This window comes from Micrasema longulum, unplaced genomic scaffold, assembly GCF_059751315.1.
Source record: "Micrasema longulum isolate JH-2025_06_02 unplaced genomic scaffold, ASM5975131v1 h1tg000970l, whole genome shotgun sequence".
NCBI lineage: Eukaryota > Metazoa > Arthropoda > Insecta > Trichoptera > Brachycentridae > Micrasema > Micrasema longulum.
The window spans coordinates 92,464-213,351 of record NW_028278161.1 but is presented as its reverse complement, the minus strand read 5'-3'; the positions used below and the strand labels follow the sequence as shown (position 1 = coordinate 213,351).

Here is a 120,888-nt window from a genome sequence, read left to right as displayed (position 1 = left end):
CATGTGACAAAAAAATGATCAAGATACGCTGCGATTGATGCACCAATGCAGTGCCCTATGCAGCATTTAGTGCAGAAAGGGAAATATGATGATAAATACGGTGCAAAAGTTTCCAACAAATCAATTTCAACAATGCAAATATAAAAATAAAAAAAATTCTTCATTTTTTAAATGATAGAAAAATGAAATATTAATAAGTTTTGTGTTTGATTTCAAACGGACACGATAAAATCAATATGATGTTTTATAAATCAAACTACTCGTAACTTAAACTTTTTTGTTTTGACTATTAGGAGTCCAGCATCGTTTTCTGATAAGAGTCGCATGGTTGCTTGGCTCCGAAAGAGAAAACTATTCCTCGGCTTATATAGAAAAGCGTTAATAAATGTCTTCATTGGAAAACCGTAGAAAAAAGTTTGAACTTATATGTATTTTTTAAACACTCAACTCAATAAGTGATGTCCTTTCTTTGTTACAAACAATCTCCTTCCGAGTTCCCTCGCGTGTCACAAGAAATGATTATTTTTTGCCTGTTAAATCTTTCAAATCTAACCATGGCTTTAATTTCCCAATGTCAAGAATGTGTAGACTAGTAAACTCTTCCAGTTAATTGGAGTTTCTTGGGTTGGTTCTTTCTGCATTTCGCAGATCTCAGTGTGGGGGATAACTAAACTGAGCTACTGTAAGACTTAATCTCTATTCCTTTGTTCTAGTTCAGCGCGTTTGCTTACCATGCAAGAGGTTTCGGGCTCGATTCCCGACATGACATACACAGTTCATCATAAATCACCTTACCTTCATGTAACAAAAATGATCAAGATAGGCGGCAATTGGTGTACCAATTCAGTGCTCTATGCACCATTAGATGCAGAAAGGGTATCAAGATTTTTACAAAATTCATAAGAGAGAATAAATGTACCCATATAAAAACAATAATATGAGAAATTTAAAAACAATATTTATTTATATTCAATTTTTTTTATTTATTTTACAGTGGTGAATATAAAAATAATACACATTAAAAAAATATAAATTTTAACATTGACTAGATTACATTTTTTGGTGTTCTGTGCATAATATTCAAATTACAATCTAGAAGGAAGCATGAAAAGTTTTTATTATTTAAAACTATAAACATTTTTAACAAATGAAATGATTTACCTTCTAAGTAATAAGGTTGTGAATAGCAAAAATATATGGAATATATCAAAGTAATTACACTAGGTATTGAAAATGTGATTAGTGCATGTTTTATTTAAAATAAAATGGTATTTTAAAAAGAAAATAAATTATACTTAAACAAAATAGTAAAAGGCGTACATATATATAATGTTATAATACATACATTTTAAGAGATTGAGTTTCTCTACTGACATTTCTTGGTGGAACTGCATTTTTATTCTAATAAGAAAAATACTTTCTTTAGTTTTTAAAGTGATAAAAACTAAGAAAAAATATTTGAATACACTCCTTAATTGAAACTAAATTCAACACTATACATCTGTGTACTGTAGTCCGCGCATAAAACCATATTCAAGTGTGAACTTTATTAAAAATCCTCCGTGCATACATTACTTAGTTACAAATTTAAAAAACAAAATTTGACAATTATATTTAAAAAACCATATTCTCTGAGAGAACAAATGGGGGCTACTTATCATATTAAAAAAGTGCAATTACATATATTGTTTCAACTCATCATCTTTATCATTCTAACATGGACTATTGACATTTCCAGGTCGCTCTATTTATTGAACGGGGAGTTCAGCTACAGCATTTTCTTATTCTTACAAACTATGTAAAAAAACAAAAGAAGGTAAAAATCAGCATTATAAGACAGTGACAATCTCGTCTTGTGGTCTGTACCCAATGAGGAAAAAATCTTCATCCGGCCATAGACTATTTCTTTGATTATCTTGTCTATTTTGCCAAGCGTTGGCATGTTGGAGGGTCGGTCTATCCTGAGTGGACTCTTGTGGCAATTCCCACTGCTGGCTCCAGTCTGGTTTGAAGGAAAAGTCACCGTATGTCGGCGCGTCTTGAGTTTGTATTGAAAGCTCGTATGCCGGAGGTTTCAATGTTGACATGGGGGTGGATTGTGATGGATCCAGAGAAGAGTTGGGCTTCAGGGTTGGAGTTTGGAGAAATTGTATCAGCTGAGCAACTTGCGGTTGTGGCGGAGGGATGACCAAACTACGTCGCTCCAGGAGTCTAAAAATATAAAAAAATTACAGTTGAGAAGAAAGCCAAATGTTTTGCAGGGAACCTGCTAACAAAGCACAGGTTTAAAATGTGTAACTAATTTGAACTTAAGACTGTCCCTATCTACCTTACCCTAAAACATCTGCGTCACTGACGGATAATGAATATACATATTATTCCCATACATCTTAGATTCAGCAAATATTGCTTTGCCTTCAACAATTTGAAAAAAAAAAACAGAGCAAATCACAATACACACACAAACATTCATGTGAGAAAGACATAATGTACATATTTCCTTACAATATTTTGAGATTGTCCAAAATTTTGTAGATAAAAGACTGGATTTTACCTCCTAGGGAGTCACTAAGATTAACAAATTACATCAGAGATGGAGAACATTTTAGAGAAGGGAATATGGAAGGCTAGGCATTTACATAACTAAGCATTCAATAAGCTCTTTACTAAAATCAACAGACGGAAGAATTGAAGAAATATGGATGTTCAAACATAGGGATAGGAGTTACACAGTGTGTAAAGTGGCCACTCAAACCAGTCAAAGACAGGTCATAATCCCTGTAAATGCCTAGACTTCCAAATGACCTTAGTTCATTTTATTTATTTTATTTTATTTTATTTTTATTTTATTTTATTTCATTGGAAAGCCAACAGACATTTATACATTTATAAGAATCAATTATACCATAAATACATATCATAAAGTCCAATTAGAGGCTTCCACATAATATTGTTATTGTAAATGTTGTCACATCAAAATTATACATAACATAAAATAACTAATCATACAAAACTTATAATATTACTAGAAATGTAAATGAATATTGGTCACACAGTTGCACATTACAATAAATAATACAACTATAGTTGACCATACAGTGTTCATTTATTATGTGCCTACATACAAAACTGCACATCACCTGCATAATATAGGCTGCAGATTCAAGGCGCAACATCATAACTTGAATTATTTTTGGATATTTCACTTTTAAAGGAAGTTAAAGATATATTATTAATATCAATACAATTTAATTTTTGATTACACATATGGCAGGTTCTATTTACAAATGAATTTTGAAAAGATTTAGTTTTACATTTAGAAATTTTAAAAAGAGATTGGTTTCTGGTCTGCGTTACTGGGACTCTAAAATTAATAAGTGACAGAATCTTAGGGCAATCTATCATGTTATTCAAAGTTTTATACATAAAAATGGCATCAGCCATGTTCCTTCGAGTTTGGAGAGTTTGGAGTTTAGGTAAGTTTATAGACTCATCTGGACCTGTATTCTGAGTCAACCGTCTAAAATTGCAATACGATAAAAATTTTGATTGTATAGATTCAATTCGGTTTGTGTATTTTTTGTATTGAGGGCTCCAAGCGGGAGATGCGAATTCTAATTGACTTCGAACAAATGTGAAGTAAAGAGTTTTAAGAGTGCGCGCATGATTGAATTCTCTCCCTATACGGAAGAGGAAACCTAACATTTGGTATGATTTTTTCACAATTGAGTTGACATGTGCCTCAAACGTTAACTTATTGTCAAGTAGAACCCCGAGATCCCGCATCTCATTAACTTTAGTAAGTACTTGATAGTCAAGGCAATAATTATGGATGATTTTAAAGTTGTTCCTTGAAAATGTGAGCACAGAGCATTTTTTAATATTCAATTTTAGTAAGTTTTGTTTACAATATAAATTTAATCTATCGAGATCTTCTTGGAGTTTGACACAGTCTAAATTAGATTTTATTTTTAAGTATATTTTCATGTCATCAGCAAAAAGTAAAAAATTTGCAAATTTAAAGCACTTACCAATGTCATTGATAAAAATTATAAATAGTAATGGCCCCAAATGCGATCCTTGTGGAACGCCTGAGGGTACATTTACAACATCGGAACTAAACCCGTTTACGACTACTGATTGTAGTCTATTATTAAGGTAAGACGTCAGCCACCTATGTAGATTACCGTGGATACCCAAATTCCATAATTTATTGAGTAATATACTATGCGTAACAGTGTCAAAAGCCTTTGAATAATCAGTATACACTACGTCTACCTGAGTTCTTTCGTCCATTGCTTTTAAAACAGATTCCAAAAATACAACAAGATTAGAAGTGACGGATCTAAATTTTACAAAACCATGTTGGTTCTCGATGATAGTGTTTTTGACAGCATTATAAAGTTGACTGTAGACTATTTTTTCAAAAAGTTTGCTGATAATAGTTAATTTTGAGATTGGACGATAATTTTTTATATCATTTTTTGAACCAGATTTATATATGGGTGTTATAAGGGCGCTTTTCCACATATCAGGAAATATGCCTTCACTTAATGATAATTGAAATAATAGAAATAATGGTTTGGCGATTTCATAACAACACATTTTAATGAAATATGAAGATATGTTATCACTACCCCCGCTTGTACTATTTGACAAACTTTTAATATGACCAATAATCATCCTTTTTGAAATTGAAATAGAAGATATGTTGACATGATCATCAGTTTGTATGTTTGTATAAGGTAATTGTGTGTTGGGGGTGCAATGATTGAAGGAAGTAACAAAATGCTTTGAAAATAACTCACAAATATCACTGGGATTGTCCGCTGTAATATCATCAAGAACCATAGATTGCGGCAAACCATGATTTTTGTTTTTACTCTTAACAAAATTCCAAAATTGCTTTGGATCTTTACTAATTTTAATCTCAGAGTCATTTACAAAACTTTTAAGGCAATCTTTAGCCATTTGTTTTTGTCTTGCGCGCAGAATATTAAACTCAATCTTATCAAGGGGGTTATTAAATTTCTTCCATTTTTTGAAAATTTTGTATTTTTCTTTAGTGAGTTTAATTAATGCTGGACTATACCATACAGGATACGAGTTATTTGCTTTGCATTCTCTCGTGGGAATATTTACAGATATAATTTCCCTTAAGATGTAATAGAATCTATCCACAGCAGTGTTACAAGAAAGATTAAAAAATTCGCTATCCCAGTTGATATTCTGAAGGGAGTTATTAATTGTATTATAATTTGCCTTTTTAAATAATGTTATAGTACGGGAGTGATTAGGCATCGGTGTAAAAACGGATAATTCAAGTTTAATACATAGAGCGATATGGTGCCGACACTCAGGGATGAGAGGCTGGCTAATCTTGGAGACTTCCAAATTATGAGAACTTGCGACTAGATCGAGATATTTGTTGTTATTATTTGGTATACTGCAATACTGTGATAGACTAGTAAATATATATTTCTGGGTAACAAGTAAAATCATCTGCATTATTTTTTATGTATTTAATAAAATTGTGAAAATGTAACGATATTACTCGCTACACAAATGCTGAAATCGCCATAATGATCACATAAATGACTTGTTAATTTTTTTTTTATATGAAATTACAGTAAAACCCTTGTTTTACGTTTTTCAAGGGAGCAGCGAAAAAAAGTGTTAAATGAAAAACTATTTTTGGATTTAAAGAAAAACATGTTTGAATAATTTTATGTAGGTACTTAACCTTAAAAACATGAAAATAAATATTTGAATTGACATAAAATGCATAAATGATTTTATCCCTAAATATTGGGAAATTTTGCTTACATGGTATCATTTTTTTTAGTATGGTACCACAAAATTTCAACCGTCATTTACATCGTGGCAAAACTGTTCCACACTTTTATGATAACCATTTAAACAATCTTCCCAAATTATGTTTATAACTACAAATAATATTTCTATTGCCAAATTTATATTTTTTACTTTCTGCATCGTAATTTATTGATGTAAAGACTTTATTATTCCTAAAAATGCGTCAACCAGATGTCACAATTTAGTAAAATGTCAAAATTAGACACTTAAACAAAATGGTCAATTACACTGAACCTACTTTGAATTTAGTTTGAGACAACAACTTACATATTTTTTTATTTGCCTTGATTTTATTCACCATTTAGGGCAAACGTGGCAGCGTGCGGCTCGGCGTCCTTTGACAGATCGATGAGTTTCGAAAAATTTTCAACGTAAAACCGGGGTTTATGGAAAACGTTAAAAACGTAATTGGGGGAATATTGCATGAAAATGTATGGAAAAAAATGAGACCTTAACATTTCGGCGTAAAAAGTGGGAAAACGTAAAATTGAGGAACGTAAAAACGAGGTTTTACTGTATTTATTTTTCTTTCCTTAGCATTTGTTTTTTTTTTTAATCTTCTATTTATTTTCATAGTTTTTATAATTTAGAAACATTTTTCATTTGTTAACGGATAACAAAATATTATTATTATGAGGTAACTTTTATTTTCCCACCAATTATACTTACAGTTCAGCGAGGGTAGCCAATCTTGGCCAATCAGGTGGGATGACAGGAACATCTCTCCTGTTTAAAAGCATCAGAATCTTGGCGAGGTCGCTGAGAGATCGCCTAGAAATAAATTACCGTTTACTTTTGTAACTATTATCAGTAACATATCTATATTAAAAGTAATAAATTCACTATCTTCATACTAGAATCAGAAAATTAACAATTCCCGAATAAGATGGTGAATGTAGCTCCATTCATGTCATTTGCCCCTAATTTTTGAATGTCATTAATGAATTTGAAATTGGAGTCAATAGGAATGGGGCAGTTGACATTCAATACATTCCTGAATCGTTATTATTATTTTTTTTTTCATTCAATGTCTTTACTTATCCGGCTCATGGTATACTGGTAAGAATTTCGACTACCGTGCATGAGATCTCAACTTTAATTACTATTAATTAACTCTACAGCCTAACAGATTCAATTAATTCATTCATAAAAAAAATAAACAATATAAAATGTGCCTTCGGCATCTTGGTCTAGACACATTAAAAAATATTAAAACCAAATTTAAACTTATAAATTTATTAATTAATCCCGTGTAGCTAGAACAGAATGGTACATAAATATACCACCAGAATTGAGGTATTTTTTTCTAAATATTTCGTATTAATAATAAGTCTTATGTCGCAAGAACATCGTAATAACGTGCACTTTTAGGTTTATAATAGCTTACACATATTTTATTAGGTTTTCAAGACGTAAATCAACACAAAATATGTGTTTTATTAGGATCGAGACATAAAACTGATCATCTTAACCAGCGGCGGCTTTCCCTTATGTCCATTGGGTCAATGACCCCCCAAATTTCGCTACTAATCTAAAAAATATGTACCTAAAATCTATACATATATATACAAAAGGCAATGTTCGTTTGTGTGTCCTCGATGGACCGAATAACTACTGGATCGATTTACGTGCGGTTTTCAGCGAAATGTAGATCTTTACCACGAGAGTGTTTATAGCTACTAAAATCTTCAAAGTGAAAAAAGTTAAGAGCGTAAATGTTTTTTTATCCATCACCAGGGTTGCATTCGACGAAGATGTTATTTTTTAGTCCATAAAAAAAGTTTGTTTTTGGATTTTTACAAACAATATTCGTTTTTAATAGATTCAAATTAGATTATTTCCTTAAATTCCTAATAATTTCTGCGCGTTTATTACTGAATTTTTGGTTATATTAAAATAATATCAACTGATATTCGATACATTTTTGAAAATCGCATTCCTAAATAGAATGCACCCCTGTTCCATATTTGAAAATTAATTATTGGAAGTTTTGGAATTCAATCATAAACAAATACCTAGGCTACTTACCAATGAAAAGTTACATATTTTTTTACGTTTATCCGAACGGTTTTTACCAAAGATTTTTTATTAAAGTTTTGAAAGTATACTTAATAATATTTAATTTAAGAGGAAACGTGGTCTGACTTTTCTTTCTACAAATGTATTCCCGTATTTTCTCTCTGGGTTATGGCACTAGAGCAGTGATTAGTTTACACAATATAGATATTTACCATTGGCGAATCCTTTTGTTTTGTTTTTATAAAAATAGATGAGTACTCTAATCTACCAATAGCGAAGCATTGTCGGGTTCATATCGTACATTATAAATAAAGTAAATAATATAATGTAATTAGGTTTTATAATATATTTAAAAAAAAAACATTAATTTTAATATATAAGTGCCTATTAATCTTCATATTTTTATGTATATTATGTTATCTAGAATAATATTAAGAAAAATCACCGCATGCGCGGGTCATTTCTGTAACTGTCCAAAAGCTAATGTTTTCTCTCTACATTTTCGCATAAGAAAGAAAGAGATGAAACGTATTGTATGTACAAATATCGAAACATTTCGCCCAAAATTAGTTGGAACGCAGGCATTGTCCCAGTAGAGATAAAAACACGAAACAAGGAAGATTAGAATAATATTGATAATAATAATTATAATAGTGGCATTGGTCTAGACTAGAAGAGATACGATGATAAATGAATTCCAATGTATTTCACATACATACACTAAAGAAGAACGAATTCGTTATTAGTTATTAGTGAGCATTGAGACCAAAAAAAAAGTTAAATCGTCAAATGGTATTTTGTGAATTTGTGAATCATATTGGAAACATCTATACAGACATATTAATGTATATTTACAAAAAAAATTGGTACGAACATTATCGTGAAATGCATCTGTACCTATTCAGTAAAAAAAATAACCCCCCCATTTTGGCCCTTTCAGTTGCCACTGATCTTAACCTTCAATAGTTATCAGGAAACGTTACCGTTGGTGTTTCAAATTAGTGCCCTATACATACACTACACAAGGCAGGGGCGAATCACCAAAAAAGCGATTATGCATATTCGACTTTCGATAATAATGTTCTATAGTAAATATGTTTATACGAAAATAAATAAAATAATTATTGTTATTTATTATAAATCACCAACCACGGTTTATATCTTTCCACAAACAAAAATATCTATGAACTGCGCCCGGCACCAGCCCGTTCTCAGTGAAAGATGAAACTAGCCGATTACCTCAGCTTATTACTCCATACAAAAAAGTACCCATGTTTTACATCTTTAACCCAAGTCGGTTTTTTTATTACTAAAACAAGCTTGCAGATTACACATATTATTTGAAGATTCTCTTTTTGGAAACTAGTATTTCGAACATTATTTCCGAAGGAATATTTTTCTTTGATAGGAAACCGTTGACATATTATGTATCACATAGGACATGTGGCGTTCGCAGTGGCCGTTTTTGGCATTGTTCATTTTAAAAGGAATCGGCCAGTGTTCAAAGTTAACAGTTACTGCTGAATGTCATTGTGGTATTTGTCAATAAACTTTTGTCCAAGTATTGTATTAAAATAGCGTAGAATAAAGCTACGCATATCGCGTGGTTAGTAATCATTATTGTGTGAGTTGATTTTCACAGAAAAAATAGTAATTTATAATTATATTACTTACATATTATGTACTTATATGCACGTTCAAATTGATGAACATTTTTTGTAGATTACCTATAAAATAGATCACAGCTCGCCACTGACACAAGGTATGGCAAAGGTGATAAAAATAGGTTTTTGTATTATGAAATTCACATTATTATGTCCGTACATCACTATTTCCAGTGAAACATGGTAAGAGCTTTACTATTGGTCATGTTATGTAATAACAACAACATATTTTTTGAACATGGTTTTACCCTTCCTAAGATATTTGTTTATATTTACCGGTATAGTGATATTACTATTTTGAATATTTACCCGCAAAACACAGCAGCCTCAGTGTTGCCTGCTCGATGCATTTCCCTAACATATCTCCTCACATCGTTCAAAGTGGCCAAAAACGTGTAAGCATGAGGCTGAAAGAAAACGATAATTAGTAAACAGTTTAACAAAAACGGATAAGATCATTTTTATAGTGAAATTTGGAAAGCTGGTTTAAATTATCACTTCAAACACTATAATATTCAAATGAATGAAAATTGTGTGTTTTTTTTACTGCGACGACGTTTTGCTTCATGTAATGGCCACACTGATGATTAAACGTCAAATGATGTATAAAAGTGTAAAAAAAAAATACGGTTTGGTCTTTTTAAGTATTTTAGGTAAGGCTCAAGGTCGCAAAAATGTTCCAAATGAAAATCATCACGTTTGATTTCTTGTGTTCATATTTATTTGACGTTTAATTATCAGTGTGGCCAGATATGAAGGAAAGTGTAAACGCATGCAAAAAATAAAAATCCCCAAATTAATCACTCTCTAGGGGATAGAGAAGATTTATAATACTACCTAGGAGTTTACATATGTTTGAAAACTACTTACAAACTGCTCCATATTTGATCACGTTTTTTTAATCATCATATTTTATTTGTTTTTTTCTTTTTTTTTCTTTGTCCCAAAATATTGTTTAGTTAGTAGCCAGATGAAAAAATGGTATGATAAATTTAAAAAAAAATTCAATCAATTGGCTTAGCGAGTCGTTAAATGTTCATGATAATATTTTTTGTATTCCAACCATGTGAATGGCAAACTCGCTAATGAGAAGTATTTATTTGTAGAGCAGAAAACTCTCCAAAACGTTTCGCTTACGATAAAGTCTAGATGGTGTTGCTTACAAGGAATTTCCTGAAAATATTTTATTTACCTAATTAATTAATCCAAATGGCAAGGACAGCGCCTGATCTAACGGGATCTAGTGCGCCGTTTGTAAATCGATGGGGGAAATATGTTTTTTTTTATTTTTATTTTTTGCACCGCAACAAGCCAGGAGGCTCAATTACAGTGGTGATTTACATCACAGAACACCCAGGCTTGAGAAAAATCACTTTTTTTTTTGTGTTCTCACCGGGAATCGAACCCGAAACCTTTCATGTGTGAGTCAAGCGTCTTGACCACTACACCACGGAGGCCGCCTAGGAGGCATATGATTCTCTCCTCCTTTGTAAGCAAGTGTCTGGTTCTTAGTGCCGACTGACCATATGGTTGGGTCGGCCCTGATTCTGTCTGAAGCCTGAGAAACTAGAAAATATATCTGGTCCACAAGCAAATATACGCTTCTAAGAAACTATTCGGGTTTTATTAAGAAACTGCTTGGGTTTTGTGCAGGATAAGGATACCTACTCCTGAGTGATTGCTAGTGTCTAAGAGACTTGATATGGCACATGAAGAAGAAGAAGAAACTAGGAAGAGCACTTCACCTTGCAAGTAAATATTTTCATCCTTTTGATTAATTTCTGGGTATTTTACAACAAAATTAAAGTTATCTTACCCGGAATCTGTCGAGTTCTTTGTGAAAGTTCCTCAACGCTTTTGGACTCTGCTTTGGAAGACTGTCTTTTCGTTTGTGCCTCATCCTCACGCACAATAGTCCCCCTACTCCAAACATGATGCAGAGTAAAACGCCTACAGCACACCCTACTGTAATCTGTAATCAGATTATTATTTATTTATTAATTCACAAATAATTTTATTGATTATACGAGTCCATTTATTGATACACAAGTCCCAACTCCATAAGACTACCATCCTGTTTTGAGTTGGGATAAATAATATTGGGTTGTGGTCCTGTGGCTAGTGTCTCGGACTCACGGATCGAAGGTCCGTGGTTCGAATCCCAATCTACCCCAACTTGATTCCCATTTTCTAATAGTGAGTTATTTACAACTCGTTGAAAATGGCCCTCAAAATGAAATATTTGTGTAAATTATAAGAATGCAAATATTTCTTTTACAATAAAAAAAAAATATATAGTACGACAACAGTATTAAAAATAATACATAGCACATTCATATCTTCTTCTTCATCTTTTGAAAGATCCCAAGATCTGTGTTTTAGAAAACTGGTTGTTCTCCTGAGATGATGAGGTCCAACTGTTCTTTCTCTCTTGGGTGATCTTCCGGGCGGGCGTTACCCAGGTGGGATTTTATTAGTTGCAGCGTACACTAGTCTCTCACTGTTCATCCTGCCCTCATGGTGCTCTCAGTATCTTCGTCTGGATCTGCTCCATCACACGTCAGTCCACGTCAGCCCGCGTTTCCACAGCATACATCATGATGCGTCTCACACGTGTCTTGTATATTCTGACCTTACTATCGAAACGCATATCCTTATTTTTCCTTATTGCATTCCTCAGACAACCCGACACAGTTGATGCTGTGTTGACCTGTTCTCGGACTTCAGTGTACAAATCACCTTGACGTGAGATTTCTACTCCCATTAATATAAGAAGAACAAACAAAGACAAAAATTTGATTTACTGGAAACAATGAATTCAAATAGTGGAAAAATCATCAAGTCTTGCTCAAATTACATGTCTTTGTTAATCTTTTTGAAATTACCTACTCTGGAGGATCGCAGGAAAATACTTGACCTAATATTTTTATAAAAAATCTTTAACTCTAAATTCGATTGTTGCGAACTCCTGGATTTAATAAAGATACCAATACGTAGAACTAGACAAAATAGTATATATTATTGTCACCCTTCTCAAACCAACATCTTTGTCACTCACCAATACCGCGTATACACAGACTAGGAAACGAATGTACCTCTCATATTGACATTTTTAACTCGAGTCTGTGAATACATGTATATATATATTTCTTGTTATTTTTATTTTTCTTTTTATACCCATGTTTTAATATCGTTTTTAAATTTTTGTAATCTAACTAACTCATTATTTGGTGTATTTTATATTGTAAAAGGCACTTGTGCCGTATAATAAATATATATATTAATAATAAATTTCTTCTCCCTCGGATAATCCAATACTGAACTATTGAAAATAGATTTTGCTCTCGAGAGCTTAATATCGTTGATGATCTGGCAGAAATTCCTGTCTATTTTTTTTGGCAAATTCAGATTTTGGTGGTAACTGTCCTATATATATTTTTGCCACAATATCAGGAAACAATCCAGACGACTTTATTCTAAAAATCTTCATAATTCGGGCAAATTCAGGAAGTCTTACTGGCAACACTATTAAAAAGTTCTGAACAAAAAAATTTTACGCCTCTCTTGAAAAATTGACATTTTCGAGATAGGGCTTTCTGCCAGATCACCAACGATATGGTCTTCCAAAATATCAAACAGAACTAATCATGATCTAAAATCAAATCAAAAAGCAGTGCAGGACCGAGATGCTTTCGCTGTAGTGATCGCCAACGTTGGAGGACCTGACAAGGCATCGCAAGAAGAAGATATTATTATTAGACTGATGCCTGCTAGTTATGATTGTTGTAATAAAACAAATATTTTACATCGAACCCACCAGTAACTGTACTTATTAAGATGCAGTATAAAAAAATAAAATTACAAGCGAAGCCTTCGGAAATAAATGATTTATTTACCTCATTGATTCTTCTAGGGGGCCGACAAGGGCTGCCCTTGCCACTGTACGTGGGGCAGAGCCCCAAACATCTCCCCCGCCCCACCGCACCCACCTCACACCGCCGGCACTGCTCGACGCAATCTGAAAATGTATCCACAGCGAAAATTAATTAGATAGATATTGTAAATAATGTATGGACAGGAAAGGAAGTACCTAATTACTTGAATATTTTTTTATTCTTAGTATAACTTAAACTGAAGACCTAAGAGTATTTTATTACTGTCTAGCTTTCTACACCCGCTTGCGTGTTTTTATTTAAAAATGCAAATTTAGTTCAACAATACATTGAGATCATCAATTTTTTTTAAGACTTGGGATAGATTTCACCCCCTAGAGAGTTATTAAGATTTATTTGTTACAACAGAAATTAAGAACATTTGAGAGTAAGGTTTTAAAAATAGCAGAATAATGAATATTACACAGTTTGTCATAAGAAATGTAAATGCCTAGATTCCATTTACCCTTCTCTAAAATGTTAAAAATTAAAATGCATAACGTATAGCACGCCAAGATGGCGTTCCACCCTCTCTGCTTGCCATCACGGGAAAATGGCGTGATTTTATTTTTATTTATTGATTTACACGCCCAATGGGCTTTTACATATTTTAGAAATTACATTTAAGTGCAGCAGTGAAACATAAGTATGTAAATTTGGTAAAAATAAAAGATAACATAAGAAATGCTAAAAGATACAATAATAAGTAAAAATCAGGAAATGTACCAACATAGGTATATGGTACATAGAAAAATATTTAAAAAAATTACATATGAAAACATACACGCATACATATACATACATATAAGTTTATACATTATTAAAGAGATACATGAGAAAAAGAAATAGTAAAAAAAAGAAAAATATTAAGAAATTTTACATAAATTAATTTATAACCTTTTGAATACTTAACCTATATTTATATAAAGACAGACAAAATATATCAACTTCACCATACTCGTTACCTAGCCGGTGTAGTCTAGGTATTGGTGAATTGTAATAATAATTGTGACTGCCAGGAGATTCAAAAAATAACGTTAGCTGCCGAGTATTTCGAAGAGGTACTTTCAAGCTGATAACACTAGTTAATTCCGGGACGTCCAATACGCCATTCGCTATTTTATATAAATTTAATAAGTCATTTATAATTCTTCTTTTACATAGAGTTGACATATTTAGTGTACATAATAAATTATCATAATCAATATTTTCAGCGGGTATATTAAGTTTGTAATTGATGAATCTAAGGAATTTACGTTGTACTCTTTCTAACTTTAAAATATGAACATTGTAATAAGGTGACCAAATTGTTGAATTGAATTCTAAATTACTTCTAACCAAGGCAGTAAATAGCACTTTGAGGGTAGTGATGGAATTAAAATCCTTTACGGTTCGCTGCAAATATCCAAGACATTTCATTGCCTTATTAGTGATGGTATCAATGTGAGGAATAAATGTCAATTTTTCGTCAAAAACTATCCCCAAATCCTTTATTTGTGTAACTCTTCCCAGATTGATATTATTAATGTTGTAATCGAATATTATGGGTTTTTTACTTCTTGTAAATGATATTACACAACACTTGTCGACATTTAAATAAAGTTCATTTTTCTGGCACCAGTTGTACAGCCTTACCAAATTAGACTGAAGAACTCCACAATCGGTATCAGAGGTAACAGTTTTTGAAATTTTAAGATCGTCGGCAAAGAGAAGAATGTCTACTTTCTCAAATATCGACACAATGTCATTAACAAACAAAGAAAACAGTACTGGTCCCAGGTGGGAGCCTTGGGGTACCCCACTAGATGCCTCAAACTGATACGAGTTATAACCGAATACTTTTACTAAGATTTTCCTTGATGACAGGTAGCTTTTAAACCATTCCAAGATATTACCAGTAATTCCCAATGAACTAAGTTTGTGTATTAAAATTGTATGAGAAACCTTGTCGAACGCTTTACTAAAGTCAGTATAAATTGTATCAGTCTGATGACGTCTCTCCATTGATGTGATCAACCGATTCTGATGCAACATAAGGTTTGTAAGAGTTGATCTACCAGTTATGAAACCATGTTGTAACGGAGTGATAACTTTACTAATTTCATTGGTGAACTTAGTTAGCAAAACAGATTCCAGTAACTTTGGAATGGCTGACTGAATACAAATGGGTCGGTAATTGGAGACGTCAGTTTTATCTCCTTTTTTATAAATGGGGGTTAAGTATGAGATCTTCCATTTCTTGGGAAAGTTTCCAGTTTTCAAGGACAAGTTAAAAATTTTTGTAAGTGGACCAGTTAAAGAGGGACAACATTGTATAAGAAGAAGTGTAGGGATATTGTCTGGCCCAGCGCTTTTTTTTGGATCTAAGGCACAAATCCCCTTTTTTACATCAGAATCAGTAAATACACAGTCGTTAAAATCAATTAAATCTGTATTATCAATACTGTGTAACCTAGAATTAGAAGTAGAACTATAAACACTGCTAAAGTAATCAGCAAATAAATTGGCAACTTCCTGTGGTGTGTCTGCCATTTTGCGTTTGTAATACACTGTGGACGGAATTCCAGATTCCCTACTGTTAAGAATCTTGGAAAATTTAAAAATATGTTGCGGCTTAGATGCAGCATCGACTTCAAATTTACTCACACAGTCTTGATAACAGGTTTTAGAAAGCTGCTTAGACAAAATTCTCAATTTCGAAAATTCTTCATAATCTTTAATGTCTCGAGACCTTTTAAAATTACTATGAGCAATCTTTTTATGTAGTATAACTTCAATAAGTTTTTTACTAAACCATTTAGGAAAATGACTTGCTATGAATTTAGTTTTAGGCACAGATGACTCAATGGCAGTATCAAGGATATGATAAAATTGTGCAATTATATCGTCTACATTTAAATTTTGATTTAAAAAGTTCCAATCACTGCTAAGGATAAATGAGTTAATGGCAGGAAAATCTGCTTTAAAAAAATTTAATCTAACATCAGAGGTTTTGTACTTTGCTAAAATAAGGGTTCCAAAATTAATGCATAAAGGTGGATGGTATCTATCAATTGGTAAAATATTTTCATTTGCAAGTTGCACTGAAATGTTATCTGAATTAGAAAAAACAAGATCCAAGAGACGAGTAAGACAATTATAAACATAATTTGCTTGACGGAGATTTAAAAACATTGACATTTCAATTATCTCACTTGACCCATGGTCTATGCCATCACTAGATTTAGTGTTGATACCATCTGGATCCCACTGTATATTGGGTAAGTTGTAGTCACCCGTCAAAACTATAGTGGCCTCAGGATACCGCCTTCGTAGACATTCCACTTCCAAATAATGATCTTTGTAGGTTTGCGTATCAGACGAAGGGGGAATATACACACAGCCTATTATTATTTTTTCTCGTTTTGATGAAATCATTACAAAAATTTGTTCAAAATTTTGTTTTTTACATTTGAGCATTCGTGATGAGAACTTAGTCGATACTGCAATCAAAACTCCTCCTCCACGAGATCTGTTAGAAGCAAGTTTATCCCGATCATTTCTATATATCAGGTGGCTGCTAAAACCAAGTTCGGTATTGTCGATGTTGTTGTTCAACCATGTTTCTGTAAATGAGTAAATGTCGAAATCCGTAGTTGGTAATGCAGTTTTAAGTGTCTGTAGTTTTGTTCTCACCCCCCTTACATTTTGATAGTAGAGTTTGATGGATTGTCGTTTTTTGTAAACATCTTTACTATTTTAGGATTGTTATTTATGTATTTTATTGTGATATCAGTCTCGCCGCTTGCTTTCCTACTATCAAGTTCATTACGAAGTTCGATAAGCTGTTTCCTTTGTAATGAAGACTGATCCTGGTACATGCGAATATTATTTTTTAAAAGGTGCTTCCTACTCAGTAGTAGTCGTGACCATTTGACCTCCAAAAATTCAACTTTAATTGCTCGAGGCCTCTCTCCAGTATTTCTTCCAAGTCGGTATATTTTTATTTCTTGACTTTGAACAGAGGAATCAAGCTCAGACAGTATTTTCTTGACAGCAGAATCATCTTCCTTAATAGCTGTGGCTCGGGTCGTAGATTGACTCTCAGGTAAGTTACATAAAACAATATTTTTCTCCCTGTAACTTCTATCTTGGACTTCGGATACTAGATCACAGATATTAAAGACGTCGATATTAGTTGAAGAGGAATACTTCTTAATCGTAGCAACCTCAGTCTCTAATGCGCTCATCTTTACTGCCATTTGTCCTATTGTGCACAAAATTTCGTTGGTTTTTGGGACTACTTTCCCGAGTTGTTCTTTTGTAAATTTATTATTAGGATCCATTAGCAGTGTAGTCAATGCATTTATAGCACGCTTAGCATATTCAACGAAGGATTGAGCTTCCATATTTACTTTTAGTTTTTTTTTTTTTTAAGTATAAAATACTTTTTCGTTTTTTTTAATTGAAAAATGGCACTGCTGTGTTCGCCTGAGTTTTACTCAATGCGGCGCTGTCAAATAGACCTCAGCCGGGACAATATGATTTATTCTAATGTAGGTAGACTCAACGCAGATTTTTTTCGCATAAAATTTCAAATCCTTCAAGATTACAAGTAAACTAATTGTAAAATATCTCACCAGGCAAAGATCGATTCCTTATAAATACGTATGTTTAAAAACAATCGTAAATATGCACCTTTAAGCTTTACTAACTGAATTTAAAGCGAGAGCAAAAATATTAGTACTTGCACTCTACACGGTTTACGGAATGTTTAGTGATGTGTATTTAGTGATTAGTAATGTGATGGCAGAAGTAGTGGGTGGTCTAGTATTATTTATAAGACAAGTATGATTTTTTTTCATGCTTAGGTTATTACAAAAACTTTGAGAACTTTCAACTGATTTTTGACGGTTTCACAATACAGCATCCCCCAAATTCAGCAGTTTTCAAACTTCATATTACTGTGCCTCCCTTAGGATTATCTATTCTCAGACGCCTCCCTAAAGTATTTTAAAAAAATATTTTGATTAAAATACTAAAAAGCCTAAACAGAAAATACAAAAAGGGCTTTTTATCCCTAGATAGAAACGTAACACCTACTATTTATGCCTTAAAGAAAAACACAAAAAATACTATCTATGTCTAGATAGAAAAACACAAAAAAGCACGTTTTCCCCCTCAATAGAAAAACATAAAAAGTACTATATATGCTTAGAAAAACAAAAAAGTACTTTTCATGCCTTAATAGAAAAACATAAAATGTACTATTTATGCCTAGATAGAAAAACATAAAAAAGTACTTTTTATGCCTAGATAGAAAAACACCAAAAAGTACTTTTTATACCTAAATAGAAAAACATTAAAAAAATTATGCCCAAATAGGAAAAACACAAAAAAGTACTATTTATGCCTATAAAGAAAAACACAAAAAGGTACTTTTCATGCCTCGATAGAAAAACACAAAAAGTACTTTTTATGCCTAAATAGAAAAACATAAAACGTACTATTTATCCCACAGTAAAACACAAAACAAGTACTTTTTATGCCTAGATAGAAAAACACAAAAATAACTATTTATGCCTAAATAAAAAAAAAACAATAAAGTATTTTATAAAGTTTGAATAGAAAAACGCCAAAAAGTACTTTTTATGCCGAAAGAGGAAAACCTTCTGCAGGAAATACTGCCAAATTGGAAATCTCCACCAGTTTGTAAATCTCTGCTCCAATGTGTGTTTGACAATAGATTTGACATGAAACGTAGGTAATCTGTTGTTTTTGGTACCTGTACATTCTTCATGCGACAAAAGATTCTAAATTAAATGACTTATCCCGCATCTACATAACAATAGGCCGGGAGAAAACAAAACAATTAGCTATTCTGGATATTTATGTTTAACATTTGTGGTTTTGGAGATTCGTTTCAGCGGCCATTGTGATCAGAATTCCAGCAAAATGATAAATGAGATTTCTCGAGGACTGTGACAAATAGAAAGTTGTCATTTAGAGAGATACGGGCGACACAAGGTACAAGATATCCTGCGAAGTGTGGTTCGGGATAATGAGCGTACCTAATATTACCTCATAAAGTGATCAATACATTCATTGACAGTCCAAATTTGCTGGAGTACCTGGGCCTCGAGTATGATGGGAAGATAAAGACGTCATACCTTCACCTTGACGGTATAGTTGAAGATAAATTCTGTCTAGCGATTACGAAGATACACTACCGACCCCCCACCTTCGAGTTTTGGGTAGGTACATCGATATGAAATAAGGCGAAGCGTACGTCACAGTACACATATTTACGCACATAAATAACATAGCTTCAGTATGACGTCATAGTTGAAGACAAAAGTCTCCCGACCGACTACAAAGGTATAGCACCGATACCCCCACCATCAAGTTTTGATGTAAGTACATCGGTTTATACCGATGGGTCTAGAATCCCTCGATACGTTTATCTATGCATTAAAGTAACAAACGTTTTGTTCCACCCAGCAATTTTTCCTTTAATTACGATTTACTTAAATTTTTTATCGTTTTGGCACTTGTTTTCTTGAAAGCATATTCAGAATATAAGAGAGAAATAAGTAAACTTTGAAGTCAAATTAAATTTTGACATTATTTTAATTTTCGGAATCGGAATCGGAAATCCGGAATCGGAAACTGACATTATTTTGGAAAAAATAGAAATTTATAATAGAAAATAATCATAACTTCAATAAAGAATCTGGATTAAAAGTACTTCATGTTGAAAATAAAATATTACAATTAGACAACCTAGCAATCTTAGAAATTAAAAAAGCGATATATAATAAGAAAACAATAATTAATAACCAAATAAACAATATTTCTTTTAGTCCTCTCCTGTCTAACTTCGAAAATAGTGATATCAAATAATATCACCCGTGTAAGGAAAAAACGACTTCATTTATTGGGTCCACGTGTAGTATTTAGTGAACATGATAAAAATAAAAAGGAATCAATTCATTAGTTACGTAAACCTTGACGAAGAAGCTTGTTTGCTTTTAAACCGGTCGGTGGAAATAAAAATAATTTATTTATTTATTTTGTTCATTAACGCCCAAAAGGCATTTACAAAAAATAAAAATAAAATACATGCTAACATACTGAATAATAAACACAGAATATACAGAAAAAATATGTGAAATTAGTCAGAAAGGATATAATAAAAAGTTTTACAAAGTAAAAAAAAAACAATAATAACAAAGGTTTGCAAGAAAAAACAGTAAGTATATAAACAAAAAATGCAAAGCTTATGAAATAAATTCTGTAAAGCAAACACAGTAAATAAAGTGTTACGGTAAGCAAGAAAGACAAATTTAAGTTAAATTAATAAACAAGCAAGCATATATTATCGCGAAAAAGGAAGAAATAAATATATATATATATATATATATGAAATGTAATAAATATATAAATATGAAATGCGTATTTGCCAATACTACAATGCAATTTGATATAATAGTAAAAAATAAAAAACAAGTATAGGGTAATAAAAATAAACAAGTAAGTATTTTTTTAATTTATGGAATTGAATTGTCAATAATAGTTTGACGAGCAGCTACAAATAAACTTGATATTGTGGACTTATAAGATAGTGAAGAATTGGACAGAATGTCTGCAGCCGTTCCATAAGTGTTACCTAACCTATGCAGTCTCGGTATCAATGAATTGTTTTGTTGGTTGGAAGAAGTACTGGAGCAATGAAAACAATAAAGTACTCCTAGTGTTGACAGCAGGTACTCTAAAATTAATAAATTCAAGTATTTTTGGTACGGCAAAAAGAGAGTAAATAAAAAAATTGTGGTTAAAAAACAAAGTTGTTTTATTTATGAAATATATGTACATTGTTATTTTTAGAGCAAACAAAGTATGTTTATGTGATTATGTGATTCAAAATAAAAAATAGTTCAAATGCATAATACAAAGAAATGGTCTTATTAATTTCGTTCAGTTCCTTGTGTGACGCACCGTTTTAATTACAATATTCACGCGTGGGATGCCATAATATTGTCTTCATCAATTCGAGCAATTAAACCCAATTCGAGGAGGGGGCGTCAGGGTCGATTTCAAGAACATAATAATATGTACAATTTCGTACTATGATGATTATCGCGAGGTAAAACATTTTGCAATAGAACATATACGTATTATTTGATGTAGGTGAATTAAAAGTTAAACTGTATTATGTAAAAACGAATATTATTCAGCTTTGTTCAAGGTTGGAAGAATTCGAGATAAAAGACAGTAAACTTTAAAGTACACTGGGGAACATACATACAAGATTATGAGAAAACTGTAAGGAAAAGTTCTAACATACGCAAATTAATATAATACCAGACAAACAACAACACTTCACATTAAATTGGCTTAGTAATAAATTCTAAAAAAACCAACATAGGATTACGAGAGGATGAAAGGCGAGTTTCTGGCGCCTCAAAACCAGAACCAATCAGCTAAGGGAAGGTAACCCCGACAGAAAAATCCACCAGAGAAGGCAACGGGAAACCACTCTGGTCATCTTTTCCCAGGAATCACTACGGCGAGTACATCCAACAAGCAGTTGTCCAGGCGTCGGAGTAGCGCAGGACCGACATGCTTTCGCTGTAGTGATCGCCAACGTCGGGGGGACCTGATAAGGCACCGCAAGAAGAAGAAGAAGAAGAAATTCATTTAACATATTTTTATCGGTATGTGTAGCATGTGATATTACCCAATTGCCCAAAAAAAAGTTAAAAATTGTTGCGTTTCGTCAAAATGAACGAAATGGGGGTTTCCAGCGTAAAATCAAACAACAATGTTTGATCATGTCTAAATATGAACAACTCCCTAGGGAGGAATACCAGCCAGTCTGCAAGCATTCGGACATAATCAAACATTGTTGAGTGTAATTGTACTACCTGGTAAAATAAGAAGCATAAAATTGGAAAATTGTTTTCAGGCGTTGCCTAGTAGGTGATTTGGTTCAACCGGATGAATCTCACCCACGTGATAAAGGTTTCAGCTCTTTTACTTCACAAACTTATTTATCATTCAATTCAAAAGTCAAATTACAAAACTGTTAAAGAAAATATCAATTCATACAGAATATAAAAATAAGAGAAACATAATTTTGTGACCTCATTGGGGTTACCCGTGCCGAGGACACTAAACAATATACTTTTTTTTAAACGTTTTTACAAAAGAGAATAAACAAAGAAGACTAACTTAATAAACAGAGATAATTAACAAAATATTCAAAGTTTTAAAAATAAGGCTTATAAGTACATCTATATTATTTATATTACAAAATGCACAATGAAAATAACAAAAACCTAACACAAATTATACACTTGTGGAGCGGTTTGTTCAATATTGGTTTGGGCGAATGAGACAATCCATTTTACTTCTAACAATGTTTGATTATGATCAAATGCTTGCAGACTGGCTGGATTTCCTCCCTAGGGAGTTGTTCATATTTAAATTTATTTCAACAGAGAGGGAAAACATGTGGATGTTCAAACATGGGCAGAATGGTGAATTTTACACAGTGTGTAAAGTGGCCACTTAAACCAGCCAATGACAGGTCATAAGCCCTGTAAATGCCTAGACTTCCATATTCCCTTCTCAAAAATGTTTTCCCTCAGTTGAAATAAATTTAAATAAAATCAAACAACCTATTTATTTGGTTAATTTTTACGAAAACGCAACAACTTTTAATTTAACGCTAAACTTTTTAAACTAAACACTATTAGGTGAAACTACCCTTTAGTAGACCTGCGTTTTAACTTTTACGTCTTCTTCTTCTTTGGCTCTTCCCAGTTCATCTAGGGTCGGTCTTTTTGGTACGTAGTTTTACGTTTTTACTGATAATGCTTTCACTTTTATGTAACATTTCCTTTTGTTCTGTGTCCTACCAAGCTGACGATGTAGGCCACGACGGATCTCGGTCACTAATGAAAAATTATTCTAAATAAGTAAAAGTTCAGTTCAGTGGCACATGGTTAATTTATAAGCAAATTTGACAAAGTAATTAGTAAAGATTTCACTAACCATTATCATGGATTTCAAAAGCAATGGCACAAAAAAATTGCAAAATAATTATCTTTAGTACCATAGTGTCAGGACTAGAGAACCCACAGCATTCTTAATTGACGGGCTTGTTGCCAATTGGCGATTTCTTCAGAACAACCAATATAATAAAAGTTTTAATTATGTAATTTAACTTACAAAACTTATTCAAAAGAAAATAAAATTAAAATCTAAAGACTTAAGAAAATAGAAAGAACTGTATTTGTACATAAATTACCTCAAATCAATACTATTACCCAATGGGAAAAGGGAATAAAGAGGAAAGGAGGATAGGTTATCGAAATTTTTCTTCAGACGCGATTTAAACAGAGATACCGAAGTTAACATGTTCGATAGTGGATGGGAGATGATTCCACAGTCGAGCCGCATGGACACTACATGAGTTAGAAAATAAAGATCAATAATAGTAGCAAAATAAGCTTCTGCCCTAAAGCTAGGGTTTCCTAGGACAGCGGTGCCCGTATTTTAACGGCCGTAGTGAACGGTGATGCGGTGGACAGCCGTCGTAACGATGACTAGAGTGTGGTTTCCTAGGAAAACGGTATTATGAACACCATTTAACACCGTTTCCCTAGGAAACCACTTTCTAGTCGACGTTACGACGGCTGTCCACCGCATCACCGTTCACTACGGCCGTTAAGATACGGGCACCGCTGTCCTAGGAAACCCTAGCTTAATCGTGACGTATTAGGGAGTGACCAACGGAATGACCGTTTTTGCGGGAATTCAAAATTATAAATTTATAAATATTTTTTACGATACTAATAATGAGTACTTATAATTTTTTTTCTTACTGAACAGTATTTCATAGACCTAAATTAAAATTTTCCATGGCGATATTTATGTCTGTTAGACCCATGAAGTTCAGTAAACAGAAGTGAGAGGGATGAGTCTCTCCGTTGTCTAATTTTGAGTCATTTCAGTAGCTCAATCTCAAATAACGATCGACGTGCTAATAAGCGACGTGATAATAATTTCTCACCATGGTTGTTTATCGTATTCGCTATCACAATGGAACATCCATGACCACCTAATATTAAATGTCGAAATATTTACGTTTCGTGACGTATAATCCTGCTGCGCAACCACATATTTGAATTTCACCGGTGTAAATATGGAAAATATAGCAAATCTGCTATTTTTATTTATTTATTTATGATTTATCATGCTATTCATTGCATTTAGCTGGCGGTTGGTAAGCCAAATGTCAAGAAAAGCAGTCGCCATAGTAATTGTAATTTAATTTTCACTTTTTTGTATTAGATACTACTTACTATTTCGCAAATGCAATATATTGTATTATTTTTTAAAGTAAACGCCGATTTTTTTAAAATAAACTGTATTTATTTACGAGGAAAAAAATAAAAACAAACCGACACGAGCGTTGACTTAGAGATTACGAACGCGTTGACTTATGACTGCGATAACTTAAGCATGTTCATAATTGTTCATTGTGATCGCTCAAATGCTTAGCGTCGATAGTTATTTGTGATTAATCTACAGTTGTCCACGATAATCACATATGTGGTCATATTTTCTCGGACCAAAATTTTAAATTTTTTTTATTTTATTAAATCATACAATTTTTTTTGTACTTCCAGGAGTTATAACAAACTCATTTTGGGACAGAATAATATTTACATAAAAGTATGGTAATAATAATAATATAGTAAAAAGTAATGATATGTACACAAAACTGAAATAAGATAGCAAGCAAGTATATAATACAAAGAAATTAAAACAATTCATAATAAAAATTTATATTTAAAAAATTGTACCTAATGCATGTATTCTGATGTAGCCGTTCAAATCCGTCGATTTGCACACAGCTTAAACTAATCACTATTGGCTTAAATAGGTAAAACTGGGAATCGCAACGTCCATCTAGCCAATTAATTTTTTCCAGTGCGGCCCTGTTACTTCCACCCAACCCTTAATTGGAATAAATTAACGGAAATATGCGGTAGTAAAGATAATCACAATTGAAATTCTAGACAGGCAGAAGAAAACGTCAAAATGCGTAAATGCGGTGACATCGCTAAAGGATGCAACGGCCCTTTCAAAGTATAGGCCCGGGAAGTGCAAACAATTTTGAAACGGACTAACTTTTTGAATGTAGAATAATTTTCTATTTTTTTTTTTTTTTTACAAAAAGAAATATTTGCGTTCTTATGATTTACCCAAATATTTAATTTTGAGGGCCATTTTCAACGAGTTGTAAATAATTCAGTATTAGAAAATGGGAATCGAGTTGGAGTAAAGTGGGATTCGAACCACAGATCTTTGGTCCGTGAGTCCGAGACACTAGCCACAGGACCACAACCCTGTTATTATTTCAATGTAATGGATCAATCGGAGATATATACCTACTGTTTGCCTAACTAGGTTAAATCTGATTTAAGGCAGACATTTTTTATGCAAAAATAAATTATTTACTAAACAAGCCAATAACAGTAGTAGCCAAAGACTTATGAATAGTACGAACAAACGAACACCATCACGCCGTTTCTCCGTTGGGGTATGAAGAGAGGATAGAACGCCACTTTAGTCTGTCTTTTTATATATTGTAAATGCCCAATATTGCATAGGGCGGATAATGTCAAATACTTAGAAGTAATTATTCATATAAATTTAAAGTGGAAACAGCAGACTGAAAATATTACAAATAATCTTAAAAGACTAACATATATATTCAAAACAATTCAAAGTATAGTTAATGAAAAGGAACTTTATTTTGCATTGTGCTAATTAATTTTGGAGTATGGTATAATAGGATGGGGTGGTGCGAGTCACACAGTTTTAAATAGTGTACTTGTTGCACAAAAATCCATAATTAAAATAATACTCAGAGTCCCGAGGCAGACATCTACGGAAGAAATATTCCACAGATCACAACTTATGACACCAAAGCATTTATACGCTAAAACAATACTCACGTACAGATTCAAAAACTATTCTTACTCAAATGAAAGACATAACATAACAATGTATTTGAAAAATCTGCATATCAGAACGCTTTGTACATCCGAACAGGGTATAAATTTAGGGAGTTCGGACTATCGGGGCCCGGCTGTACAGAGAATTGATTTAAATGGGAGCATAGTTTTAATATCGATGTCCCACTTATTTTAGCGAAATTGCTAAGATTCCCAGGCGATTAGTTACATCTTGGTGGTAATCAGTGCGACTAATTCCGTAGAGATTCGGTTTGAAAGGTGGACGGATAAGTAAGTCGGGCAGCGTGTCCGCCTGCGGTCTGTTGATCACGTTGATTGTGGTTTCAATATAATGGAATAATCTACCCATTAATGTCAAAGACGCTTCTTTATTCACATTCAAACCACGTATGAAATGTCAGTTCCTGATTATCTGAGTTTTTTCTTTCTCCTCCCTCTTTCCTGACCTCTATACCCTCTCCGCTCTTCATAGTATAGTGCAGATATTTAGTCAATTTTTATTTTATAAAAAATGAACACGGTTTTTCAGGGCCAGACCGCGAAACTTTAGAGGAACATTCCTCATGGTAAGTTTTAAAAAAAATCCTGGTAATTTTTTTCCGTAATTGACACTTTGAGCACCGGCCGAATACACATATAATTTATCCTGTGTCCGGCCCATTTTTGTGAAATTTCATGCTTTGTAAAGGGTTTCTTAAAAGTGTCATAATTATGAAAATACTAGGTTAAATCAATTGAAACTTCGCATATTTGAAATAATTAAATAAGTCATTTTTGTATGATGGTTTTGCCAACATTGGCTTTTATGGAGAGCCACATTGCACATTGCAATGTTCGCACACATATACAGGGCCTCACTCCTTTTTTGTGCTTTGTATCCCGGAACCGTGTAAACACGTGATTATAATAACCATGCGTTGTGTCCCGGTCCCGTGTTTTCACGTGGTTTACCAGCAGGAAAAAAGTACTTATGAAAATCACGAGATAAAATGCACTTTTTTAGACAGCTGGTAAACCACGTGAAAACACGGGACCGGGACACAACGTATGGTTTTATAATTTAATTTAAAAAATACATATATGTATATATGATCTCAAAATGGAGTAAATCTTTAATTTCTCAGACTAGCATCCCTCCCGCAAACCCCTAGCCCTCCCCGACGAAAAAACATGCGATAAAAACGTATTTGACAAACGAAGCAATACGCACCAGACCCATACATGGGAAGCGGCTGGGTAGGAGAGGGGTAGGGGTTTATGAAGGGACTGCTAGTCCGAGAAATCAAAAATTTACTCCATTTTGAGATCATAATTTTAAAAAAATTAATGACTTTTCGGAAAAAAATTAAAATGATTTTTTTTAAAGCTTACCATGAGGAACGTTCCTCTGAAGTTTCGCGGTCTGTCCCTGATAAACCGTGGATATGCTTATCAATATTTTGTTTTATAATAAAAATATTATAATATACCAATAATATGTTTATATACCACTGATTTTCTCAAATTGAACGGTTTGGGTAGGTACGAAGAAATTGCCTAAAGGCGATATGCCCGCCCTTATGCATATGTATGTTAACTGTACATATATATAATCTACTTTGGCAAACAAATGTTTATCGCAGGAGGCTAAACTAGCAGTTCACAACGGAGTTCTAGTTCCAACTCTAATGTATGGGAGCGAAGTATGGAATTGGAAAAATAATGATGAAAGTAGGTTGAATGCTGTCGAAATGCGATCCCTCAGGCGAATGTGTGGTAAAACGATGTATGATAGGTGCACAAATGTCGAGATCCGTGAAGTGTGTAAGGCTGAGACATGCATTATTGACAGAATCAAGAAAGGGGTGCTGCGTTGGTTTGGACATGTAGAGCGAATGGATAGCGAAAGAACGGCTAAAAGGATCTACGATGCAAATGTTGATGGATGCAGAAAACGAGGAAGACCGAGAAAGACATGGCACGATCAAGTCCATCAAATACTTGAAGATGGACATGTCAAAAGTAGGAATAATCGGCGTGCGTGCATAACAAGATGTATGAATGTAGAGGAAGCGAGGTCTGTATGCCAAGATAGAGTGTTATGGCGTTCTATCCTCTCTGCCTACCCCTACGGGGAAACGGCGTGATGGTTTGTTGTTGCTTTTGTTGTTTTATATATATATATAAAGAATTTAAATAATAAATAAATTATAATCCTTTATATACATTCCTAGCTTCTCGTACTGGCTTTTCGATTGTGTGAGCTTTTGACATGACAAGGCTTGAGATTTTGATTTATCTGATCATGCCACGTATTTCTTGGTCGTCCTTGTCCTACGTTACCATTCATTCTCGCCACGTATATCTGTTTTATCATTTTAATAATAAAAAAATCGCCATATATTAAGTACACCTTGAAACATCTTCATCGTTACTTCTGTCAATATCCAACTGGGGTAAGAGCTCAAACGTTCAACAACCTAAATCCTTCAGCACTATATGAAATTATTTTAAGAGTTATCCTCACTAGGGAAACTTGTTTCGGGAGGACTGTACACTGCACGGTGTTCAAAATTTTATTTACGTCTTTTGTCTACTAATATTTTAACAAATTCAAATAAAATCACTTTGTTTTTATGTACCACTTATATTTGTATAATTTGACAACCAACTAGTTTCGCCGATTGCCTTCTTCAGGGTTAATTACAAACTAACATAACATATATACAAGAGACAGAGACAACTTTCAGGCTTATGACCTGTCAATTGGCCACTTTACACACTGTGTAACATTCACAATTTTGCCTATGTTTGAACATCCATATTTCTTTAATTCTTCCATTTGTTGATTTAAGTGAAGTTAAAGAGCTAGAACCTTCATTGTTGTGAAGAGATTCATCTTACTGAATTATTTTACATACTAGGCAACGCCTGAAAACATTTTTTTCAATTTTTAAACTTCTTCTTGGACCAGTTGGTTTAATCACAATATTTGAGTTTGTCCAAATGTAAGTCTACGCTTCACTAAAATCAACAAATGGAAAAATTGAAGAAATATGGATGTTCAAACATATGCAAAAGGTGAATGTTACACAGAGTGTAAAGTGGCCACTTAAACCAGTTAATGACAGGTCATAAGCTTTGTAAATGCCTATCACATATTCCCTTCTTTAAGGTATTCTCCATCCCCGTTTTAATTTGTTAATCTTGATAAATCTCGAGGGGGTGAAATCCAGTCTTTTGTCTACAAACATTTGAACAAACTCAAATATTGTAGACTAAAATATTTTTATTTTTATTTTATTTTATTTTTGCACCACAACAGGCCAGGAGGCCCAATTACAGTGGTGAATTACACTACAGAACACCCAGGCTTGAGAAAAATCACATTTCATTTTTTGTGTTCTCACCGGGAATCGAACCCGGAACCTTTCGTGCGAGAGTCAAGCGTCTTGACCACTACACCACGGAGGCCACTAACTAAACATATTGTTAACCAAACTTCTTTATTAATTTAATTATAAACACCTCTCTCTCACTTCCACTCCCACAAAGTCTACTATATACCATTGTGTCTTTCTACTTTTCTTTATAATAATTTTCCATGTATATGCCCTTAAAAATGCCAAAATGCCCTTAAAAAATTAACAAAAATATATGCCCTTAAAAATGCCCACTGGGCGTATATATAAATAAATAAATAAATCTTTATAGTCAATAAACAATTTTAAGTCCTCCGTTGGAAAATGTCTGTCTTTTATTTCGAGTTTTATTAGAAGTCACAATGAAATTAATCGAATTTAATCCGTTGCTATAGGTAGGTACTGCAGTGGAAACAATATGGACACGTCTCAGGGGAAATCAAGGAGAGAAAGGCCATTTTTATGATTTGTACGTAGTTTTAGTACTGGGGATAGGTAGGTACATTAACAGATACAAATTACGAAAAAAATCAATCAAGTAATTTATGATACCAGCAACTAATACGGGGACCGAATAATTACATAACAAAAATGTTCAATAAAATAAGCGTAAAACAACTTTGTTTTTCATCACTTTTTTTCTACCGACTGATTTCAAAGCTACATAAGCTTCTTTATCAAGGTAAGAAAGGGGTTGAAGACTGAATTTTCCTTAGTGGGAGGGATTTGAGTAGGAAACTCCTAGACGATTTTCCGAATGTTTGAGTTTAGTGTATGAAATTTTTTTTTGACAAAATGAGTATTAAATTTTAAATACTTTGTACATAATATACATAGTGTTCTTTAAACCCTGTCACATCCGAAACCACGATGATCAGTATGAGCAAGAAGACATATTGGCTCATCCAAATAATTTTTTAGAACGAATAAAATTTACAAAAATAAAATATTTAAAAAAACAAATGGTTGCTTACTTCTGCAGGGGAGAAACGAGGGGGAGGGGTAGTCTGATACACCGTCAACAGGGCAACCGCGCCCCCCTCGCTTCTCCCCTGCAGAAGTTAGCAACGATTTGTTTTTTTAAATATTTTATTTTAAAAAAATTCTTCGTTCTAAATATTTTTTTTAATATGCTAATATGTCTTACCCATGCTGATCATAGTGGTTTCGAATGTAACAGGGTTTAAAGAACACCCTGTATAGTTAATTATAACGTTTCTACCTATCTAATAAAGTGAGAGCTCGTGTTTAGAGAGGGAGTTCATTTTAAACTTATTTATATACATATACACGGTTTTTCTGGGCCAGACCACGAAACTTCAGAGGAACATTCCTCATGGTAAGCTTTAAAAAAAATCCTTATAAAATTTTTCCAAAACGTCTTTTTTTATGATCTCAAAATGTAGTAAATCTTTAATTTCTCAGACTGGCCTCCCTTTCGCAAACCCCTACCCATAGCAATTGTTTTTTGGGCGGTCAAAAGTCGAACTTTTTTGTTGGAAAACGTTTTGAATTATTTTTTGTGTTTCTTATCCTATATTTGTGGTGAAATACTCATGTGTCTGTGTCAACTAATTGCTCGTCCCATCTCAACACAGGACTTTTAGTCCCACGGAGTTGGGACTTCTGTCTCAAATAATGTGTAGTAAACTACATGTATGTAAATAATAATAAAAAAAATTAAAAAAAATGAATCTTTTCCTATTTTATTTTTAACAGTGTTTACTAAATATTAAATCGAAACATATGAAGCTAATAAGCATTATTTTTGTCATGTTGTTCTTGTAAAGATGGGAGGTGTGAAGTGATATGAATACGATGTTTAAAACCAGACGGGAGTGGACTATAGGATCGATTTAATATTAAGTAAACACTGTTAAAAATAAAATATGATAACATTAATTATTTAATTACACCTTGAGAAAGAAGCTTGTTTAACTTTGAAACCGGTAGGTGGAAAAAAATAGTGATTAAAAACAAAGTTTATTTATTTATTTTATAATAGTGAATCACCACAAAGTTAGTGCTTCAAATATAAAATTTATATGGAATAATTCATGTTTTACATCAGGCGCATTTTTCAAAAATATGATTAATTATTTAAATTGGCTGTTGAGTTTAATGCATAAAAAGTGCGTAATAGAGTACAAAAAAGGTGACAATTTATTTTATATTTATTATTTTTTAATATAAAACTTTAACAGAAATAATATATATTTAAGTCATTACAATTACAGAGCACACATGTAAAAAAAATACAGTCATTAAAGATCAGATAAATTACAGACATGCCACAACGTATCACGATAGCATACTATTTTTGAGCAATTTCTACCTAGTGGCACGTGTGTCGAAAACATTGTTAGTATCAAGCATGCTTATACAAGCATGCTGACAAATCGACCTAAGCGACGGTTGATTTGTGAGCGTGCTAACTGAGGCGAGGGTGGAAGGGGCTATGCTTACAAGCAAGTTTGAACGCGTTGGCTTATTAGCACGCTAGTATTAATAGGACCCAAATCTTCCAATTCCTTATTTTTTAAGTTTTTGCATGGATTGCAATGCAAACAAAAGAGCGATCAGTTCTGTGCGGATAACCACTTGGTTTTTCGTGGTTTCCACTACTCTGGCAGAGAGCCTGCTAGTAAATGACATGTGTATTGGAGTGTTTGCTTTGGGCATGCTCATAGGCATGCTTTTTTATTAGCATTTCTATCTGTATATTTAGTTTAACAAGATACAGTATTACCAATTGAAAGTTCTATCACGACAAAAAAACACCCGTTATAAATATGAGTATATATCACTGGCGGCTCCTGACCGAAAACATTGGCAGTGCATTTTTTTACATGTTGTCAACTTGTATATTATTAAGTTCAATAATATTATAATAACATGATAGGTCTGACGTGATAAACGAGCACTAGTATGGCAGTCCGCGCATCGGAACTAGAAACGCTAAATGCGCCCAACATAATACGCACGTTATAGTTAACTAAATTTATACTAATATCTTAGAGTATATATATCTGTATATACTCTAAGACTAATATCATGTCATTACGCATGTTTAAAGTGACATTTCAAACGAACTTCAAATCTGCGCATGCGTCGGCAATGCCCGGAATATGTATATTATCTTCTCTCTCTAACGCAAAATTCATCAGTATGAAGCATTGTCTGTCTCGCTCAAATGACGATTTTAGGAGATATAATATAGTTCTTACGAATTCAGGGTAAAAGATTGTGCAAAACAGAATATGCACTGGGACGATTGCGCATGCGTAGACAAAATGAGAAAATCGTCCGCTAGAGTCGATTTCGCTAGATCTTTTGGCGCTAGTATTGAATATTATGATGTTTACGAGTATAATATTGCAACGAATCCCTGTTTCTTTCTACCTACTTATAACATATTTTTACTATCAATAAAATTACTAATTTATTTACACAAATTTTTACTTGGCAGTGCACTGCACTTATGCACATACTAAGGAACCGCCTATGGTATTATATATATATATATATATATATATATATATCAGCGGCGAATCGTCCAAATAAGCGATTATGCACAGCTTACCATTATATTTGACTTTAAAAAATAATGTTTTATAGTAAATGTGTTTATGGGAAAAAAAAAAAAAAATTGTTATTTATCATGAATCACAACCACCTACGAGTCTATCTACAAAAAAATATATACATGAAGTGCGCCTAGCGCCCAGCCCGTTCTCAGTGAACGATTACCGATCACCGATTACCGATTGTCGATTACCTCAGCTTATTTTCCATACAAAAAAGTATACTATATTTTACGTTTTCAACCCAGTCGTGAATTTTTAGTACTAAAACAAGCTTGCAGATTACAAATATTATTTAAAGATTTTCTATTTAGAAACTAGCCTTATTTCGGAAGGGCTATTTTGCTTTGAAATGATGACGTTGATATATATTATGTATCACAAAGGACATGCGGCGTTCGATGTGGCCGTTTTTGGCATTATTAATTTTAAAAGGAATCGGCCAGTACTTGGTGTTGACATTTAAATCATTATAGAAATATCTGCTGAATGTCATTGTGCTATTTTCAATAAACTTTTCTATTTATTGTCGACCTCGTGGTGTAATAGTCAGCGCGTTTGCCTACCATGCAAGAGGTCTCGGGTTCGATTCCCGACATGGTTGATATGAAATATTTATTTGAAAAAGGGTGCTTTCACACTAGACTATTTCATGGTCCCTGGACTGGTACCTGAAGCGAAAGACTGATCACCTTACCTTCATGTAACGAAATTGATCGAGATATACTACGATTGGTGTACCAATCCAGTGCCCTGTGCACCATTATGTGCGGAAAGGGAATGATGATGATGTTTATTAAAAAATACCGTATTAAAATAGTGTAAAATAAAGCTAGGTATGTCGCGAAGTTAATAATAATTGTTGGTTGAGTTGATTTTCCCACAACCACGGAAAAAATAGCCATTTATATTACACTAGAACTCCAATTATCCGAACTCTGGCTTTCCGAATCGAATTCTTAAATGTGACCACATGCAACTTCTCACTGTTAAGCGAATGCGCGACTTGGCCGCCCGAAAACGGATGATGACAGTCAAGCAGCTTACTTTGACCGAGATGTTCAGCAAGCAATGACTTTTATTCAAAGTACGGTACGTACCTACATACTGTACCAATGTACAGTACGTATTACTACGCTTAACATGTAAAAAAGTGTTGCGCTTTTATTTAATTAATTAAAAGTTATTTTAAAAAAAAAAATCTTTTGATAACATTTTCAACATACATACAATAATTAATTAAAATAGACCCTTTTTTTTGAAAAAATCCAACTATCCGAATGGAGTCCGATCCCAATTGATCCGGATACTTGGGAGTTCTACTGTATTTATATTATTATTACTTATGTACTTATATATAGGTACGAATTAATTATAATTTTTTGTAGATTACCTATAAAAAAATCACCGCTCGCTACTGGTATATATAAGTTCTCGTAGTATCCCCGTACTCCACAAAACTTGTGTTAAGTTACTTAGTCGGGTTATACTGCAGAATAATTCTGGTCCGACTAACCACATCCGTGAAATAACTTGAGACTTTCTATCGTCAATTATACGTATTAAATTGAATACATACTTAAGTTGAGGCGCGTTTGTTCACGCACAGCCTATGGCCCGTTTCACACCATGGTAAATATCCACACGGCACGGTAAAATAACATTAGAGTCGATTGATACTTTTTTTAATTTTTTAAAGTTTTATTCATTTTAACAAATAAGTAACATACATAATTGTATTTTTGTTCCCGCAAAGCCGAAGCTTGTCTGCGGGTTACATTACATTTAAAAAAAAAATTATAAGTACATAGTTTAATAATAATTGAAGAATAAAATATATTTTTACACTTAAGTTTCACTTGCTGTTTAATAATTTTTTGACTATTTTTAAAATGAAATTAGGTTTTTTTCTTCGCGATTTTTGGCTGGTATTAAATTGTACAGTTTTGGTACTACACTACCCATTGTTCTGTCACCATAGTAGTTTTTCTGTCGTGGTACCATCAGCTGCTGTGCCGATACTTGTCGGGTCATGATCTGGTGGTTTATTTTGGATTTAAAATTGCAATCGAGGAAATGATCTGTCTTTATCTTATACTGACACTGTTTGTTAATTGCCAAAACGTTAACAAAATCAAATAATATTTTATTGTTGTAAACTTATTAACTAATATTAGTACAACAACAAACCATCACGCCGTTTCCCCGTAGGGGTAGGCAGAGAGGATAGAACGCCATATCACTCTGTCTTTGCATATAGACCTCGCTTCCTCTACATTCATACATCTTCTCATGTACGCACGCCGATTATTATATTTGATGGACTTGATCGTGCCATGTCTTTCTCGGTCTTCCTCGATTTCTGCATCCATCAACATTCGCATCGTAGATCCTTTTAGCCGTCCTTTCTTGATTCTGTCGATAATGCACGTCTCAGCCTTACATAGTTCCATGACTACTTGAGAAAAAAAAAGAAAGAAAAAAAAACAATTTTTCATACATTTATAATATCCGTCGAAAATTAACACCTCTAAGCTATTTTTTTGTTTGTATCGACAACCTAACTAGCACTTCTATCTACCACAACCCTTGAAATCTCTGAATGCCTGTAGTAAAATCAGAAATATTTGAAAAATTGTGGTCAGGGTAGTTCAAAACAGCTTAGGGGGTGTTAATTTTCGACAGATTTTATATACTTTTTTGTAAGTAAAAAAAAATGTGTTTTTGTTTTTTTTTCTCGAGTAGTATGAGCAGGTTTACTGGCTGGTGCCCGCTTATCTTTGAATTTTGGGACATGTTGTATAACCGCTTACCGACTTTTTCAACAAAAATGTCTAAATTTTTGTCGAAAAATATTAAACCCGCTTTTTACACTAAAAATAATATGGGTACATTACTAATAAATTGCAAAGATAAAAGTGATATATTTGACAACACAGGGGTGTATCAACTACAATGCAACACGTGTCCATCAAGGTATATTGGGAGAACGTAACGCAGCTTTAATCTTCGCCTTAAAAAAACGAGATGTTTAAATAATAATAATTTTTCAGTTTGCCTATCATCCCATAAATTCAAATCAGTAGTTTAATGAGAATACAGGAGTTAAAATTTTAGATTTAAATAATAAAAAGAAATGGACAGGGTAAATAACATGGGGGTGTTTCATATTAAAAAAGCTTTGAAAAATAATATTCCCCTAGTAAATAATCAAATATCGTTTCAATATAGCACTTTTTGATTAAAAAATTAAGCATGTAAATTTTGACCACTTAGCCCCTCCCCTTTCCAACCCGCCACCACAACCCATTCTCTAACACACCACTGAATTTTATTGACATATTTTTTTAGTGCATGTTCGGACACAGTGGTGTTTGCATTCCGTTTAACTAACTCTGCATGTAATTTATGTGTTTTTTCATAAATACTATACATTCTAAGGTGATGGTAAAGTTGAAAGTGTATTTGAGTATTTGGATGTTGGTGTATTGAGTGCCCTGATAAAGAGACGGGTACGTCTCGAAACCGGTAGACATAATAAGTCGATAAGTGGGTATATACTGAAATTTAGTTAAAATGTTTGACCACAAAGTTAATGCTATTAAACATAAATAATACGGTATTTATTGTATTTTTTAATTGATTTTTTATTTATTTAATGGCTAACAAATTCACCAACCTTATTATTAGCACTTATTTTAATATTTTTTTGTAATGGAAGTGAATTGCATGTACAAATTTTACGAATTGGATGCGCGAGTGTTTGGTAGGATTGAGTGGTTTGTGGCTGGATGGACCGCCAATTGATGAAGGTCCACCTATCCTACCCGTGATTTCCTAACTTCCAATATTTATTTATTATCCTCGTCGCTGCCATTGGTAGCTACGGTTACTATGAGATTTCCAATTTTCCATATCCATAGCAACCAACATCAACAATCTCGTTTTTCCTCTCTTCATAATTTTTTTCTGTCAACAACCGCATGCATCATAATGTATCTATCCGCTCGGCTTTTAATCATCTGCCCGCATCCGCACATCTTTACATCTTCTGACCGCCGCGCCGCCACATTCATCTATATATTCTCCGCATAACTATAGTGAAAGTTCTGTGTTCGTCAAAAAGAGGAAACACTTCCCAGAAGCCAGGACTTGGAGGTTTAGCATCCGGGTTCCTGTCCCTGATTCCCTTTCCTGGCTTCCCAAATGTAGGATTTTTGTCTGCTGTGGTTTGTTTGTCCGCATCTGCCATCATCCCGCAAACGCATTTTTCTTACTTATCACAGGTCAACGATTCATTCAAGTCACCACGCAAATTGTAAATCGCCACCCCACAAATAAATGCTGTATTTCGGTACTGAAACTGAAAATTATCGCGAAATCGATGTTAAAATTATTACTATGGAAAATTCTTCGGGAAAATATGAGAATACCTTCAAAAACCTACCTACATATTGTTCTCTTTCGATATAAAATAATAATTGTAGATCTAACATTATGATTCAAGCAGAGAATGAACAATCATTTTTTCTTTGTATAAGGTTTACTTGTTCCAAATTTGGTACATTAGAAGCTAAGCACCTATTGTGTTTATTGTTTATTATGAATAGTACATACATTAAAGAACAACAAGAATCCATTGGCGCGAGATGGTATTATCTTTCAAGTTATTTCTTATAAGGAGTGTTGAGTAATTCGTGCTGTCTCGTTGTCTGCTTTTACATCGTTTCAGAACACTCTTTAACGTCCTGTTTTATGTATTGTCCAGGAGTGATACTCCAAACGCGCTCGCGGCCATAGAAAAAGCATTTATCTCGCTTACTTTCATTTATTTATTTATTTATCTTACAGAAACAAACAGTCGACAATGATATAATAACATAAAAAAGATACAGTTTAAAGACAGACTAGCGAAGTTTCTAAATAAAAATAATACATATTAAATTGTGGTACAACAAAAGGGTGAGTTTGAAAAATTTCATTGAACATTTTTAATCCTTTCAATGTTTATTATGTATTGTGGGCTCCATAAAACGGGTGCAAACTCCAAGTTACTGCGTACGAAAGTGTTGTATAAAGTCTCCAATGTATTTGGTTTTTTAAAGGGTTTGGAAATTCTTAAAATCAAGCCCAGCATTTGGTAAGCTTTTTCAACAATAGAACTTATGTGAGACCCAAACAGCAATCTACTATCAAGAATAACTCCTAAGTCTCTAATCTCGCTGTAACGTGATATGGAATTATCTTTGATCTTATAATTGTGCATAATTAAATTTTTACTTTTGATAAATGTATGTGCATACAAAATACGCGAGACAAAAGTGTTTTCTACGACCGCGAGAGCAGATCAGAATAGCTCCGCAGAAAGCCCAACGTCTCCGGGTATGAACTGAACTAATATGTTGTGCCGTCCTTTCCCTTCAAAGGGAAGTAGTGTTGCTAACCCTCGGTGTTGAAATTGTCAAACGTAGTACCTATCTACTAATAATCATTTCACTGTGGCTTGATTAAATTGATGTAGCTAATAACCTTTAAATAAGCAGTGTTACATGGATGATTGTGGGATTAATCATTTGGTGACTTATATGAGGGCGTTGGAACTAAGAAATTAAAAAAATATGGTAATAATAATCCAATCCATATACGAAAAGAGCAGTAACATGCTGAACAAATCAGGTTAGGAGCGCTACAGGCTGTGCAACAGTGACAGTAGCCATCGGTTTAACTGAGTCAAGGGACAGCTGGAGGATTATAAGCGACAGAGTTAGAGAGGGAACGACATCTAGGAAAAGTTTGTGTAGGTAGCATGCAGGGAAGACTAGAAGAACATGCTGATCCAATTAGATTAAAAGGGCCACAGACTATGCAACAGTGACGGTAGCCATCCGCCTAGCTGAGTCGAGGGACAGCTAGAGGACTATAAGCGACGGAATTCGAGAGGGAACGACAGCTAGGAAAAGTTTATGCAGATGGCATGACAGTAATACGAGGGAGAAAAAAAGCAGTAACACGCTGAGCCAATCAGATTAGGAGTGTTATAGGCTGTGTCGAGGGACAAATGGAGAAGTATGCCTGACGCTGTCGGAGCTGGAGATGTTGATCGCGATCCCAAGTGATGTAGGAATGAAATAAATAAATAAAAACCCCTAGAGTTAATCGCTCCTCTAAGAATTTCTTAGTCCCTGTTGTGACATCGTCTATGTCTATAAATAAATGTTATCATTCTTACCTTTAGAAAGGGCGGTCGAGTTGTCAGTTGCGTTAGCTCCAATTACGCTGGCGACCAATACCAATACAGTCACAACTGTGGGGCCCATAACATAACGTCCCAACTATACATGTATGCGACATGAACATACACTCGTATATACGTTATGTGTCACACTATATTTACTCGTGCACACGCAGGCACTTGATCACACACACATTCTCGTATGTCCACGGAGATATTTATTCATTTGTTTTCGTTTTCTCTTCTGGTTGGCTCTTCAATCTGAAAAGAAATAGATATTTATGAATTTAAAAATTATCCTCTTGCCAAATCCGTTCCTAAGTGGAGGATGTCCATCATGAGAATCCTCCAGGAGACTCTATCGCTAACCAGCACTCTTGCCAAGTCTCACGACAATCCCGCGTCCCTTAGTTCCGCCGAATAAAGCTGAGAGATCGTCATCGACGGTCTTCCAGGACGGTTCATCGATTAATCAATTATGAAACGATACCATCAAAACTAACAGACATACAAAACAATTTATTTTTTATTAAAATTAATCGACAGGCTATAAAACAAACCCTTATAGATTGGTATATACTATATTGATTTAATTTTTGGAGATCATCGAGACTTTTTTATTCTATTTTTACTATGTTTTTTACTATGTCATTTTCATCTTCCCTTTCCGCACCTAATATTGCATAGGGCACTGCATTGAGTGCATTGGTACACCAATCTCAGCATATCTGGATAATTTTTGTTACATGAAGATAAGATATTTAGTCTTACGCTTCAGGTACTAGTCCAGGGATTATGAAATATTCTAGTGTGAAAACAGCCTTTTTGATAAATAATTCATATCAACCATGACGGGAATCGAACTCGAGACTTCTTGCATGGTAGGCAAACGCGCTGACCATATTTGTACATATTTTTATATATATTTATATTATGTCTTTTACTATGTTTTATGTTTTGTCTACGTATTTTACTATGTTTTTAAAAATATATTTTATGCTATACATAATATATATAAATTATGATGTCTTTTACTATGTTTCTTACAATGTTTTTTTGTTTTTATACTATGTTTTTTACTACATTTTTTACTATGTTATATTTCTATCTATTTTACTACGTTTTTCACAATATTTTCACTAGGTCTTTTTTTTCTTTCTATGTATTTAATACTGTCTTAGAACGGAGTAAATAGTTAGACAGTCAAAGAAATTTTGTACCTTTACATGTATAATTTTATTTTATTTTATTTATTTGGATAACCAACAGCTTTAATTATCTCATATTTATATAACAAAACAAATAACAAATAAGCCAATTACAGGATTTCACAAGTAGCATCACAGTAAGTTAAAAAAGAATCTCGAACATAAAATGAATAGTAATTAAATGTAAATTTAAAAGAAAAGAAAAAAATACTACGAGTTATTTCGAAAGCAAACGCCGTACGTTATTAAGATTATTTGCAAATAAATCTATGTTGAATTATTTATTTATTACATTAAAATTATTAAAAGTTCGCCATAAATACGAATTTTGCCTATAATTAGATGAAACAAGAGGTATGTGAAGAAAAGGGTTATGTATATGATATGTTAGTAAATAAATAAATAATAATAATAAGCAGTAATTAATTAAATGTATTTACAAAATATGTTCAAACGAACATTAAGCTTAAAAAAATATACAAGTAAATAATTCACAGAGACAAGATATTGGTATAATAATATACGTCAAAAAAATAATATTTGGTCGACATTTAACAGCATTTTAGCGGCATAGTGCGCAAATTCTTAAGTACCTGGTTTAATTATTATAAAGTTGACCCGATGTTTGAAAACGTGACTCGAGAGTCGAGTCTCGGCGTCTCGAGTCACGTGATTGTCCACGGCCTACTTTATTCAACTTGAATAAGAAGTTTCGTAACTTGATACAAAATTACATATCTAAACATAGTATGAGAAATTACAAATGTATTATCAATTTCTTTAAATATGTTTACAACTACATAATACTTAAATTTCTTAGATTTTCACAGTCATTCAGATGTAAACACAATGATTTTTCTGAACAGATTTTTTTTAAATGTCGCACATGGGGTGACATTCTGAATCCTCTCTTCTCCCTAGAGAATTGTTAATTTGAGGACTTTTATTTTTTTAATGTGACGACACTTTGCTTCATATAATAGCCATTAAACATAAATAATACGGTATTTATTGTATTTTTAGTTGATTTTTTATTTATTTAATGGCTAACAAATTCACCAACCTTATTATTAGCACTTATTTTAATATTTTTTTTGTAATGGAAGTGAATTGCATATACAAATTTTACAAATTGGTTGCGCGAGTGTTTGGTAGGATTGAGTGGTTTGTGGCTGGATGGACCGCCAATTGATGAAGGTCCACCTATCCTACCCGTGATTTCCTAACTTCCAATATTTATTTATTATCCTCGTTGCTGCCATTAGTAGCTACGGTTGCTATGAGAACAATTTTTCATATCCATAGCAACCAACATCAACAATCTCGTTTTTCCTCTTTTTATAATTTTGTTCTGTCAACAACCGCATGCATCGTAATTTATCTACCCGCATCCGATCGGCTTTTAACCATCTCTCCGCATCCACACACCTTTACATCTTCTGACCGCCGCGCCGCCACATTCATCTATATATTCTCCGCATAACTATAGTGAAAGTTTTGTGTTCGCCAAATAGAAAAAAACACTACCCAGAAGCCAGGACTTGGGGATTTAGCATCCGTTTTTTTAATGTGACGACACTTTGCTTAATATAATAGCCACACTGACGATTCAACGTCAAATCATGTATAAAACTGTTTTAAAAACAAAAAAAAAACAATACAGTATAGTCAATTCAACCGAATTACGTGTTTTGGGTAATGCTTAAGGTCGCTATAATGTTCTAAATGAAAAACTATAATGTTCCATTTCACGTGTTCATATTTATTTGACGTTTAGTCATCAGCGTGGCCACAAATAAAGCGAAGCGTAAATCTAAAATGGTTTTTAGGTTAATTAAAGTTAATGTTTCTGAAAACATTATGTATCCGCATAATTAACGGTATAATTCTACAAATATCTAAATATATAACAAATATGTAAATAAGTTTTTTGACTCTTTTTACAATAACTGACTTACAATGACTCTTTTTACAATAATATCCACACTCTTTTAGGTACAGATTAACTATTATTTAATTTTTTAAAACTATTATTATATAGTAATATTAATACCACATGAGTTGTGTAAATGGACAATGTCCGTAAATAAATAAATGTATTTTGTACATCGATATTCGTAGTATATGATATTTCCCCATTTGCTCTAACAGGGCTCGAACCTTTCAACGTGATAATAAATAATTTGCAATTCAGATTACGGAGTTGTTGTGAATGAAGTGTAGATGAGCTGTTCCGAAGACCTTGATTAGTATTCAGTGGCATATCTTATACAAAACGTTCACTAATAAAGTCCTGTTAGGAGCTCTGCTGCGGGAAGTATGTAGGTATCTACGTAAATCATTGTTGATTAATATTATATTTGCACTTAGATGATATATTTCGGATAGCTGGCGCTCTGAAAGCGATTCAATCATGATGTCAATATTGTAATTTGGATATAAATTTTTCAAAAAAAAATTTAAAATGTAAGTATTTACCTGCATAAAATTATTTAAACATACTTATTTTTTAATTCAATTTTTAAAAAAAACTTGAACTTTAGAAGTCCCATATCATACCACACAGCACACAGCACGACAAAATAACTATAGTCCTTAAAATATAGCTTGATTTAAACGACAGATCCCAAACTTATGTCAATAGTGATGGGAAATTATTGATCATTGATCAAGTACTGATCAAATCGATTTTATTAGTTTTTTCATGCAAACATGAAACTCCGTTTCCGAAAATTAATATAAAAACGCAAAAACAAGCCTATTATTTATTTTATTTATTAATTACATTATATATACATTTGTTAAGGACAGAGACACAGTTTATAGCGACACAGTCAGGAACGACCCATGTCTGTGAACTTGCTCCGACTCGCTAGAAAATCCGTGTTGAGTCGGGGCACTTGTAATGCATTTATAACCATACATTCACACACATATACACATATATATTCGCACATACATATTTATATACGGTCAGCCGTGATGCGTGGTTGGTTGTTGCCGATTTTAGGGGCGATTACGTTTCATAATTACGTCAATAATCTATGATTAAAATACTTGATATTTTTTATTTTTATTATTTTAAATCTTGAAATAGGGCACACAAACATATTCTTATGTAAGATCTAATAATAAGAGTGTACATATATTTCATTTACAAGTTATGTACCTACTACCTACATAGTTTTCCAGTATTAAAGGCATGCGCCGCATGTATCGCATGTATGGACGACACGCCACTGATATACATATATTATATTAAGTTTAAGACAATTATTCACCAAAACATTTATACTTTTTTCATGAGTAACATCAAATGAATTATTTTTTTATTCGATCAATTTGTCCAAACTCTAACGTTTTTGCAAAATGATGTAACCTTGTAAGAAAATTGTTGATAATTAGGTTTATTTTAAATTATTATGAAAATAAAACTTTGTTATTAGTTTTACACAATTTTAATTCTTTTACAAGAGCACTACTACAGTTTCGGGATAGCACTCCTCTCATCGACGGGTGATATAAAACCCGTCATAAAATATCACCTATATTGTGTCTTTCTAATTTTTTTACAATAATTTTCTATGTATATATGTGTCCATAAAAATGCCCATTGGGCGTATATATAAATAAATAAAAAAATACACAAATATTTAATAACAGTTAGAATCGGGTAGATTCGGTTTGTGGTCCCGTGGCTAGTGTCTCGGACTCACGAACCGAAGGTCCGTGGTTCGAATACCACTTTACCCCAGCTTGATTCCCATTTTCTAATAGTAAGTTATTTACTCGTTGAAAATGGCCTTCGAAATTAAATATTTGGGTCAATCATAAGAACACAAATATTTCGTTTAAAAAGAAAATATATATATATTTAATCGCTATTGTCAACAAATTTAACTTGCCAACTTTCTTATTTAATCGTAGCGTCAGAATAGTTTGTATTTTCAAAATGTATTTTTTTATTTATTTTAAAGAAACAAATAGTCGACAATGATATAGTTACATTTAAAAAAATACAGTTTAAAGACAGACCAGCAAAGTTTCTAAATAAGAATCATACATATTATAAATTGTGTTACAACAAAAGGATGTGTTTATGTGTATTTGTATGAGAGTCAGCGTAGATGTGTGTTTATGTGTATTAGAGTAGGAGTAAGTGTTCAGGTGTGTGTAAGTGTGAGCATCATTAAATAGTAAGTGGGATCATATCGCAGCCAGAAATAAGGAGTCTTAATTTATTTTTAAATAAATTAAGGGGCATGTAAAATATATCAATAGATGAAAAAAAGCATTATAGTTAGAGCAAGAACGATAGAGGAAAGAGTGTTGTGCATAGTTATTGCTACAGACTGGCAGATGGAACAAATATTTTGGTACATTTTGAAGAAACTTGGCTACTGCCAATGAAATGCGATTTTTTTTTTATATCCAATTTCCCGTACCACTGAACGATGACTGATAAAAATGGCTGCCATTTGCTGTACATTGATATGCATTCTTTTAATCATAAAAAAAACAGCCGTTAGTTTATTGCCTATAGAACATTATAATAACATAATTGAGTCTTATAAAATTTACCGTATTTGTAACATATTAGATATACACGAGTGTAATTGAATGATTTTTGTGAACAGTGAATAACATTAATAATTATTATAGATTAACGATGCCCGATAACTAATAATGATGTAAAGATTAATTAAAAAGAGATCATGTAAACGGGATTTCAAACAACACTACGAGTATATTGAGTAAATCTAAATCGCAATATAGGTTCGAGGTGTAATAGCCAATTGAATCGAAAAAGTTTAATTAAATGGTAAAGCATAGAATTAAGAATAGTCCAGAATAGGCGTAGAATCATATTTGAATACATCGGACTGTGTCCAATAATCCCCCCACCATGCCCTATTTTCGCCGCGCGCATACGTGATGTCGCCGCGTTATGTTGCTTGATGGGAAAAAAAATCATAACACTAATGAAGGTAAAAAAAAGCAATCTGTTAATTTCTCTAAAATTTTCTTGTGCACGCGGAAACATTGATTGACACAACAGAGTAGATAGGTAAACGGTCATTTAATAAGAGTAATTGAATTAATTAACTTTGAACTTAAAATATAAGACAAACTTTATTTTACATAAAATGGATATTTTTATATCATGTTTAATAATATTTAATGTTTAAAGATACTGTCGTTCAAATGTCCCCTGCGGCGTTGTTTAATCCGAAGTCTAATTTTCATTAGTTATTTCATTAGATGAGCAAAGTAGGGTAAAAAAAATTACTACCCTGGCAACACTAACGAAATTTCCATTTTGTTTCTTCGACAATCTGACAGATGGAAAAATAATTCAATTTTTAAGTAATGTATTTGCTACTTACACATTCAAATGTGATCCCATCCCGTTTCTTTAAGATCCCAGCAGTATTTCTACATTTCAAAAGAACACAACACGGCATTGTTAAATTCAAATCAGGAGTTGTGTACTGAGCGACGTCTACAAATAAACTAATGTATCCAAGCGTAAAACTACTCATTTATGAGTAGTTTAGTTGCCTTCTGTTTGATGTGCGTATGCGGTTTCTGGACTATTTTTAATTCTATGTGGTAAAGTTAAATATAATTGTTACGTTTTCGTCGATTGGCCATGACAGATTACATAAACGAGTAAGATAAACAACTAATTCAACCATTGTTGACAAAAATATAACAATTATTTAACTTTAACTAAAAGGCAACAGTAACATAAAAATGAAATAAAACCCAACTTAAATATTTGAAAAAACATCAAAGAGTTTCTCACTCAAAACCCTCACTGTAAGAAACATCCAGTCCCAAAACTCTTTTTTGAAAATCCATAACTAATAAACAAAACACCGTTTATTAGTTATTATTTTTTTTTCCTTATTAGGGCCTTCTACCAAAACATGATAACATCGGCCAAAAACGAGTTACATTAATTTACAATAAACATAAGAACAACACAAACAGAAAGGAATAACGATATAGATACAAACAATAGACAACAAAAATAACATCAAAACCTGATAGCTATTTAACTGAAAAGAGAAGCTTATAGTAAAATTTTAGAAGGAAGATTGAACTTAATAACTAGAAAAATTACAACAAAATATTAACAAACATAATCTTATATTTTTGTTAAATTTTAACAATTAAATTTAAAATTAAAAAATAACCGCCAGAGAAAGAAATAATGAAGAATATTTTACATAAACCTAGAAATGTAAAATAAATTTATTGTAAAAAACATATTAGTCAAGGTCGGATTCCAATTTTGATTTTGACGTTCGCGGACTTTGTTGCCTTGGCTTTAAAAATATGCAGCCAGATGTTTAATTATATAAGTAATAATTCTTTTTTTTTTTAAATAACGGGGCAAGTTGGATATGTTTTTGTCCGCTGGTAAATAATGTAATGGTCAGAGCGAATGCCTACCACCCAATAGGTCTCGGATTCGATTTCTGACATGGTTGATTTGAAATATTTATTTAATAGGGTGTTTTCACACTAGAATATTTTATAGTCCTTAGACTGGTACCTAAAGCGAAAGACTGATCATCTTAACTTCATGTAACAAAAATGATCAAGATACGCTGCGATTGGTGTATCAATGCAGTGCCCAATGCTCCATTAGGTGCGGAAAGAGAATGATTATGATGATAATAAATTCAAATTACGTCACAAGTTCTTAAGGATCAACCAATGATAGTGTTGTGATTGATTTCCAGTTTCTCGAAAGCCAAGATAATCAATTATCATTTTCATTATTCCAAGTCCGCTCCCTAGTTGGAGCATATGGTGTTCACAAATATCCTCCAAGCGTCTCTATCGGCTGCCAGCTCCTGTGCATCCTCCCAAGTCAGGTTCGCGTCCCATAGTTCTGACATGAACTGCCGACGAGCAGTCAGCAGTGGACGTCCAGGACGGCGAGAACCTGATGCCTTGTAAAGTAGGCAAGCGTGGTTAAGGCTCTCAGGAGGCATCCGCAGCACATGGCCAAGCCAACCGTATCGCCTCCGCTTGATGACATTTGTCACCGGAGTTTGCTGCGTCTGTTCTCTTATTACTTCATTCCTCACGAAGTCAAACCACCGCACAACCAAGATTCTTCTGAGACACCTATTCTCAAAACTCAGAATTTTACTGTTCACTCTTTCAGATATATTAACGAGTAAATTACGAACTGTTAAATTACTTCTACTATAATTTCTTGAACATGTTTTTATCAACTTAATTTTTTAACCTTTGTACTCGTATAACTGCTACCTATTTTTGTTTATAAACTTTATTATGTATTATATTGGCGGCCTCCGTGGTGTAGTGGTCAAGACGCTTGACTCACGCACGGAAGGTTCCGGGTTCGATTCCCGGTGAGAACACAAAAAAATTAAAATATGATTTTTCTCAAGCCTGGGTGTTCTGTGATGTAATTCACCACTGTAATTGGGCCTCCTGGCCTGTTGTAGTGCAAAAATAAATAAAATAAAATAACCAAATTTGTATTGTAAAATCCCTATGGGCGTTTAACGTATATAAAAAATAAAAATAAGATAAATTAAATTTAAAAAAAACATTTTTTGCTTAGTCTGATAGTCTAATAACAAAAAAAGCCACTGAACTTCTTGACTCGCACGTATTTGTATTTGCCTAAGATAACAAATATTTCAAAGGATTGTGCAATAAAATGCTCGTATTTAAATACAACCAATGTTATTATAATTATCTGCATAACAATGTCATAATCATAAATATTCTACTTTCAACTTTCCAAAATATAAAACAATCACTTGCTTATTTAATCGAAATACGATGTAACCATTACGATTCCACCAAATCAAACTGTTAAATCGAAAGTGAATTAGAATATTTTGGGTAAGTGGAGATATTACAGGAGGTACTAAATATTTGCGTACTTAGATGTAATTTTTAGAATGTAAATAGCTCAATTCTTTTGTAAGCTTGAGAATCTATGTAACCACGCTTGATAGCCGGATGTTCCGTGTAATTTAAATAGGCAGCATAATAGCCTTAAGGCCTTACTTATTAGATTTCCTTATACCAGGTTTACATTAAGAAATAACTATACCCGATTTAACTATTTATAACCGATATAAAAAAAGCTTACTCATAAAAATACATATTACCCAATAAAAATTCACTGGTTATTTCATGCTTAATTTTTTAAACAGTCAACACTAATATGTACGCGTGCGCAGTTACTTTTATTACTACAACAAACAAACGTCAAAGTTAAATCGAGACTACTGTCAGTGTAATGGAGGACATGGTGAAAACCTCAGAGTAATAATGCGTGACCTAGAGAGAAGCCGTATCACTACGTTTCATAGAACGCAAGCGATGTTAGTTTGTTGGTTAGCAACCAATTGGTGGCCGTTTTATTTGACAACATAAACATAACGGTTCGATCGGATGCTTTTGTCGGTGTGCTTGGCTTTGTTTGTAAATAACTTGGATATTTACGTTAAAATAAATAAAAATCAACTATGGTGAATATTAATATGTTTGGTTGCAGCAGTGGGAGCGTCAAAGGTGTTAAAGGAGTCAGTTTTCACAGGTAATTGATTTCGAATATTTTCTTATGATTTACATTGATTTTTGGCACTTATTGTCCCGACACGTGTGATATGTTGCTTAAAAACTGTCCTTATATCAAGATATTTACTTCTGATACTACTTTTTCTCAATTTGGGAGATAAATTTGTGAATTAAAGTATGTTTACTGTTGATAATGGCAATATGTCAGGGCCGCACGAGGCATCCATATAAAGTTTGAGTTTTTATCGAGTAGAGGTCGATTCAAATTTTACTCGAAAATAGCAAGGTTAACATTGAAATCGCATCTTAAATGACGTGTCCAAATTGATCCAATATGACTCGCCATTTCGGAGATGTGACGGACAAACAAACAAACAAACAAATTCAACACAGGACTTTGGTTCTACGGAGTTGGGATTTATGTTTCAATAAATTTTACATAAGTATATTGTGAATAAAATGAATAAAAAAATAAACACACACATGTATTTTCAGTTTTTTATAATATATAAAGGCGAATTATAGATTGGAATAACTCTGCAATAATAAATACACAGGTACATATTTAAGAGTATTTACAATGCAAATTAATATCCATTTGGCAATTCTTGACCCAAGTACGGCCCATTGTTTTGCTGCGAACTGTAGCTAACTTAATACCCAATAGTCATAGAAGAGTTTTCTTACGTTTGGGCTCCTCTATAGCTCGGCGCATTATTACTCTGAGGTGAAAACCGTTAAAAAAAGAAATCAAAAATGAGAAGAAGAGGAAAAGGGAAAAACAAGTTCTTAGTTTATTCGTGTTTCTTTTTTATCACAATTAATTAAAATACTCGTACATGCATGCCTATTATATTTCAGATATTATTTAAACAAATTATTAAAAATCACTTTAAAATGTCGCAGGATTTTGAAATTGTTTAAAATTTGAAAAAAATCTGATAAACTATCCATTTTGACTACAGAAAAATATGACTTTTGACAGATCGCGTGCTTATTACAGCGTTATACCACATAATATGCAGGTATAAGTTTCTATGGTCGCTATCCCAGATTTAATCCGAGTTTAACTCTATGCGAGGTTTATAAGTAATACTTTTTGCTATACCATCATTATCCTACCACTATTCTCAAGCTCTACTTTATACCCGATTTTTAAGGCCCACATAGTATAGATGTACTGAAATAATTCTTAAACGTATTTTTAAAGATATTTGTTTATTTACATCTACGCCCAATGGGCATTTTAAGGACATATTTATACATAGAAAATTATTATAAAACAAGTAGAAAGACTCAATGGTACTCGTATATAGTAGACTTTGTGGGAGTGGAAGCGGGAGAGAGGTGTTTATAATTGAATTTGATTCAGTGATCGTTTGAAAGAAGACACATTATTATAAAAGAAATCAAGACTGGTATGTTTGTCGGTAGACCTGAGAATTCTGGCCATAGGGGAATGAAAACCATAGTTAGTTATCGGTATGAAAGAGTAAGTTTTGTCTGAGGTTTTTAGTTGGGATATTTAATTTTATCGAGCTCAGTAGTTCAGGCGCATCAAAAAGTGAGTTGAGAATTTTAAATAGGACTAGAAGGTCGGATTTATTTCAACGGTTTTGAAAAGAGGATATATTTAGACTAGTTTCTAACTCATTATACGTATATTGGTCTCTGGATAAGCCCAACATCCAGCCAATCTTTCTCAAAAATCGATGTTGAATTGATTCAATATTCTTGATGTGAACATCATAATATGTAGACCAGATAACAGATGAATACTCTAGGTGCGGGCGAACTAGGGAACAGAAGAGAGTTTTAAGGGTATTGATTTTTTTTGAAGTCAGTTGTGCTTCTGTTAATAAATCCAAGGAGTTTTAAGGATTTATCTAGTTATGTAAAAGAAAGTTTAGTGTCAAGTTTAATTGCTAAATCTCGTATACTAGACACAGATGATAATATTTCATCGTTCAGTGAGTAGTCGTATATATTTGGATTTAAAGAAAAATTCTTTTTTTTTTATATCATAATATGTGCGACAATTTGGGTCTAGCCCTAAAGAGTTTTAAGTTTCTACTAACCAGTTAGTTACGCGCATCCACTATCTAACTCACCTACAGCTAGTACCTAACGCAAACAGGGCCAGTTGTAGCAATTTCACGGTTATTATTTCGAATGGCCAGGAAACTGAAACGAGAAAGTTTATGTTGACATTTTGCTCTTCTGATGATTTTATAATAACGCGACTACAGGGTGAATATTAAGTATTTATTTATTTAGAAAATTTGGACAAATTCAAAATATTGTTGATAAATCCACCTGGTCCACGAAGAAGTATAGAAATTGAAAAAAAAATATTTTTTAGGCGTTGCCTAGTATGTAGGTGAAATAATTAAAAACAATTTTTTTTTTAGTCTTAAAATAGTACAAACATAGTAGATAAATGTCCTAATATTAACTTATATCTAATTATTATTAAAACATAAACTAATTATTAACATTTCTAAACAATATTCGTACACATAAAAAGAAAACTTCTATAAAGCTAACACGAATAAGATTACTTTTTGAAAAACTAACTTATCTGCTAAACACATGTTTTTTTAACTGACATTTAAATGAAATATTTTTTTTCTCTCTTATTTCTAATGATATTGCCTTAAAATATAAGTGTACAGCTCGGTGCATCAACGAGTTCTGTGTATTTGTTTTCTTACGAAATGGTAGCATTACTTAATTTTTATTTCTTGTTTCAATAAGATGAATCTCCCCCGCATAAATAAACGTTTCAGCTCTTTAACTTCACAAACATCCACAGATGAAAGGATTAAAGAAATATAGATGTAAAAATATGGGCAGAATGTTGAATATTACACAGTGTGTGAAAAGGTCACTTAAACAATCCAATAATAGGTCATAAGCCCTGTAAATGTCTAGACTTCCATATGCCCTTCTCAAAAATGATTTGCCTCTCTGTTACAACAAATTTAAATATGAATAATTCCCTAGGGAAGAAATCCAGCCAGTCTGCAAGCATTTGGACATACCTGATGTTTATTTAAAAAAAAAAAAGCAATGATTCTAATATACCTAAAATGTGTTCATATACCACTTATTTTCTCAAATCGAACGGTTTGGGTAGGTAGGAAGGAATTGCCTTAAGGCAATATGCCCACCCTTTTATGTATATAAACAGTATAAATTAATGTTGAAGATTAAGACAAAATGTTGACGATATTCTTTAGAAAGGCTTTTATAGTAGTCACTTTAATCTATGGCTTTAAATTGCTGTTTACTATGTACGGTGTACGGTTGACGAAGTGTCTTAATTACATTTATGTTGAAATGTGTTTTAAGCAATTCAATACGTCTAAAACCGGATGCTCATTATACGCCAGGCGACTAAAGCCGGATAATCCCAACTTCCAACAGACTGTGGCGAAATATCTCTCGGCGAAAATATAATTCCATGTAAGGTCATTTGTTTTCTATGACAAAAAACTGTACGTTAGGTTTTTTTGTATGTAAAAAAAAAGAAAAGGTTTCATCCGACATCCGAGTAAGAACTTATTGTCCTAAACAAAAAATCAACAGCAAATAATGTATAGTAAATAAATTAAAATATGCGCTCTAATCAGCAATTAGTAATGAATTTTTGAATTACGATTTTTTATCAAAAACATTAAATTTGTTAAAACTTAACGATCGACGAAAAATTATAGACTTATTAAACTTATTTAAAATTGTAAATTCAAAATGGGATTGCCCAAAACTGTTACATCTCATCAACTTCAGGGTGCCTGGAAGAATTACTAGACAGGTACCACCGTTTATAGCAACAATTCACAAACAGTGTATACTTTAATGCTGTATTAAATAGACTCCAGGAACTCGGCAATAGTTATTCCCACCTATCGGATATATTTGGTCTAGGATATTGTTCTTATAGATCAAACCTATTAAACTTTTTCAAAGATGGTGAATGGTAACTAAGCCTTTAGTAAAATTGTTATATGAAGCAGTGTTTTATGATTTTCTTGTTATATTCACCACTAAAAATATTTTAATATTTACTTTGATTTTTACATATATTTTTAATTGTTTTAAACTTCAACTGAATGTGTTATATAATTTTTAAGTTTAATTTTTGTTTCTTAACCTTAGTAATGTATATTTAAAAAACAAAAAAACAAATCTGGTTATATTGTTAGTTTTGTAAAAGGTAATTTTGCCGTAGGTATATTTATTTATTTATTTTTTAAATTTTATTTTATTCAGAAAACATACAGTAATACATGATAATTATTAAAAACAACAATTTTTTAATATAAAAAAACCAATTAAGTTTTCATAAATAATGCAAAAGATATAAACATTAAATGGGACAAAAAAAAAAAAAGAATTTCAAGTGAGAAAAGAATAATTGTTGACATTTGCGTTTCCCATGGAGGTAATAAATTAAAATAAAGAAAAATACCGAATGTACACTCCGAGCCATCTACGCACACACATGAACGCACATATAAAACATACACTAACATATACATTACATGCGGCACATATACATAGCATAAACTTTTTATTATATCCTTTTTAACTAATTGCACATATTTTTTCTGTATATTCTGTGTTTATTATTAAGTATGTTAGCATGTATTTCATTTTTATTTTTTGTAAATGCCTTTTGGGCGATAATGAACAAAATAAATAGATAAACCACTCAAGATATTCAGCAACTATCCCTAATAATCGACCCAATGAAGAAATTTTCTGTACAAATGCAACGTGCAATTAAAAATGTCTACATCAATACTGAGTCCATTATAATTTCTACAGGTACGTTTAATGAATGAATTCGAGGTTTAATTGTTTTTACAAGTTGGTACATAAAAAAGGGAATTTAATCTAGTATAGCGAAGAGGACAACGGAAACCAATATTTTGTAAAAGATACGGCAAATCAACCATATTATTGAGAATTTTGAAAAGAAAATATGTTAATAAAATAAATGCTTTAGCATGTTTAACACGTATCGTCCGGTTGACAGAATTAATTTGTAAATTCTGCAATCGTCATACCACACCAGCTCGGACACGTGTATGGAGAAATTGATATGTTTCGTTTTCCATTGTCAGTTTTTAGATTAAAAATTCGTACGGCGGTAAAATCGGAATAATTTAAATTAAAGAATACTGTAAAAATCACTCTGACATTTTCTGTTTTGCTTATCTACATCTAAATAACTTTAATTTTTGCCCTAAATCTGTTTTAATTTGTTAACGCACTCCACCCTGATGCTGCAAAAAAATAAAAAAATAAATACAACCTTCGGTCAAAGAGGATTGGCCTACTACTCGGTTAAAGTATACAATCTACTTCCATTATCCATAAGGACAATTAGTAAGTTCTCACACTATAAAATTGCCATTAAGAAATGGATAGTGGAGGTGGGTTGCGCACGGATCGATGAGTGGATCAAGCCAAATAGGTAAAATGTGTGTACTGTTTATGAAATTTGTTCTATATAAATTGGTTATGTTTTTTATGATTATTTTAGTTTTTTTATTGTTTATTATGTTAATGATAATTAGGTTAATTGGATTAATTAAGTTTTTTTTAAATTTTTATTATTATGTTAACTTTGTTAAATACGAGTAGCTAATCTTAGGCATGTTTAACATTTTGTAAAATGTTTCCCTCGGCACGGGACACCCCAGTGAGGGAACATTATTCTGTATAAAAAAAGAATACACACAATGTAAAAGTATAAATAAATAAATATATAAAGTACCTACCTTCTTATATGCAGTATTGTATGTTAACATCTATAAATCATTTGATACTATATTTTGATTAATGTTTTTGTACTATATTTTTAAAAATTTAATTGTATCCCAATTGTAACAGGAATGGAGAACATTTTCAAGAAGGAAATATGGAACTCTAGGCATTTACAGGGCTTATGACCTGTCATTGCCTGGTTTGACTGGGTCCAGTCTTTTGTCTACAAATATTCGGAAAAACTCAAAATATTGTAAAAAGCCAAAAGTTTCTGCATAACAAGGTCAAATTTTATACCTACAGGTAAATATGCAAGAATTAGCGACAACAAGTGGCTTGGTGGGATTTTTGTATTTACTGCTTATATTTCTTGCTTTGTATAATAATCAGATCTTATGGTTGTACTGATAAATACTTTCAATTTAAATCAAGCAATGCGGGTTATGACTCATTTCAATTCAAATTTTATGCACACGGAAGTGGCCATGCTTTCATATAGTGATATTTCAACGTTCATATTCACATGTAATATTATGCAGAATGCAGACAAAAATGTACGATTTTTTCTTTTATGAAACCATCATCTGTAAAGGAATGTATACTTTCTCTAACATCCACAAGGCTTATATTCCAATGAAGAAGTTGAGAGGTTTTTTAATATTTTTTTTATTAGTGAATAGACTATCAAATAAATCCAAGTTTTTTATATTTTTTATTAGTGAATAGACTATCAAATTAAGCCATTTAAAAAAATGTTAATAGACGATTAAATTAATACAATTTTTTGTATTTTTATTTGTCAACAGACTATCAAATTAAGCCATTTTTTAAACCATTATTTTATATTCTTTTATTTATTAATAGATTATCAAATTATGTCAATTTTTTTATTTTTATTATTTGTTAATAGACTAATTAAATTATATGAAAATTATATGGAGAGCCATTTTTATCCAGGTTCATGACCATATTTTATTTAATTCGCAAAAACGCCCGGAGGGCTTTTACAAGTATGGTACATAGATAAAATATAGAAAAGTAAAAAATAAAATATGGCGTTTATTACATTCAAATACATATTTCTACATATAACTATAAAGAAAACACATTTTAAAAACACACACCTATATATATATATAAATATATAGATGACATGATACACATACATATTTCATTTTATTTTATTTATTTGGATAACCAACAGCTATAATTATCTTTTATATATATATTACAAAACCAATTACAAATAAGCCAATTACAGGTTTTCACAAGTAGCATCACAGTGAGTTAAAAAAAATTCTCGAACATAAAATGAATAGTATTTAAATGTAAATTCAAAAGAAAAAATACTACGAATTATTTCGAAAGCAAACGCCGTACGTCATTAAGATTATTTGTAAATAAATCTATGTTAAATGATTTATTTATTACATTAAAATTATTAAAAGTTCGCCATAAATTTTGCCTAAAATTAGATGAAACAAGAGGTATGTGGAGAAGAGTATTTATTTATATATTGTAAAACATTTAAATAAATCAATATACCCAGTAAGAAAAACTTTTTTTAAGATACGCTAATAAAAAATGAAAATCCCGAGTGTTGCTATAAATAATTGTAAACATAATTGCATACTTGCAAACTCAAATGGTAGAAAAAACTGTATCACAATATCCTTTGTCCTACGTCCATAATCGTGATTTTATACATTTAATTACATCTGATTGTATTTTTTTCAAATTTTTTTAACTACGACGCCCCCATACATGTCACCAAAAGATAAATCCCACAATTATACATGTAACATTGCAAGCCACAGTGAAAGTATTGTTAGTAGGCATGTACTACGTTTGACAATTTCAACACCAAGGATTAGCAACACTACTTCCCTTTAAAGGGAAAGGACGGCACAAAATATTAGTTCAGTTCATACCCAGAGACATTGGGCTCTCTGGACATGATTATATTACGAATGTATTGTTTGTTAATAAATTAAAAATTACAAAAAAACAAACTGATCGGACCGTTTGATCCGACGCCAACAGTAATTGACATAAATAATTGTTGTTATTAATATTATTAAAAAAACGGTAGGTTTTATTAATGGAGGGCAATAAGTTCGGCAATCATATAAACCAGACGGTGTAATAACTGTACATTTTTGTTAGTAAAATTATCCATACGGTATTCAAAAATACGCAATGGAATTTCTGAACGGTATTAGTTTTATTGAGAATCAAATCTATGTATGTCGGAGAGTTAAAATAATTATGCTCTTTTAATCAGCATCAATAAACGTAGATAAAAAACTTATTTTAATCAATAATTAACTACCTACAAATGTAAATTATTGTTCTTTGTATTCGGTACTTGTATTCTTTCTTTGTATTTGTTAGTTGTATTCTTTCTTTGTTTTTGTCTTGTTGACACAATGACACAATCAAAGGGCATGTATATATTAATTTATTTAAATACTTTATACACTTATACAATTAAGGCAATTTATTCCTACCGACCCAAATCATTCAATTTGAGAAAATCAGTAGGCATAAATTTGTTGCAACAAAGAGAAAGCATTTTTGAGAAAGGAATATGAAAGTCTAGGCGTTTACAGGGCTTATGACCTGTCGTTGGCTGGTTTAAGTGGCTACTTTACAGACTGTTTATCATTCAATTTGAGAAAATCAGTGGTATATGAACATATTGTAGGCATAAATTTGTTGCGAAAGAGGGAAAGTATTTTTGAGAAAGGAATATGAAAGTCTAGGCATTTACAGGGCTCATGACCTGTCGTTGGCTGGTATAAGTGGCTACTTTACAGACTGTTTATCATTCACCATTCTGCCTATGTTTAAAAATCCACATTTTCTCAACTTCATTTTCTCATTCCATCTGTTTACTTTTGTGAAGTAAAAGAGCTGAAACCTTTACCATGTGGGTGAGATTCATCCGGCTGAACCAATTCACCTCCCTCTGATGCAACAAATTTCGATCTGAATAACTCCCAAGGGAGGAAATCCAGCCAGTCTGCGAACATTTGGACATACTCAAAACGCTGTCGAACATTGTTATATTATAATATTTTCTTTATAAAACAAAACCTTGACATGATGTATATTTATTTTTTAGAAATATAAATTTATTAAATATCTACACTATACTATGAAGAGAGGAGGGGGTATGAGGGAAGGAAAGAGAGAGGAAAATTGAAAAACAAAAATATTCAGGACGTGACGTTTCAATCGTGATTTAAATGTAAATAAAAAAGGGGTGTCTCTGAGATATATGGGTAGATTATTCCAAAATCTGCAGGCACTGTGAACTGTGAAAGAGGAGGCAAAAAAAAATAGAGCGGTGAATAGGTATTGAAAGGGTTCTCTCGTTACTAAAACGAAGAGATAGCCCATGCTGTGATAATACATAGATGTATGACAAGAGGCATGAATGAGAAAAAAGCTAGGAGTATGTCAGGTTAGATGCACAGCGTCGCAGCTAGGGTCATGAGCGCCCCTGACAAGATTTGAATCTTGCGCCCCCTTGAGGGTGGCGCCCCTGTCAGCCGCCCGCCAAGCCAGCCCCTAGTTACGCTGCTGAAAATGCGTGTGGCGTTTCATCCTGTCATTAAGGCAATAGTTGCAGTAGAAATAATAATAAATTGGATATTAAATCGGGTTGTGGTTCCGTGGCTAGTGTCTCGGACTCACGGATCAAAGGTCCGTGGTTCGAATCCCACTTTACCCTAACTTGATTTCCATTTTCTAATAGTGAGTTATTTACAACTAATGAGGAACTTCAGCCCTGCGGGAAATTGGATACAAAAAATGTTTTCTTGCGCGCCGTAAAAATTAGAGCATTAAATTGTATTGTAAAATTTCTTAAAAATGTACGAAAAAAAATAATAAAAATGCACTACTTTGAATGACGTCACTGGTTCATATGAACCATCCAATGATATGAGAGCTTTAAAGGATATCCGGTTTGGTGGCCGTAAACGAACAAATCGGAAGAACTGTCATAGACAACCTCTGACGTCACACGCGGAGTTATTTCAGAAATACAAAACTTAAAAAAATCATAGCGCTGATAATACGATATGTAAAAATATATTTAAAAAACATTGGCTTAGTTTAATATTCCACTAACAAATAAAAAAAGACACTGAACTTCCTCATTAAAAATGGCCCTTAAAATGAAATATTTGGGTAAATCATAAGAACGCAAATGTTTATTTTAATAAAAAACAAATAAAAAATTCAAAAAAACATGTTATAATATTAGCACACTCACAACATTTTTTAATGCATCCTTTTTAATATTAAAAATATATCTATTTCTTTTTGTTTTTATATATTTAAAACACAGCGTATTAGAGGTACATGCATCAGTTTATAGCGCAAGTGATACATAATAATAATAAAAAATGTCATACGTCTGATATTTCACAATATTGTGCAATGATTGTGAAATCGACTCGGTTGGCAAATAGGGTTGCCGATTTTTTCTGAGACAAATTCTGGACATATTGCCCAAAACTGAAATATAATCTATTATAAGAAACTGGAACCTATTTTTACAAGGTTTCGAAATAACACGGCACAATAAAGAAATTAGAATATTTTTGAAACATTAATTTAACAATGCGTAATAGTGATAAAATTATACTTCGTGATTGGACGTCCTACATCGCTGTTTTACTTACTTGGCGTAAAATATAATATATTATGATAGTGAATAATCTTTGTTTATTTTTTTTTATGTAAGTATTTTGATGACAAGTTTTATTTAATTTTTAACAAAGGCACGATAAATACATAGCATTGACTTATTAATACAAAGATGCACCCTATAGAGCAAAATATTTTTAAAAGTAGTGACACGAAAAAGTACCCATAGTTACTGAGTTTATTTATACCGGGGCTGCATTCAACGAGCATTAGAATGGGCCGATGATGTATGAAGTTTTTTTATTTTTTTAGACATCAAAGTGAAAAGGGTCTAAACAGTTGCATTTTGGATCACATTGAAGGTAAAAATTATTTAAAAAAATATTCCATACTACTTTTGGTCCTCAACCGAGGTTTGAAGTTTATAACTGTCTAAATATTTTGTTAATTATCTACATTGATAAAATTATTTTTATGTTAGTAAAGATATAACTTAATCACATAACAAATAGAACACGTTTTAAAACTACCGAAATGCAAAAAGTTTATATTCAGCGGAACTGATTCCGTTAAGCGCCTGGCTAATATTGACAAAAACAATGGCTCATTAAAACAATGATAACCATTTATTACAAAACAAAGTGCAACTCACGCCCTTAGATGCTTATTTAAAAAAGTTTCATACACATTATAAAATTAAATTGAACTGATTTTCTTACTTAAATGCAAAATGACAGCCGGTTTAGCGCAAAAAAATGACTTTTTCGAAAACTTCAAGCTCAGGTTGAGTGTCAAAAGTAGTATCAATTTTAAAAAAATATATTTTTTGCATTCCGAGTAATCTAAAAAGCAAATTTTTAGACCCCTTTCATTTCAAAATTCTGAAAAAAAATTATCGGCCTACCCTAACGAGCATGCATATACTAGAAAAAAATGGAGGATACCTATTTTTGGTACATAAAAAAGTTGCTGTTTTAATGCTTACAATCAACGTTTGTTTTTGGTGGATCCCAATAAGGTTCTTTCTTTAAATTCCTTATAATTTCGACACATTTATTTCTTTTTATTAGATTTTGGGGAATGCAAAATAATATCAACTCACGTTTATTATATTTTAAAAACGTTTTCCTATGGGTACTCTTGTGCAACTAAGAAGAGCTTCGCAATTGCGACGCTAGGCGTAGTTTGACGTATACATTTTTTTTAAATTTAAATCAGAATACTAATTATTTTGCGCTTTGCTAATGATGCATGAACAAATATTTACCAATGGAAAGTTACACAACCCATTTGACAGGGTATATCCGAAAGGTTTTTACACGCTTTAATGACACAAGCAAGTATTTTGGTGTCGATTCTAAACGTCACACCTGGCTGGCGGTCGAAGAACGACTAAATACGCGTTGGGCATGACTGAACGTTTGGACATGAGTAACGCATCATCATTTTTGAGGGCTCAGGGCATGTCTATGTGTATTAATATGTCAATGGTACATAGTAAAAAATGTTTTTTTTAAATCCCTAATCAAAATGTATATTTACCTCTGAGAAACAGAACCAAGAGAGTATGACATCAGAAATTCCATACAATAGATATCGTGTTTATTATTGACGTTCAATGTTAAATGTTGACATTTAAAAGCACAAAACACAAAACTGTTTCAAACTTCACTCGATTCTAAATTCGAAAGCGCTGTCAAAACACAACCATAGATAATACCGGTAGACCGTGAACTTTCGTTTTGTTTTTCCGAATGTCTCGGCACAGAAAACAAAAGAACGTTGCACAATAGAAAACTTTTTGAAGTGTGTTTTGGCGGCTGCGTTCGCTGCATTCCCGCGCAATGGCCGCTCGTGGACTGACTGTGACTGCCTGACTGGGTTAGCGAGTTAGCAGTTTACCAGTACGGAGTACGGAGTAAGGAGGCGTTGCTTGAATAGTATCTTTACTGTCAATATGACCTGTTTGCTGCTCTGTGTATACTAAACATTTATATTAGTATTTTGTTTTTGCACAAAAGCTGTGTGTAAAGCAAAAAATCATAAAAAAAATATTTTCTCATATAATAATAATATCAACAAAAAAAAACATAAATAAGAATACATACCGATAATAATAAAAATTGAAACATAAATATAAATTAGAGAATAAACCATTCATAATTATAAATTTAGACATGTATATAAATTAAACTTACCAAAAATAATTAAAATTTAAGTGTAAATTAGATGATATACCGTTTATAATTAAAAAATGAGACATAAATGAGGGTACTACTTGCAAACCTGGCAAAATCCATAATTTAAAAAAAGTGAGATATAATTGAAACTTATTCAGAATACAATTTTTTACAAAAATTTTAACATTTTAATTAAAAAATATGGTTTAATTTGTAAGATTTGACTTTATACTATCGGCTTTGTTGCAAACATGACAACCTCTACTTGAGTATTGCAAAGTTGGTAATGTATAATTTTTTTTATGCTATTTCACTACTTTTTCTTGACATTATCATGCTTGTGTCCTCACTGCTGACGTATAAAATATTTACTGATTTTAATAAAAAATATAAGTTTAAAAAAAAGTTGAAGTTAAGTATTGTATCAGTTTTTTGTGATTTGCTCAAAATAAAGAAAGATGGATTTTGCCGGGTTTGAAAAAAGTAGGTACCCTCAAATATGAATACTAATAATAACAAGAAAATACAACAAATGTAAATTACAAAACATAAAAAATATAAATAAAAAGAACTAGGAGATATTTGACAATTGAAATAAACACAATTTTTGGATTAAAATATTGGTCCTCAAAGGCTCTTTTCATTTGGTCATATTTTTTATTTTTTTTAGTAGAAAATAAATCTTTACATTCTTATGATTAACCTAAATATTTCAATTTTTGGGGCCATTTCCAAGTTGTAAATAACTCACTATTAGAAAATGGGAATCAAGTTTAGGAAGAGTGGGGTTCGAACCTCAGACCCCTGATCCGTGAGTCCACAATCACCACAGGACCACAGCCCGATTCTGCTATGTTGTTCATATTATATTCTTGAGATACTTTGTTATACTCTAATTATACAACTTTAAATGGACGCATTATCGACAAAATCAAGAAAAGAGCTCTGCGCTGGTTTGGACATGTAGAACGAATGGACAGTGAGAGAACGGCTAAGAATATTTACAATGCGAATTTTGATAGATGCAGAAATAGAGGTAGACCGGAAAGACATGGCATGACCAAATCCAACAAATACTTGAAGATGGACATGTCAAAAGTCGGAGTAATCGGCGCAAGTGTCCTCTCTGCCTACCCTTACGGGGAAACGGCGTGATGGTTTGTTGTTGTTGTTAAATGGACGCAATCAATTTTGGTATTTTTTTTTTTAATGGAAGTAAACATATTTTAAAAAGCAGAATCCGTTGAGAATATCTGTGGAAAATGTGTTAAATTGTAATCCAAGGCGCAATGTTGAGTATAGACAGAGCACAAACGAAAGTTTCTATGGACGCTTTGGCGGGAACGAGTTGTCACGCTCACTGAAGTTCCGTTAGTTCTTAGGAAGACATACCAATGTATGTATAATAGAATATTGTGACGATATTGACACATACCATCACAGCTATAATGTTGCCAGGTAGCATGCGAATACTGTAAAAAAATAATAATGTCACTCAGACAGGTATAGTCCGACTTGGGTTTGATGATGATCATTAGCCTAAATACTTATTTTGTAAAAAAAAAAGAAGTTTTCAAAAGTTGTAGCTGTGTAAAAGTTCACACACCCACAACTTACAATTCCACTTTCATGTATCTTTAATTATACCAAGTATATTAAAAGTGTAATTAATATGTATTTAAAAAAAAAAAAGTGGCATCAAAGAGTGAAAACATTTTTAAGAAGGTAATATGGGGTTCAAGGCATTTAAAATGCTTATGGCCGGTCATTGTTTAGATTAGGTGGCTATTTTACACTCTATGTAACATTCACCATTCTGCCTATGTAAAAATAGCTGAAACCATTATTACGGGGGTGAGATTAATCCGGCTGAACCATTTCACTTGCTAGGCAACGCTTAAAAGGAAGTTTTTTAATTTTTATACTTCTTATACCGGTTAGTTTAATCAACAAAGTTTTGAGAACGTCCAAATGTTTGTAGACAGGCTGTATTTCCTACCTTGGGAGTTATTTAGATTTATATTTTTGCAACAGAGAGGGAAAAAATTTTCGTGAATGTAATACGGAAGACAGGGCCTGTTTACACATAGGAAGAATGGTAAATGTTACACAGTGAGTAAAGTGGGCGCTTAGTTAAACCAGCTAATGACAGTTCATAAGCCCTGTAAATGCTTAGTCTTTCATTTACGTTCTCAAAAATGATTTCCTTCTCTGTTGCAAAAAAATAATCAAAAGAAATCCTGCCTGTCTTAAAACATTTTTGATATACTCAAAACACTGCTGTTTTTTTTATATTTACAATTGTATGAAAAAATATCTGTGGTCTGTTTTAGTAGTTTCTCCACATTTGCTCTAATGACGAGCAAACCACAGGAAACTCTTCAGGAAAGGTGGACTGTCGTCGTTCATCAACAGACCTTCCTATCCACTTTAAGAGTGTTCGGTATTTAATGTCCTACCATCATTGATCAATACATTTTATTTCCTAAACTGTATTTAATACGTACAATGATGAGTAGTTTTTTTGTAAATTTTGTACTTTATTGAATTCAAACAAAAGACAATAATTCTTATAGATATTCAACAAAAAGAAATGATTCCCTTCTATCTACCGAGGTATATTATGCATGCAAAACCTTCCAAACATACCTCAAATGACGGTATCACATTATTTCTTAACACAGAAATTACCAATAATATTAATATTTCTACAATAACATTTTACTACTCAAATGCCGTTCATATAAATGTTACTAAAATGAAAAAATATGTACAATCGTCAATATATGTACATTGCTCACCGTCTCTAGATAGTAAAGTTTTCATAAACAAATCACATTAATTTATTAGAGATACTGTTATTGGGGAAACATTGATTTTTTATTTATTATTTTATGTTGATTTTTTGTTTCTTATTTAAAAATATTTAAACTGTTTATTTTTATTGTGTGCGTGTAACGTAAAGCGGATAAAATCATGTATACCCACCGCACAGGCTATGCCCATGCGAGTTTTTTTTCTGTTTTATGTAATGTTTGTATGTTATGTAATGTAAGAAAAAATCTACAATAAATATAAAAAACATACATATGAATGACCTTTAAAGCTTATTTTCGTGAAAAACATACTGATACCTGAGAATTGTATAAAATATGCTTCCAAGCCGTATAAAATGAAAATCACGTTATGTGGTAAAAAACAAGAAAATGCTTTTTTTAAAGTCATTACCGCCCGTTAAAAGTTTTTCATAATGAGATTTCCTTGTCGACTAGCGGTATTACTTACTTAGAATTCAGTGCACTCAGTCTAGAGAGAATTATGACTTAAAAAGCTTGTATTTCAAACCAGAAAACTATTACGCCATTTCTCCGTAGTGGTAGGCAGAGATAATAGAACGCCATATCACTCCGTCTTTGCATACATACCTCGTTTCCTCTATATTCACATGTCTTCTCATGCACGCGCGCGATTCTTTCGAATTTCGACATGTCTATCTTCAAGTATTTGTTGAATTTGTTCATTATTATTATTATTATGGAAAACTTATAAATCGCCATTTTAGTAATATAATACCTCAAGGGCGCTTTACATAGTGATTCTATAGTTAAATAAATTTAATTAAAGCTTTTAAATTTGTAATTTAATTAAAACAATTTATTTTTTTGTCACATGCTAAGGATTTAAGAAGTGTAAAAAAGGTCAATAATATTTTTTTAAATATATTAATATTAATGAAATGCTGGCGAGACAGTCAAGGAGAGGCAATAGGCAAGCGAGCACGAGTGAGTTGGGTATTTTATACGATTCACAAAACCACGTTTTTCGTAGGTAGATGTATCAACAATACCCCAAGCGAAGCGAAGTTCGTCCAGTTTTAATGTTTGTCTCAGACTAATTTTGCAAGACAAGTTTGCGTTACAGGGTAACAGGTTCTCAACGTTCTGGACGTCCACTGCTGGCTGTTCGTTGGCAGTTCATGTCGGAACTACGAGACGCGAACCTGACTTGGGAGGATGCACAGGAGATGGCAGCCGACAGAGATGCCTTGAAGATCTTCGTGGACACCATATGCTCCAACTAAGTGTAGTGAACATGGAATGATGATGATTTATTTAATATTAAAATTGTAAATACATTTTTTTTAAATAAGTCAATATTGATTAATATATTTTCATAAATGGTACATGTTTTTAAAATTCTAATACAAATCTACTTTCATACATCTAGTAAATGTTATAACTGTAACTCTCCAGAAAAAGAGACTAGATCTTGTGCTTGGAGAGTGACTTACACTGTTATAGTTATTTAATTATTTGAATTGATCTAATTTTGAATACACGAGTACATAAGAAAAAAAACTTATAAGATATGAAAAGAAAACAGAAAATAATAATACAATAATACTAATCAAAATAAAATGCAGTTTTTACACTGGTTCAAAAAATTTCTTTGAATTTACTTAGAATTTATTTATTGATATATTAGTTTTAATAGTTCTTAGTTCATTAGGGAAGTTATTGTAATTTTTTGACACCTTTGAAGACAAAGGTATTTTGACCATGACTTGTGTGGAATTAAGGGATTTTACTATTATGTTGGTATCTGAGTGACTTATTTGCCTCAAATTCTTTTATTTTTTCTTCTTTATAAATTTGTACAATGGAATTTATTTTATAAATGGCGTCTACTGTATGAACTTAAAGTAATTTATATAGAATTTACGTATTGAATGTTGAAGGTTTCTAAAAATTACTTTCATAATTAATCTTTTTACTATTTTAAGAGGGTTTAATATATTGACATATGCACCACCCCATCCAACGATACCATATTGTAACAAAGATTGTACAATTGAGTAATTAGCTGTTTTTCAATTATTGATTTTAAAAATATTCCTTAATCTAATAAATATGAATATGTAGATTTTCTAATATGTTTGATTAGTTCTATTATGTTATAATTTTGAAGTAAGCATTCTTATACAATTTTTAATCATTGTACCTGTTGCCAAGGGATTTTTTAGTGTTTTCACCCTATAAAGGTATGATTTTATCTATCTTTTTGTAATAAATATAGAAATAATGTTATCGTAAACTCATTATTGGTATGTTTATCGTAAACTTAGCTTCTTTTTCTTAGCGGACATATTAAAAAATATATTTAAATACTTTTATAAATGCCGGCAGTTACGTCCACAACATTGGTTGCTTATTTTGCACCATTAAAATCAACAATTTGGAAATACTCAGAAAGTGTAAACAAATAAAAAAAAGAAGAAGAAAAATAATGTGTCCCTGAAATATCATGATAATATTTAAAAAAAAAGAGTTAATAAAGGAATTAAACAAATCAGAATAATATTAAATAAATATAATAAAAAAAACACACTGTTATTTACAAACTGTGTACCGTGTTAAGTACGAGTATGCAGTCTATTGAAGACTGCATTTTTACTGTATGAAGTGGAAGCATTATTATTGTAACAGTACTGGTTGGTTTGGCGATGTTTTGTGTCGTATGTCATTCGAAAGGGTTTTTGTAAAAAAAAAACGTCAAGTTTGAACCTGTTGCGATTTTATTTGACTTTGTATTTGCCATTTTGTACAAAGTGCCTGTGATAATTTGTCGCTTGTTGACCACGTAGGTGCAGGTCATCGCTAACTTGGCGACCGATTAAGCATTTGACATAGTGACCCTGGCTCGTTCACAACCTTATCTCCAGTGGACTTCCTTAGCTTGATTCTTTTTCCTTCTGTAACTATGCATACCATGGAAACCAGATATGAAAAAAGGTTATCATCGAGGAAAACAAGGCTATATTTTACCAAATTATAGCTTGCATGCAGCAATGTTCCGATTGTGTCGCATTGTAAACTCGAGACAGGATCTGGGCCCCGATTTACAATGGGAAGTTAACAGAGTTATCTTCGACTGTCTATTAAAAAAAACGAATTTGTGTACAAAAATGAGTATATTTGCATGAACATTAAAAGTATCTTCGTAGGTAACCTATGCTAGAACATGTTTAGAAGAAAAATCTGTATGCATATTCTGCTTTTCATACTGAAAACTTAATTTTACTTTGTAGATGAAATTGAAAATAAATCTAAACTTCCCACTATAATCAGGGAGCAGGGTCCGTATTCTAATGGGATCTTAAAATTTATATTACATTTTTATCTACTAAGTAAAATTAAGTTTTCTGTATGAAAAACTGATTATGTTTAGATTTTTTTTCTAAACTTGTTCAATTACAAGTTACCGATGGAGATACTTATAATTTTCATACAAATATACACATTTTTGTACATGAATATGGATGTTACTTTATACCGTCTCGATATTCACCGATGAAGATAGCGTTTATAATCGCGGTCAAGATCTTGCCTCGAGGTAGTTATTATAATTTTGTTCATTTGTCGTAACTTTAATTTGATTTTAATTTTACCTACCTGTATATAAAATCTAATGTATTTATTTTAAAAGTTTTAAAAACAATTACAAATTTGAACAGCTAGTTTAACTCTTACATATAAACAATATACATACAATATTGATGTTTTTTGTTGATATTTCTTGATAAAGCTCCATAGTTTATGATTATGATAAAATTATAAATAAACTTATCAACAAAACTTCATGGTTTAGTTTATTTGTTAAAATGTGTATTTCCCACTCTGTTGTATTTCGCCATGAGTTCTTTTACTACCCTTTAAATAATAAAAGCTTAATCCCAATTACGGTCCGAAAACTCCCAAAAATGAACTGTTTAGCAAACTAGTTGTAAATATTTATGTTTTCTGTCCCCTGTTAAAATAATTATTTGATCTTATCTCCAAAATATGTTAATAATAGTATAAAAACTGTAAACGTTGTCAACAATTTACCAGTCTTGAAGATGCCTACTTAGGTGAAAGCGCTCGTTGGTCAAAATAATAAAAAGTAAAACTAAACCAAGAAGTTTCATTGATAAGTTTATTTATAATTTTATCATAATCATTAATATACATACAGATAAAAATAATTTCAAAAACAAAACATTGTTATTAAATCCAGACGCTGTTCGATAATACTCTATGATAATATCTTCCTACATAAATGTTTGTTTTTAATAAACCATTGCCATCCCACGAAATGATGCAATAAACCCAGCATCTCTAATCTCTTCAGCCAACTCATTAAATATCTTAAGTTCTTTATGTTACAGATCGTTTTAAGATGCCTGAATTCCTTTTTTTGGGAGTCTGAAATATTCACCTCTCGTCGTAAGATAGAAATTAATTTCATTATTCATTCCATTTCCGAACCTAATGGTGCATAAGGTACTGCATTGGTACACCAATCGCAGCATATCTTGATATTTTTTGTTACATGAAGGCAAGATGATCAGTCTTATGGTTCAGGTGCCAGTCTAGGGGCTATGAAATATTCTAGTGTAAAAACACATTTTGAAATAAATATTTCATATCAAACATGTCGGGAATCAAACCCGAGACCTCGTGTATGGTAGCTAAAAGCGCTGACCACTACACCTCGAGGCCGACCCACGAGGTTACCAATGAGAAGAAAAACAAGTGTTTAAAATAGTACCATGGGTTAGCCGAAGATACAAATAAATAATATTTAAAAATAAATATTTATAAACAAATCATCACGTTGTTTCCACGAGGCGGTAGATAGAGAAGATAGAAAGTCACTTTAGTCCGTCTTTGCATACACTCGCTTCCTTTTTATTCATACATCTATTTTTTTAATTTTTTTTTATTTTGTCTATATATATGTAACCATTAATCATTTTATGAACAAAAAACATTACATTAAAATATATTAGTTGACGTACTGTCATAATTTTTGCTTGTTTCAGCATCAACTTTATTCTATTGTATTTATTTTTTCTCAAAATTACTCTCATAGCTGCTCTATTCTGCAAAACAGTAAGTTTGTTTTTTCCCCCTCAGTTGGCAAAATCTACTACTACAATAATTTAAATTAGCACAATAATGGAGTTATAAATCATCCTGCACGAATCTGCAGTTAGATCTTCTGATTCTTTCCATAAGAGAAACCTTCTTTGCTATCTTATTTGTCACATATCTTGTATTATGGGAAAAAGTCAATCAAGAATCCATAATAATCCCCAAATATTTTATCTCTTTCACTTCCTTTAATTGTTCTTCATCCATTACTATTGTAGGTGAAATAGGGATTTTTTAATTTCTCATGTTCATAAACTTAGTTTTATCTGTATTCAGCTTATGTTTATTCTTCTTCAACCATATTTCGATATTTTTAAGGTCATATTTTAGTTGATGTACTATGGATTCATTATTTTCTCCTGCAATATATACCAGGGCATCATCCGCAATAATCTTATTTTACAGTATTTAAGAATTTTCACCAAGTCATTAATGTAAATAATAAATAGTATAGGGCCAAGAACTGATCCCTGTGGTACTCCCAATAAAACAATAAGACTATCAGATTTTCAGATTCATGTACGCACGATAATTTATCCGACTTTTGAGATGCCCGTCTTAAATTATTTGTTGAATTTGGTCAAATTATGTCTTTCACGGTCTTTCTCGTTTTCTGCATCCATAAAATTCGCATTGTAAATATTTTTAGCCATTGTTTCGTCGTTCGTTTGCTCTATATGTCGAAACCAACGCAGAACTCCTTTCTTGATTTTGTCGATAATTCTTATCTCAGCCTTACATCATAATGCAAAGCTGAGATTCGACATTTATTCACCTATGGTACATAAATTTAGCGCACATTCGGCTGCGAGATTTCATTTCGAGAGCATTCAGCCTACTTGCGTTTGAAACATAAGACTTGTACCTGCATTCATGAACCCGTAAATCCTTTTAGCCGTTCTTTCGATTTTTGTTATTAAATGCGATGAAAATTAAATGTGTCTGTGAGTTTTTTTTATCGTAAGAACTAATGCGATAAAGTATGATTAAAATTAAAAGTATTTAAGGCTTTATCTTGTTGATAATTTAAAAAGTCAACTGGGTTAAATGTCTATCTTGCTTGGTGTACGATGGTCAGGTACACAAGTTCACTTAATGCGATAATAAGGAGGAAATTGTAAACATCGTCATCCCATTACATTCAACTTTATGACACGTCTCTCACGCATCGTCCAAATCCACACGGCACGGTAAAATTAGAGTGGATTGACGTTAGTGAATTATTAGCAGAAAACAGTTTGCTATCGCCATCAGACATTCACGAATACCTGACACCTGTATAAAATCATAACCACACAGCCGTTACTATCGTCATGTGGATAGTCTCCCTATACATCTTTTGTCTTCACGAGGTCTCTACACAACTACCCTTTTAGTCCATCTTTGGTCTTTTAATCTGGCAACATGTCCATTTAAGCTTAGCCAATCTTTAGACGACGTCCGTTACTGCAGACATTTTCCGTATCTCGGTGTTTCTTATCCGGTCAGAGAGTTTTATATGTATCATGGCTCTTTTGTGTTTTCTCTGTGCTACCTGGAGCTTCCTTATAATCGATTTGAAGAGTGTAAATGTTTCTGCTCTATGTGTCAATACTAGAAGTACACGTTGGTCATAAATTCTGCGTTTCAGACTTTGAGAAATTTTGTTGTAGAAGAATTTTTTCAGATTGCCATATGCTGCCCACCCAAGACTGATTCTTCTAAGAAGCTCAGCGGTTTGGTATTCTCTAGAGAGTAAAATTATTAATCTAAAGAGTAAGAAGATATTAAAATGAGTAAATCTGCAAAAAAATAATTATCAATAAAAAAGGTCAACGCATCTCTCGAACTTTTCGATTCAATTTATTAACTTTTTGACTTTTACTTTTATTTGACTATCCATTATTCCAGCTTAAGCTTACCGGTCCAAAATCAGCAAATGAAAGCTAATACTGGAAGAAATAATACAAAAAATGGACATTATGAATACGTGTGACCATTGTGTCAGCGACAGGGCTTCCAATGATAAGAATAATTATAATAAAAGTATAGATATTCTTTTGTGTCTGTAAAAAATCATTCAGCGGCTACTCTCAGATAAAAATCCGGCAAAAGGAACTCTTGTTCTTCTTCTTCTTCTTATTTGTCGTTTTGTAGATCTGACTATCTATTCTACTTAGACCACTCAGTCTCCCGTGATGAGGACCAACTATCCTTCTATCACTTATAGGTTTTACAGGTGGGCGCCGTCCGGAAGGCAATTATTTGGTTTCTATGGAGACCATTCCATCGCTGCTCATTCAATCTATGTGGTCTCTCCAAAATCTTCCACAGAATTTCCTCCAGTGCGCTATATCTCAGGTTTCGCACGTTTCCCGTATTAAGTCATTTGTTTAACTGTTTGTGCGTTTTACTGTTATTAATGTAATAAACAATTAATTATAACGCAATAGATATCAATCCATCCCACGTAATTTTATCTAATCGTGTGGATTTTTACGATTGTATAAATAGGCTAATGCGCTGTGGGCCGAATAAAAGGGCGGCTAATTACTAATTCATCATTTTATTATTATTTCGGCTGGGCTTTATTAGGTCAAAACCAAACCTTTGCGACTACCCTTTAATCAGAAATTCATCATCAGTTAAAAATCTAATGAAATTGCAATAATATTGAAAAGAGTATCTTTTTTGTATAGAAAAAGTGATTAGGTACTTTTAATAATGATAAAAAAAACTTGGCTTTTTCTATGGTTACGTTTACAGAGTGGATCGAAATAAATATTTTTTTAATGTACATTATTGTACTCATAACAACTTATTTTACTGTTTTTAAAACATTTTCAATGCATCCATAGGGAATGAGTTATTAGAAATCATTCATTTCGAAACTAAAACGGAATTATATTTTACGTTTTACAGAGAGTCGTTTAAATAATTTTATACAAAATAGTATCAGGGTGGAAATGTTTTTATGACAGCATCCGCTCAGCCATGTCAAAATATTTTTCTGAAACGGATATCATTATTGAAAAAGTATTTGAAACCCCGTTCATTTTTTTAGTTTGCTATTCAAAATGTCCGCATGAAAAGGTTCGAGTGACAGGACACGCAGGATGTCATGTTTCAGTGAAGCGGGAAAAGTCGCTCTACATAATTCCGCGCGACAAAAACAGCTAAACTATAAAAAAATCACATGTGAGATAATACTGTTCCTCTGAACTACGCACGGTCATTCGAGATTAAGTTTTTTTATTAAATAGAACTATAGTTAGGTACTTCATGATTGAAATTATTTAAACATGTTTTTTGTGTCATGTCGAGGGTAGTGATCAGCGCGTTTGCCTATGGTTGAAATGAAATATTTATTTAAAAATGTATTTTTACAATAGAATATTTCATAGTCCCTGGGCTGGCACCAGAAGCGTAAGACTGATCATCTTACCTTCCCGTAACAAAAAATGTTCAAGATGCGCTGCGATTGGTGTACCAATGCAAGTGCCATATGCACCATTAGGTGCGGAAAAGGAATGATGATGTATATTTTTTTATTGCAGTTATTTATGATAAATCATATCAACACGATACTTTTCATTTTCCTGTCTCGACTTGCTAGAAACAAAATTCGTGATAAATCGGAACTTACATACAAGTTTAACCCTATCTCGGTGTAAACATAAAATAAGCATAAATTAATTGGTAAAATACAATTAATAATAATTACTGACATAAATTTAACGGTGAAATGATTTAATATTAATTGACATCAATTTATAGCTAAATTTATTAAAATAATAAAAACAAATTAATTAAAAAACTACTTATTCTTGCGTAAGATTTATTTTTATTTATTGAGTTTTTTCTTTCTTTCCTTTTTCCTTCATTAGTATTTTGAGTTTATCCAAATGTTTGTTAACAAGAAGTGTAAATCATCATCAGATGATGATTTATTATTAAAAAAGACGTAAAAAAGCCTTATGGCGGTGATTGTCCTGACGAAGAAACGGTACGTCCCAAAACAGGTAGACATTGAAATGTCGGCAAGTAATTAAATATATATTTCCATTAGTGCAATTTATCATTTGTTCCAATAATACCTGTAACAAGATGGGCGCATGATCTTAAGGCGGGCAGGAAGCGAGGAATGAACTGAGTCGTTAGGCGGATATACTAGATTAAATTTAGATGCCTTCCCGCCAAAGCGGAAGTGGATTATCTCTCAAAGGAAAATATTTCAAATTGCAAATGGATTTGCTTTTAATTTGGAGGCTGGTTAAATTTTGGTACAGCAGCATGTTACAGTCGGGGATTATATATATAATGAACAGACGGATATCTTTTATAATATGTAAATTTAACATATTACAACAGATATGAAGAACATTTTAAAGAAGGCAATATAGATGTCTAGGCATCTACAGGGCTTATGACCTGTCATTGGCTGGTTTAAGTGGCCACTTTACTTACTGTGTAACATCCACCATTCTGTTCATATTTGAACATCTATATTACTTCAATTTTTTCAACTGTTGATGTGGTCCATGAAGAAGTATAGAAATTTAAAAAAATAAATATTTCAGGCGTTGCCTAGCATGTGGGTGAAATAATTCTATTAGATGAATCTCACCCGCATTAATAAAGGTTTCAGTTCTTTAACTTCACAAACATCAACAGATGAAATAATTGAAGTAATATAGGTGTTCAAATATGCGAAGAATGGTGAATGTTACACAGTGTGTAAAGTGGCCACTTAAACCAGCAAATGACTGGTCATAAGCCCTGTAGATGCCTAGACATCTATATTGCCTTCTTTAAAATGTTGTTCATCTCTGTATATATGTAATGTTAATGTTAACAGCTCCCCAGGGAGTTGAATCCAGTCCTAGTCTACAAAAATTTAGACAAACTCAAAATATTGTTGATATTTAAATTTGTTGCAACAGAGAGGGAAAATATTTTTGACAAGGGAATATGGAAGTCTAGGCATTTACAGGGCTTATGACCTGTCATTGGCTGGTTTAAGTGGCCACTTTACACACTGTGTAACATTCACCATTCTGCCCATGTTTGAACATCCACATTTCCTCAACTCTTCCATCTGTTGACTTTTGTGAAGTGAAAGAGCTGAAACCTAAATTATCAATATGTTTATTAAAGGTAAGTTTACAGTCCATGATAACTCCGAGGTCCTTGATAGACTTGACTACATCTAAATTACTATTTTCTTACCTTCATAATTGATTATGCAATGATTATGAATGACGTCATATCTTTATACGATGTATATAACTTGTTTTCGCATGTTTTGATTTCGCGCACGCGCAAAAGAAAATGACAAAATTTCGAAAACAGGGGTGAATTTCACAATTTCAGTTCCCGCGTTGCGGTCGTACTGAAAGGGTGTCTGTCGGATTTTCGCTCTTTTGAAAGCGATATTTACGTGTTTTTCGTGTTACTTATTCAAAACCGTTCGTTTTTTCTAAACTTAAATTAAAAAAAACAATTTATAAAATGAGTTTTTAAGCATTAAAATACTTCATATTTGTTGTTAAGTGATTAAAAAAAGCCATAATACATAATCTTTTGATTTGATCGTTTTTAGTATTGTCATTTTTTTCTTAGTGTGTAAGTTCAATTGAAAAATTGGAGTACCTTCATTGCAACATTTAGGTAAGTTCAAATATTTTTAGTAATAAATATTTTTTTAAAATAAGGGTTTATGCAGTTATACACAGGATATTCACTTTTTCCCAGTTTAGCAAAAATTCTCACTGTTGTGTGTTTTAAATGGCTGTCAAATTCAAACTAACTTAATATTTTTATAACATACCTACATGCAATTTGCATGCATGTTATAAAAATATTAGCATAAAATAGCGTTTACAGTTTTGTTGTTAGAGTTTTTAAAGAAATTATTACTTTTTAAAAATATTTAGGTTTAAAAATAAAAGTTTTATTACTTTCATAAATGAGTGTATAAGGAATTATTTTGGGTACCAACAATAAAAATAATATTGCATTGAAAATAAAAATATTTTTGAGTAGAGAATATGGAAGTCTGGGCATTTAGAAAGCTTAAAACCTATAATTGGCTAGTTGACGTGACAACTTTACACTTTACACACTGTGTAACATTCATCATTCTGTCCATGTTTGAATAACCACCTTTTTTCATCACGTTTTTAAGCATTGGTATCATTCTTTATATATATCCTCAATTATATTTATTTATTCAACTTTTTGAATGTAACGTTATTTGTACATTGGCGGGCTTATTATCAAATGGAAATTTCTTCCAACCAACCCATAAAATAATAGTTTTATTTTTATAATTTGAGTTACAGAACGTATTCAATGGAAAATAAAAATAAAAAAGCGAAATATATATATAAAAATATAAATACACGTATTTGTTTATAAATTACATTAAATCACAACTATTACTCAATGGGAAAAAGGAAAAAAGAGGAAAGAGGAAAGGAAAAGAGATTAAGGAAGAGAAAGGAGATATTTCTTCAGACGTGACTTAAACAGAAATACTGTAGTAACATCTTTGATGGTGGATGGGAGATGATTCCACAGTCGAAAACTCCGCCATGTTTCATAAAATTATATAAAATAAGTGTGTAGCTTAATTAAATCAATCTGAGTTATAATAAAAATTGAGTCAAAGATAAGTCTAATTGTTTTTAAAGAAAAGAAAAGAGAAAATTAGAAAATGGAAGAAGTAATATAAGAAACTAAAATTGATTTACATACACAAAAATAAAAGATTAGACATTTGATTTCAGAAACACGGTAATATATTTTTAATAATTATAAACATTTTCTTGTATACCCACAAACAGGCCATGCCTTTGTGGGATTTTTTGTTTACTATATTTACTATTAATATGTATTTCATTGCTATGTAATTATCCTTCATTTTTTGAATACTCTGTTTTACCTCTTATGTATATTGTAAAAAAAACTAAAAATAATTTAAAAAAAACTCTATCGTAATAAAAGTCAATATTAGTTTTATTTTCTATTTTATTATACTCTTAAAATTATCGAAATAGGGATAAAATGTGCCATCCTCATTGTAAAATTTGGAAGGTAAAAGTTATCAGAAGATCTGAGACGCCTACGCTGGGGGGGGCAGATATTTTTTTTCCGAATTTTGAAATAAATGGGGTCTAAAATTTTGATTACTCGAAATGTAAAAAATATTTTATGCAATTTTTGGCCCTCAACCAGAGCTTGAAGTTTCGAAATAGACAATTTTTTGTGATCAAATTTCATAATGTGCATTAAACCTTATTCAATAAACACTTAAAGGCGTGAGTTGCACTTTATTTTGTAATAAATGGGTAGCATTGTTTTAATGAGCCATTGTTTTCGTCAATATTAGCCAGGCGCTCAACGGAATTAGTTTCAGAGTGTAAACTTTTTGCATTTCAGTAGTTTTAAAACGTGTTTGAATTTGAAATGTGATTTAGTAATATCTTTACTAACAAAAATAATATTTAATCAATATAGATAATTAACAAAATGTTCAGACAGGTAGTAACTTCAAACCTCGGTTGAGGGCCAAAAGAAGTATGGATTTTTTTTACAAATCATTTTTACATTCAATGTGATCTAAAATGCAATTTTTTAGACCTCTTTCACTTTGGTGTCTAAAAAAATAAAAAAAACTTCACGCATCATCAGCCCATTCTAGCCCACGCGAAACGTACAATGACACATTTTCAACACAAAACACTGAACTAACATTATTGAGAATTATATTATACGAGTACATTATATCTGCAATTTGTCTCCTAGTTTCTAACTTTTCAATTTACAAATAATCCAAGCGCTCTTCGTAACATTGAAGTATTCCACTCATTAACAAATTACAACTGGGATGGAGAATACCTTAAATAAGGGATTATGGAAGTCTAGGCGTTTACAGGGCTTACGACCTGTCATTGGCTGGTTTAAGTGGCCACTTTATACACTGTGTTCACCATTCACCATTTTGCCTATGTTTGAACATCCATATTTCTTCAAGTCTTCCATTTGTTGATTTTGGTGAAGTTATAAAGCTGAAACCTTTATTGTTGTGAAGATATTCATCTGACTGAATTATTTCACATACTAGGCAACGCCTGAAAACAATGTTTCAATTTTTCAATTTTTAAACTTCTTGGACCAGTTGAACCCAGTCTTTTGTCTACGAACATTGGGACAAACTCAAAAATTGCCCATATACTTAAATGACAACAGAGGTTTTTTTTCTCTACAGTTCTAATAATATTTTTATAAATCACACAATGAGGTGACCAAACAAAACAATACACCCTTTTTTTATTATTTATTATTTAAATACAATATTACATATTAGTTATTTTTAAAACATTTTAATTTTTTTTTATTTTTTTTTACAGGACTCACTAAGCCAATTAATATGGCTTGTCGGTAAAGATCCTTTACAATTAATCATATGATAGTCCTACATAGTTGTATAATAATAATTACTACCAACTTAAATATAAGGAGCGAAAAAAAGTACCTACATATAATTTATGCTTTCAAAAAAATATTTAGAAAGATGTAAAAAAAAGCAAAAAAAAAGTGAATGATAACGCAATTAAGGGATAAAAAATAAATAAATACAGAACCTGAGTATTAAAATTTTAAACAGAAGTGTGTACACATTTAATAGGCACAAAGCATTTTATTAAAAACATTATTTTTTAACATATCCATATCTATATCTATATCTAAGTCTATATCTATATCACATCCTCATCCATATAGATACATATATATACCCGTACATGCACACTTACATATCCATGCATACATATATACACATATATACACATACATACATATGAACATAGACATACACACATAAACATCCATGAGAATATTACATAGTTATAAATTCAATTTTATATATATCTATATTTAGAAATATTCATTTTTTAAAATATATAAACTCCTGATTAAATAGCCAGTCTATTATTTTGCCCTTGTTACTTTTAGTAGTGCCATTTCTCAGATTGTTCCAAATCCAAATTCCAAATTTCTAAGTACAAGAGAATTATACAAACCAATTATTGATGCCGCATTTTTAAATTGCTCGGATATTATGTGTATGAAGCCCACAATTCATGCTTTAAAACTAGCCAACGGCATGTCATAAGCCCAGTAAATGTTTTGAATTCCATATTCCCTTTTCAAAACACTTTCTTTTTACTGATAAAATACTTCTTTGATATTATTTTTTAGATAAATTGGTGTTGGTAAATGTTACCCCATTAGTTATCATTGTAAAAGCTTTCTCATGATAAATCTTCACGTGTTAATGATGTCACTTTGATGTACATACAATAGAGTATGTGTCGGGTATAAGTGGGTAATTAACACTTTTCAGACGAGTTCAAGATTCGTATTTAAACCAAATCGAGAGTACATATAACATTACAAACTTCAAAATGTAGGAGCAAAGGGTTAACCTAACCAGCAAGCCATTTGTTTACATTTATTAACTTATTTTATAACATTGTATATGTGAAGCATTTTACAATAATTTTAATAGTCTCGATATATTAAACACTCCATATAATAGGTTCAATAGATAACTAATAGGCTTGATTTAGAATAACAGAGAATAGGCGTTTAGTTTCTTTTCTTGCTCTTAATCATTAAATCACATGCAATTTTCCACTCCTACTTTTCTTCAATCTCTCTTCCCCGCTCTATATCAATTTTCTTCTTTTCCTCCCACTATTTAAAAAAAAAATAAGAAAATAAATATTTGCGTTCTTATGATTTACCCAAATATTTAATTTTTAGGAACATTTTCAACGGTTGTAAATAACTCACTATTAGAAAATGAAAATAAAGTTGGAGTAGAGTGGGATTCGAACTACGAACCATTGGTCCGTGAATCCGAGACACTAGCCACAGAACCACAACCCGATTCAAATTTTTTTTTTTTGTCAATATTTCTTTTATTTTAATAAACGAGTATTTATTATTTATATATTCTAAACCATTGTCGCTTAAATTGAAAACATTTCTCCACAATATCTGTATTGATTTTGAAAATATAATCAATTATTCTTTTTAAAAATAATCAATTATAGTTTTTATCGGTATTATAATAAGTTATCAATCGTAATAATGTTGTTATTTGTGTTTGCGAATTATTTGTAATCGACGTCTGTCGAATTTTTGAGTCAGTTAGGCGACCACTTCACATAAAAGCTACCCCTCTAAATCAAAAGTTTGCTGAGTGGAAAAATTATTTTCCCTTTGCTGAGGCGCTGAAGGGGAAGGCCTCCCGCAGTAAGGGCGCACTCAGAATAGGGGTAGATTTATATTCCATATTATACTGTACTAGTTGTATCTACCAGTGAACTACCTTCTATCTATACCTAGCTTTTTGCTATATCTATTCCCCAGTCGTACCTACCCCTGGCTATGCGTACTTTTGGGGGTGAGATGATGGAAGGGAAAAACTTTGGAGACTTTCATCAGATTTCTGTCGGTGACATATTTCGACATTGACATTCTCGATAAACACAAATAAAACTGTCATTATTAGAATTCTCAGAGTTTAACGGTTTTCAGAATATAATCCCAAATACGAATATTATCAATAACGTATATGTCTCCGTGCCCGGGCCTCCGTCATCATTTTTATATGTATACTCGTACTTGTTTACATAAATAAATTACCAACAATATTTTGAGTTTGTAAAAATTTTACAGATAGAGAATGGAGTCAACCCCCTAGGAAGTTATCAATATTAACATAGACAACAAAATTTTAATGAACGTTGGGACAATTCGAGATCTTGGGATACTTTTCGATAACAAACTTAAATTCAACCATCACATTGATCACATTTCCAAGAAAGCGTCTAAAATCTGTGGATTTATTTTGCGAATAGGGCTAGCTTTTTTGCGAATAGCTATTCAAAAGCCCAAAAATTTCAATCACATTGTACAAATCATTTGTTCGTAGCTGGCTTGAATTTAATTCTATAATATGGTATCCTAATTATAATATTCATATAACGCGGATTAAATCTGTTTAACGTAAATGTTTAAAATCGTTAATATTTAGAATTGGATAAAATACTTTCATAAAAAACTATTATGATCGTTTAGAGTACACTGTATGATATCCTTGCTCAGATTAACCGTAATGTACCTCACCGTAACTTGCGTACCGATGCTGTCTTTGCTGTAGGAAATTATAAAACCAGCATCGGATTTTTTCCCCTCTGCCAAAGATCCTCAGACCAGTGAACAAAATCTCATTAAACGGTACTGTCGACGTGTTCCTACAGCAAAGAAAAGTATTTCAGAAGCAAGCGGCGTTGTCACTCCTGATTCGCGATGACACACTCGCCATATACGCCTAGATTATGCCATAATTATCCTTTTGTCAATTTAAATAGACTTTAAGATTTTTTTATTTTATTTTTTATTTTTTTTTATTTTATTATTTTTTCACGCCCATAAGGCTTTTACATACATGAAAATTTTACAAAATATAAGTATATGAACAACATTAAATTCAAAAAATACAATATAAAGCAACAAAAGATAGAACGGTGTTAAGAAGTAAAGTTGGTATAAAAAAAGAAGATGAGTATATAAACAGCATAGATTTAAAAAAAAAAAACACAATATAAAGAAATAAAATAAAGGAACAAAATAAAGGAACAGTGTTAAGAAGTATAGTTGGTATAAAAATAAAAAGATGAGTGTATTAACAACATATTTTTTTTTTTTAAATACAATATACTGTAATAAAATATAGAACTGTGTTTTAAAGTTAAGTTGGTTAAGATTGTTTGGATTAAGTGTTATTGAATATTATATATATACTAATTAAGTGAGGGCTTTCATACGCTTGTTAGTTGGTTTATTAAAAAAAATAACAATGAATATATTGCAACAAGGATGGAGAACATAATATAAGAAAGGGGAATATGGAAGTCTTAGCATTTACAAGCTAACTGTATCGCCTTTGCTTGATGACAGTTGTCACCGGAATTTGTTCTGTTCGTTCTCTTATTAATTATGTTAGGGTTTTAATTTGATTAAATTATTTATTTACATACATTAGTTTATTGCATATTAATTGAGACATAAGTCCCAACTCCATAAGACTAAAAGTCGTGTGTTGGGATGGGACGAGCAATTAGTTGACACAGACAAACAAGTATATCACAACAAATATAGGATCTTCGTAATATCAGCATAGGTTAATTTGGTTTTTCTTTTATTTTTCTTTTCTCTTCGTTTCTTTTCATTTCATACCATATTTATATGCTTAAACTTTTTAATAATTAAAAAAGTAATGGCCCACGCTCAGACGCTGAAGTCTTTGTGGCCATTTTTTCCAATTTGTGATACAGCTTAATTTTAAGATGTATTTTTCTAAAGTGTATTTTTGTAATTATATTTCTATGTTAATAATATGTGTATGGAAAAATAAACATACATAGTAAATAATAAATAGCCATTTTGTGAAAAGAGTGAATTATAAAATCTACACAATAGTTTGAATGTTTTTGACTTTAACAAACGATAAACAATGAATACATAAGTTTTTTTATATTTTACAAACAAAAATCTTATTGTGTATTTAACCAGTTTAAAAGATATTTAAAGTACCATAAGATTTTTCTAGTTTTGTGGGTGTTTTCTGCAAATTGAGAAATGCCGTTTTTGTGATCGACACCTTTTTCCGGAGGTGATTAATACAGTTTTTTATATGAAAGCGGTCTGGCTGTTTTTAGCAGAACATAAAATCGACCTTACTGCACCTTTTTGAAATTGTGGACTGGCTGCTTTCTGCATAACTACGTTCAAATCCGTCTCAAAAAAAAAAGAAATTAATTCAAACACTAAAATCTGTCTCGACATGCATTTTTGAAACTATCGTAATTTATCCATAGTATTTTATCAAACGATGTATTGAGTATTTCCGGATTTTTGTAGAGGATTATTTGACATCTCCTTAAAATTAAAAAAAAAAACAAAAAACCCATTTGAAAATAAAAAAGGCCAGATAACATTGATAGGTTTGAGTAAACACTTTACACACTGCGTAACATTCACATTCACTATTTTGCCTATATTTGAACATCTATATTTCTTCAATTTTTCTCCCTAGGGCGTGTCATCCAATACGACGCCCGTACTCAAAATATTATTGAAGGATACGCAGTGCTTGCAGTGATCACTTGACAGGTCATAAGCTTTGTATATTCACAAACTTCCTCATTTCCCTTTTAAAAAAGTCAATTTCCACGTTGGATGTTTATTTTTATTTAATTGAAAATATACATTTTCATTACCTTGTGTGCACTGTCGACTGTCGGTATAGCCGCGTTGAGCAATAATACTTAACAATATTATTATACAATTTGGACAAACTCAAAATATTGTAAAATTAAATCAGGATAATTGCTTTTTTTAGGCGTTGCCTAGTGTGTGAAATAATTCAATCAGAGGTATCTCTTCACACTAATAAAGGTTTCAGCACTTAAAAAAAAAAAAAAAAATCATTAATAAAACATACAATACAAAGGTACATATTATACTCCCAGGAGTTATTAAAGAAACTTGTTTGGAACCGTACATAAAAAAAAATATTTTTTTGACAATACATAATATCATACATATTAATACATCTGAAATAGAAAGAAAAAAATATTGTATAAGAAACATAAAACACAATGCTTTACACTATCTATATAAATTACATTAATAATTATCACTATCAAAAAGATTTAAGAAATATTTTTGAATTGCGACACTTCTGGATTAAACTGCACCAAAATCAAAAGTTGGAAGAATTGAAGAAATATGGATCCTCAAACAAAATGGTGAATGTTACAGTGTATAAAGTGGCCCCTTAAACCAGCCAATGACAGTTCATGAGCCGTGTAAATGCTTAGACTTCCATATCTCTTTCTCTAAAACGTTTTCCATATCTGTTGTAATTTTTCAATTATTACAACGTTTATTCAATCTTCTTAACGTTTGTTCACTACGATTTAAAACATCATTAATTTGTTCACCACGATTTATATTCTTATTTCGAATCTTAAAAAAGGACACACATAAACATATTTTAATGCGTGTTCTAATAATAACATTGTACACATATTTAATTTATTGTATTGCATTTATTTTAGATAGTTGAACAAATAAATTTTGTAAAAATTAATTAATAAAAAAAAATATATTTAAAAATAATTTAAAAAAAAACATTGTTAAAAAATCCAGAGGCTTTCCGATGACACTCTACTCAGATGGATGTTTGTTTTTAACAAAAGTCATTGCCATTCCACGAAACTTTGCTATAGACCCAGCATCCTTAATTTCTTTTGGCGAATCATTAAACATGTTAAGTCCTTTTTGATACATATTGTTTTGAGTTGCCTGGATTCTTGTTTTGGGGAGTCTGAAACCCTCGAAATTATTTAACACAAATGTCTTAACCTTAAGTTTGTATTTTGATTTTATTTTTCTTTATAAACGTTTTTTCTCATATCATAGGTCTGCTACTTATCAAATATTCCAAGAGCAACATTGGTTTTTATGCTCCATGGTCCAGTATGTGCGGATTAGTCAATTCATCGATTTATCTAGATAGATCTTCCAGCTTTTCGTAGATCTCTTTGCCATTATCACAATGTGGGATGGAGATGGATTTACATGGGTTAGCTCGAAGTCTTATATGTTGATCGTGTTCTTGAATATGGGCTATGTATAGCGTGTGAGCTCGCCAATATATGACAGTAAAATTTTTATTGTCTTTGAATTTCCTAGAGTTTTAACCATCGAAAAAAAAGAAGATTGCAAATAAAATCAACAGACAATGGAAATTTGATGTGTTTTATTTTAATAAATTGTTTATAACAGAAAAATACATAGAGAAATATGCATTTTTATTTTTTGTAATAAAAACAGTCTAGTAAATTCGAATTAAAAAAAATACGCTTTATATTAGCAATATTAATTAAAATGCAAAAATAACATTGAATACTTGGAAAAAAAAATATTACTGAGTGTTACAAACATAATTTAAAAAACGGATAGCGATTAAAAGTAAAAACTATCTTTAGTTTAATTCTTATAGCGATAAATACATAAACGTTATAAAACAGGAGTTATACAAATACAAAAATAATATTGTAACTAGGCGGCTACCTACACGGTTAAATTTCGAAACACCACGCAATTTCTTATCTCGGCTACGCTATTTAAAATGAAAAAAAATATTTAAATTAATAATTTCACCACGTCATGAAGTCGCCCCTGGGTAGCGCCTGCTAACGTCAATCAACAAAAACATCCTCGTTTTAATTACAATATTTCGGCTAGGCCATAAATCTCTTTTTTTAAATAATTTCTCACGTCACAAAGTCACCCCTGGGTAGCGCCTGCTAACTTCAATCAACAAAAACATCCTCGTTTTAATTACAATATTTCGGCTACGCCATGAATCTCTTTTTTCAAATAATTTCTCACGTCACAAAGTCGCCCCTGGGTAGCGCCTGCTAACGTCAATCAACAAAAACATCCTCGTTTTTACAACAGTATTTCGGCTACGCCATGAATTTCTTATAAAAAATGTAAAAACGTCACAAAGCCACTCTCTGAGTGTCGCTACTGACATCATTTACAAAAACATAATTATTTGTGCTTTTTTCAGGTACGCAACATTTTTTTTAAAATTTAATTTAATTTAATTTAAATTAAAAAAAAAAAAAAACCTAACCGATAAAATACTATTAGTAATTAAACCAAGGTGTGCTTTAAAGTTCCGTATGGCCAAATAATATTATTTATTATTAGAATATTATTGACATGTAGTTCAAGCATTGCTGCATTCACGTTGCTTTACTTCTGAGAGCTCAACTGCTATGTTTTTCTATGGTTATGTTAATGTCATCTGTCATGTATTGGCGAGCTCACAGGCTATACTTACGCCTTGAATATATTGAACACCATTATTTATACAACGAATGTCTCGAACAAGTAGAAGAATTTGTGTATCTGGGAAGTATGTTTTCAAGAGATGCAAGAGTAGAAAAAGATGTTGAAAGGAGAGTGAATGCGGGCAACAAAATGAACGGAGCACTAAGCACAGAAATTGCTAATAAGAATTTGTCGATCGAAGCTAAACTGGCAGTGCACAACGGAGTTTTAGTCCCAATACTTATGTATGGAAGTGAAACATGGAACTGACAGAGGAAGGATGAAAGCCGAGTGAACGCGGTTGAAATGCGATCTATTAGACGAATGTGTGGGAAATCAATGTATGACAAGGTTACGAATGATGAAATCAGGCGAGAGTGTAAATCTTAGTCAAGTATAATTGATAAGATTAAGAAAGGGTCTCTGAGATGGTTTGGTCAAGTAGAACGAATGGACAACAAAAGAATGGTAAAACAAGTATATATATATTCCTAGTATGTATTGTACGTGTATTTAATGTATTTCTGTGGATATCTGTCATTGGTTTTATTCTCTGTATATTTTTTTTGTTGTATTTTTGTTACATGTATTACTGTTGATATCCCCAATAAATAAAATATAAAAAAATAAATTTAAAAAAAATATGCGAAAATGAACGATAACGTGAGATGAGGACGACCAAGGAAGACGTGGCATGATCAGATAAACCAAAATCTTAAGTCTGGTCATGTCAAAAGCAGACATAACCGAAGGGCATGTATGACAAGATGTATGAATGTGGAAGATGCTAGGAATGTATGCCAGGATAGACGTGTGTGGCGGTCCATTCTCTCTGTCTACCCCTACGGGAAATGGCATGATGGTAGTAGTAGTAGTAGTAGCCATTATTTTTTTTTGCTACATATTTTTACGTTCTTCAACGTACTTGCACTTATGTTTTTTCATATGACTGTTGTAACTGGCTTAGGCCGAAAATATAAAATTCAAATAATATTATTTTTCAATGCCATATAGAAAAATGAATTTCATGATGTTAATACATAAATTAAATACAACGCTTGTTCAATATTATTTTACACAAAATTTGTTCACAATGAATAATTACAACGTTTGTTTAATATGATTTAATGCAACCATTCAATATGATTTAAATAACGTTCGTTCCTTATAATTAAATAAAAAGTTTATTCAATATGATTGAATATAATGTTTGTTCACTGCGATTTAAAAAAAACGTTTGTTGACGTCTCAGAGTAATAATACGCCACTCGCTTATAAAGTCACCCATACGGATAATAACCACTATAGATCAATCATTAAGTAAGCTACAGCTTACAGCAATACAACGGGCTGTAAGGTACTCAGGTTGAAAATTGCAAGCGCAAACCAAAACCGTTCGGCACACGTTTGTTGTTAAACCATAAACCAAAACAAAAATTTGAAACGCTATTGTTCTATGCAATAGAGCGAAAGAGCATTTGATGCAATTTATTACTCTGACGTGGGTTCATTATGATTTAACGCAAAGTTTGTTCAATATGATTTAATACAAAGTTTGTTACAGTGATTAAGTATAACGTTTATTCACTATGATTTAATACAACATTTTTTACTATGGTTAAATACAACGCTTGTTCACTATGATTTAATACATCGTTTGTTACTATGGTTAAATACAACGCTTGTTTACTATAATATAATAAATTGTGTGTTCACTTTAATTTTTTTAAAAGCGTCAGTAAAATATGATATTGCATTGAGAGTGTTCAATATTTTGGAAGAGAGTATTAAGCTCTTAAGGACAAAAACTATTTTCAACAGAGGATTTGAGGACTAGATTTTCCTTAGTGGAAAGGATTTGAGTGGGAAACTCCGTGATGATTTGACGAATGTTTGAGTTTGCTGTTTAACATATTGATGTGCAATATATATTTTTTTAAAAATTATTATTATGTTTCTCATCCAATATAATATTTGTGATGATATACTCGTATGTCTGTGTTAACTAATAACTTGTCCCAACTCAACACAGGTCTTTTAGTCCCATAGAGTTAGGTCTCGAAAAAAGCGTAATGAACTACTTATAAGTAATTTATTTTAAAAATCAAAGACAAGTGACTTTTATCCACAAAATTTGGAAAATCCAGCGACCGGTTTTATCGATTTCGCGACATCTTCGAGACTGGTATTTTTATTGAGGAGTTCAATGTATTTAAACAAAACAGGGGTAAGGATAGATAATTCAAAATTATATGAAAGTAAATTAAATGAAGTTATTTTTATCTTAAGGATCATTTTCAATTTTTTTTCGGGTTCACTAATAAGTTGATATAATGCTATTTTAATGAGTTTAAGTATTTTATTTTTAGTGCCCCATCCTTCGTGAGTGTGATTTTTGTCAATTATGATTTCTAAAAAACAAAGGGTAAAACAATATTACAATGGGTAAAGTAATGGAGAATGCACGTGTGTTATCTGTTCATTAAGTAATTCTACGTCGGGTTTATTTTTTAATCTATTAATTTCTAGAATTTCTAGTTTGTCAAGTTTATGTTCTTTAGGTGCAATGTGAATTATTTTTACATTATTTTTTAAATCAAGGGAATGTTTATTTTCTATTAAATGATTGGAAAAATTTGAATGATCTTTATTATTAGACCATGATTGTTTGTGCTATTTTATGCGTGTTTTAAATGCTCTACTTATAAGTAAATAAATAAGATATTTTTCAAAAAATATGTTAAGTTATTTTTACATAAATTCCTGTGATTTTTCTTGATATTACTTCCAGGCGGGAGTGGAGGAGATAGATGCCTATGTATACACGAAATCAGGTCAACAATCAAAAAGGAGACGATCGTGGCAGAACGTTCTACTCTTTTATCTGATGGCGGTCGTCTTTGAAATGTCACAAGGCTTTATGACTTCCATCAAATCATCTTCACCGCCCCCGCTGCGGTCGGAAAATGAAATTCCAGCCGTCGAAATGCGATAAAAAGTTTCCTCAAAAGAAAGTTATTAATTTAAAGCAATATTTATTGAAAGTTTGTGTAAAATCAATAAAGACGCTCCTTTTAATAGATTGAAAAAGCTGAAAGCTTTTGATATGTCTGAGATTAATTTCACTGATTAGGCAACGCCTAAAAATATTCTTGATTTTCGTAGCGCATATGGCATATGGCTCGTAGTAGAATATGGCTGATCCTTAAGGTAAGTCTTTAGTGTGGCGTAGTAAATGTTTTTACTAAGTGAGTAAAGTTCTGACTTAAACCAGTCATTTTGTTACAATATTTGAGTTTGTCCAAATGTTTGCAGACAAAAGACTGGATTTCACCCCCTCGGGAGTCATTAAGATTAACAAATTACAACAAGGAATATGGAAATCTGGTTGGTGGCTGGTTTAAGTGGCCACTTTACACTCAGGCGTTGCCTGGTATGTAAAATAATTCATAATATATAATATAAATACATAATATATTTACAAGTTAACAAAAAACAACAGGGATGGAAAATACCCTAAATAAGGAAATATGGAAGTCTAGGCATTTACAGGGCTTATGACCTGTCATTGGCTGGTTTAAGTGGACACTTAAATGAAATGGTGAATTTTACACAGTGTGTAAAGTGGCCACTCAGTCAATTCAGTCAGATGAATCTCTTCACAACAATAAAGGTTTCAGCTCTTTAATTTCACTAAAATCAACTAATGGAAGAATTGAAGAAATATGGATGTTCAAACATAGGCAAAATGGTAAATGTTACACAGTGTGTAAAGTGGCCACTTAAACCAGCCAATTACAGGTCTCAAGCCCTGTAAATGCCTAGACTTCCATATTCGCTTATTTAAGGTATTCTCCATCCCTGTTGTAATTTGTTAATCTTTATGACTCCCGAGGGGGTGAAATCCAGTGTTTTGTTTACAAACATTTGGACAAACTCAAATATTGTAATTATGTATTAATTACTGTACCATTGTTTTTATTAATTAAATAAATAACTTTGTAAAGGTTTAAGATATATGTCATGAAATATAATTTATATTAATTTGATTCAGCGCTGAGGTGATTATGATATGCATAATTTGAGTATTTTTTGCTTTTATTCTTAGTTCCCTATTGTGTAAATATTTTAACGAAAAATTGTAACTTAAGTCTGTTCATTATTACAAGAATTTCCAAATAAACAAACCAGCCGCAGCCGCGTGAAATCCGACGGAGAATAGCCAATTTCACACGGATCATCTTAATCTAAACGGCAGGATAAAATTATATTAGATTGAAAATTACATCCATCAACATTTGCATTATAAATCTTCTTAGCCGTTCTTTTGCTGTCCATTGGCTCTATATGTCCAAACTAACGCAGAACTACAATTACATACACAAAAATAAACAGTTGAAAGAATTGAAGTAATATAGATGTTCAAACATAGGCAAAATGGTGAATGTTACACAGGGTGTAAAGTGGCCACTTAATCCAGTCAATGACAGGTCATAAGCCCTGTAAATGCCTAGACTTCCATATTCTCTTATTTGAGGTATTCTCCATCCCTGTTGTAATTTGTTAATCAGTCATTTTGTTTTATTTTTTTAATTATTTTTTTTTAATTTTATTAATTTTGTACGCCCATAAGGCTTTTACATACATGAAAATTATATAAAACATAAGTTTATAAACAATATAACATTTTTAAAAATACAATATAAAGCAGTAAAAGATAGAACAGTGTTTAGAAGTAAAGTTAATTAAAAAAATTTAAAAAACTGCAGAAGCTAGATATAAAAAACATAAAAATAGATAAACAAATAAAATACAAACACATTAAACAAATACAGTTTAAAGCAGCTAGGTACATAATATTACAATGCAATATAAACAGAATATTAAGTTCTATTTTTTATGGAACATACGAGTATACATTGATTTTTTTAATTTACAAGACTCGCGTTAAAGGCATCGATGTTGTTAGCAAATTGGTTCGCAAGTACATGGATCCGTACTACTAGTGAATTTGAGATAAAATTATTTATGTAAACAGCGAGCCATGGATAGGCAAAAACATAAGACACCCAGGCCTGCTTCTTACGATTGCGGAGGGCACGCGTGAAGGCACAAATTGCAGAGGACGACCCCGTTTAAGCTACATGGACCAGGGCCTCGATTATGATGGGAAGATAAAGACGTCTTACCATCACCTTGACGGTATAGTTGCAGATAAATTCTCTTTAGCGATTATGAAGATACACTACCGAACCTCCACCATCAAATTTTGAGTAGGAACATTGATATGAAACAAGGGGAAGCGTACGTCACGGTACACATATCTACGCACTGAAATGACATAGCTTCGGTATGACGTCATAGTTGATGATAAAAGTCTGCCGACCGACTACTAAGATACACTACTCCCACCGTCAAGTTTTGATGTAAGTACATCGGTTTATACCGACGGGTATATAACCCCTCGATACGTTTATCTATGCATTAAAAGTGTCAAAAAATTTGTTCCACCGAGCAATGTTTTCTTTAATTATGATTTATAATTTTTTTAAATCGTTTTGAGGTTGGATTTTTTTTTCTTAAAGGTCTATTTAAAATACAAAAAAAAAGTCATCTTTAAAATGTAATTGAGGTTGGATAAAATTTTGACAGTTAGTACAGTGCCACTAGCGGTGAAGTTTGAAAACTCCGTGTAATTGCAGCGCATGCGTTAGACCACGTGAGCTCTGATTTGGCATAATTCGCATCTGCCAACATTTCCAAAGAAATATTGCACGTATGGAAAATAACTATTATCATTTCATTTATTTTTGTGTGGATGAAAATACGTATCGACGTGTAGATAGAACCGGCTTTAAAGTCGCTCGGTAGATAAATACAGACGATCGTTAAGCATATCATCTTGGCAATTGTCAAAAAGAGAACTATCGATATGCTTAAAAACGTGCTAAGCATTTAAGCGGTCACAATGAACAAAAATAAACATGCTTAAGTTATCGCAGTCATAAGTCAACGCTTGTGTAATCTACAAGTCAACTCTGGTGTCGGTTTGTTTTTTGTTTTCCTCGTAAATAAGTACAGTTCACTGGCGAAAAATCGGCGTTTACTATAAAAAATAGTACATTATATTGCATTTGCAAAATAGTATGGAGTATCTAACACAAAAAAGTGAAAATTAAATTACAATTACTATGGCGACTGCTTTTCTTGACATTTGGCTTGCCAACCGCCGCCGCCGGCTAAATGCAATAAAAAGCATGATAAACAGTAAATAAATAAATAAAAATAGCATTTAAAAAATATTATTTATATTAATACCTGTGATATTAAAACATGTGATTGCGCAGCAGGATTATACATCGCTAAACGTAAATATGTTTGTTGGATTGTGATCGCGAATACGATAAACAACCATGGTGAGAAATTGTTATCACGTCGCTTATTTGCACGTGTGACGTTTGCGATTGAGCTACTGTTTATTACTGTTACACATACTGTTACACCTGGTCCATGAAAAAGTATAGAAATTAAAAAAAATATTTTTTTTTTCAAGCGTTGCCTAGTATGTAGGTGATATAACTCAATTAGCTGAATCTCACCAGCATTAATAAAGGTTTCAGCTCTTTAACTTCACAAACATCAACAAATGAAAGGATCGAAGGAATACAGATGTTCAAATATGGGCAGAATGTTGAATGTTATACAGTGTGTAAAGTGGCCACTTAAACCAGCTAATGACAGGTCATAAGCCCTGTAGATGCCTAGACTTTTACATTCCCTTCCCTAAAATGTTATTTATCTCTATTGTAATATGTGAAAAGATATTTAATAATTGATAAGGGGAATATTATTTTTTAATGCTTTTTTAATTTTTAATACCCATGTTGTTTAATTTAAGTTTTATGATTTGAATTTAAAATTTTAACCTCTGTATCCTTATTTAAGTCGTGATTTGAATTGCTGAGATGATTAAGAAACTCTGAAAAATTTCTAGAATTTCATATTACCTTCTAGTAAATTTTCTTCATCTCTGTTGTAGTATGTTTATCTTAATAACTCCTTAGGGGGTGAAATCCAATTCTCAATAAAGGTTTCGGCTCTTTAACTTCACAAAAACGACAGATGAAAGAATATGGATGTTCAAACATACACGAATCGTGAATGTTGCACAGTGTGTAAAGTGGCCACTTTGACAGAGCCATTAACGAATGACAGCGTAAACCCCTAGACATTTTTGCTCCTATTACATACTTTAAAACACGCCATTTTAAGAGATCACTGGAAAAAATAATTAAACATAATATTTTGACAGATTTCAATTTAAATTTTCTTATCATTTTTATGTCTAATCTTTCATAAATACGATATTCAGTAGCCCCCGGAGAAAGATTAATTTTCGCGCCCTTCAAATGTAAAAAATATATTCTAATAAGAATTTCAGAATGGGGTTGGTGTATTTTTATTCTCAGCTGACCCCAAAGTAGATAAATAGATGTGCTATACAACTTGCCCTTAAGGCGAAATTCTGATGGGCGAGAAAAATGCTATTAAAATTTCGCTTAATTATTTCTCTGCCGTTTTAAGCCTGATCTAATCCATGAATCTAATGGTGTATTTTTAGTGTTAATATTTTTATTGATATTGCAAAATAAACAAAATCAAATTTAAAAATATTTTCTCATAACCTAAAATAACAGATTGAATTTTTAACCATATTTTTTTATTTTTTTTAAGGAATAACCCGTTACGCCACTATTTAGAGGCTTGTCAGCAGGTGGGATAGAAGGGATATGGAAGGAGGTAATGAAAAATACACCACAACACCCAGACCAATTGAGAAAAAAACCCTTCTTGCTATTTCTATTTCATTATTTTTTGCACCACAACAGGCCAGGAGGCCCAATTACAGTGATGAATTACATTACAGAACAACCAGGCTTGAGAAAAATCACATTTTTAATTTTTGTGTTCTCACCGGGAATCGAACCCGGAACCTTCCGTGCGTGAGTCAAGCGTCTTGACCACTACACCACGGAGGCCGCCTTCTTGGAGTTATTCAGATCTAAATTTGTTTTAATAGAGAGGGAAAACATTTTTAAGAAAGGAATATGGAAGTCTAGGCATTTACAGAAGTTATAACCTGTCATTGGCTGGTTTAAGTAGCCTTTTTACACACTGTGTAACATTCATCATTCTGCCTATGTTTAAACATCCACATTTCCTCAACTCTATTATTTTTTACTTTTGTTAAGTTAAAGAGCTGAAACCTTTATCATGTGGATTCATCCGGCTGAACCAATTCACCTACTAGGCAACGCAACGCCTAAAAAAAGGTTTGGATTGCATTTTAGATTACTAAATCACTATCTTAAAATATTGAATAAAAAACAACTCTCCTCTCCCCTTCCGATTGACTTAAAAAATCTGCTTAAGCACAATGAAACTTGGAATAACATTTTGCTTTTCGTCATACCCCGTAAAGTCGTTCCGGGTTGGTACCCAGTACCGACTATTGTCGTTGAAACTTTTTCGTTAAGTCCCTGAAAACATTTCGCGCCTTTTTCATTTCCGCCGCCATCTTTGCCAAGTTTCCCGCGTTTATTGCTGTCACTTATCCCCGTATTTTGAAGGATGATAAAAGCGTTCGCCGTGTCAAAAGGGGGCTTGTTTTAGCTGTGGCGTTATTATAATGCATTGTAGTTAGAAGGGTTTTATCTATAGTGGCATCTTAGATGTCTGCCGTCGCAAAATCGCAGTTCGGATTATTTTCTAAGCGTACAAGGAAGATTTTGTTGTCTGAAGACGCAGCTTGGTAATTACAAGAGCAATAAGGAGCACTTGTGTTAAACCCGGTTATCCATTGGCGTTGTGTTCGTAGTATGTTGTTTTATTTTATTTTTACACACAAACACCCTAAAGGGTAATTAAAAACATAATTAGTACAAGAAAAATACAATAAAATAAGAATTACGATTTTGAATGAAGAATTGATTGAAGAATTGAAAGACGTTATATTTTACTATTCATATGAGCTATTGGAAAATGTCTAAAGATATTAGAAAATGTCTAAAGATGATGTTGCGCCTTGAATACGCAGCCTGTATTATGCAGTTCTGTATGTAGGCATATAATAAATGTACACTGTATGGTAAACTTTACTTGTATTATGAATTATAATGTGCAACTGTGTGACCAATATTCAAAAGAAGTTATATTTTTAATAATATCTATTACATTTATATTTACATTTCTGGTAACATTATAAGTATTGTATGGTTATTTTATGTTATGTATAATTTTTATGTGACAACATTTACAATGACAATATTATGTGGAAGCCTCTAATTCCACTTTATGATATGTATTTATATTATAATTGAATCTTATAAATTTAAAAATGTCTGTTGGCTTTCCAATTAAATTTTAAAAAAATATACAATAAAATATGTAATACAATAATCCCCAAATTACTCAGAAGGATGCCTTACCACGGAAGATTAAAAACCCTAAGACTTACATCATCGGAAGAACGACGGAAGACAGGGGACTTGATAGAAACCGTTAAGATACTTAATAATTACTATGACTGCCCCCTGCATGCGATGTATAAATTAATTCCCAACACAAATTTGCGGGGTCATAACTAGAAGCTCTATCGTCTCCAATTTTACCCCAATCCCAAGAAAAACTTCGTTTTCAGCAGGGTTATTTCAAACTGAAATAAATTGCCATGTCTAATTGTCCATTTGATTTCGGTCAACTAGTTAAAAAACCGGTTTGATGCTCTTTTGAAGGAAGCAGAACGCAGACAAAAAGCAGTACACTAGATATAGGAGCATCAGCAAAGGCTGCCGGCCCAAAACGAATAATAATAATAATAATAAAATTCTCAATTAAACATCAAAATTCATTTCAAAAGAAAGCATAAATAATATAACAATCTTTGATTATGTCCAAATGCTTGCAGACTGGCTGGATTTCCTCCCTGGGGAGCTGTTCATGTTTAAATTTATTTCAACAGAGAGATTTTTGGCTCAGCCGGATGAATCTCACCCACGTGATAAAGGTTTCAGCTCTTTTACTTCACAAAAGTCAACAGATGGAAGAGTTGAGGAAATGTGGATGTTCAAACATGGGCAGAATGGTGAATGTTACACAGTGTGTAAAGTGGCCACTTAAATTAGCCAATGACAGGTCATAAGCCCTGTAAATGCCTAGACTTCCATATTCCCTTCTCAAAATATTTTTTTCCCTCTCTGTTGAAATAAATTTAAATACAAATAATATATATTTAAAAAAAAACGAATATGCAATATGCAATATGCAATAATAGAAGAGTAAAATCGGAGTAGTTTTGTCTGTAAATATGAGCATAATTGTATAAATTTTAACTCTTGTGGGGCGCTATGATATAACACGAGTGTATATAGGATAAAAGACTTAATATATCTCTCTTATTTATTTGAATGATGATAAAGTTGTATTTTTTATTATCTTCGAATGGACACTTTCACACCGAATTTGGAAAAAAAAAATGTAAAAATATTTAGGATTTTAAAATAATAAAAAAATTATCTTCGAATGGACACTTTCACACCGAATTTGGAAAAAAAAATTGTAAAAATATTTAGGATTTTAAAATAATAAAAAAAAAATGTTTATCCTTGCTATGCAAAAAATAATTCAATGAATAAAAGTGATGTTAATGCAAAGTTTTGCTTTTTGACCTGATAAAGCTCAGTCGAAATCAAGTGAGGGTTATCACTAGAGCCCTCCCAAAGCACTGCAGATTGAACAAACACCTCGCTAGAATAAACCATGCCGAAACTTTTAGATGTAGGTTCTGCAGTGCAGATGAGGAAACACTTATATACATTATATGTGAATGTAATGCTTTACATCATAAAACTGGTTAAACCACTGGTTAAACCTGAGGATGTTAAAGAGCTCGCCCCCCACCTAATAGCCCGATACTTTACGGATCTGGGCTTGAAGGGGGAGATTTTGCAAAATGTAAACTCTCGCCTTCATCACGCCATAGCCAGGCTCTTTATGGACCTAGGCTTGGAGGGCGAGAACTATTCACGGGGACCCGTCACAATATATCTTCACGGGTCGCAGTGGCGTCAGGAGCTTGCATAGCACTGACCCCCCCGTTTAACTGTATAAAAAGAACATGAATATAGACGTTATAGCAAGGAAGACAGAGACGCTGTTCTGTGGCCGGTGTTTGTGTGATTGCGACAGCAGGATCCAGATAGCATGATAGATACATGTACCGCGCATAAGACAAGCAAAACATGGGTCGTGTGTGTTTTTCTCATTCATTCAAATCAGTCGGTTATGGGCAGTGCGCGGGAGCGCTCGCTTATTAAAAGGCTGGCGTAGCATGATTTTAAAATATATTTTGCTATAACTGGATTATTTCATTGGAATTATTAAACTGTATATATATATATTTTTTCAATTGGCTAAACTTCAGAATATTTCGTCTTTTGCTTAATGTTACACGACGTTACAGCACCTATCCAAAAGGAATTTTTAGCACAGAATTTTAAGAGTTAAAGTACAAAAATACTCTACAATGGTTTTCAATGAGTTACCTTACAACTTGAAAAATAACACTAAAAATCCATGATGACTACTAACCAGACGAGACATAATATGACTAGACCTTTTTTTTAATTTAAAATTGATTTATTATTTTTTATAAAAAAGAAATATTTGCGTACTTATGATTTACCAAAATATTTAATTTTGAGGGCCATTTTCAACGAGTTGTAAATAACTCACTATTAGAAAATGAGAATCAAGTTGGGGTAGAGTGGGATTCGAACGAAATTACCTAAGACGGCGTCAGCATAGATTGTTTTATATTCCGATATACAAGACCAACCTGCCTATGGTTATGCCTGTTGGAAGGGCTACCGCTATGCTGAACAACATTGCTCTAAATTTTGATCTGTTCCATGTATCCGAAGGGGTTTTCCGGAGCAGGATTCTCCTACTACTTTGACATGAGTCATGTATTTTTTTAATATTTTTTTTATAATATGTACGTATTGAATATTTGTTTGTAATGTATATGTTAGATTTAAAATAAATGAATTGAATTGAATTGAACCACGGACCTCTGAGCCGTGAGTCCGAGACACTAGCCACGGGACCACAACTCGATTCAATATAACCTTATAATATTTGTTATAGAACCGTAACGAGTTTTTTGAAATAATAAATAAATAAATTCACAAGGAAACATATTTTTATGTATTAATAAAAATGGTAAAACAACATTAAGGTTTTAAAAATAGTTCAAAAGGTTTATTGCTTTACAATATTATAAGGACATAGTATGCAAATGCAAATATTATTGGCACAATTTTTTTATATATTTTTTTTATTATATACGCCTCCATTAGTTATTTGTTTACATCAGCTCTTTATATATATATATGTTTTATACATAAGTCCCAACTCCATGGAACCAAAATCCTGTGTTGAGTTGTGTATTAGATAGTAATAACCCCTTAAGCTAGGGTTTCCTAGGACAGCGGTGCCCGTATCTTTACGGCCGTAGTGAACGGTGATGCGGTGGACAGCCGTCGTAACGGTGACTAGAGAGCTGTTTCCTAGGAAAACGGTGTTGATAACACCGTTAAAAAATAAAACCACTCTCTAGCAACCTCTACGACGGCTGTCCACCGCATCACCGTTCACTACGGCCGTAAAGATACGGGCACCGCTGTCCTAGGAAACCCTAGCTTTAGAGTAATATTTCGCTTCTGCTTATAGAGACGCCTTTACGTTATATTGCGTAGAACAATAGCGTTACAGATTTTTTAATTGATTTTCGATTTAACGACAAATTTGTATCGGACGCTTTCGGTAGCTAATTTCTCGATAATATGGGAGACTCTGAGGATAACCCAAACTCTTGGGTTATGCCAAATTATCTAAAACAAAACGTCAAATAATGATGTTTCTAACTTCAAATGGTCTTGTACTTAAACGGTTTTTTTTGCTTAATACACTAAAATTCTCATGGACCGATATACTTTTTCTTCATTCGAATACATTTTTGTTTTGAATTATATTCTAATTAATTTAGTTTGTAGAATTTAAATGTTTTGAATGTTAAATTATATTAGTAACGACTTTTTTGGATCGGTGGAAAAAATTGCCACTCCAATGGCAAAAGTTATATAAAAATAAGGTTTTTAAATAAATATTCGCCGAATAATTTTGTGCAAAGATTGTTAAGAATGATGTAATAACTTATATTTCCATATAAGTTATTAATTTAAAAAATACTTGGTACACTTCCACTTATTTATTTTGATCAAGAATTATCAATAAATAATTCAAATGAAAAAAGATTGTTAAGAAGTTTTACAATATTCAAATTCATAAGAACTTTTAACAGGGTTCGTTCCCATACAAAAAATAAAGAGGAGTGTATTATTTAATAAGAATGAAATTTTCTCTGGAAATAGGTCTTATCTGACAACTTTTCTAGAAGTTTCTATCAGCAACCGGACAAAAAGAATGAAAGTTTCCTATTCATTCTATTATTTACCGTCAACAACTTTTAGAATTTTGCCTCTGCGACTTAATCCGGAAAGGATTCTACATCCTTAGTAAGAAACTTACTGGCGAATTTTATTGTATCACTATTAAATAAACAAATAAATATATTTAACGTTGTCCGCTGTAAAACCTGATTTGTACTAACCTAACGGAAAATTTTGGAAAAATTGTGAGAAAAGTAATGAATTTTTTTCTGTTTTATAAAACGATAGGCAAATGAGTAAACTCAGTGGTTTTTTTTTTTTAAGTCTTGTAATTTTTAAATTACTCTGCCTGTGGCGTCATAAGTTCTGTACGGTGAGTTTTCCTGACTGGTGAGTCGGCTTTTCGGTAACCGGAAATGTATCACGACACTATGTCATTGGTTGATTTCGGAGAACTAGTGACGTCGCGTCATTTTTATAATTTTTTTCGAACATTTTCGAGAATCTTCGCCACACAATTAAATGCTCTAATTTTTACAGCGCGTAAAAAAACTTTGGGTTCGAACTGTCAGTAGGGTCGCAGTGATTTACATTTTGGTGGAGGGTGTGATTCTATAAAATGCTGCGTACGCTCAGTAGCATTCCACTGGCAACACAGCTGACTAGTCTCACTCTATAGCGTCCACGTCGCGAACCCTGGGCAATGGAATCACACTCCTAACGGTGACGAGAGGATGACAGGCGAGTTTCTGGCGCATCCAAACCAGAAACAACCAGCTAAGGGAAGGCAACAAGAAACCACTCTGGTCGTATTTTCCAGGAATCACAGCGAGTCCATCATACAGTGAAATGTCGTCCTGGCGGAATATAAACGTAGCGCGGTACAGAAATGCGTTAACTGCAGTGATCGGAGGGACCCTTTTACCCGAAAAGAAAACTTTTTTATATTGCAACGGTCATAAACTGCTGGTCGTCACAGACAATTACTAAACGACCAATCTTTGGATATTTTCTTTGCAGAATACGTGTCTAAAAACTCGGCATTTCTAAGCTTTCTCTTTCATGTTGACCATGCAAGACAACGGATCCCTGACAAGTTATAGGGGACTGCCTTCAGCAGTCAGTCAAAATCCGGTCCTTAACTCCTCTCTTGAAAATAGTTTTTGTCATTAAGAGCTCAATACGGGTATGACATAATTCATGCTCTGGGAAAACTTCGTTCAGATATTTTGCTGAGACCTCTTCTTATTGTTAGACCAGAAGTGTGGAAGTGCCTATTTCAGGTCCAATTGTCTTATATCCAGCACCTTCATGTATTGGAACATTGATCATCTTAGAAGCATTACATTTATAATAATTACAACAGGAATAATTTTATTATATTTGTTATCTGATAAGAATAAAATTTATACGTTAGAATATTTATAATCAAGATACGTCTATTTGCCAGTTTAGATGGTTTACATTGAAATTTTAGGAGATTGTAGAAAAAGGTATTTTATTCATAGTAGTTAAATCAATTTAGGAATCAGGTATTTCATTCTTCATATTTAAATCAATTTAGGGGTTTAGTAGAGTCTAACAGCAAATATTAGTGTATAAATGCATATTCTTATAATTAAATTGACAGAATGTAAAGCAAGTGTTTCATTTCAGATATTTATCTCCAATACATCTTTGTATTTAACTTTGTTAAATTTCGAATCTCCGCATCCCTGTCATGCTGTATCTTTGTGGTCTAGCCGGTGGCTGCTGGTTTTGGGAGAAAAAAATCGCAGGTTTGTGTAGGCGTTGCTTAGACAAATGCTTAAAAATTTTAAAGTATTGTACTTTATCGATCCTTCCCGACCTGCCGTGACAATATCTAATTTCCCATTGGACTAAACTATCTTATTTAATGAATGTAAACTATTGTCCGTGTCGGGGTGAATATAATAAAAATATACTTATGTTTATTTTATTTTAACACTAACAATAAATTTTGACTACTTTTATAGCTGCTTTAATAAACAAAAAATATCAGAAAACGCCCAAAACTCAAATATAATGTAAATATTATGTATACTTAAAATACACAAGTTGAGATTTGGAATGTCATTATGATCAGAATTGGTATATTTTTATCAAATTTACGGTCAAAGTTTCACTTATGAATAAAAGTGCTTGTTTCGCAAATTCATAACTGCTCTAGTAATACGGTATAAATAATATATCTGGTCTGTATAAGTTACTAAAACTTAAAGATAAAGCTTTAACAAGTTGTTCAAACTATTCGCCAAGTCTCTCCAGCGTTCTAGTCTATTAATGGTTCTAAAAGTTTGCCCATACTTCCAGTTAATAATGCCACTGCACATGGAAAACTCAGGGATATTACTTTTCTTTTATGAATAAGGGATGTTTTAGAAGAAATTAAATATAAAATCAATCGAAAAACTAAAATCTGAAAAAAAATGTCTTAAACATGGACACAGTACGAGAATGTCAGGACGATATTTCTCCTGTCGTTTAGAATATATTTCTCCAGTCTGGTCGCTGGTCGCTCCATTATCGTGTACATTCTGATTCACTCGAGCGCGTCCAGAAGAAATTTCCAAAATATATTAATTTTAAACTTCATACTCCAGCTGCTTTATTTAATTATAATCAATTATTATCTTCAGCAAATCTTTTAAGACTTTCTGATAGAAGAATCCTAACTGACCTATATTACTTTATAAAGTGATCAATTCATTAATTGACTGTCCAGATTTGTTGGAGTTGGTGTGTTTCCGTGTACCTGGTCGACATACGCGCCACAGATCTCATTTTTGTTCAGCAAGTTCTAGGACCAACTATCACATGCACTCGCCTATCCCTAGGCTCCATAGACATGACAATTAGTATGAGGACAAGACTGATATATTTGGTTCTGGACTTAATAGTTATAAAATGAGTCTGATTTCTTTTTTTCTCTCGCAATATTATTCTTAAAATTTCTTTATATTTAATAATGTGTTTCCTTTTTTTGTTTATTCATATTTACGTATTTATTTCGTTAATATTTTTGGTTGCTTATGTGTATTTACTACTTGTTACTATTGTTATAGTTATGCAATTATATATTATTTTGTTATGTATATGTATTTTTTTTCATATTTATGTTCAATAAATGTTAAAGGCAATTTATGTCGTTTATGTAAAAATAAATAAATATCGTATACAACTTTCTCATCCGAGACTAACAAAACAGGGATTGAAATTGTACAATTAACTACCAGACAAAACTAAACTCAGTCAACTTTTACAAAAGACGTTTGTGAAGTCAAAGAGCTGAAACCTTTATTGTTGCGGGTGAGATTCATCTGATTGAATTATTTTACCTACAAACTAGGCAACGCCTAAAAATATTTTTCAATTTTTATACTTCTCCTTTGACCAAGTGGATTTATCAACAATGTTTTGAGTTTGTCCAATTTTTAGCAGACAACGACTAAATTCTCTGTTGGAATATTAACATATTAAAAGAGATGAACAACTTTTTAGAGAATGGAATGTAGAAGTCTAGGCATCCACAGGGCTTATGACCTGTCATTGGCTGGTTTAAGTGGCCACTTTACTCACTGATTTGTGTAATTCAATCAAATGAATCTCACCCGCAGCAATAAAGGTTTCAGCTCTTTGACTTCACAAACGTTAACAGATGGAAAAACCGAAGGAATATAGATGTTCAAATATAGGCAGAATGGTGAATGTTACATAGTGTGTAAATTCAAGCTAAAGGTAAAAATATATGTTTATCAACCTCCTAAATTAAAAGTTGACTTTTAACATTTAAGTCATGTTACGTTTTTTATTTTAAAATTAAGGATTTTTTTATTTTTTTAAAATGTTTTTTCTACAGTACTTGAAGTTCTTTTGTTAAGAAACTTGAAAACCTTATTTTCATGAACTTTTCCATGTCAGCACAGATACTGTCTTGTTATAACATGAAACCCTTGAATATTTTTTTTACCTGTCATGTAAAAGCCCTCTGGCCATATATAATAAAAAATAAAAATAAACAAATTACTTATTTGATAAAATAAATAAAACAACTTTGTTTTTAACCCCTAATTTTTTTTTTCACCGACCGGTTTCAAAGCAAACAAGCTTCTTCGTCAAGGTTTACGTAACTAATGAATTAATTCCTATTTAATTTTTATCATGTTTACTAAATACTACACGTGGACCCAATAAATTAAGTATTTTTTTCCTTAAGGGTGATAATGTGATATCAATATTTTCAAACCTAGACAGGAGAGGACTAAATGAAGTATAGTTTATTTGGTTATTAATTATTTAAAAAAATATATAAATCGCTCTTTTGATTTCTAAGATAAGACAACCTAGAAATCTTAGAAATTAAAAAAGCGATTCACAATAAGAAAATAATTATTAATAACTAAATAAACAATATTTCTTTTAGTCCTCTCCTGTCAAGCTTCGAATATATTGATATCAAATTACCACCATTGTAAGGGAAAAATGACTTGATTTATTGGGTCCACGTGTAGTATTTAGTAAACATGATAAAAATAAAATAGGAATTAATTCATTAGTTACGTAAGCCTTGACGAAGAAGCTTGTTAGCTTTGAAACCGGTCGGTAAAAAAAAAGTTATTGGTTAAAAACAAAGTTGTTTTATTTATTTTATTGTTATGAATATCACAACGTTAGTTCTTTAAATATAAACTTTATACTTATGTTATATTTATTTCTGTTCGGGTGGAAAATATCGATAGCAGAAATATTTCCGGCCACCCCTATTCTAGAATCATTTCCTGTGTTTTAACTTTGTTTTGATTATGCCCCATTGATTTTTCTTTATGGCCTGATGAAATGTATGAATGACCAGCTTAGTCCCCCGCGGGAACGAGGATCTGTGAATAATCGAGAGCGAAGCAGAAATAAAGAAAACTTTCTGATTTAGTGTTGTGCGGTGTTTTCGATTCGACCCTTTTGTCGAATCATTTCCCAAATTTATACCGTCAATAAAGGGGTACCTATTTGCTTTGTAAAGTAGACGGGTTAACGACGCGTTTGATTTACGGCAAAAGATTTTTTGGTTTGTCCGATTCGAACTCGATTAAATTATACTTGCGACTGCGTCTGCTTATCATAAAATATGTATTATTTATCTTGTTGAGAAGTGGACGAGGTTTGAAGAAATACCTCGTCCCGTAGAAGGAGAATTTTGAGTGGACAATACAGTTGAGGAAGGAAGGTTGCGCATATTTACTAACCTGCTGATGATGAGGCGTGACGTGGGCTGGACCCTGGTGGAGAAGCTGGCTGTCCCGTTACGCTGGCACAGCTCACTTGTTGAATGTTGTTTGTAGGAAGCACTTGGCGAGTTTAAGTAGAAATTCGTTTGGAACTAAAATTTTTATGATTTTCCGGCACTCACACGTAGAATTATTGTTACGTGGATTGCACTAGGAAATGGGAAGTGGGACGGATATGAATGGATACAAATATTTTTCAGAGTTGGTCCGAACATATTTATCAACAAAAAAATCCTAGTACATGTCTTCACCGTAGTATATGCAGAAAAAATATAAAATCAGCAACGTGCTGGTAAGACACGCGATACTATTAGAACATAACACCGGCGTGCACTGATTACATGCTTAAACATTATATTCAAAGGACGTTAGTGTTAGCTTTTAATAGTGTGTGTCATATCATCACGTTGGTATTATATTTTTGCAACTACTATGGTGTAAAATAAAAATGTATTCTGCTCTCATAAGCAAAACAAGCAGCAATTTGCAAAAGTCGCATTTTGAAAAATGACACTTTTGAGTATTTACTAACGATATGCTATTTTTCAAAACTGTAAAAAATCATTAGTAACAAATAAAACAATATGTCAATTATTTCTAAGGATAAAACCGGTAGAATATAATAAAGATATTGTGTTATTGCTTGGAATTATAAACGTTTTTTTGAAATTTAAAAAAACACCTTTTTCGTCGTTAATTATTTTCGGGTGCTTTTTGCTTTATATCAAATGATTCAACAAATACGTCACCTCACATTTAATTCATTTTGTAAAAAAACGCATTGATTTTGTGCCCTGACAAAGAGACGGGTATGTCTCGAAACCGGTAGACAGAAAAGTAGGTTAGTTGTTTCACAGGTCTTATATGTTGATCGTGTTCTTGAATATATTATATACGATTATTTTATTGCCCTTGTTTGTCTTTGCCACAAGGTTTCATGGTATTTTTGTTCAATTTATTGTCAATTGTTTCTTCATACAAGTGTTTTAATTAGCTTGGACCGTATATATAATAAAATAAATATATATATACAAATATTTATTATGCCGTGTGTTATTTGTACTATTTACCGACGCTTTGAATCGCATTACAGCGTTCATCATCAACCCTGATGATGGACGTTTTTTTTATCTAAATTTCCGTTGGCCAGCAACGAAGAGGCATTAAAATCCATCTCTCTATTGGTAGTGAGATACAAAAGGCTACTCGTATTAAATATTTAGGATGGCGGCTAAATTATGAGTGGAATCCGGACTCTGAAATAAAGACCAGAATTGAAATTCTAAGATCAAATTCGATCAAATGCAGAAACTTCCGTGCAACCGAGATCAGAGACTAAGCACAAGATGGAGAGCAATAAAAGCTTTTGTATTGCCAGTGTTGCTGTATGGAGTAGAGGGTTGAACTCTTAAAGTTTCAACGATAAACAAAATTGAGGCTTTCGAACTTTGGCTGTGCAGAAGAATGCTTCGAATCTCATGAATTGATCGTGTCTCCAATGAAGCCGTTTTAAGCATTATGAACAAAGAGAGGGAGTTACTGACCACTGCCAAAAGAAGAAAAGCCTTATACTTTGGTCACATATTTCGCAGTGAGAAGTATGCCCTTTTCCAACTTATTATGGAAGGAAAGATAGAGGGCAGGCGAGGTATGGGACGGAAAAGAGCATCATAGCTCAGAAATATCAAACAGCGCTGATTAGACCGGCCCAGGATCTTGATAAATTTAGAACGATGGTTACAACTTCCGGTGGGAGCGACAAAAGAAAAAGAAGAAGAATTTTTTTCCGTAGAATTGAACACCCTCATTATTAATTTCATATTTCAAGATTTTTCTCCGTTCATATGTTTCAGTATTGGCACCTTACCAAAGCTCAAAACACGAAACTTCTGAGTTTTGAGAGTAAGTGCCTGAGAAGAATGTTAGGTAAAAGGTGGTTCGATTTTATAACTAACATTGAAGTACGAGAACGGACGCAACAGCCTCCTATTACAAGCATCTTGAGGATGCGGCGGTGGACCCGGCAAGGACACGTGCTGCGCATGCGTCAGGAGAACCTAAACCCAAGTTGCCTCTTCTTCAAACCTACGGGCACACGCGCGCCGTTCTGGAAGGCCGTCGATGACGATCTTTCGACTTTATTCGGCGGAATTAAAGGGCGCTGGATAGACATAGGAAGAGGCGAAAATTCTGGCAGACGATAGAGTCTCCTGGAGGCCACTGGTGATGTCCACATGCTCCACTTAGGAGCGGATATGGCAAAGAAAAAGACAATATGGTTCAGTTTTATTAATTGGACGAAAGTAAAAATAATTTATCAGTAACCAAAAAGCCTTTTGTAAAGCAATTTGTTTTATTGAATTAAGATATTTGTGATTTTGTTTTGTTACTATGCCATTTTGGTAAATTTTCATTGTATTTAATGAATGCACAAATTATAATTAAAACAAGATGTCATATCCAGGGTACTCACTTCTCTAAAGTTAAACCTTAATTAATGTGGTTTACCAAATCTGTCAACAATATATAGTACAACGCGTTTGTCCTGAGAATTGGACCATTTCATTAATCTTATGGAATGTAATTTTGTACGGGTAAAAAATTCATAAAAAAACTGAAAAGGAAACGCCTTGTGAAATGATTTGGGCAATCAGCACAACGCGATAAAAATGTTCGGTTTTAATTTTTACAAATAATTTAACAAACCCATGATATTTTTAATGGTTATTCTTCTTTTCACAATAAAAAAAACATCACTAAAAAACTAAACATAGTTATTTGATGCCACTGTTTAATGTTCACATTAAAAAGAAAATAAATCCATTCTACAGGACTCATATTGACCATATCGAGTCTGTCCAACACCGTTTTTTAAGAAAAGTGGCATGGTTGTTCGGATTACAAAAGGGTAATTATTCTTATTTTGAGATAGAGCAATTTATTAATCTGTCTTCATTGGAGAGACGTAGAACTGAGATGGACCTTATACGCATTTTCAAAATACTTAATGCTTTAAGTTATGTCCCATCTCTGTTGCAATCAATTTCTTTTCATGTTAACAACCGTGTCACCAGAAGTCAAAATCTGCTATTTATAAAATCTTCTAAGAGCAACTTTGGTTTTTATGCCCCAATGTTCAGAATGTGTAGATTAGTCAATTCATCACACGACTTTTTTGGGATAGATCTTCTTGCTTTTCGTAGATCTCTTCGCGACTAAACAGTGTGAGATGAAGTTGGATTGGCATGGTTTAGCTCAAAGTTTTTGGTCTTTCGTTTTTTTTAATATATTGTATACAATTAATGTTTTGCCCTTGTTTGTCTTTGCGAAATAGTTTTATGTATTTTTTGTTTAGTTTCTTGCATTTATGTTTCTTCGTGTAACTGTTGTAATTGGCTTAGGCCGTATATATATAATAAATAAATAAATAAAAATAAATAAATTAAATAATGAAATGTATAGAATGCACAAAACACCTATTAGAATTAATAAAGAGAAAAAAAAAATTTTTAACAAAAAGGCTTATTTGAATATTGTAAAATATAAATTGCTTAGACACCCCTAATTATAATTATTTAAAAAATACTCAAATAATCCCAGTCTATTTTGCTAAGAATTTGCGAATTTTCCCATGAATTTTCTTAGGAAAAAAAACAGTTTGTTTTAATTTTTATATCTCAGTTAATACGATCGAGTTTTGGCGAATTAGGTTTAATAAGCAAGTTAAAAGCGCGTTTGATTACCAAGCAAGAGGTCTCGGGTACGATTCTCGATATGTTTGATTTGAAATATTTATTTAAAGGGTGTTTTCACACTAAAATATTTCATTGTCCGTGAACTGGTACCTTAAGCGTAAGATTGATCATCTTATCTTAATGTTACGAAAAAATGATTAAGATACGCTGCGATTGGTGTACCAATGCAGTACCTTATGCTACATTAGGTGAAGAAAGGAATGATGATGATAAAATAAGTTGTACGTACACGTATACCTAAAAAAATATTCTAAACTACACTATATAACTAAACTATACAAAGCGTATACCTGAAAACTAAAAGAACGAATCAGTTTTATAGTAGTGTAGAGGTATTATTATACTCTACTAGATAGTAGCTATTTGTTAATTCATGTAAAACATATGATTTAATGGATTTAATGGATTAAACGGATTTAACCTTAAGGAATAAATAAATAAAACAATTTAAGTTACTTACAATTTTTGGTTTATTACACACGAAAATACAGAGATTACACAAATAATATTTTAAAGTGAATTTAAATACTGGTGGAGACAGAGAAGGGTGAGTGGTGTGTTACGCGCCCTTATATAGGTCCGTTGGGCACTGCAGCCATAGACAACAACACACCCTCGTCTCTCACTCTCTGGTAAAGTAGCAAAGGCATTGTTTTTTCGGGAGTATTTTTTTCTAATTAACGAATCACTTCGACTAGTTTGGCCAGTATGATTTGGTTCAGAATAATTAGTTTTTGTCTATAATTAGTTTTTGTTTGTAGTTATTTTTATAGTTTCATTTTAATTAAGCCGCCGAAAAGAACATTAAAATACTGTTAGCAATTACTTCGTGGAACAGAACGCTAATTGATCTAATAAACAAGAGAAATCGTACCTCGTATTCCGTATTAATAAACGCGAAAACGAGTTTCAGAACAATACCATTAAAAGAGAATTTCATTTGGCTTAGTTTGGGAAAAAATAATTTTAAAAAGATTTCGTAAATTTCGTGTTCGCAGTTTGTGTCTTTAAATGATACGTGATAAAGATTACTTGAATGCGAGCTATTTTGCACTGAATTTACATGGTAAGAGTAATTTACTTTTTTATTTTTCCATACATATATTATTTACATAGAAATATAATTACAAAAATACGCTTTAGAAAAATACATCTTTAAATTAAGTTGTAACATGAATTGGAAAAAATGCCCACTAAGACTTCAGCGTCTGATCGTGGGCCATTCCTTTTTTTAATTATTAAAAAGTGTATGGCATATATATATATATATATAGGTATGAAATGACCATGAAATGAAAAGAAAAGAAAAATAAAAGAAAAACCAAATTAGCATATGCTGATATTACGAAAATATGATTTATTTGCAGTTTGCATTTATTTTTAATTTTAATATATTTTTTTCTAAAGGATGTGTCTGTCTGTTCCTTCCATTCTAATCCAAGACCTCAAACCTACTTTAAACTGTACCAGTGATTTAATGTTTTGTAGTTCTTTGGTAAAAAATTGTCTATTGATTGATACTATCAAAAGCTTTAGAAATTAATCGCCACGTATTATTTGGTAGGCTGTAGGTGTGGAAAACAACGATATCTCCTGTGATCTTATAAAATTTTGACAACGCCTTCCGTTGGCCGGTATATTGCATACTGTGTGATGTTTACGCATATGACTGTAGGATTTAAGTAGTTGAGGATTGGAGCTCCTACCCCAGTTAGAGATTGACACAGAAGACATGAGGTTGCCGTTTTATACGTATTTATCACACGGCGAAAAAATAGTAAATTGTGTTGGGCGAGTGTTGCTTCGACGATGGGTTGAAGAAACTTGAACTACATGCTGGAACTAGGTGAACTAAACTGATTGACTTGATTGGTCGACTGAACTTCTTGGGCTGTCAGACTGGCATTGCCACGCCCTATATACCTGCGTGAAAAATTTCAACGCTTATCAGTTCATGGTTTACCTCTTCGTTCTAATTCTCAAGGCACTCTCTTAATACCCATCCGCAATTCCTCTTTCTTTTCTAACTCATATAGTGTCCATGCGGCTCGACTGTGGAATCATCTCCCACCCACCATCAAAGATGTTACTATATTATCTCTGTTTAAATCACGTCTGAAGAAACATCTCCTTTCTCTTCCTTAATCTCTCCTCCTTTCCTTTTTCCTCTTTCCTCTTTTTTCCCTTTTCCCATTGAGTAAAAGTTTTGATTTAAGGTAATTTATAAACAAATACGTTTATTTCTATTTTTATACATTTTTAAATTTTTATTATTATTTTTTTTCTATTGAATATGTTCTGTAACTTGAATTATAAAAATAAAACTTTTATTTTATTGGTTGGTTGGAAGAAATTACCATTTGGCAATAAGCCCGCCAATGTACAAATAACATTATGTACAAAAAGTTAAATAAATAAATAAATAAATAGTCTCTTTATAGGCGACGTTCCTTTGTAGTTCATTTCTTCATGGTAGGGAAGATGTGAATATACTGCAGAACGATGCCTCCGATTTCATGTGCAATACTGTTAGAGTTGCATTATATGTTGTATTGGATTCTATAGAAAATGATGACATAGTTTTCTTCGATCGTCATATCATTTCAGATGTAACGTTTTAGCACGCGATTGTCATCGATTATGGAATTTCAACCCTACATGACCAAGCTAGAGAAAACCCCGACTATTTTTTATTTGAAAAGCAAACGTTCAAATGGATTAATATAAAATTTTAAAGTTCATATTGGAAATAAAACACGTTTTTTTTTCAAAGTAAAATGATGTGTTAAAGTAACTTAGTTACTTTTTTATTTTATTTTTTCATACAAATACATAATATATTACAGAAGATAATAATAGTAAAAGTTTTATATTTTTTTCGACATTAAAGTGAAAGGGGTCTAACAAGTTGCATTTTGGATCATATTTAACGTAAACATTATTTAAAAAAAGATTCCATACTACTTTTGGCCCTCAACCGAGATTTGAAGTTTATAACTGTCTGATCATTTCGTAAATTATCTATATTGATTAAATTATTTTTTTGTTGCGAAAAGGTACTGATGATGATGATGAAAGTAAAATTATATCCCATTTAAATAAAAAACCTATTGTTTTATCGGCAATATTTTGAGTTTGTCCAAATGTTTGTAAACAAGGACTTGATTTAAACCCCTTCGGAATTATTAATAAATATATACATTAAAACAGAGATGTAGAAAATTTTATAGAAAGCAATATAGAAGTCTCGGCATTTTCAAAATTTTACAGGCTGGTTTTAGTTGTGAGCCTCGTGGTGTAATGGTCTACGCGTTATTTTAGCATGCAAGAGGTCTCGGGTTCGATTCTCGACATGACATGAAACATTATTATAAACTTCTTACAACACCAGCTTTTACACCAAAATATTTTCATAGTACCTGAAGCATAAAACTAACTAACTCGTCTTACCTTCATGTAACAAAGAATGATCAATATACGCTCCGATTGGTGTACCGATGCAGAGCCCTATGCATCACAAAGTGCGGAAAGGGAATGATGATGATGATTTAAGTTTAAAAAAATGAAAATATTTTAAAATGAATAAATAAATATTAAATGTGAATCGGGTTGCCTCGGACACACGGACCAACGGTCCGTGGTTCGAATCCCACTCTACTCTTTTATATCTTTTGTATTAATAAAATATAATAAAACTGTAAGTACAATCTTTTACTCTATCTGTGCATTACACATACCATGTTAGTCTGAAGGTTAATCCAAAACGAGCGTGAAGTAAAAAACGTTCTCACGAGACGATTTTTACGGAACGATAGCAATTTATGTGGAACCTACTAGGCAGTCGACATACTATAACCCGACGTTTAGTAGGTAACAAACATTCAACCATACGAGCATGGTGAGTTTTATTTCTTGCGGAACCTAATTTCAAATTATCTTATCTTTGAACTTGTCTATATATAGCACCTTTAGGACAAAAAAATAGGTTTTTTGGAAATTGCAAAAGAAGAATGTCAATTGTGACACTTTCGTTTTCTTTCGTTGATTGTTTCATATTTTTTAAAGTAAGCACCAAATTTTGACTTAAAAATTATACCGAAGGCTTTCAGCTATGAATCTATGAAACAAAAGCGTAATAAAAATAAATTAGTTTAAGTTTAAACAAGACATTTATTTTATGAGCCATTATTAGATTGAAAAAAACTAAATAAAAGTACTTTGATAAATAAGATACTGACATAATTTTTATTAGGTTTATTAGTTTTATTTATTCTCGAAATGACATACACGTAAATAAGTCATTGATATTATCGAGAATTTAAATAATAAAATGACATCAACTTAAATAAGTCACTAAGATTATATATCAGTAAGTCGGAACGAAACAATCACAAAGGTAAATTGGTCATATTCAAATTAAAAAAAATAAAGTAAACATGCCATTCGTATTGGAATAAAATCGACTCAACCGGCCTTAGGTCACTTTATGTTTGTCTGCGTTGCGTCCTTCACACAGCAATGTAAACACAACACTAATTGCGTCGCTTCCGTACTGACACGGAATCTAAATTCTCTTAGTAATAAACAGACCGACGTAACGGTTTTGTCCCATTCCCACCCGAATGTTGCGTTTTTTTCAATGCAGAAAGATGGATAATGTTCATTGAAGTCGTTAAATGATCTTAACTCATTTAAGATTTTTCTGAGTTAAGTAGTTTTTGTCCTAAAGGTGTGATATAATCAAAATCACGTTTTACAGATTATGTTTAACAACTTAGTTAAGGTTGTCAAAAAACAGTTTTTCTTCATTTTTCAAACTTCGAATTTAGATAAATCGAATGTGACGGTTTTGGAAAGAAATGAACGTGTGGAGATTACTGTGAATAGGGTGAGGTTATACTAAAACAGGTAGAGGAATTTGTATATTTGGGAAAAATGTTTACTAGCGATGCACTTAAATCAACCTTGAGAAATAATTATTTGTCGTATGAGGCGATACCAGCAGTTTACAATGGAGTCCTGGTGCCCTTATGTATAGGAGCGAAGTATGGAATTGGAAAAAACAAGGATAAAAATAAGCTGAATGCTCTTTTGTGCAAGGTACTTAAAAGGAATAGTTATTTATTTGTTTTAAAAAAATGCATTCTATTAAATTTAATTCAATGAAAAACTTTGTAGACTATGAAAGGATTGGGTGGGATGTTTCGGCTGTGGCCTGTTTCAGGAGCTTCTCCGCATTTGCTCTAGTGACGAGGAAACCACAGAAAACTCGTCAGGAGAGGGCGGACTGTTGTCATTCGTCAACAGACCTTCCGATTCACTTGAAGAGTGTTTGGCATTTGGTGTCCTGCTATCATTGATACCTTTTGTTGCCTTTACTATATCTATCATGTATAATGTTACCTCTCTTGACAAGTCCTTGTGACTAATAACTACATGAACATTGTGTAAATCCTCATTTCGGCTTCTGCATCTCGCCTTCAGTTGCATTCTCTGTAAACTAAACAAGGGGCAATGTATCAAAAGATGGGACGCATCTTGGACAGAAACATCATCGCACGGACAAGTGTTGATCTCAGATATCTTGAATCTGTGCAAGGCTGAATACTCTTGAAACGCGATCTTTCAGGTCGATGTGTGGTAAAACTATGAACAACAGGTACACGAGTATTGAGATCCGTACATTATATAAGGCTTTTTAAAATAGTTTTTATATTTTTTTATTGGAATTGCTTTATTTTTTACCTTGCTTATAATAAACAAGGTTTATATTTCAAAATAGGATCTTTCTGCTATTATAATACTTTTATTTTAGCAAAACTCTTGGGATCAGGAAGGATATTCTAAAGTGGGCCAATCAAGAACTTCTCAGCATTTGCTCATGTGGAGAGTAAACCACTTAAAACTCTTCAGGAGAAGCCGGCCTGTTAGCAGTAGTCAACAGGCCTTACGTTCCACTAGAGTGGTGTGTTTTATCAATTGCCTGCACTATATTGGCCATATATGATACTACCTCTCGTGTGAGTTCTTTATTACCTACCTTTCACCGATGGGACGCCGCATAGATCTTCACCCAGGCTTCTGCATCACGCCTCCAGCTATTATCTTTGCAAGTTAAAAAAGGGAAAATGCATTAACAGGCGAAAACCATCTTGAGGAGTTTTATCGTCGCATGGGCAGCTGTCGATCTCGGAGATCTTGAAGCGATGCAGTAGCTCATGAACTCAACGTGACCCGTAAGAATCTGGGTGAGCTCGTAGCCAGCTTTCTGCATTCTCCTGAAATTAAGCATGAAAATGGTAGGGAAAAACATTTTAGTTACACGTCCGGTACTTTCCACTCAAACATCAATCGTTCCAGAGTTGAAGGGTCCTGCTTCTAATTTTCTTTTTGGCAAAACTGAGCTGGAAATCGTCAAAATCAGGGGCTGTTTTCTTGAGCGTAGTCTTTCGAGACTTTTCTTTCAGCCTTTCGTTACCTAGGATTCCATAGTGTGCCCTGCCCCCTGTAGTCATCCAGCCGATGTACACGTCCTGGTGTCTGCATCGTAGCTTCTGGATATCGGATCTGATGTCCATTATAATAGTGTTGACCAAATTTCGGTCAGTTATTGCATGCGCGACAGATTTGCAATCTGTGAGGATCGTTATTTTCTTCCATCTGTTTGTTAGCTTCTTCAAAACATAAAAGGCTGAGAGAAGTATTATCAATAAAATAAAGAATGTAATTCCTTACAATATTTGAGTTTGTCCAAATGTTCGTAGACAAAAGACTGGATTTCACCCCATTGGGAGTCATTAAGATTAACAAATTACAACAGGGATGGAGAATACCTTAAATAAGGGAATGGATGTTCAATCCATATTTCTTCAATTCTTCCATTTGTTGATTTTTGTGTATGTAATTGTAGTTCTGCGTTAGTTTGGACATATAGAGCCAATGGACAGCAAAAAAACGGCTAAGAACATTTACAATGCAAATGTTGATGGATGCAGAAATCGAGAAAGACCGAGGAAGACATGTCATTACCAAATCCAACAAATAGTAAAGAAAAACATGTCAAAAGTCGGAATAATCGGCGGGTGTGCACGAGAACGTGTGAGTGATATAGCAGTCTATACTCTCTGCTTTCCCTAGCGCATAAGTTTTTTTTGTTTGACTAAATCTGTTTTATCATCAATAATGGTATTCCGAATGTAATTAGCGAAAAAGTAGAACATAGAACATCAATCCGAGGGTCTAGAAATCTGTCTCAACGTCTATATTACTAACTAATATACCTTGATGTAATATATAAACACGGTGGTTCATAACTCAAGATCAATTATTAGAGGGTTTGTCATATTTTTTTCCCAATATTTAATTTATTTGGCACTATTAAAGTTTAAAAATAAATTCTGGAAAATTGTGCGTTCGAATGTTTAATAACCCTATGGTCTCTGAAGCTAAGCTAATTAAGCTGAGTTTTTTATATTTATTTTTTAATTCTGTTGTGCATAGCTTGAAAACGATAATGCTGTAAACTCAACATAAAGTTATTGTATTTTTTTTTGTATATACCTTTATTATTATTTGTTTATTTAAATGTACAATACAACACTATTGCCAGTTACAATGTGCATATATTACTTTCTCAAAAATGTTTTCCCTCTCTGTTGCAACAAATTTACATATTTATTTATTTATTTATTTTTATTTATTTATTATTTACATACAATATTACATTTTAGTTATTTTAAGACATTTTTTTTTTTTTTTTTTTACAGGACTCACCAAGCCAATGAATATGGCTTGTCGGTAAAGATCCTTTACAATTAATCATGTGATAGTCCTACATGGTTTTATAATAATAATCACTACTAACTTAGATATAGGGAGCGAAAAAAAAGTACATGTAATTGATGCTTTCAAAAAAATATTTAGATGTAAAAAAAAAAAAAGCAAAAAAATAAGTGAATGATCACGGATTATATATTTTATTATTTATTATCATCGTTCCCTTTCCGCACCTTATGATGCATAGGGCACTGGATTGGCACATCTATCGCAGCTATCATTTTTGTTACATGAAGGTAAGATTATCATACTTACGCTTCAGGTACCAGTCTAGCGACTACGAAATATTCTGGTGTGAAAACACACTTGAAAATAAATATTTTAAATCAACCACGTCGGGAATCAAATTCAGACCTCTTGCATGGCAGGCAAACGCGCTGACCATTACACCACGAGGCGGATAAAATAAATTATATTATTAGGTAATTTCAAAAACATGTTTAAAAAGGAAGCATAATAAATTATTACGGTCCAACGTATAGATCATAAAAACAATAGTCAACAAAGACGAATAAGTCACTAATAAACTTTATGATACATAGTATAAAAGGAAGAGTCTTAAACTGGTAATCTCAGCATGAAAAAGATCCACCTCTCTCGGTAGGCTGTTCAACAGACCGATCATTTTCTCCACAGGCATCATCAACAGTAAATGTGTCTTGCGTTCAGGAAAAACAAATGATCTGTGCTGTCTAGCTCTTAAATAATTACTCGATACAAATAATTTTATGCGCTCCAAAATGTTATGATTATATATTAACATGTTTAAAAGTTTAAAGGCCATATTAGCAAGGCAATGCTCCTTCTGGCCTGCAAACTTATGAAACCAATCATACATACATACTTATTAAATAAATAGTCCATATCTTGTCTTGATGTTCCTTATGTTTGTCAATGCTTCTTTCAGATTATTTGATGTTTTTAACTGTTCTTATATGAATTGAATAAATGTACAATGTCCGCAAATAAATAAATAAAAATTTTAATTGACATCAACCCACTATAAAATGTTGGGAAGAAAAAATGAAATCTGACATTGTCCCTTTTAGACCCAAGACACAGAGTAGGAAAATATCACTTTTTAAAAAACAATAAAAAATTATTTAAGGTATATGAAATACTGTCAATTATTTTTTTTTCTACTTGTTAGAAGCATAAAAAATGTTTTCAAATTGATAATTTCAAATCCCCGCGAAAACGGTTCATTGCATTAGCCACGCCCCTAAAACGACATGATTCGGTTAAATTTGGATCTTTTTTGTGACCGTATAATTTAAATATAACATCGTCATGAATCTTGTCGTTACAATTTTCGAGGCCAAACATGTCACGTTTTTGTAGAGACATATTTTTTTAAAGTTATGCATGAAAACATTTTTTAACAATATCCATATAGATTTCGATAATACAATTCATTTTTTTAAATTGGTTTCATCGGTATTCGTCGTGGCATTTCTTTATTTGCGTTTTTATTATTTGCCCAAATATTTTAATTTTAGTGGCCATTTTCAACGAGTTGTAAATGACTCACTATTAGAAAATGGAAATCAAGTTAGGGTAGGGTGGATTTCGAACTTTGCACCTCTGATCCATGAGTCCGCAATACTTGCCACGGGACCACAACCCGATTCAAATAACATAATAAAACAAAACAAAAAATAGGATAAGTTTTTTTTGTTTTGTACACCATTTTGTGAAAAGGTCCTAAATTTTATTGTTATGGTAATTGTTACAATTAATATAGTGTACAATTTCTGCAAACCAAGTTTTGTAAAACTTCCATTGGCGGCCTCCGTGGTGTAGTGGTCAAGACGCTCGACTCACACATGGAAGGTTCCGGGTTCGATTCCCGGTAGGAACACAAAAAAATAAATTAAATGTGATTTTTCTCAAGCCTGGGTGTTCCGTGATATAATTCACCACTGTAATTGGGCCTCCTGGTCTGTTGTGGTGCAAAAAAAAAAAAAAGTAAAAATGGCATTTAAAAAAAATATGATTAGAACGCCATCTATGAATAATTAGTTTCATATCTTTTATTTAGAATCACCTTAACAAAAGAGATTTTAATTATAATTTTATTAAAATTATTATGTAAATTTAGCTAGTACTCTCAGGTATAAATCCTGCAAAAGCAAATCTAAAAAAAAAAGATTCACATATTAACTGACTACAGGAAACAAATAATAAAACACCATGATTAAAATAGTGGTTCTAGCTTAGTTTCTCGACTGGTTTGTAAAAATAGTTAGTTTAATTAGTGACGTTTCACCCTGTATAAGGGAAGATAATTGAATTGAACAGCACGGGTGGAAAGGTAGAAGAAAGAAAGGAGATGTCTAATCAAATTAGTGTTTTCAGGTGCATAGTCCGTGAAACAATCATTCTATAGGAGTACAGAAACCTTTGTACCTGGCTTAATGTCTTCATTATAACGAATGTAATATATAAAAATAGACTTCTTTGATCCAAATCTCATTATTTTGTTTGTGAAATTAATTTGCTTCTGGTTAAAAGGAATTTTTTTTTTTACATTTTTAAAGTTATCAAGTTCTTAAGATATTGTCCAGTAAAAAACATTTTTTTGTTACTTATTTGTACCATATTTCAAAAAAATAATTTAATGTTGAATTTCTGCAAAAACGGTCATTCCATTGGCCACGCCCGCGCCCCTAATACGTCACGATTCATGTTTATTTGTTTCTGACCATTCAAATTTGTTCAGAACATTGCCACGAATCTTAACGTCACAACTATCACGGCCTAACATGTCGCGTTTTTCTAGTGGTGTATTAAAAATAAAAAAAACTATTTACGAAAGCAATTCTCCACATTATTTTGAAAATACAATTAATTATTCTAAATCCATTTCATATATTTATTATATACATAAAACACGAGTGATACTTTAATCCACACATTTGGAATATCCAGTGACCGGTTTCATCGCTTTCGCGACATCTTCGAGACTGGTATCTTTATTAAAGAGTTAAATGTATTTATACAAAACAGAGGTAAGGATAGACAATTCAAAGTTATATGTACGTAAATTAAATAAAGTTATTTTTATCTTAAGGATCATTTTCAAAAATCTTTCTTTGGGTTAACTAATGAGTTGATATAATGCTATTTTGATGAGTTTAAGTATTTGATTTTATTTTTAGCGTCCCATCCTTCGTGAGTGTGGTTTTGTAAATAATGATTTCTGAAAAACAAAGGGTAAAAGTCATTAGTAAAATTATATTACAATGGGTAAAGTAATGGAGAATGCACAAGTATTATCTGTTCATTTGCATTCACATGTGCATTCTCCATTACTTTACCCATTGTAATATAATTTTATATTATAATAATAAATTACAATGAACTTCCATCAAGAATTTTCACTTACAAACTTAAATCATTTCATATATTTTTATCGGTATTCGTAGTATGTGATATTTCCCTATTCTGACTTTATTTATTTGTAAATCATTATAAAATGCTTCCCTGGAGTTGCTCACACTCAATTTAGAAATAAAACAGTGAAAGCTTTACCTCTCCACAAACTCAAAAAAGTTTGAGGAAACTCAGTCTCACTTTTCTTTATAAAGAAGTATTTTCATATTTTTTCCCTGGATTATGGCACTATATCAATGATTTTATTACATCATCATCATTCCTTTGCCGTACCTAATGGTGCACTGGGCACTGCATTGGAACACAAATCACACCATATCTTGATCATTGTGCGATTTGTTTTAAGATGATTATGCAAACAAATGTTTGTCGCAAGAGTCCTGGTCCCGACCCCGAAGTATAGGAGCGAAGTATGGACTTGGAAAAACAGGGATGAAAGTTGTCCGAATGCTGTTGAAATGCGGCCTCTCAAGCGAATGTGTGGTAAAACTATGCATTATATATATGCACAAATGTCGAGATCCGTACATTATGTAAGGCTGAGAAAGGCAATATCGATAAAATCAAGAAAGGAGCTCTGCGTTGGTTAGGACATGTAGAGCGAATGGACAGCGAAAGAACGGCTAAAAGTATTTACGATGCGAATGTTGATGGATGCAGAAATAGAGGAAGACCAAGAAAGACATGGCATCACCAAATCCAACGAAGACGGACATGTCAAAAGTCGGAATAATTAAAGAAGATGTATGAATGTAGAGGAAGCGAGATTTGTATGCCAAAAAAAAAAAAAAGAAAGTGACGTGGCGTTTTATCCTCTCTGCCTATCCTTACGGGGAAACGGCGTGATGGTTTGTTTGAAGATACGATGATCAGTCTTTCGGTTCAGGTGCCAGTCCAGGGGCTATGAAATATTCTAGTGTAAAAACATCTTTTCAAATAAATATTTTTTTTCATCGTCCTGTAAAAAGTAAAAAAATACTGTTGCGGTGTA

The 120,888-nt window shown here is 32.2% G+C and overlaps 1 protein-coding gene across 1 annotated transcript; it reads right to left on the bottom strand.

The window, feature by feature from the left end:
* Positions 1 to 958: 958 nt before the first annotated feature.
* Positions 959 to 61,850, bottom strand: T48 (FU domain-containing protein T48). Its single transcript, XM_088232296.1, has 7 exons — positions 61,514 to 61,850; positions 39,738 to 40,001; positions 13,454 to 13,575; positions 11,374 to 11,529; positions 9,867 to 9,964; positions 6,544 to 6,645; positions 959 to 2,211 (listed from the first exon to the last, which is right to left on the bottom strand). Exons 2-7 carry the CDS (start codon positions 39,823 to 39,825, stop codon positions 1,830 to 1,832), a joined length of 948 nt encoding a protein of 315 aa, XP_088088422.1. The 5' UTR covers positions 39,826 to 40,001; positions 61,514 to 61,850; the 3' UTR covers positions 959 to 1,829.
* Between the last annotated feature and the right edge of the window lie 59,038 nt (positions 61,851 to 120,888).

What these genes read in the sequence shown, in the direction of transcription:
- T48 (XM_088232296.1), bottom strand. Translation starts at nt 39,825, where the DNA reads ATGGGCCCCACAGTTGTGACTGTATTGGTATTGGTCGCCAGCGTAATT. An exon ending in AAGAACTCGACAGATTCCGG is followed by an intron (nt 9,965 to 11,373) that starts GTAAGATAACTT and finishes GTTTTCTTTCAG; the next exon opens with CCTCATGCTTACACGTTTTT. An exon ending in GAGGCTGCTGTGTTTTGCGG is followed by an intron (nt 6,646 to 9,866) that starts GTAAATATTCAA and finishes ATTTATTTCTAG; the next exon opens with GCGATCTCTCAGCGACCTCG.